This window comes from Aquarana catesbeiana, linkage group LG12, assembly GCF_042186555.1.
Source record: "Aquarana catesbeiana isolate 2022-GZ linkage group LG12, ASM4218655v1, whole genome shotgun sequence".
Classification (NCBI taxonomy): domain Eukaryota; kingdom Metazoa; phylum Chordata; class Amphibia; order Anura; family Ranidae; genus Aquarana; species Aquarana catesbeiana.
The window spans coordinates 165952499-166096677 of record NC_133335.1 but is presented as its reverse complement, the minus strand read 5'-3'; the positions used below and the strand labels follow the sequence as shown (position 1 = coordinate 166096677).

At 45.0% G+C, this 144179-nt stretch overlaps 1 protein-coding gene across 1 annotated transcript; it reads right to left on the bottom strand.

Annotated features, from left to right (window-relative positions):
* Positions 1-86887: 86887 nt before the first annotated feature.
* KCTD2 (potassium channel tetramerization domain containing 2) lies at positions 86888-137866 on the bottom strand. The gene is made up of 6 exons (XM_073606174.1): positions 137460-137866; positions 132221-132329; positions 121284-121375; positions 118630-118725; positions 96105-96230; positions 86888-87263 (listed from the first exon to the last, which is right to left on the bottom strand). Exons 1-6 carry the CDS (start codon positions 137724-137726, stop codon positions 87234-87236), a joined length of 720 nt encoding a protein of 239 aa, XP_073462275.1. The 5' UTR covers positions 137727-137866; the 3' UTR covers positions 86888-87233.
* Between the last annotated feature and the right edge of the window lie 6313 nt (positions 137867-144179).

Sequence of the window (144179 nt, the reverse complement as noted above, 5' to 3'; positions counted from 1 at the left end):
GACAAAATTAATACAAAAGCCAAAAAGGCAGCACACAAACCACATTGACACACACAGCAGGAATGAATTAGCAGGAACCTTCCTTTTCATCTAAACCATTACATAGCGATTGTAAGTCTAATGCCCCATACACATGATCGAACATTGATCGGACATTCTGACAACAAAATCCATGGATTTTTTCCGACGGGTGTTGGCTCAAACTTGTTTTGTCTACACACGGTCGCACAAAGTTGTCGGAATTTCCGATCGCCAAGAACGCAGTCACATACACCACGTACAACGAGACTATAAAAGGTCAGTTCAGAACCAAGCGCGGCACCCTTTGGGCTCCTTTTGCTAATCTCGTGTTAGTAAAAGTCTGGTGAGAGACGATTCGCACTTTTTTAGACTCGTGGTTTTCAGATCGTATTTCTGTTCAGTTTGTGCTTGTGGGTTTGTATCTGGTCTTCAGTGCGTGCAGCGAGTTACCCTTGACTCTGTCATTGTGTTCTTGTTCGTTCGTTACTGATTTTCAGGTCGCTCTTCACAGGCCTTGCTGTTCTTCAGTGTGTTCTGTTACTTCATTCTGAGCAGCCGACCGTTTTCTAGCCATGTTGCGTATACGTACTCCTCGTAGAGTTCGTGCTGTGCGGGGGCTTGGTGTTGGGGTCCTTACCTTACAAAATATTTTACAGCGCACACATACAAGAATGACATTTCCTGCAGGGCTAGTTAAAAACACCTGAACATATTCAAAAAATACGGGGGTTTGGTCACACTATATGGTCATATAGTGCTAAGCCCACTTACTGCGACAAAGTACCCCGAATTAGTGGGTCCTACACTAGTAATAGAATGGAAGATCCTTTGTCTCAACCATGGGAGCTGAACTCCTCTATGTGGGAGAACTGAAAGGGATACATCCTAAACACTGGTGGCCACTAAATAGGAGGTAATGAGGAGGGGGAGGGGTGCTCCAGCCCAAAAACCTGGTCAGGGCCTATTACAACATACAAGAACATATTTGGGGGGCACACCATACAATGCATTTAAATTCAAGATGGTGCTGCTATAAGACCTACAAACAGTACAAAATATTTTACAGCGCACACATACAAGAATGACATTTCCTGCAGGGCTAGTTAAAAACACCTGAACACCTGAACATATTCAAAAAATACGGGGGTTTGGTCACACTATATGGTCATATAGTGCTAAGCCCACTTACTGCGACAAAGTACCCCGAATTAGTGGGTCCTACACTAGTAATAGAATGGAAGATCCTTTGTCTCAACCATGGGGCTGAACTCCTCTATGTGGGAGAACTGAAAGGGATACATCCTAAACACTGGTGGCCACTAAATAGGAGGTAATGAGGAGGGGGAGGGGTGCTCCAGCCCAAAAACCTGGTCAGGGCCTATTACAACATACAAGAACATATTTGGGGGGCACACCATACAATGCATTTAAATTCAAGATGGTGCTGCTATAAGACCTACAAACAGTACAAAATATTTTACAGTGCACACATACAAGAATGACATTTCCTGCAGGGCTAGTTAAAAACACCTGAACATATTCAAAAAATACGGGGGTTTGGTCACACTATATGGTCATATAGTGCTAAGCCCACTTACTGCGACAAAGTTCCCCCGAATTAGTGGGGTCCTTACCTTGACACAAGCCCAGTCCATGAACAGGGTGGGGAGGAGTTCATGGACCAAGAATTGGTTGCTCCAACGTGACCAGTTCTGTCATATGCCTTTGCTCCGTGAGATCCGTGACAATAATCCTGATGATTTCAGGAACTTTCTCCGGATGACGGACCCCGTATTTCACCGTTTGTTGGCTTTGCTGACCCCTTATATCAGCAGGCAGGATACCTGCATGAGGCAAGCCATCACTCTGGAGCAGAGGCTAGTCGCCACCCTGCAGTACTTGGCGACGGGGAGAAGCCTGCAGGACCTCAAGTTCTCGACAGGCATCTCCCCCCAGGCTCTGGGGATCATTATCCCAGAGACCTGTTCTGCCATCATCCAGGTCCTGCAGAAGGAGTATATTAAGGTAAGATTTTTATCCTTTAACACCACATTTTATTGTATTTAATGTTTGCTAATGTATTGTATTTCTTTCCTCATTCCCTAATTACCATGATTGTAATATGCTGTGAATGTCCCCTTTGTCCTCATGCATGCTGGATTTTTATGTAATTATTTTGTCCTTCATACATATTTGCCTTCACTTACCTCCCCAGCATGCTCTCCTGGGCCTATATTCACCTTGTGTAGTCACTTAACAATGTATTTTGTCAGCTCCATAGTAGTGCTTTACCCTAAATACCCCCTAAAATGTTTAAAATTGTGATGTGTGCTTGAAATTCTGGCAGAGTGCCAGAGGCTTTTTTTTGGGTTCACAAAATCTTTTTAACCCTCCCTCCCCCAACTGCTAACTCAGCTGATACCAATCCTCTATCTGCTGACTTTGCCAAACCCATACACACAATACCTACCTCTTTTGTGGTTATATTTATGGATGAATTCCCCAAAGCATGTAGTGCAAGGATCTGCCTGAATACTTTCAAATGGTACTGTTTAAAGTTTTTGTATCCTATTATTATCTTGATAGGTAATAGCAGAATGCAAAAATGTTCTAAAATGTGTACAGTGTGTATTTATATTTCTTTGTATTATGACACTTCTTACCTGTCCAGTGGGCTGCCAATAGTGTAAAGTAAGGAGGGGCTGGTCAAAGTAATACACATTATTTAGGCATTCATCTCTCAATGAAGTGGAGAGGGTTACCTGTCCAAAACATCTCCCCCCCATAAAATTTTACAAATGGCCCATGAGAGGGGGGAGGAGGAATCTGATAGGTGGACCTTATACCTTTGTCTATAAATAGTCCCTAAAATAAATGTTATACTGATGTTGGCCAAGAATGTTTGTGTCTAATCTGCTTTCCATGTTTATGTGCAAGATGATTAATTTTTTATTCTTGTTTGACTCCACAGTTTCCTTCCAACCCAGAGGAATGGCAGACTGTGGCCTCCCACTTTGCCCAGCGGTGGGACTTTCCTAACTGCGGAGGGGCAATTGATGGGAAACACGTCCACATCATCCCACCACCCAACTCGGGGTCATACTATTACAACTATAAGGGGTTCAATAGTATTGTGATGTTGGCGGTGGTGTCGGTTACTTACGAGTTCCTGTATGTGGACGTGGGGAAGAATGGTCAGATGTCAGATGGTGGAGTCATCACCCAGACGGAGATCTACAGGCGTCTCCAGAATGGCAGCTTGGACTTGCCACCTCCATAAGACAATGCGGAAGGACTCCCATTCGTCTTCGTTGCGGATGAAGCGTTTGCGCTGGGGGACCATCTTATGCGGCCATTCCCTAGGAGGACCCTCACCCTGGACCAGAGAGTTTTTAATTACCGGCTGGCCAGAGCCAGAAGAGTGGTGGAGAACACGTTTGGAATAATGGCCAGCCGGATTCGCCTATTTCTTACACCCATACATATGGCAGAGTATAAACTCAATCATATCATCCTGGCTTGCTGTGTTCTCCACAGCTTTTTAAGGAGAAATTCTGTGAACTATGCTGGCTCAGTTGGGCCTGAATCCGTAATTCATGTAAATGAACCAACCCTGACGGCGCTTGAAGCTGGCCGTCCTGGCTTGCCCCCCCTGAGTGCCCACGAGGTCCGTCTAAGATACATGGAATACTTTGCGGGTAGGGGGGCCATCAATATGCCAGACAATGTCTGAGACATTTTTGAAATAAAAAACAAATTTTAACTACTAAAATATTTGCTGAAATTTACTGCTTGTCTTTCTTTTAGCTGACCCTGACATAAATTTGGGGAGTCCTGAAAATGGCGTGATTGTGTAACATTAGAAAGCACTGTTGGGTGTTATTTACTAAAGGCAAAGACACTTTGCACTACAAGTGCACTTGAGCCTGCACTGAAACTGCACTTGTAGTGCAAAGTGGATTTGCGCTTAGGAAATAACCCCCATTGTCACAGAAACCACCAATTTTACCACAAAAAAAGTTTTGGAGCATTGAAAGAAGAATCCACACATTCTTGATTATCAATCTTTTTAATACAAGCACAATCACATGTGCATTTATCAAAGGTTTTTAAAACAAACCAACATGTTTGTTGTATAACAATTTTTTGGGTCACATTAATAAAAGTAGAAATGTCCATTTAAGGTAAAACAGGCATGTTTAAAACCAACAAGAAATACACAAATCTGGAACTTACAAAGTTCAACTTTGTTAGAAATTGAAGGCATTATCAGACATGAGTATTTATAAACTGTGTTTGATAATGCGTTCAGATGGGGTGAAGTCACCTCTGGAAAAGCCAAATTGCCGAATGTCAACATGTGCTAGCTACCATCATGGGGGATCAACGGACGTGTTTTGTGGGTGCAACCCCTTCCTCTCAGCTACTTTATTATTGAGGAAGGGGTTGCACCCACAAAACGCCTACATTGATCTCCCACGATGACAGATAGCACATGTTGACACACTGTGTGCATCTTCAAAATTCGGCTTTTCGACAATATGTAAAAAAAGGTGCAACAAATTTTTGTGGAAAAAATGACAACTACATTAGGGATTTCGAAGGGTTTTAAACTCTCCCGAAAACATCAATGATGTTCTTCATTTCGTTTTTAACATCATTGATGTTTTTCTGGATGTTTTCCAAGTCCCTATTACACCCCATGATCTCCCCGATCAGGATCTGGGCACTTTCACTGGTGAAATGACCTTCATCCACAACATCACGATCACCTAAAAATATGTATAAAAAAACACACCATGTATTATAAATATGCCGGCATCCATCTCTTACCTGAGCCTGTGGTCGCAGACACTCACCTGTTGTGGTGACAATCTCCACCACGTCTCCCTCCTCCTCCTCTGCTTGGCTTTGGGGGATTTCCCCTTCTTCCTGAGGTGGGGGGTCTGTGGTCTCCTCGGATGAGTGGTGTCCTCCGAGTCTTTTCTCCCCTATGTAAAAAAAAAATAGGTATACTTAGCACACAGATATTTGATGGCAGAAATAGGAATATGAAACATTGCTTGGAAGTGGGGTACAATTGTCTGTTTTGGCAGAGTTGCAAGATGAAGAAATATTTTTTTCCTTTGTCAAGCTTGATTACTTACCTGTTTTGTACAAGCTTCACAGATGGAGACACCCCTATAGTATACACTGGAGCACCTGTGTGGGCCCCTAATAAAAAGGGTGTTCTTGTGTCCCACACTAGTGCTCCAGCGTCCAGATGTGTAAACAGCTGCTGAGTGTCCTCTCCTTACACAGAATCTAGTTTGCATTTCATTCTAGTTACCAACCCATCTAGACACCAAAATTATTTGGAGAAGTAGGCTAGCAAAAATGTATTCAAATGCATATGTCCAAAACATGGTGTTTTCTATGCCGAACGAACAATGTTTCATACGAACGAATAATGTGCCCATGAACATGAAAGTTGCCATTTTAAACTGTACAACAGTTAAGAAAAGCACATGGAGCAGCATGAACGTTAGAAAAATAAAGAATAGGAACACAGGACAACTACTTACTTTTTTGCAGCACTCTCCTGATCCTTCTATACTGCTCGTGCTCCCTTAATTTGAGGTCCGACCACCGCTTCCTGAGTTGATCTTTTGATCGGCGTACCTCAAAATTTCTGTGCAGACTCTTCAAAACTTTCGCCATTATCTTGGCCTTTCTGACATTGGGGTTGGGGTAAGGTCCATACTTCCCATCATAGTCGGTCCTCTTCAGGATGTCCACCATCTCCAACATCTCCCCAAAGGACATATTTGAGGCCTTAAATCGTCTCCTCCGGGATCAGGACGTTTCTGGCTCCGGGCTTTCCTCCTCCTCGTTGCTGTAATTAGCACGCACCTGCTCTGTCTCTGCCATGTGCTCTTTCCCACTGCTCCGAACGAGAAGGGGCGGGGAATAGACTAGAAAGAACATCAGGGGCGGGCAGAGTTTCACGCATGCGCATTGTATATAAAGCGTAACACGCATGTGTAGTACGTATGATCTGTGAGCGGAGGAAGGAGTGTCGGAGGCGCCGATCGTGAGAACGAAGGTAAGATTTAAACTTGAGCCTATACTGCTTCTAGATTGAGGCCTATATTGTGACAAGATTAGGAGAGTTTCGCCTGACATTAGGGTTTGTCTTGTGTTGTGTCTTGCAGATAAAATGGATGGCTTCAATGACCACAACTTCCTCCCCCTGTTCATAGACAAATACAGGGAGCTGCCCTGTCTGTGGCAGGTCAAACACCCCCAATACAATAATAAACAAAAGAGGCAGGCAGCGCTGGAGAAACTGCTGGAGTTGGTGAAGCCGGTGGTCCACACAGCAACAATCCCCTATTTAAAAGCCAAAATTGGTGGCCTGAGGAGTACTTATCTTAGGGAGCGCAAGAAGGTCACGGATTCCCAGAGATCCGGAGCTGCAGCAGATGACATTTATGTACCTAGGCTGTGGTACTATGAGAGACTTTGTTTTCTGCCAGACCAGACTGAAGTCAGGGAATCCCTCTCCACTCTTCCTTCCACCCTATCTTCCACCCCAGCTGAGGTTTCCGACGTCCAACCTGGGACTTCCAGCCAGGAAGAAGTGGAGGAGCCCAGCTTGAGCCAGGTATAGCATTCTTTTACAGATTTCTGGTCAATAAATAAATGATGTTTACTAGATTATTAGTAGTAGTTATTATTGATCACTAATTGCTGATTTAATAAAGTGTTTTACATATCAGTAGACAGTAGTGGGCACAAATAATTGGGACAAGAATGAAAAATGTTGGGCTCAGAATGATAGTCTGTTATATTTGTTTACATTCAATTTGTAACAGTCATGAGATGAAAATTGTGTGTGATTGATGAAGAAAAAACTAAAACTATGTCCCTTTTTCATACACAGGAAGACCTCAGCCAGGAGGAGGCTGTGGAATGTAGCACACAGGAGGAGGCTGTGGAATGTGGCAGCCAGGAGGAGGCGGGGTTAGTGGCAGCCAGGAGGAGGCGGGGCTAAGTGGCAGCCAGGAGAAGGCCGGGCCCAGTAGGAGCCTGACAGAATCGCAGGTCCCTCCCCTCCGCCTTCCAAACAAAAGACCCAGGAAGGGGAGTAACGTGGAGGATTCAGCACTCAGGCTGATTCAGGAGGCTTCTGTGTCCCTCAGAGCCTTCCCCACTCGCGAAGAGGCCTTTGCCTGCATGGCTGCCACAAAACTGAAGGACATGCAGGAGGGCCAACGCCTCATGTGTGAGGACATTCTTTATAAAACCTTAACTAAGGGGGTGAGGGGCGAAATCACACCCAATACCCACCTGTTTGAGTTGGACCATCCTCCTCCTCCTCCTGCCACAACTCTACCACCACAGACACAGCGTAGAAGGAAGACCAGAGAGTGATGACCTGGGTTCAGTCTGGTCTGACAAAAGATGCAGGCTCTTGTATGACCACAGCCTGGGGACATGTGTCATCTGCTGCTGTTCATGATTCTCTTGGACTTCTGGACCAGATTGAACTCCCTTATATATGGACTCCTCAGGCCACCAATTTTGCAGTAAAATAATTGATGTCTGCCCTGGGGACCAAAGGCTTTGCCAATCTCTGCTGTTTCTCCAGCGTTGCCTCCCTCTTTGTTTGGTTATGAGCCCCTAATAAAGGATTTTTGGTTTCAATTATACTCGCCTATGTGTGTTTTCCTTCAAAAAGGACAGTTTGTTTGTGAGGAGGCAGGTACATTTCTAAAATACAATGGGAAATTAACAAGAGACACCAACACCAAGCAACCCCCTTGAGATTAAATAATACAAAATATTCTGGAGTTTAAAAAAAAAAAAAAAAACAAGATCAGGCTTGAAAAAAATACTAACAAAAAAAAATGAAAATTTTTGAGTCAGATGTGACAAATCAAAATATATTGATGAAATCACGATAAATAATAAAGAAAGAAGTTTGTGAGAAGTCTGTGTGAATATGAGCAGCAAAACAACTTCATTCTTCTAGCATTATAAAGAAGAACAGAGTGCGCTGCATTAAACTATTTAAAACATTGCAGCATCACGAAAGTGCTATATCCATTCCGAACGCTAATTTTACCAGACTGAGCAGTTCCATCTCGGAATTTACTCTGAGCATGCGTGGCACCTTGTGCGTCAGAAATGTCCACACACGGTCGGAATTGACGCGATTGGATTTTGTTGTCGGAAAATTTTATAGCCTGCTCTCAAACTTTGTGTGTCGGAAAATCCGATGGAAAAAGTCAGATGGAGCCCACACACGATCGGAATTTCCGACAACAAGCTCTGATTGCACATTTTCCGTCGGAAAATCCGACCATGTGTACAGGGCAATACATGTGAGATTTAGAAGCAATCATCAAACCACAGAATTAGTGGGGTGTGAGTCGGGAATTATGCCAAAAAAAAATCCCACAAAATACATATCTATTTGTATTCAATATACACACTGAAAAGAAAGATTCAGGCCTGTTCTTAGGCCAAACACCTGCCACAAATGCAGGCCTTTAAATAACCTAGCTAGGATTGCTAGCACACCCACCTAGACCCACCCAGTAAAGGACACACCCACCAGTGTAATTGATTCTGTCTCTTCGTGTAGGCCTCAAGTGCTCACACCTGTTCATTAGGAATACACACTTTTTACAAATGAAAGCACGCATCAACATTGATATCTGTGCAGGGTAAACCTCAAAATAACAAATGTCCAAGGCTCTGGCCATGATCAGTGATCCCAAAAATCTCCAAATTAATCTTGTACATTGTTGGGCATGTGAAGGGTACAAAACAGGAAATTGACAACTTTGTGAAGGCTGCTTCACACAAATTGGTGACAAAGCGCAGTCCTCATTCATCATCAGCATACAACATTAAAATGTGTGTGCTGTCAGGTCACCTTGAGGCTAGGTGACAGATGCACACCGTTGGGATTAGGAGTGGACCTCAAAGTAGTGGTGGACCCTACGGCTGACTGCTGCGGATGGGAGTCAGGGTGGTAAGGAAGGCAGGGCTGCTGGAACACCAACACGGATCCCACCGGGGTTAGAGCATAAGATTCCCTAGGGCGTGGAGTCTAAGAGCCAGCAGGTGTTCACCAGAGCCTCTAGTGGTGAGGATGGACTGGGCTGCAACTGTCTCCAAGTTGCGACCCCCAGGGTCCCCCAGCTCACACCCACAGTAGGCAACAGGAGGATAGGAATAGTAAGGGAATAAGCCAAGGTCGGGGCCACAAGCAGACAAGCACAACAGAGTTCATGCCAAAGGTTCAGGGTCACAGGCAAACAGGAATAGTCGGGGACACGCCAAAGGTCAAGGTCACAAGCAGACAGGAATACTTGGGAACACGCCAAGGTCGGTAACAGAAACAAATGTAGAGCACACAGCAGGCAGGAAAAAGGAAGCCAAACACACAAAGGTTGATTAGCAGGGCTGGCCTGCAGTGCAGAGGTTAATATAGAGTTCTCTGATAGGAGCTGGGGTGGATCCATGCTAGAGGAGAGATTATAAAAGCAGTCAGGTGAGAGTCAGCTGGTCTCTAGAGATTAACACATGGAGACAGGTAAGCTGACAGACAAAACTCTATTGCATAACCATGACATGTGCAGGATCACACCAGACATATCTGGCCCAAAACACCACAATTCTAGATTTGGTGCAAACCTACTCTTGCTTGATTTATAATGTTATTTCTTGGGGTTCCATTATGTGAAACCCATCAAAAATGTAATCACTGGTGAAAAAGAAACTTTAACACCACAACAGAGCAAAAACATACAAACCTCTAGCCAGGTAGTGGGATTGGGATTTGAACCAAGAACCTTGGTGCTGTTAGCCACTGTGCTGCCACATGTATGTAGGCTGCATCTCCATGGTGTGAAACAGTCCTAAGTCCCAGGGGTTCAAGAAGTTAATCAATGCAGATGTACTGTAGAAGGCCAGAGAGCCATTGATCAACCTAACTCTGGCCATCTGTTTTGAAGGCTGGTTATGGCTGATTACTGTCAGCATGCTGAGAGACAAAACAGCTGTTATTTTGTGGATTTTGGCTTGGTAAGAGGCTGTAATTACTACTGGTGGGGAAATGTTAAGGCTAAATATAGTCCTTGCCCATGGAAAACATACAACACGATTTGCAATGGTGGTGGAACCCTCCTACACATAAATACTACATTTAAACATAATTTATATAAGGACCTCAGTCAGGAGCTATGTTTAACAACATAGGGAGAACAGACAACTTCTCTACATGAAGTGGCATGTTTGGGATTCAAACCAACAACCCCAGTGCTGCTAGGCAGAAGTGCTAACCCGTTAGCCACCATGCTGCCACATGTGGAACCCTCCTATACAGAAATACACATAAATACTGCATTTCTTTGGACATATAGGTGGTGGAATTACATTAGTCAGGAGTATTTCTTCTTGGTTTATTCTGTGATATTTAGTGGTTCTTGGTGTGTGAGTGTAGAATAGTGATGCTACTCTCTGAAAGTTGGGAATTATATTTTTATTCCTGATGTTGATACACATATCACATGGGGGGAAATTATGAACCTTTTGAAATACTAAACAACACACAAAATTGTGACTCATTTTAAATTTGTATCAGCAATGGTATTGTTTGTGGTTTGTAATGACACCCGTGTGAGTTTGGGTAATGATTTCTGTGAGATGGACAGCAACAAGTGAGAGAGGCAGAAAAAAATATATTTTACCAAAACATGAAAACATTACACATTCTAGCATTCTTAAAAACAAAATACACGAAGAAGAAGCAACATTGTTGCATGGACAATCTATTTGAGAGAATACAGTTCAACTCAGCATTAAAAGTATTTATTTGGGGAAGTTACAATTGTACCATTATAATCAAAGGCTGAAACTTGCATCTTGCTATATAGCGCAAATTTTCACTCTCATGCATTTTAGCCCAGCACTAATTTTGCTATTTACTATAGCGCCCTGTAAAAAAGGCATGGGAGGTAAAATGAGAGTCGTTTGCATGTCTGAGCATGCCCAGTTGTGCTGGCATATAGTTGTACAGAGACGGGGAATTTATCTCTTCTCTTCTTCTTTGGGTGGAATCTGTTGTCTGGGCTCTATAGTAAATTTGATTTTGGGAGTATTTTTTCCCCAGTGCTATAATGAATTCCATTTGGGCGCTAATTAGCATGATTTCGCTAATTTGTGCGTATTTTTTCGCCCATTCACATATTAGCACTATAGTAAATGACCCCCAATGTGTTATAATTGTTCCACACATTTTCTGGGCCTATGGCACCAGGATTTTAAGGGTGCAGGCTAACACAGAAAAATAAGCCATCCTCTTCCCTTGTATACCTGGGGTCATAAGTTCTTTCAGGACCTACTGATTACTACTGTTTGACTTATTGTGAAATTCCTTTGCATTGCATATCCTTTGTATACTTACTAAGACCGAAGTTTATTCCTGAAAAATATCTGCCTTAGCAATTCTTGTTCTTATCTGCCTTAAATAATTCTAAGTAAAATACTTGCTACAGTCTGGTGTCTGTGTACTTCTATTATCATTTTAAAACATGTCTGAACCCAGGGTGTCAGAGGTGTTGGGTGCTTGCAAGGTCAGGGAAACCTTTGGGGACAGCCATCTTCCAGTGGCCCTCATAGGAGTGGCACTACATATGAATGGTTATCATTGGAAAACATGGGGCACGACTTGTCATGCGACTTTGATGTCCAAAGTTGTATGATAAATTGCACAAGTGTGAATGGGGTGTTAATCCGTAGTTGAAGGAAGAAAAAAATGGTTAATGTATGGCCTGCCTTAGTTATTTGCAGAGACAGGGCTCAGGAAAGTCATACTTCGAGAGAGTGGAAAAACACCCTCTATACTGCAATTAGCTGAAGTAAAATTGTGTTGGTTTCAACTTTTGTGTCTTATTGAAGAGTTAAGCTGCCTGAAGATTATGCCAAGTCAAAAAAGTGACCATATTTTCTGGACAGACGGGGTCTAAGGATGCATAAAGTTGCACACTGCATAGCTAGAAAGATGATTTCACTATTTGGTGGTTCACACTTACATCTTCCTGCATTCCATGCCTGTTGATTGTATAAAAAAAGTCAGGGGTGTGATGATAATGATTCATTGTCCAATGAGCAGGCTGGAGGAGGAGAATCAACACTGGAAGCTGTAAAAGTGAAATAGTAAACAGGGGTGTTACTTGCCTGGCCATACAGTGTGGCAGAGGTGTTTGAATCACAAGAGCAGCTGAATATAAATCCAGATTCGTAGGCAGGTACATAATTTTAAGTATAAGTATTTCAAATGTGTAAATAGCTGTTTCCCTTTATGTTTAGCCTTAGTAATACCATGACAAAACATCTTTAACAGATTTAAAGTAATATAGATTCAAAACTGAATAAGGATTTACAAACAGATCTACTGAATGGCAAGTTCTTGATATCATATGAAGAACCAGATTAAAGTAATTGTCATAAATTTTGAGGAAGGAAACCTGTTCAGACCTAACCACAGTATATGACATATATATATATATATATATATATATATATATATATATATATATATATATATATATATATATACAGTGGGCAGTCCGGCAGTGGTTTTAATATATTTCACTAGTGATGAGCTGAACACCCCCGGTTCGGTTCGCACCAGAACCTGCGAACGGACTGAAATTTTGCATGAACGTTAAAACCCCATTTAAGTCTATGGGACTCGAACGTTCAAAATCAAAACTGCTAATTTTAAAGGCTAATTTGCATGGTATTGCCCTAAAAAGGGTTTGGGGACCCGGGTCCTGCCCCAGGGGACATGTATCAATGCAAAAAAAAGTTTTAAAAACGGCCGTTTTTTTCGGGAGCAGTGATTTTAATGACGCACCAGAACCTGCGAACGGACTGAAATTTTGCACGAACATTAAAACCCCATTTAAGTCTATGGGACTCGAACGTTCAAAATCAAAACTGCTAATTTTAAAGGCTAATTTGCATGGTATTGCCCTAAAAAGGGTTTGGGGACCCGGGTCCTGCCCCAGGGGACATGTATCAATACAAAAAAAAGTTTTAAAAACGGCCGTTTTTTTCGGGAGCAGTGATTTTAATGATGCTTAAAGTGAAATAAAAGTGAAATATTCCTTCAAATATTGTACCTGGGGGGTGTCTATAGTATGCCTGTAAAGTGGCGCGTGTTTCCCGTGCTTAGAACAGTTCCTACGCAAAATTACATTTTTAGGAATAAAAGTCATTTAAAACTGCTTACGGCTTTAATGTAATGTCGGGTCCCGGTAATATGGATGAAAATCAGTGAGACAAACGGCATGGGTACCCCCCCCCCCCAGTCCATTACCAGGCCCTTTGGGTCTTGTATGGATATTAAGGGGAACCCCGCACCCAAATTAAAAAAAGGAAAGGCATGGGGCCCCAGGCCCTCTGAACAGCAATATACAGGCCGTGCAAACAAGACAGGGACTGTAGGTTTGTTGTTAAGTAGAATCTGTTTATAATTTTGAGCTGGTACATTTTTTAACCACTTGCCGACCACCTAACGCAGATATACTGTGGCAGAATGGCACGGGCAGGCAAAATCACCTACCTGGTACGTGATTGCCTTCCCGCAGGCGGGGGGTCCGATCGGACCCCCCCCCCGGTGCCCGAGGCGGTCGGCTTTGGTCTGGCAGCGATCAGAGATGAGGGGGAATCCATCCATTCGTGGCCCCCCCCTCGTGATCGCTCCCAGCCAATGAGAATCGTCCCCTGCCTCTGTGTAGTACACAGAGGCAGAGGATGTGATGTCATCTCTCCTCGGCTTGGCAGTTTCCGTTTCGGCGCCGAGGAGAGAAGACATCTGAGTGAGTTGCACAACACAACACACACAGTAGAACATGCCAGGCATACTTTACACCCCCGATCCCCCCCGATCACCCTCCAATCACCCCTCCCCCCCCCTGTCACACTGACACCAAGCAGTTTTTTTTTTTTCTGATTACTGCATGGTGTCAGTTTGTGACAGTTAGTGTGTTAGGGCAGTTAGGGTTAGCCCCCTGTAGGTCTAGGGTACCCCCCTAACCCCCCCTAATAAAGTTTTAACCCCTTGATCACCCCCCGTCACCAGTGTCGCTAAGCGATCATTTTTCTGATCACTGTATTAGTGTCGCTGGTGACGCTAGTTAGGGAGGAAAATATTTAGGTTCGCCATCAGCGTTTTATAGCGTCAGGGACCCCCATATACTACCTAATAAATGTTTTAACCCCTTGATTGCCCCCTAGTTAACCCTTTCACCACTGATCACCGTATAACCGTTACGGGTGATGCTGGTTAGTTAGTTTATTTTTTATAGTGTCAGGGCACCCGCCGTTTATTACCGAATAAAGGTTTAGCCCCCTGATCGCCCAGCAGTGATATGCGTCGCCCCAGGCAGCGTCAGATTAGCGCCAGTACCGCTAACACCCACGCACGCAGCATACGCCTCTCATTGTGGTATATTATCTGAACGGATCAATATCTGATCCGATCAGATCTATACTAGCGTCCCCAGCAGTTTAGGGTTCCCAAAAACGCAGTGTTAGCAGGATCAGCCCAGATACCTGCTAGCACCTGCGTTTTGCCCCTCCGCCTGGCCCAGCCCACCCAAGTGCAGTATCGATCGATCACTGTCACTTACAAAACACTAAACGCATAACTGCAGCGTTCGCAGAGTCAGGCCTGATCCCTGCGATCACTAACAGTTTTTTTGGTAGCGTTTTGGTGAACTGGCAAGCACCAGCCCCAGGCAGCGTCAGGTTAGTGCCAGTACCGCTAACACCCACGCACGCACCGTACACCTCCCTTAGTGGTATAGTATCTGAACGGATCAATATCTGATCCGATCAGATCTATACTAGCGTCCCCAGCAGTTTAGGGTTCACAAAAACGCAGTGTTAGCGGGATCAGCCCAGATACCTGCTAGCACCTGCGTTTTGCCCCTCTGCCCGGCCCAGCCCAGCCCAGCCCACCCAAGTGCAGTATCGATCGATCACTGTCACTTACAAAACACTAAATGCATAACTGCAGCGTTCGCAGAGTCAGGCCTGATCCCTGCGATCGCTAACAGTTTTTTTGGTAGCATTTTGGTGAACTGGCAAGCACCAGCGGCCTAGTACACCCCGGTCAGAGTCAAACCAGCACTGCAGTAACACTTGGTGACGTGGCGAGTCCCATAAGTGCAGTTCAAACTGGTGAGGTGGCAAGCACAAGTAGTGTCCCGTTGCCACCAAAAAGACAAACACAGGCCCGTCGTGCCCATAATGCCCTTCCTGCTGCATTCGCCAATCCTAATTGGGAACCCACCGCTTCTGCAGCGCCCGTAATTGCCCCATTCACATCCCCAACCAAATGCAGTCGGCTGCATGAGAGGCATTTTTTTTTATGTCCTCCCGAGTACCCCCACCCAACGAACCCCCCCAAAAAAGATGTTGTGTCTGCAGCAAGCGCGGATATAGGCGTGACACCTGCTATTATTGTGCCTCCTGTCCTGACAATCCTGGTCTTTGCATTGGTGAATGTTTTGAACGCTACCATACACTACTTGAGTATTAGCATAGGGTACAGCATTGCACAGACTAGGCACACTTTCACAGGGTCTCCCAAGATGCCATCGCATTTTGAGAGACCCGAACCTGGAACCGGTTACAGTTATAAAAGTTACAGTTCCAAAAAAAAGTGAAAAAAAAATAGTTGTTTTATTTTTCTCTCTCTCTCTATTCCCTCTCTATTGTTCTGCTCTTTTTTACTGTATTCTATTCTGCAATGTTTTTTTGTTATTATGTTTTATCATGTTTGCTTTTCAGGTATGCAATTTTTTTATACTTTACCGTTTACTGTGCTTTATTGTTAACCATTTTTTTGTCTTCAGGTACGCCATTCACGACTTTGAGTGGTTATACCAGAATGATGCCTGCAGGTTTAGGTATCATCTTGGTATCATTCTTCTCAGCCAGCGGTCGGCTTTCATGTAATTAGCCTCTAGACTGCTTTTACAAGCAGTGGGAGGGAATGCCCCCCCACCGTCGTCCGTGTTTTTCTCTGGCTCTCCTGTCTCAACAGGGAACCTGAGAATGCAGCCGGTGATTCAGCCAGCTGACCATAGAGCTGATCAGAGACCAGAGTGGCTCCAAACATCTCTATGGCCTAAGAAACCAGAAGCTCTGAGCATTTTAATGACTTAGATTTCGCCGGATTTAAACAGCGCCATTGGGAAATTGGGGAAGCATTTTATCACACCGATCTTGGTGTGGTCAGATGCTTTGAGGGCAGAGGAAAAATCTAGGGTCTAATAGACCCCAATTGTTTCAAAAAAGAGTACCTGTCACTACCTATTGCTATCATAGGGGATATTTACATTCCCTGAGATAACAATAAAAATGATTTAAAAAAAAAAAAAATGAAAGGAACAGTTTAAAAATAAGATAAAAAAGAAAAAAAAAAAAAAAAGCGCCCCTGTCCCCCCTGCTCTCGCGCTAGGGCAAACGCAAGCGTCGGTCTGGCGTCAAATGTAAACAGCAATTGCACCATGCATGTGAGGTATCACCGCGAAGGTCAGATCGAGGGCAGTAATTTTAGCAGTAGACCTCCTCTGTAAATCTAAAGTGGTAACCTGTAAAGGCTTTTAAAGGCTTTTAAAAATGTATTCATTTTGTTGCCACTGCACGTTTGTGCGCAATTTTAAAGCATGTCATGTTTGGTATCCATGTACTTGGCCTAAGATCATCTTTTTTATTTCATCAAACATTTGGGCAATATAGTGTGTTTTAGTGCATTAAAATTTAAAAAAGTGTGTTTTTTCCCCAAAAAATGCGTTTGAAAAATCGCTGCGCAAATACTGTGTGAAAAAAAAAAATTAAACACCCACCATTTTAATCTGTAGGGCATTTGCTTTAAAAAAATATATAATGTTTGGGGGTTCAAAGTAATTTTCTTGCAAAAAAAAAATTATTTTTTCATGTAATCAAAAAGTGTCAGAAAGGGCTTTGTCTTCAAGTGGTTAGAAGAGTGGGTGATGTGTGACATAAGCTTCTAAATGTTGTGCATAAAATGCCAGGACAGTTCAAACCCCCCCCCCCCCAAATGACCCCATTTTGGAAAGTAGACACCCCAAGCTATTTGCTGAGAGGCATGTCGAGTGCATGGAATATTTTATATTGTGACACAAGTTGCGGGAAAGAGACAAATTTTTTTTTTTTTTTTTGCACAAAGTTGTCACTAAATGATATATTGCTCAAACATGCCATGGGAATATGTGAAATTACACCCCAAAATACATTCTGTTGCTTCTCATGACCCCATTTTGGAAAGCAGACCCCCCAAGCTATTTGCTGAGAGGTATACTGAGTATTTTGCAGACCTCACTTTTGTCACAAAGTTTTGAAAATTGAAAAAAGAAAAAAAACATTTTTTTCTTGTCTTTCTTCATTTTCAAAAACAAATGAGAGCTGCAAAATACTCACCATGCCTCTCAGCAAATAGCTTGGGGTGTCTACTTTCCAAAATGGGGTCATTTGGGGGGGGGGTTGTGCCACCTGGGCATTCCATGGCCTCTGAAACTGTGATAGGCAGTGAAGAGTGAAATCAAAAATTTACACCCTTAGAAATCCTGAATGCGGTGATTGGTTTTCGGGGCCCCGTACGCGGCTATGCTCCTAAAAAGTCCCACACATGTGGTATCCCCATACTCAGGAGAAGCAGCTAAATGTATTTTGGGGTGCAGTTCCACATATGCCCATGGCCTGTATGAGCAATATATCATTTAGTGACAACTTTGTGCAAAAAAAAAAAAAATTGTCACTTTCCCGCAACTTGTGTCAAAATATAAAATATTCCATGGACTCAACATGTCTCAAAGCAAATAGCTTGGGGTGTCTACTTTCAAAAATGGGGTCATTTGGGGGGGTTTTATGCCATCTGGGCATTTTATGGCCTTCAAAACTGTGATAGGTAGTGATGAGTAAATTCAAAAATTTACGCCCTTAGAAATCCTGAAGGCAGTGATTGGTTTTCGGGGGCCCCGTACGCGGCTAGGCTCCCAAAAAGTCCCACACATGTGGTATCCCCGTACTCAGGAGAAGCAGCTGAATATATTTTGGGGTGCAATTCCACATATGCCCATGGCCTGTGTGAGCAATATATCATTTAGTGACAACTTTTTGTGATTTTTTTTTTTTTGTCATTATTCAATCACTTGGGACAAAAAAAATGAATATTCAATGGGCTCAACATGCCTCTCAGCAATTTCCTTGGGGTGTCTACTTTCCAAAATGGGGTCATTTGTGGGGGTTTTGTACTGCCCTGCCATTTTAGCACCTCAAGAAATGACATAGACAGTCATAAATTAAAGGCTGTGTAAATTCAAGAAAATGTACCCTAGTTTGTAGGCGCTATAACTTTTGCGCAAACCAATAAATATACACTTATTGAAATTTTTTTACCAAAGACATGTGGCCGAATACATTTTGGCCTAAATGTATGACTAAAATTGAGTTTATTGGATTTTTTTAATAACAAAAAGTAGTAAATATCATTTTTTTTCAAAATTTTTGGTCTTTTTCCATGTATAGCGCAAAAAATAAAAACGGCAGAGGTGATCAAATACCATCAAAAGAAAGCTCTATTTGTGGGAAGAAAAGGACGCAAATTTCATTTGGGTACAGCATTGTATGACCGCGCAATTAGCAGTTAAAGCGACACAGTGCCAAATTGTAAAAAGTGCTCTGGTCAGGAAGGGGGTAAATCCTTCCGGGGCTGAAGTGGTTAAGTGTTTAGCTCCAGCCAAAAAATCTATTTTAAGCTTTTTGCAAAACATAGGGAAGGGTTATCACCTCTGTGACATTTGTTTTGCTGTCTGTGCTCCTCTTCAGAAGATTTCACCTCACTTTCTGTCCCAATGACAAATGTTTTTTGAAAATTTGGGTTTTTTAGTGAAACAAGGATTGGTGATAAAGCATCAGTGGAAAGGAGCAACGTTTTTCCCATATTAACTCTTACAGGAGAGAATTTCTCTTCCTAGGGGTAGATTTCATCTCACTTCCTGTTGTCTCCTTCCGTTTGCAAGTAGGAGTCGTTTGTAAGTTGGATGTTTGAAAGTAGGGGCCTGCCCTATATACTCTGCAGAAATTGGGGGAATTGTAGAGTTCGTGCTGTGCGGGGCTTGGTGTTGGGGTCCTGACCTTGACACAAGTCCAGTCCATGAACAGGGTGGGGAGGAGTTCATGGACCAAGAATTGGTTGCTTCAGCGTGACCAGTTCTCTCATATGCCTTTGCTCCGTGAGATCCGTGAGAATAATCCTGATGATTTCAGGAACTTTCTCAGGATGACGGACCCCGTATTTCACCGTTTGTTGGCTTCGCTGATCCCCTATATCAGCAGGCAGGATACCTGCATGAGGCAAGCCATCACTCCGGAGCAGAGGCTCGTCGCTACCCTGCGGTACTTGGCGACGGGGAGAAGTCTGCAGGACTTGAAGTTCTCAACAGGCATCTCCCCCCAGGCTCTGGGTATCATTATCCCAGAGACCTATTCTGCCATCATCCAGGTCCTGCAGAAGGAGTATATGAAGGTAAGATTTTTATCCTTTAATATCACATTTTATTGTATATAATGTTTGCTAATATATTGTATTTCTTTCCTCATTCCCTAATTACCATGATTGTAATATGCTGTGAATGTTCCCTTTGTCCTCATTCATGCTGGAATTTTATGTCATTTTTTTTTGTCCTTCATACATATTTGCCTTCACTTACCTCCCCAGCATGCTCTCCTGGCCCTATATTCACCTCATGTAGTCACTTAACAATGTATTTTATCAGCTCCATAGTAGTGCTTTACCCCAAACAACCCCTAAAATGTTTAGAAATGTGATTTGTGCTTTAAATTCAGGCAGAGTACCAGAGGCTTGTTTTTGTGGTGTCCCCAAATCATTTTTAGGTGAAGTTGAAAAAATCGCGCTTAGGTCAAATATATAGGCCAAGTATATACAGGTTGCTGCCTCCCTTAAACAAAGACACTCCCTAGGGATGTCCTGCAAAAATAAGAAATTTTAGGGGATAAATAGGGAAAAATGGCGCTACCCGAGAAACCTGTTTGGCTCAGCCTATACAGGGAACGTTGTATAAACGTAATTTTATATATGTCACAAGATTTCAAACCAATATGGGTGAAAGGATGCCGTAATTAAATGGAAAACAAAAAATGCTGCAGAATCACACTCAATTAGCTAAAATACATAAGTGAGGATCAGTATATAATCGCATATAGGGATAATCAGAAAAAAACTTTGTATGTGCTAAAATATCATATGCTCTTCATAGGACTGTGTAGTTTTACCCATCACAACTCACATTCAGCACTTAGTACAAAATAAAGGCATCTTGCTCGTAGCGACAAAAATGCATAATACATGCGCGGATACACTTGTATTAGTTCCTATGGAGAAAAAAGGATTCCGTATACAATATTGCAACAGTATCTCTATGTCTCAGTGCACGTATAGTTCATATGTTGTAGCGGTTGCACAAATATGTAATAGTCTCATGTATTTCATGCGGCAATCAGACTTGGTATTTTCCCCAAAGTGACTTGGTGTATACAGGGTAAGATGGTGACTTCTGTGATCCCCCTCAGATTGCTCACTCACCAGATGTCAAAACCCCTGCAGGGGTATCAGGCCTGTAGTGCTGCACGGAAGACTGCTACTGCTGCGATGCTTCAAATGGCTCCAATGATCATGTTGCAATTAGCCCTCGTATCAGGGAAAGAAAAAGGCTTCCATAGTGTAATATAGTCCCAAAAAGTATTTATTTAAAAAATAGTATAAAAGACAAAAAATAAACCATAAAAAAATATAAGAATAAAAATAAAAATAAAAAAGTTGCAAACATCCAACAGGTCCCGTTCGTTCACCCCCCCTTGGCCACTGGGGAGGGATATCACTCGAGTGTGGGTTTCGTTGGTGTTTGATAACTCAGTCACTATAACCAAAGCAAATACAAGTGGGGGAAGTAGCGATCAGCTGAGGATGTGATACCTTCCTCCCACTGTTCTGCCAGGAAGTGATGTGTAGGCACTGGTCCGTCGTGCGCGCTTCGTCCTCTGACGTCTTCAGCGGCTGCAATACACTTATGTATTTTAGCTAATTGAGTGTGATTCTGCAGCATTTTTTGTTTTCCATTTAATTACGGCATCCTTTCACCCATATTGGTTTGAAATCTTGTGACATATATAAAATTACGCTTATACAACGTTCCCTGTATAGGCTGAGCCAAACAGGTTTCTCGGGTAGCGCCATTTTTCCCTAGTTATCCCCTAAAATTTCCAAATAATTTTTAACCCTCCCTCACCCCAACTGCTAAGTCAGCTGATCCCAATTCTCTATCTATCCTCAATCATCTATCTGCTGACTTTGCCAAACCCATACACATTATACCCATCTCTTTTGTGGTCAGATTTATTGATGAATTCCCCAAAGCATGTAGTGCAAGGGCCTGCCGGTATACTTTCAAATGGTACTGTTTCAAGTTTTTGTATCCTATTATTATCTTGATAGGTAATAGCAGAATGTCCAAATGTGCTCAAATGTGTACAATGTGTATTTATATCTTTGTATTATGACACTTTTTACCTGTCCAGTGGGCTGCCAATAGTGTAACTAAGGAGGGGCTGTTCCAAGTAATACCCATTATTTAGGCATTCATCTCTCAATGAAGTGGAGAGGGTTACCTGTCCAAGATTCCCCCCCCCCCCATAATGTTAGAAATGGCCCATGGGGGGGGGATATGATAGGTGTACCTTATACTTTGGTGTTGTAAAATTCCCCTTAATAAATGTTATCTGGATGTTGGCCAAGAATGTTTGTGTCTAATCTGCTTTCCATGTTTATGTGCAAAAATACTAATTTTTTTTTGTTTTCCTCAACAGTTTCCTTCCACGCCACAGGAATGGCAGACTGTGGCCTCCCACTTTGCCCAGCGGTGGGATTTTCTTAACTGCGGAGGGGCAATTGATGGGAAACATGTCCACATCGTCCCACCACCCAACTCAGGGTCGTACTATTATAATTACAAGGGGTTCAATAGTATTGTGATGTTGGCGGTGGTGTCGGCTAATTACGAGTTCCTGTATGTGGACATGGGGAAGAATGGCCGGATGTCCGATGGTGGAGTCATCGCCCAGACGGAGTTTTACAGGCGTCTCCAGAATGGCAGCTTGGACTTGCCACCTCCAGAAGAGAATGTGGAAGGACTCCCATTCGTCTTCCTTGCGGATGAAGCATTTACGCTGGGGGACCATCTTATGCGGCCATTCCCGATGAGGACCCTCACCCCGGAACAGAGGGTTTTTAATTACCGGCTGGCCAGAGCCAGAAGAGTGGTGGAGAACACATTTGGAATCATGGCCAGCCGGTTCCGCCTATTTCTTACACCCATCCATATGGCGGAGTATAAACTGAATCATATAATCCTGGCGTGCTGTGTTCTACATAACTTTTTACGGCAACATTCGGCCAACTATGCTGGCTCAGTTGGGCCTGAGGCCGGAATTATAAATGAAACAACCCTGACGGCGCTTGAAAGTGGCCGTCCTGGCTTGCCCTCCCTGAGTGCCCGTGATGTCCGGTTAAGATACCTTGAGTTCTTTGCAGGTAGGGGGGCCATCAATATGCCAGACAATTTGTGAAACCTTGATCCAATAAAAAAAAAATTACGCAAATCTTTGGTGACATTTACTGCTTGTGTTTGTTTTAGCTGACCCTGACAGAAATGTGGTGAGTCCAGAAAATGGCGTGATTGTGTAACTTTATACAAAGCACTGTTGGGTGTTATTTACTAAAGGCAAAGACACTTTGCACTACAAGTGCACTTGAAACTGCACTTGTAGTGCAAAGAGGATTTGCCCTTAGGAAATAACCCCCATTGTCACAGAAAGCAGCAATTACATCACCACAAAAGTGTTGTAGCGTTGAGACAATAATCCACACATTCTTGATTAACAATCTTTTTAATACCTGCACAATCACATGTGCATTTAGAAAAGGTTTTTAAAACAAACCAACATGTTTGTTGTATAACAATTTTTGGGGTGGCATTATCAAAAATATAAATGTCCATTTAAGATAAAACAGGCATGTTTCAAACCAACAAGAAAGACACAAATCTTGAACTTACAAAGTTCACATTAGGTAGAACTTGAAGGCAATATCATACATGAGTATTTAGGAACTGTGTTTGATATTGCGTTCAGATGGGGTGAAGTCACCCCAGGAAAAGCCAAATTTGGAAGATGCACACCAATTTAAGAAGTTCAACATGTGCTAGCTGCCATCACGGGGGATCAAGGGACGTGTTTTGGGGGAGAAACACCTTCCTCTCAGCTACTTTATTATTGAGGAAGGGGTTGCACCCCCAAAACGCGTCCATTGATCTCCCGTGATGGCAGATAGCGCATGTTGACACACTGTATGCATCCTCCAAATTTGGCTTTTCTAAAAATCGCTAAAACATTTTGAACATTGTAGCACACAAAAAAACAGAGTGATTTGGAGGGGTTTTAAACTCTACCCAAAACATCAATGATGTTTTTATTTTTTTGAATAACATCATTGATGTTTTTCTTGAGGTTTTCCAATGCTAAATTACACCCCATGATCTCCCCGATCAGGATCTGTGCACTTTCTGATGTGAAAGGATCTGGATCCACAACATCACGATCACTTAAAAAGAGAGAAACCAAACAAAAACAGGTATTAAAAATATGCCGGCATCCATCTCTTACCTGAGCCTGTGGTCGCAGACACTCACCTGTTGTGGTGACTAGTTCCACCACGTCTTCTTCCTCCTCCTGCTCTTCTTGTGTTGGGGGTATTTCCCCTTCTTCCAGAGGTGGGGGGGCTCTGGTCTCCTCGGATGAGGGATGTCCTCCGAGTCTTTTATCCCCTATGTAAAACAAAAATGGTATACTTAGCACACAGATAGATGAAACATTGCTTGGAAGTGGGGTACAATTGTCTATTTTGGCAGAGTTCCAAGATGTAGAATTTTATTGTCCTTTGTCAAGCTGCAATACTTTACCTGTCTTGTACAAGCTTCACAGATGAAGACTCCCCTATAGTATACACAGGAGCACCTGTGTGGGCTCCCTAATAAAAATGATGTTCTTGTGTCCCACACTAGTTCTCCAGTGTCCAGATGTGAAAACAGCTGCTCAGTGTCCTCTCCTTACACAGAATCTAGTTTGCATTTCATTCTAGTTACAAACCCATCTACACAAGCAAATTAGTTTCATACAAGTAGTCCCTAAAAAATGTGGGCAAATGCATATGGCCAAAACAATGGTGTTTTATAGGCCGAAAGAAAAATGTTTGATACGAACGAATAATGTGCCCATGAACATGAAAGTTGCCATTTTAAAATGTACAACACTTTTAACAAAAGCACATGGAGCAGCACGAACATAATAAAGACAAAAAGAATAGGAACACAGCACAACTACTTACTTTTTTGCAGCACTCTCCGGATCTTTTTGTACTGCTCATGTTCTCGTAATTTGAGGTCCGACCACCGCTTCCTGAGCTGATCTTTCTATCGACGTACCCCGAAATTCCGGTGCAGACTCTTGACTACTTTCGCCATGATCTTGGCCTTTCTGACATTGGGGTTGGGGTAAGGTCCATACTTCCCATCATAGTCGGCCTTCTTCAGGATGTCAACCATCTCCAACATTTCCCCAAAGGACATATTTGATGCCTTAAATCATCTCCTTCTGGATCGGGACGTTTCCGGATCCGGGCTTTCCTCACCCTCCTCCTCGTTGCTATAATTAGCATGCACCTGCTGTGTCTCCGCCATGTGCTCTTCCCCCACTGCGGCGAACAAAAAGGGGCGGGGAATAGACTAGAAAGAACGTCAGGGGCGGGCGGAGTTACACGCATGCGCAGTGTGTATAAAGCGTAACACGCGTGCGTATCACGTACGATCTGTGAGCGGAGGAAGGAGCATCGGAGGCGCCGATCGTAATAACGAAGGTAAGAGACAAACTTGGGCCTATACTGCTTCTAGATTGAGGCCTATATTGTAACAAGATTAGGAGAGTTTTGCCTGACATTAGGATTTGTCTTGTGTTGTGTCTTGCAGTGCAAATGGATATCTTTAAAGATACCGACTTTATGGCAATCTTCATTGACATGTTCAGGGAGCTGTCTTGTCTGTGGGAGATAAACCACCCACATTATAAGAACCAAACAAAGAGGAAGGCAGCGCTGGATCAATTGCTGGAAATTGTGAAGCAGGTGATCCCCACAGCAGACATCACCTATTTGAAGATCCTAATTGGTGGCCTGAGGAGAACATATCTAAGGGAGCGCAAGAAAGCCCAGGATTCGCAGAGATCCGGAGCAGCAGATGACATTTATGTCCCCAGGATGTGGTACTATGACAGGCTGCATTTTCTGGCAGGTCAGATTGAACCCAGGTCATCACTCTCCAGTCTTCCTTCCACGCTTCCTTCCCCCCAGCTGAGGCTTCTGACTCGCAACCTGGGCCTTCCAGGCAGCAACATGTGGAGGAGCCCAGCTTGAGCCAGGTATAGCATTCCTCTAAATATTTCAGGTTGTCCAATCAATGATATTAACTAGATGTTAGTTTGGAGTACTAATTTACGATTGTGATTGATGATGCAAATATTAAACCATGTCCCTTTTTCATACACAGGGAAGTCTCAGCCAGGAGATGGCCGGGCCAAGCAGGCTGCCTGATATGCAGGTCCCTCCCCTACACCCGAAAAGAGAAAGTGGCAGGAAGAGGAGTACCCTGGAGGAGGCTGCCATAGGCCTCATTTGGAAGGCTACAGAGGCCCTGAGAGCCCCCCACACTGGGGAGGAGGACTTTGCTGGCATAATTGGCTGTAAAATGCAGCGGATGGAGGAGGGCCAACAACTCATGTGTGAGTCATTAATTTTGGAAGGGGTTGAGGGGCCAAATAACATCTGCTACCCACATTTGTGACCTCACACATGGTCCTCCTCCTCCTCCTCCTCCTCCAGGTCCTACTACTCCTCCTCCTCCAGGTCCTACTAGTCCTCCTCCTCCTCCAGGTCCTACTCTTCCTCCTGCCACATCTCCAACAGCAGAGCCACAGCCAGGAAGGAAGCGTGGAAGGAAGACCAGAAAGTGATGACCCTGGATCCAGTTTGGTCTGGCAAAAGATGCAGCCTCTTGTGGTACCACAGCCTGGGGACACAGATGTCATCTGCTGCTTTCCGGATCTCTGGGACTTCTGGACCAGACTGCACTCCCTTACATATGGACTCCTCAGGCCACCAATTTTGATGTTAAAGAATTGATGTCTGCCCTGGGGGTCCAAGGCTTCGCTAATTTCTGCTGTTTCTCCAGCGTTGCCTCCCTCTTTGTTTGGTTCTGAGCCCTTTTGGTTTCAATTATACTCTCCTATGTGTGTTTTCCTTCAAAAAGGACAGTTTGTTTGTGAGGATTCAGGTACATTTCTAAAGTACAATGTGAAATTAACAAGGGACACCAACACCAAACAATCTCCTTGAGATTAAATAATATAAGATATCAATGGTGTTGTGGTAACTTGACACACAAAACACACAAAAATATTCTGGAGTAAAACTGAAAATAAAATAAAACAAAACAAAGATCAGCCTTGGAAAAAATACAAAAATAAAAAAAAAAATAAAAAAATTCTGTCAGATGTGACAAATCAAAATATATTAAGGGAATCCCAATAAATAATAAAGAAAGAAGTTTGAGAGAAGTCTGTGTGAATATGAGCAGCAAAACTACTTCATTCTTCTCACATTATAAAGAAGAAGAGAGTGCGCTGTATTAACCACTTGTCGACCGCCTCACGCATATATACGTGAGCAGAATGGCACGGGCAGGCAAAATCACGTACCCATACGTGATTGCCTTCCCGCGGGCGGGGGGTCCAATCGGACCCCCCCCCCGGTGCCAGCGGCGGTCGGCATTTGGCTAGGAGCGATGAGAGACGAGGGGGAGACCATCCGATCGTGGCCCCCCCCTCGTGATCGCTCCCAGCCAATGAGGAATATCCCCTGCCTGTGTATAGTACACACAGGCAGAGGATGTGATGTCATCTCTCCTCGGCTCGGCAGTTTCCGTTCTAGCGCCGAGGAGAGAAGACATGTAAGTGCACCAACACACACACACACAGTAGAACATGCCAGGCACACAAAACACCCCCGATCGCCCCCCGATCCCCCCCCAATCACCCCTCCCCCCTCCCTGTAACACTGACACCAAGCAGTATTTTTTTTTTTTTCTGATTACTGCAGGGTGTCAGTTAGTGAAAGTTACTGTGGTAGGACAGTGAGTGTTACCCCCCTTTAGGTCTAGGGTACCCCCCTAACCCCCCCTAATAAAGTTTTAACCCCTTGATCACCCCCTGTCACCAGTGTCGCTAAGCGATCATTTTTCTGATCGCTGTATTAGTGTCACTGGTGACGCTAGTTAGGAACGTAAATATTTAGGTTCGCCGTCAGCATTTTATAGCAACAGGGACCCCCATATACTATCTAATAAATGTTTTAACCCCTTGATTGCCCCCTAGTTAACCCTTTCACCACTGATCACCGTATAACTGTTACAGGTGACGCTGGTTAGTTCGTTTATTTTCATAGTGTCAGGGCACCCGCCGTTTATTACCGAATAAAGGTTTAGCCCCCTGATCGCCCGGCGGTGATATGCGGCGCCCCAGGCAGCGTCAGATTAGCGCCAGTACCGCTAACACCCACGCACGCAGCATACGCCTCCCTTAGTGGTATACTATCTGAACTCATCAATATCTGATCCGATCAGATCTATACTGGCGTCCCCAGCAGTGTTAGTGGGATCAGCCCAGATACCCGCTAGCACCTGCGTTTTGCCCCTCCGCCCGGCCCAGCCCACCCAAGTGCAGTATCGATCGATCACTGTCACTTACAAAACGCTAAACGCATAACTGCAGCGTTCGCAGAGTCAGGCCTGATCCCTGCGATCGCTAACAGTTTTTTTGGTAGCGTTTTGGTGAACTGGCAAGCACCAGCCCCAGGCAGCGTCAGGTTAGCGCCAGTCGCGCTAACACCCACGCACGCACCGTACACCTCCCTTAGTGGTATAGTATCTGATCAGATCAATACCTGATCCGATCAGATCTATACTAGCGCCCCCAGCAGTTTAGGGTTCCCAAAAACGCAGTGTTAGTGGGATCAGCCCAGATACCTGCTAGCACCTGCGTTTTGCCCCTCCGCCCAGCCCAGCCCACCCAAGTGCAGTATCGATCGATCACTGTCACTTACAAAACACTAAACACATAACTGCAGCGTTCGCAGAGTCAGGCCTGATCCCTGCGATCGCTAACAGTTTTTTTGGTAGCGTTTTGGTGAACTGGCAAGCACCAGCCCCAGGCAGCGTCAGGTTAGCGCCAGTCGCGCTAACACCCACGCACGCACCGTACACCTCCCTTAGTGGTATAGTATCTGATCAGATCAATACCTGATCCGATCAGATCTATACTAGCATCCCCAGCAGTTTAGGGTTCACAAAAACGCAGTGTTAGTGGGATCAGCCCAGATACCTGCTAGCACCTGCGTTTTGCCCCTCCGCCCAGCCCGGCCCAGCCCACCCAAGTGCAGTATCGATCGATCACTGTCACTTACAAAACACTAAACGCATAACTGCAGCGTTCGCAGAGTCAGGCCTGATCCCTGCGATCGCTAACAGTTTTTTTGGTAGCATTTTGGTGAACTGGCAAGCACCAGCGGCCTAGTACACCCTGGTCATAGTCAAACCAGCACTGCAGTAACACTTGGTGACGTGGCGAGTCCCATAAGTGCAGTTCAAGCTGGTGAGGTGGCAAGCACAAGTAGTGTCCCGCTGCCACCAAAAAGACAAACACAGGCCGTCGTGCCCATAATGCCCTTCCTGCTGCATTCGCCAATCCTAATTGGGAACCCACCACTTCTGCAGCGCCCGTACTTCCCCCATTCACATCCCCAACCAAATGCAGTCGGCTGCATGAGAGGCATTTTCTTTATGTCCTCCCGAGTACCCCTACCCAACGAACCCCCCCAAAAAAGATGTTGTGTCTGCAGCAAGCGCGGATATAGGCGTGACACCCGCTATTATTGTCCCTCCTGTCCTGACAATCCTGGTCTTTGCATTGGTGAATGTTTTGAACGCTACCATTCACTAGCTGAGTATTAGCATAGGGTACAGCACTGCACAGACTAGACACACTTTCACAGGGTCTCCCAAGATGCCATCACATTTTGAGAGACCCGAACCTGGAACCGGTTACAGTTATAAAAGTTAGTTACAAAAAAAAGTGTAAAAAAAAAAAAAAAAACAAAAAAAAAAAACACATACAAAAATATAAAATAAAAAAAAATAGTTGTCGTTTTATTGTTCTCTCTCTCTCTATTCTCTCTCTATTGTTCTGCTCTTTTTTACTGTATTCTATTCTGCAATGTTTTATTGTTATTATGTTTTATCATGTTTGTTTTTCAGGTCTGCAATTTTTTATACTTTACCGTTTACTGTGCTTTATTGTTAACCATTTTTTTGTCTTCAGGTACGCCATTCACGACTTTGAGTGGTTATACCAGAATGATGCCTGCAGGTTTAGGTATCATCTTGGTATCATTCTTTTCAGCCAGCGGTCGGCTTTCATGTAAAAGCAATCCTAGCGGCTAATTAGCCTCTAGACTGCTTTTACAAGCAGTGGGAGGGAATGACCCCCCCCCCCCAACGTCTTCCGTGTTTTTCTCTGGCTCTCCTGTCTCAACAGGGAACCTGAGAATGCAGCCAGTGATTCAGCCAGCTGACCATAGAGCTGATCAGAGACCAGAGTGGCTCCAAACATCTCTATGGCCTAAGAAACCGGAAGCTACGAGCATTTTATGACTTAGATTTTGCCGGATGTAAACAGCGCCATTGGGAAATTGGGGAAGCATTTTATCACACCGATCTTGGTGTGGTCAGATGCTTTGAGGGCAGAGGAGAAATCTAGGGTCTAATAGACCCCAATTTTTTCAAAAAAGAGTACCTGTCGCCACCTATTGCTATGATAGGGGATATTTACATTCCCTGAGATAACAATGAAAATGATTTAAAAAAAAAAATGAAAGGAACAGTTTAAAAATAAGATAAAAAAGCAAAAAAATAATAAAAAAAAAAAAAAAAGCACCCCTGTCCCCCCTGCTCTCGCACTAAGGCGAACGCAAGTGTCGGTCTGGCGTCAAATGTAAACAGCAATTGCACCATGCATGTGAGGTATCACCGCGAAGGTCAAATCGAGGGCAGTAATTTTAGCAGTAGACCTCCTCTGTAAATCTAAAGTGGTAACCTGTAAAGGCTTTTAAAGGCTTTTAAAAATGTATTTAGTTTGTCGCCACTGCACGTTTGTGCGCAATTTTAAAGCATGTCATGTACTCGGCCTAAGATCATCTTTTTTATTTCATCAAACATTTGGGCAATATAGTGTGTTTTAGTGCATTAAAATTTAAAAAAGTGTGTTTTTTCCCCAAAAAATGCGTTTGAAAAATCGCTGCGCAAATACTGTGTGAAAAAAATAAATGAAACACCCACCATTTTAATCTGTAGGGCATTTGCTTTAAAAAAATATATAATGTGTGGGGGTTCAAAGTAATTTTCTTGCAAAAAAAAATAATTTTTTCATGTAATCAAAAAGTGTCAGAAAGGGCTTTGTATTCAAGTGGTTAGAAGAGTGGGTTATGTGTGACATAAGCTTCTAAATGTTGTGCATAAAATGCCAGGACAGTTCAAAACCCCCCCAAATGACCCCATTTTGGAAAGTAGACACCCCAAGCTATTTGCTGAGAGGCATGTCGAGTCCATGGAATATTTTATATTGTGACACAAGTTGCGGGAAAGAGACAATTTTTTTTTTTTTTTTTTGCGCAAAGTTGTCACTAAATGATATATTGCTCAAATATGCCATGGGAATATGTGAAATTACCCCCCATAATACATTCTGCTGCTTCTCCTGAGTACGGGGATACCACATGTGTGGGACTTTTTGGGAGCCTAGCCGCGCACGGGACCCCGAAAACCAAGCACCGCCTTCAGGCTTTCTAAGGGCGTAAATTTTTGATTTCACTCTTCACTGCCTATCACAGTTTCGGAGGCCATGGAATGCCCAGGTGGCAACCCCCCCCCCCCCCCCCAAATGACCCCATTTTGGAAAGTAGACATCCCAAGCTATTTGCTGAGAGGTATAGTGAGTATTTTGCAGACCTCACTTTTTGTCACAAAGTTTTGAAAATTGAAAAAAGAAAAAAAAAATTTTTTTTCTTGTCTTTCTTTATTTTCAAAAACAAATGAGAGCTGCAAAATACTCACCATGCCTCTCAGCAAATAGCTTGGGGTGTCTACTTTCCAAAATGGGGTCATTTGGGGGGGGTTGTGCCACCTGGGCATTCCATGGCCTCCGAAACTGTGATAGGCAGTGAAGAGTGAAACCAAAAATTCACGCCCTTAGAAATCCTGAAGGCGGTGATTGGTTTTCGGGGCCCCGCACGCGGCTAGGCTCCTAAAAAGTCCCACACATGTGGTATCCCCATACTCAGGAGAAGCAGCTAAATGTATTTTGGGGTGCAATTCCACATATGCCCATGGCCTGTGTGAGCAATATATCATTTAGTGACAACTTTGTGCAAAAAAAAAAAAAAAAATTTGTCACTTTCCCGCAACTTGTGTCAAAATATAAAACATTCCATGGACTCAACATGCCTCAAAGCAAATAGCTTGGGGTGTCTACTTTCCAAAATGGGGTCATTTGGGGGGGGGTTATGCCATCTGGGCATTTTATGGCATTCAAAACTGTGATAGGTAGTGAGGAGTAAAATCAAAAATGTACGCCCTTAGAAATCCTAAAGGCAGTGATTGGTTTTCGGGGCCCCGTACGCGGCTAGGCTCCCAAAAAGTCCCACACATGTGGTATCCCCATACTCAGGAGAAGCAGCTAAATGTATTTTGGGGTGCAATTCCACATATGCCCATGGCCTGTGTGAGCAATATATCATTTAGTGACAACTTTTTGTAATTTTTTTTTTTTTTTTTTTGTCATTATTCAATCACTTGGGACAAAAAAAATGAATATTCAATGGGCTCAACATGCCTCTCAGCAATTTCCTTGGGGTGTCTACTTTCCAAAATGGGGTCATTTGTGGGGGTTTTGTACTGCCCTGCCATTTTAGCACCTCAAGAAACGACATAGGCAGTCATAAATTAAAGGCTGTGTAAATTCCAGAAAATGTACCCTAGTTTGTAGGCGCTATAACTTTTGCGCAAACCAATAAATATACACTTATTGACATTTTTTTTACCAAAGACATGTGGCCGAATACATTTTGGCCTAAATGTATGACTAAAATTGAGTTTATTGGATTTTTTTTAGAACAAAAAGTAGAAAATATCAATTTTTTTCAAAATTTTCGGTCTTTTTCCGTGAATAGCGCAAAAAATAAAAATGGCAGAGGTGATCCAATACCATCAAAAGAAAGCTCTATTTGTGGGAAGAAAAGGACGCAAATTTTGTTTGGGTACAGCATTGCATGACCGCGCAATTAGCAGTTAAAGCGACGCAGTGCCAAATTGTAAAAAGTGCTCTGGTCAGGAAGGGGGTAAATCCTTCCGGGGCTGAAGTGGTTAAACCATTTTTAACATTGTACCGTGATGAAAGTGTTGTATCCATTGCGAACGCTAAGTTTACCAGACCCAGCTGTTCCGTCTCGGAATTTCTTCTGAGCATGCGTGGCACTTTGTGCGTCGGAACAGGCCACACATGGTCGGAATTGACACGATCGGATTTCGTTGTCGGAAAATTTTATAGCCTGCTCTCAAACTTTGTGTGTTGGAAAATCCGATGGAAAATGTCCGATGGAGCCCACACACGGTCGGAATTTCCGACAACACGCTCCGATCAGACATTTTCCATCGGAAAATCCTACCGTGTGTACGGGGCATAAGTCCTCACAGTTGCTCTTGGTGGGCACAGAAACGGGCCCTGCTGTGAAATATTAGATCAAGAATTGTAATTACATGCCCCTGTTAAACAGGGGCAGAAAAATTGGGCCTTAGCCACTGGTAGCGGCGCCCAGAACCAAAAATATTCTTACAAGCTATCAGCATGATCATTGAGGAGTGAGAAGATAGTCACTCAGCATAACAGGATAGTCACTCAGCATCAGCATCAGGGAGTCTTGAAGGAATCTGACATTTCAAAAAAAATTATTCGGTTACATCAGCATCAGGTGCTTGGTATCTGGTGGTGATCCAAGACTGATTCATTTTTATGAAGGTCAGTCAATCGACCGAGTCGGTGGACAGGCGCACCGTGTGAACGGTTACAAAGCCTCCGGCAGCACTGAATGTGCGTTCCGAAAGAACGCTGGATGCAGGACAGGCCTGTAGCTCAATTGCATACTGTGCAAGCTCTGGCCAGTGATCCATCCTCAAGACTCAGTAACCCAAAGGATTTTTGGTGGGAAAGGTGTCCAAGTCAGATCTTGCCCCTAGGTATTCCTGTACCATGTAAAACAGACGCTAGCGATGGTTGCTGGAACCGATCATACCTTGAGGCTGCGGACTAAAAAATTGTCTGAACCCACCGCTCCTTCTTTGACTGACCAAAGCCTCAGCAACACGTTGTCCAGGAACAGGAGTTTGTAACCTCCCAGTCTCTGGGAACGCGTTGCACAGACCTTTCTGCAAGGCCTCCCGAAGATGTTTCATCCTCTGCTCCCTCTGCGACGGCAAGATAAGGTCCGCAACCTTACCCTTGTAAAGTGGATCAAGGAGGGTTGCCAGCCAGTAAGGATCCCTCTCCTTGATGCCACGAATACGAGGATCCCTCCGCAGGCTTTGCAGGATCAGGGAGGCCATGCAGCTTAGGTTTGCTGAGGCATACGGTCCGGAGTCCTCTGGGTCACTAAGGACGACATGATCCGCAGCCACCTCCTCCCAGCCACGTACAAGTCCATGGGTTTCTTGGGATTGTAAATGATCCCTTAAAGACTGCTGCTGATGCTGAGTGCCAGGCTCCACCTCCATGCTGACACAATCCTCCTCCTCCTCCTCTTCCTGTGTGATTGGCAGGCACGCAGGAACACTGTCTGAATAAAGGGGGCCTTGAGAGCTAAGGAAGTCCTCCTCTTCCTGCCTCTGTTCTGCCTCAAGTGCCCTGTCCATTATTCCACGTAGCGTGTGCTCCAACAGGTGGACAAGGGGGACAGTGTCACTGATGCATGCACTGTCACCATCCTCGTGGCCTCCTCAAATGGTGACAGGACAGTGCATTCATCCCTGATCATGGCCCACTGGCATGGGGAAAAAAAACAAGCTCCCTGACCCTGTCCTGGTGCAATAGTCACACAGCTACTCATTGATGGCCCTCTGCTGCGTGTGCAGCTGCTGCAGCATGGCCAACGTTGAGTTCCACCTAGTGGGCATGTCACAGATTAGGCGGTTCTTGGGCAGGTTAAATTCCTTTTGGAGGTCAGCCAGCCGAGCACTGACATTACGACCGGCGGAAATGCACAGACTTTCCTGGCCTGCCTCAGGACATCCTGTAAGCCCGGGTACCTGCCCAAGAACCACTGCACCACCAAGTTAAGGACGTGAGCCAAACAGGGCACATGGGTCAGTTGTCCCTGTCAGAGGGTGGAGAGGACTTTGGTGACATTGTCGCAAACCACCATTCCTGGCTTAAGCTGGCGTGGCGTCAACCACCTCTGAACCTGCCCCTGCAGAGCTGACAGAATCTCTGCCCCAGTGTGGCTCCTGTCCCCAAGCACACCAGCTCAAGCACCACATGGCATCTTTTGGCCTGCGTACTTGCGTAGCCCCTTGAACGCCTACGGAGCACCACTGGTTCTGAGGAAAAAGCACAGGAAGAGGCCATGGGGGAAGAAGAAGAGGAGGGGGTGGAGGAGAGAGGTGTGTCAGAATCACCAGTAGTAGCATTTTGGAGGCGTGGTGGCGGAACAACCTCCAACACTACTGCACCTTGTCCTGCATTCTTTCCAGCTGCCAGCAGAGTCACCCAATGCGCCGTGAAACTTAGGTAATGTCCCTGTCCATGCCTGCTGGACCATGAGTCAGTGGTAATATGCACCTTACCGCTGACCGCCCTGTCCAGCGAGGCCAAGACATTGCCTTCCACATGTTGGTAGAGAGCCGGAATCGCCTCCAGTGAGAAAAAGTGGCGTTTGGGAACCTGCCACTGAGGAACTGCACATTCCACAAACTCACAGAAGGGAGCAACTGAAAAGGTAGCAGTTGAAGTGCTAGCAATTTTGCCAAGCTAGCATTCAACCGCTGGGCATGTGGATGGCTGGGAGCAAACTTCTTTCTGCGGTGCAGCAGCTGGGGCAGGGAAATTTGCCTGGTACAATCTGACGTCGGTGTACCGATAGCAGATTGCCCGCAAGTACTTGGCTGTGACACACCTAATTCTACACCTTCATTCCTCCAGTGCAGGTCTCAGAGAGGACTGAAGGTATAGTGGGGTTGGATATCCCAGCTGATGAGGAGCAAGGAGAGGTCCTCTTTGTTCTTTGGTGTGGGTCTTTTAGGTACGCTTGCCAATGAACTGCATGGCAGGTCAACATATGTCTGTTCAAGCATGTGGTGCCCAAGCGGGAGATGTTTTGGCCACGCGAGATATGCTTGAGACATATGTTGCAAATAGCAGCGGTGCGATCTGATGCACTCGACTCAAAAAAGGCTGACACCAAAGATCTTTTGGAATAACGCGCAGAGACAGCAGCGCCCTGCACATGCGGAGCTCTGCGGTGTGATGCAGTCAGTGTGCTGCCCTTAAGCTGGCCCTTGGAGGGCATCCTGCCTCGTTGGTGATGTGACTCCTCCTCCTCTCTCCTATCAGGCACCCACGTGGAGTCAGTGACCTCATCATCCCTTCCCTCCTCATCACTGGAGCAAACCTGGCAGTATGCTACAGCAGGGGGAACATGACTGCCAGATTTCTGTCCTTCTTGGGCACCCCCTCTGTCTGGGCTCACGTTACTGCCTTCCTCTAGCACCAGTATCATCATCAAGGCCTTCAAAACGCTGGGCATCCTCCTGGAGCATGTACCCAACACTGTGGTCAAACAGTTCGGGGGATTCCTCAGGAGGACATGGTGGGGCTAGGGAAGGAGTGACTGATGCCATTGAGCCGAGGGAAGAGGCCGCGTTGGCAGCTGCTTTGCTAGACAAAGTACCCTGAGCCTGGGTGAGAGAGGATGAGGAGGATGAGGACGGCTTGGTCATCCACTCGACCAAGTCTTCCGCATGTTGCGGCTCAACACGGCCAGCTGCCAAAAAAAAGGCCAAGCGTGTCCCACGGCCACATGCTGATGAGGATGCACCATGTCCACGACCAGCACTGTTGCCTCTAGACACAGAGCCTGCTTGCCCTCTTTTATTGGCTTGTGACTGTCTGCCACTCCTCGATGACCTTCCAGACATACTAATGGCCTGCAGTGAGATGTAGCTGCACAAAACTGGGATGTATATATATACCGATTATACTGCAGCTAGCAGAATCAACTGCCTGCCTGTAGTATTAGTATTAGAACACCTGCACTTGTCTTCAGGTAGCTATACTGTAGGTGCAACTGTGCAGGGTACACAGTACACTAACTGGAAATACTTCAAGAGCCTGCCTGTGCTATTAATAGGATCAGAAGAAGCACACAAGCACCTGGCTTCAGGTAGCTATACTGTAGGTACAACTGTGCAGGGTACACAGTACACTAACTGTAAATACTTCAAGAGCCTGCCTGTGCTATTAATAGGATCAGAAGAAGCACACAAGCACTTGGCTTCAGGTAGCTATACTGTAGGTGCAACTGTGCAGGGTTACACAGTACACTAACTGTAAATACTTCAAGAGCCTGCCTGTGCTATTAATAGGATCAGAAGAAGCACACAAGCACCTGGCTTCTGGTAGCTATACTGTAGGTGCAACTGTGCAGGGTACACAGTACACTAACTGTAAATACTTCAAGAGCCTGCCTGTGCTATTAATAGGATCAGAAGAAGCACACAAGCACCTGGCTTCAGGTAGCTATACTGTAGCTGCAACTGTGCAGGGTACACAGTACACTAACTGGAAATACTGTAAAAACACCTGCCTGCCTGTCAGTATATTAGGAAGAGAAAACAGGAACGGATCTAGCTAAACTGAATACAGTGTATATATATATATATATATATATATATATATATATATATATATATATATATATATACAACACCTGGGATGTATATATGTATACACAATACACTGTAAGTGCAGCTAACTGACTCGACCTGCCTATTCTATCTAACTTAAATCAAATGACACTGTCTCTCTGTCTATCTCTCTCCGCCGCAACACACTACACAAGGCCGCCATGCAGGCGGCCTTATATAGTGTGGGGTGTGTACTAAACCCCCTGAGCCATAATTGGCCAAAGCCTCCCTGGCACTGTGATTGGCCAAGCATGCGGGTCATAGTGCATGATTGGCCAATCATCAGCCAGCAATGCACTGCAATGCTGTAGTGAATTATGGGCCGTGACGCGCCACTCGAATTTGGCGCGAACGGCCCATAACGTTCGTAATTCGGTGAACGACCGAACACACGATGGTCGAGTCGAACATGCGTTCAACTCGAACACGAAGCTCATCCCTATATATCACCTTTCTCTGTGCTATCTTTGTTGAGACACAGGAGGCATAGTCGGGTTGTATTGTACCCAGGTTATTGTTAATGTCTTCTTGTGTAACAATTGGAAAATTTTCAATAAGCATAAGCATTAAAAAAAAAAGAAAAAAAAAGGACAGCTATAGGTATGCAAAGAAGCAAGATATCAGCTGGTGAGAGCACAATAATTTGGGAAACAGGAAGCTCTAAGACATGACTTAAGTCAAGAAACTAAATGTCTTGCAGGACAATGGATCAGATGGTAGACGCACCAACTAGAAATAAAGCGTTACTGGATCTACTAATTACCAACAATACAATACTAATTTCTTCATAAATATGTATTAATTAACCCTGCAATCCTTTCTTCCAGAGAATGTATAATTTTTAAAGAAAAAAATACTGTTCAGTCAACAATGGACCATAGGGTGAGCTGTTGATTATGTAATAATTCTGTAATCAGGTAATAGATCTATAATTATTTTCAGAGCACATTGTTTCTTTATTACAATTGGTGTGTCTTTTAATAGCCATGCCATAAAGTCAACCGATGATAACAAAAACAAAACATTTTGAAGGTGCCTGCGTCACTAAGTTAATAATTAACCTTATGGCTAGGTTGATTTGTTGCTCGAAGGTGTTAAGCAGTTTGTAATGGCTACTTAATAAAATAACAGGAAGTAAAAAAAAAAACATTGAAATCCATGCGTCCGGTGCCCTGCATGTAGATTAGGGGCCGGACACATGGATTAGGGGGGCGACACCCCTGCGTCCCTAATGGAGCAGCTTCCACTGATTCTTATCTACCTTACAAATTCAAAAGGGTTTTATTTCAGACAACATTAGAATCAGTTGGATGAGAAATAGAAATTATTATGCCCCTGTGACTACCTATAGTTACACAGCTGATGGGTTATGTAATGTCACATAGTCTAATATACAGTAAGTATTATGTGCACTCTACTTTCTGAGGCACCTAGGAATACAAGGGCCCTAGAGACAGTGGACTACACTCACAGAAAATAACAGTCAAATTGATCCATTTAAAGGGATAGGAACCAATTATCTGTGCCAGAATTGGCATATGCACATAGGTTGAGTCAGAACACAATGCTAAACTTGTACAGTATGTGCTCTGCCTCAGGTTCTTGCATGCACATATTCCTCACTAAGTGTAAGTGACATGTTGATATTTGACCATGAACAACTATAGATAACAGCTGCTGGAATCTAGAATTACCTACATTAATGTACATATTTAAGTGTGGTGTGATCTTCTAATGAGTCAATTATAGATCAATGCCATTTGTCTTAACTAATAACACACAACCAGTTGTACCCTTCCATGTGTGTAAAACACAACTTTTATTACTTTGAATGAACTTCCATGTGCATGCACGCAGGCATGTACTGGCCATTGGGACTACAGGGAGTTTCCCGGTGGGCCGATGGCTCAGTGGGCCGATTTCAGTGACAGTGGACCGCTGCCTCCCTCCGGTCCTCTGTCCCCCCCCCCCCCCCGCAGTGCTCACCTCCTCTCCCTGGCTAGTTATGCAGCGCGCCTGAATACAGACATGATGCTCAGGAGTCAACACTGAGAAGCTCATCATACGATCTGGAAGGAGGGCGGCCTCACTTTCCTGCCTAATCTTGTCCCATTGGGGGGGGGGGGGGGGGCGCCAAACTGATTCTTTGCCCCAGGTGAAATAATGTCTAGCTTCCCCACTGGTACTGCCTATAAGAGAAATAATGTAGAACGGCTAATGGCTAGTGGGGGGGGGGGGGGGGCTTGGGTGGCAAGCCGGCATGGGAGAGACCTGTCAAAGTGGGCCAGTCTGGATGAAGTCCAGGGCCAAATTTTTGTCCCAGTCCAGCCCTGCATGCACGGGAGTTATGTTCCATTCAGGCCAATCAAGATGGCAGAAGATTTGAAAGACGCTGGCAACACTGGTTAGGGAGCTCGTGGATATTCATTGTTGGAGGAGAGGTGAGTATAGTTCCACTTTAACAGTACCTTTTAGACCCCTTTCACACTGAAGATGCTTTGCGGGTGTTTTAGCGCTAAAAATAGCGCCTCTCAGTGCTTTCACACGGGGCGATGCGCTTGCAGGATCGCAAAAAAAGTCCTGCAGGCAGCGTCTTTGGGGCGGCGGGGGATCAGTGTATACACCACTCCTAAACTGCCCTTGCCATTGAAATCAATAGGCAGCGCTTCAGCAGTGGCGCTTTGCAGGTAGTTTTAACCCTTTCCTCGGCCGCTAGCGGGGTTAAAAGCGCACCGCTATACAGCGGTAAAGCGCCGCTAGCTAATGCGGCCTGTGCCCCAGTGTGTAAGGGGTCTGACTGACAACACCTGACTTCAATGATTTGGATGGTTGTCCACATATTTATAGCCATACAGGTAGGTGTGATGGTTAGGTGGCCCCAAACGTTTGGTCATATGGTGTATATATAAGCTGTTTATGGATGCTATTGGAACATACTGTATACATTTGTTCAACTGTTGGGCCCCATTCACACCTGAGCATTTTGCAGCTTGAAGCCTGAAGCTGCAAAATGCTGGAGGGGAAAAAATCAATTATTCTCTATGGAGATGGTTCACATCTCCATTCCAAAACGTCTGAAGCTCAAACAGGTTCTGGAACTTTTTTTTAGGCAGATTACAGGCGTTTTTTTGCTTTTTACATTGGTGACCTTTTGACCTGTACAAAATCACGACTAAAAAACGCGGCCAAAATCGCGTAAAAATCGCCTTAGGTATTCCCCTTAGAAGTGGTAGCATATTCATCTTTAATGATCATTATGACTCTCAAGCAGTGCATAACATTGTTAAATCCCGTGCCTAAAATATGTGAAAAATCCAAAATAATATAAAAATATAAGGAAAAAAATTGTAAATAGCAGCTAAACCCAAACTGAGTGATGAATCACTAGTGCATATGTGAAAAAAAGGAATTGGTGGGGAGCGCTAAAGTGACGTAGTATTCCTAAAAAATGAAATACAATATATTTGGAATTAAATAGTAATTGGATAAAGTGAAAAACCACTGCACACCAGCCTACCTAAATAGAACCAAAGCATCAAAACTGTGTGATAAATATTGTGCCTATAATGATAACCAGTGTTTGCACAGACAAAGTGCTACAATTCCCAAATAGCAATGACATAATGGTCATATATATCCCATAATGTATCATAAAACATAACATATGAATCACACATAAAACATATAGCCATAAAAGTCCATATGTGAAATTGATCTTAAGTCTGAATCTTGAAATCAAACAGACAGTGGAACCCCTTCACCGCCTAGGGATATCACCCAAAAGTGCTCATGAAATGGGTGTCATCTTACCAGATGTAGTTGACCTGATTAATGAAAAAAAAGTCAAATAGGCTTTAACAAGATTATGCTTGCTGCAATGGAGAAATCTGTAGACCGGACACCTGCCCTCACTCCAAAAGATCTCACGGGTGGGATATGAAACAAATGTAGAAGGAACCAAAATAGTGTAATCCTGTTTATTTTATAAAAAGTTAAAAACAAACATAGCCAAGTGGCTGCTTACATGGATGGTGCCATCACCCGGCACTGAGGCTGGAAAGCGTAGCGTGTCAATGGATGTCCCACGTTGGATACTGACAACATCAGCGTGCATTCCACCTACAACAGATGAACAACCACGGGGACCGAATGTGATGTAATTGCGTGACCAAGTACCGCCCCAGCGTACATTTCGTTAAACACGTATTCAGGAAGCGTACTTGGTCTATGGAGATGGTTTTTAAATACTGCTGGTCAATTAACATACGGGGAGGAGTTTTGAGTATTTGATGCTTAACAGCCTCAGCGCCGCTCACAGGCACACTTACAACTGTCCCGTAAAAAAATACAGATATTAAAAATAAGGTCACAATTACAATGAAGCATTGATAACCTAATTATGTGGTAAATCCTATGCTATTAAGACGCGTCTTCCTATGCATAACAGTGCTAGAAGTAAAAAGGGTATTAAAATAAAATAAAAGGTATAAGCCCATACTGTTCATGATAGCTTAGAAGAGCAGTATCAAAACCAAAATGATTCATTTGTATACAAAAATAAATTATGAAAAAAATGAAAAATTATAAAAATAAAAATGAAAATGAAAAAATAAATAAAAACATAAAAAAAAATATATAAAAATAAATAAATACAAAATTGAGATAATTACAGATAAATATGTAAAATCATAGAAGAATCAAAAAGGATATGGATGGATGATGGTAAATAAGAAAATTTATTAAATTAAATTCTGTAAACCAATTACTAAAATTTGTGCAAATATTGAGTGAAAACCCCAATAGTGGTTTACCAAAGAAAAAATGGAAGTAGACTAATCATTGGTTAAAAAACAATTGAGATCCAACTCAATATTTAAGCCCTGAGGTTGCATTGTATGTAAACGGTACAACCACTGGGTTTCATTCTAAGAAATCGCCTTCTTGAGGTCAGTACCCCTCCAGTGCTGGGTGATTCTGTCTATCCTACAAAAAGTTACAAGATGAGGGTTCCTATCATGAACCATGCGAAAATGACGTGATACGCTATGGTTCAAAAAACCTTTAGAAATGTTAGCCACATGTTCATTAATACAGACCCTTAATTTCCATGTAGTACGTCCAACGTATTGCAGGGAGCATGGACACTCCAATACATATGTGACATGACTGGAGTTGCATGTTATAAGAGGTTTGATGGAAAATTCCTGTTGAGTAACTTTGGATTGGAATTTGGTAATCTTCTTTCCTACTCATTTGGTAGTACGACAAGCTTTACACCTAGTGCAATAATGAAACCCTGAACCATCAAGAAAGGTGGAGGGTTTTTTTGGGGGGTCTGTAACATTAGGAGCTATCATGTTCCTTAATCCTGAGGCTCTTCTGTAAATAATGTTGGGTCTCGAAGGGAGAGTATTCTGTAAATCTTTGTCCTTTAGGAGTATAGGCCAATATTTTCTAAATACCTTTTCTACACTCCTATATTGTCGGTGGAACCCTGATACAAAGGCGAGATCCCCTGGAGATTACGTTTTTTCCTTAGGGATTAAAACTGATTCCCTATCCATAGCTGAAACTTGATTTTTTATTTTAATAAGGTCTTTAAGGGAGTAGCCCTTCTCACAAAATCTCTGGGTGAGTACCTCAGATTGTATGTGGAAATCGGTTAAAATGTCACAATTTCTCCTGATACGCATGTACTGACCTTTGGAAACTGCTCCTAGCCATTTTGGGTGGTGACAACTGGTGGTTGGCACAAACCCATTTCTGTCTGTCGCCTTGAAAAATGTCTTTGTGCCTATCTTATTCCCATTTTTAACCAAAGTGAGATCCAAATAATTGATTGTCTCCCAGCTCCATTCAGCAGTAAATTTAAGCCCATAATTATTGTTATTCAGGCCTGAGAGAAAAGTTTGGAATTCAATCAGAGGGCCCTCCCACAAAAGGATGACATCATCGATGTACCTTTTGTAATATTTAAGTGCCTTAACAGGTTGATGGTAAATGGTTTCCCGTTCCCATTTATTAAGCACTATATTAGCTACGCTGGGGGCATATCGTGCCCCCATCGCAACCCCTTTAATTTGGTTGTAAAATTGAGTTTGTGCCCAAAAGTAATTATTCCTGTCAGGAAAGAAGCAAGTACCAGTCTCGCCAATATTGCTGCCTTCCTTCGCACATGCGCGGTAGAGCGGCACTCCAGCGCATCCCTGGGCACAATACAGCGAAACAGCTAATGCGCATGCACAATTCAGCCAAACGGCTAATGTGTGTGTGCAATTCAGTGAAACGGCTAATGTGCGTGCGCGATTCAGCTGAACGCGCGTACGCAATAGCGCGCACACAACATGAGCCTCCCACTGGCCTATAAAGCCACTCTGTGCCATGGCCAGATTGCTGGTTTGTCTTTCACCTCCCCGTGTGTTTCCTGCTTGTATCCTGATTCTTGATTACCTGTTGTGACCCGGATTTACCTTGACCTGCTCTGATCTCTTCCTGCATCTGACCCTCGGCTTGCCTCTCGGACTTCTCCACCTGCTTCCTGTGTTTGACCCTCGGTCTGTCTACAGATATTGCTTCCTGTCTCCAGTGATTGACCCTCAGCCTGCTCCTGGACTTTGCTATTGTCTTCAATGTTCGACCCCTGGCTTGCTCACACACTTTGCCTCCAGCTACCTGTGTTTGACCCTCGGCCTGCTTACGGACTTTGCTATCAATCTTCAATACTAAGTCATCAGCCTGCTGACAGGCCTGCTAACAGTCCTTTGCACTGGACTGTTTTTGCCTATCTAAGAGACTCTTACCAGTCATCAGTGTTTGACCCCCGGCCTGTTGTTGGATTAGCTGTTCATCTTCCTTCTTGAGCTTTAGCATCTTCCAGTCCTGCACAGCTGTCTCCCTGCCGGTGACCTTCATGCAAGACCTGCCCAGCCTGCTAATGACTCGTGCCTCTTAGTGCCCTTCACCCCCTGTACCAACTCCAGGAGTGGAGTGCGCTTAGTCGCAAGAGATTACCGCTCTCAGCATCTCGGCCTTGGTGAGTACCCTTATCTGACAATTCCCCATAGCTAATTGTAGTCCTTCGACCAAAAAATTAATTTGTTTTTTTTTTAGCTTAGATTCTTCTATAAGAGCCAATCTAACTGCCACAATAGCGTCATGTTGCTTGATATTGGTATAAAGTAACTCTATGTCAATCGTCACCAGAAGAGTATTTGATGATACTACAATAGTTTGCAGTGATTGAATTAGGGCCCGACTGTCTTTCAAATATGATTGACCCTGGGCGACCAATGGCTGTAGATAGATATCAAGATATTCCCCCACCCGGGAGTAAAGGGACCCAATCCCACTTACTATAGGTCGGCCTGGATCAGTATCAGGAGAAGTTGTGACAATTTAACCGATTTCCATATACAATCTGAGGTACTCACCCAGAGATTTTGTGAGAAGGGCTACTCCCTTAAAGACCTTATTAAAATCAAAAATCAAGTTTCAGCTATGGATAGGGAATCAATTCTAATCCCTAAGTAAAAAACTTCATCTCCAGGGGATCTTGCCTTTGTATCAGGGTTCCACCGACACAGTGGCGGAATTACCAGGGTCGCACCAGTCGCATTTGCGACTGGGCCCTCGGGTTCCGCCACTGTAGGGGGGCCCGCTGCTGCCTGGGAGATAGTACAGTAGTATACACTCACGGTGTACACTACAGTCATTCACGGGAGTCCGCTCCGCCCATCCTCTCCGGCCGCTCCGCCCATCCTCTCCGGCCGCTCCGCCCATCCTCCCCGAGCGCACTCACGGGCACACTGCACAGGCTCCGCCCATCCTCTTCACCCATCCTCTCATCCTGCACTCAGGGGCACAGTCCCTGCCCACTTCGCCCATCCTCTCCGTCCATACTCTCTGCCTGCACTCACGGGCACAGTCCCTGCCCGCTCCGCCCATCTTCTCCAGCTCCGCCTGCACTCACAGGCCCTGCCCATCCTCTCTGCTTGCCCAAGCAAGACCCAGCAAGGAGGGGGAACCAAGTGATCTGCAAGTAAGTGGCACCCATCCCTCTATATCAACACCGCCACTGATCCCCACACCACCACTACTGCACTGATTCCCCACCACACCACTGATGCCACTGATACCCCCACACCACCACCACCACTACTGCCACTGATACCCCCCACTCCACCACCACCACTACTGCCACTGATACCCCCCACACCACCACCACCACTACTGCCACTGATACCCCCCCCACACCACCACCACCACTACTGCCACTGATACCCCCAACACCAACACTACTGTCACTGATCCCCACACCACCACTACTGCCACTGATACCCCCCACACCACCACCACCACTACTGCCACTGATACCCCCCACACCACCATTACTGCCACTGATACCCCCCCACACCACCACTACCACCACTGATATCCCCCACACCACCACTACTGCCACTGATCCTCACACCACCACTACTGCCACTGATCCCCACACCACCACCACTACTGCCACTGATCCCCACACCACCACTACTACCACTGATACCCCCCCCACCACAACCACCACTACTGCCACTGTTACCCTGATACCACCACCACCACTACTGCCACTGATCCCCCACACCACCACCTATACTGCCACTGATACCCTTGAACCCCCCCACACCACCACAACCACTACTGCCACTGATCCACCCCACTATGACCACTACTGCCACTGATCCCATCCTTGCCACTGATACCATTCCTCTCCCCACCACTCATTCCATTCCACCCCCCAACCACCACCCTCCCCACGGATCCCATCCTCCCACCACCGCTGCCACTAATTTCATCCAATGTCCACCACCACTGCCACTTATCCCATCCAATCCCCCCTTCCACTACCACTCATCCCATCCCACCCTCCTCCAACCAGCACCCTTGCCACTGATCCCATTCCCCCACCACCTCTGCCACTCGTCCCATTCAATCCCCCCTACCACTGATCCCACCCCCCAACCACAACCCTTGCCACTGATCCCATCCTCCTCACCACTGCCACTCATCCCATCCCCCTACCACCACCGCTGCCACTGATCCCATCCCCACCCAACCACCACTGCTGTCACTGATCCCATCCCCCTACTGCTGCCACTCATCCCATCTCTCACTCACCGCTGCCACTCATCCCATCCCCCACCACCGATGCCACTGATCCTATCCCTCCCCAACCACCACTGATCCCATCCCCCACCAACACCGCTGCCACTCATCCCAGGGGCGTAACTACAGGGGTCACAATTGCAATAGCACATATGTTGCCCCATAACACCTGGATGGGGGGGCATCAGTGGTAAGGGCCCTGGCCGGAGGTCAGGGGGGCCCTCCACAGTTTCTTGCATCGGGGCCCTGAAGGTTCTAGTTACGCCACTGCACCGACAATATAGGAGTGTAGAAAAGGTATTTAGAAAATATTGGCCTATACTCCTAAAGGACAAAGATTTACAGAATACTCTCCCTTCGAGACCCAAATTTATTTACAGAAGAGCCCCAGGATTAAGGAACATGATAGCTCCTAATGTTCCAGACCCCCCCCAAAAAACCCTCCACCTTTCTTCATGGCTCAGGGTTTCAATATTGCACTAGGTGTAAAGCTTGCCATACTACCAAATGAGTAGGAAAGAAGATTTCCAAATTCCAATCCAGTTACACAACAGGAATTTTCCATCAAACCTCTAATAACATGCAACTCCAGTCATGTCACATATGTATTGGAGTGTCCATGCTCCCTCCAATATGTTGGACATACTACACGGAAATTAAGGGTCCGTGTTAATGAACATGTGGCTAACATTTCTAAAGTTTTTTTGAACCATAGCGTATCACGTCATTTTCGCATGGTTCATGATAGGAACCCTTATCTTTTAACTTTTTATGGGATAGACAGAATCACCCAGCACTGGAGGGGTACTGACCTCAAGAAGGCGATTTCTCAGAATGAAACCCAGTGGTTGTACCGTTTACATACGATGCAACCTCAGGGCTTAAATATTGAGTTGGATCTCAATTGTTTTTTAACCAATGATTAGTCTACTTCCATTTTTTCTTTGGTAAACCACTACTGGGGTTTTCACTCTGCACAAATTTTAGTAATTGGTTTACAGAATTTAATTTAATGAATTTTCTTATTTAACATCATCCATCCATATCCTTTTTGATTCTTCTATGATTTTACATATTTATCTGTAATTATCTCAATTTTTTATTTATTTATTTTTCTATATTTTTTTAATGTTTTTATTTATTTTTTCATTTTCATTTTTATTTTTATAATTTTTCATTTTTTTCATAATTTATTTTTGTATACAAATGAATCATTTTGGTTTTGATACTGCTCTTCTAAGCTATCATGAACGGTATGGGTTTATACCTTTTATTTTATTTTAATACCCTTTTTACTTCTAGCACTGTTATGCATGGGAAGACGCATCTTAATAGCATAGGATTTACCACTTAATTAGGTTATCAATGCTTCATTGATAAAGACGTGTTTAACGAAACGTACGTCAAGTCGGTACTTGGTCATGCGATTACATCACATCTGGTCCCCGTGGTTGTTCATCTGTTGTAGGTGGAACGCACGCTGATGTTGTCAGTATCCAACGTGGGACATCCATTGACACGCTACACTTTCCAGCCTCAGTGCCGGGTGATGGCACCATCCATGTAAGCAGCCACTTGGCTGTTTGTTTTTAACTTTTTATAAAATAAACGGGATTACACTATTTTGGTTCCTTCTACATTTGTTTCCTATCCCACCCGTGAGATCTTTTGGTGTGAGGGCAGGTGTCCGGTCTACAGATTTCTCCATTGCAGCAAGCATAATCTTGCTAAAGCCTATTTGACCTTTTTTTCATTAATCAGGGCAACTACATCTGGTAAGATGACACCCATTTCATGAGCACTTTTGGGTGATATCCCTAGGCGGTGAAGGGGTTCCACTGTCCGTTTGATTTCAAGATTCAGACTTAAGATCAATTTCACATATGGACTTTTATGGCTATATGTTTTATGTGTGATTCACATGTTATGTTTTATGATACATTATGGGATATATATGACCATTATGTCATTGCCATTTGGGAATTGTAGCACTTTGTCTGTGCAAACACTGGTTATCATTATAGGCACAATATTAATCACACAGTTTTGATGCTTTGGTTCTATTTAGGTAGGCTGGTGTGCAGTGGTTTTTCACTTTATCCAATTACTATTTAATTCCAAATATATTGTATTTCATTTTTTAGGAATACTACGTCACTTTAGCGCTCCCACCAATTCCTTTTTTTCACATGAATTTCCTTAAGGCTTTATTCACACCTGAGTGTTTTCAGCTCAAAAAGAGCTTGTAAAATGCCCAAAAAAAGCCTGAAAAATGCCCAACAAGCAAAATCCAATTAATTTCAATAGCACCTGTTCACATCTGAGCGTTTTGTCACCTGAAGCAAAATGCCTGAAAAAGGCCCATAGCTCAAAAAAGAACATGAGCTTCTTTGGGGTAGAATACAGGCGTTTTTCTGCCTTTTACATTGGTGACCCAAACAAAATTGCGGCAAAAGCGCAGTAAAAACACGTGACTTTGAAACGCTCAGGTGTGAATGCAGCCTAAAGTGTTACTAAACCCAGGACCCTGCATTCACTCTATCTGGTCTCCCACAGTACACAGAACATGGAAATGCATTTCTTTTAGTAAATATAAATAACTAAATACCTTTTCTCATCAGCAGTTAGAGCAGTCTTGTGACTTCTATCTGTTCCTTATGAAGCTTGTAGAGAGAGTTTTCATACTGCACTGAGCTGTCTTATGAGGCTGCAGGGCTCTAGACCCTCTGTTTGGACAGTGCTAATTGGCCCTGTGCTGATCACATGCACTTTCCCAAGAAAAAAAAAAAAACCTCTCTAGTAATACACACCAAACTGAGCACGTGCAGCCTGACTCCAAAGACTCTGTCTTATCCGGACATGTTTTGGAGTATGTGGAAGATGGGGAGGATCTGTGCATACAGGATCAAGCAGTCTTTGTACACAATGCAAAGGATAACCCCTTAGGCTCCACAGTGAATATAACAAGCATGCTTTACTGCATATACAGACTGATTTTACTGTTGTGGGTTGAGTAACACTTTAAGTTCGGTACTTTACTCTCTGTATGATATTTATAGAGATGTGGTTAAGATGATTTTAAAACACCATGTGAATTATATGTATTAAATAAATATAGTGGGTTATTTACTAAAGGAAAATCCACTGTGCACTTCCAAGTGCTCTTGGAAGTGCACTTGGAAGTGCAGTTGCTGTAGATCTGAGGGGGACATGCAAGTAAAATAAAGAACAGCATTTGGATGATAAAATCAGCAGAGCTTCCCCTCCTTTCAGATCGTCCTCTCAGATCTACAGCGACTGCACTTCCAAGTGCACTTGCAGTGCACCTGTAGTGCACTTGTAGGGCAGAGTGGATTTGCCTTTAGTAAATCAACCTCATAGTCTTTAATAAAGCACATTTACATGTAAAATGCATATATATTTGCTTATAAACTAATACAAAGTTTTGTCAGTTTTAGTTCATATGATAGGATTATTTCAACTTCCAAAAGGTACTTTTTACTAGAGATGAGATATTGGGGGTTATTTACTAAAGAAAAAGCCACTTTGCACTGAAAGTGCACTTGGAAGTACAGTCGATGTAGATACAAGGGTGACGTGCAAGGAAAATAAAAAACAGCATTTTAGCTTGCACATGATTGGATGATAAAATCAGCAGAGCTTCCACTCATTTCACATCTTCCCCTTAGATTGAGAGCGACTGCACTTTCAAGTGCACTTGGAGTGCAAAGTGGATTTGCCTTTCGTAAATAACCCCCATTGATTCAGTCCAAACTTTGCTTGTTCGGGCATAAGTGTTGACAACCCCCTGAAGTGCAATTTACTGGCAGGACGCCAAAATTTACAAGTGGGACCAATTTTTTACTGACAAAAATCATGAAATTTACTGACAGAGCCACATTTCAATGGTCAGGGGCGGTGGAGGAGTGGTGTATACATCGCTCCTCCACTGCTCCAAAGATGCTGCTTGCAGGACTTTTTTTCCTGTCATGCAAGCACAATGCCCCAGTGTGAAAGCACACAATGGGGTGGCTTGAGAGGCGCTTTACAGGCGCTATTTTTAGCGCTAAAATGCCTGAAAAGTGCCCCAGTGTGAAAGGGGTCTAAGTTAAACAAAAGTCAAAAACCATATTTCTCCAGTATAACCCAACCCAGCCTACACAGAGTTCCCCCATATATCAGAGTGTGCAGGATTCCCTAGGCCCCTTTGACACTGCCGCCACTTGGAAGTTGCGCGATTTGACAGCGATTTCAGGGAATTCCTGTTTAAACTTGAGGTCTATGGTCCTCAACTCACATCAAAGACGGACCAAAGTAGTACAGGGACTACTTTGAAGTCAGTGCGACTTGAAATCTCACAGGTATGAATGGTACTCATTGGAAATCATTGGGTACGACTTGTCATGCGACTTTGCAGTCCCGGTCGGTTTCCGCTAGTGCGACTTGTCATGCGATTTGGGAATGCAAAGTCACATGACAAGTTGTACCCCATGCTTTCCAATGAGTACTGTTCATATCTGTGCGACTTCAAGTCGCTGAGACTTCAAATTAGTCTCTGGACTACTTTGGTCCCACTTTGATGCGACTTGAGGTCCATAGACCTCAAGAATACACAGGGATTGCTTCAAGTAGCGGTAAAAAGGGAACTCTGACATAAAGGGAAATGCTACAGATCATGATTTAAGGGGGAACTCGGATGTAAGGGTGACCAGAGACCACCTTATATCAGAGTCCACTGTGTTCCCCTTTACATCAGAGTTCCCACTTACATCAGGGTCTGCAGCATTGCCCTTTAGAGTTCCCTTTTACATCAGGGTCCGCAGAGTTCCCCATTGCACTGTAAGGGGGGAATCCTGCAGACTCTAATGTAGAGGGGAGTGCCAAGAACTGTGATTTGGGGGGGGCTCTGGTGACCAGAGACCACCTTCCGCAGAGTGAATACACTAAGGTAAAGGGGGGGGTTCCCTGCTATAAGGGGGAACCATTATATCAGTGCCCCCTTACATTATTGTATTCACTCCCCCCTTACATTAGTGACCCCCCCCTCAGACTGGCCTGTCGGCGCTGTCGCTGACCTCCTCTCAGGTGCACCATGCAGGACTCAGTCAGACATCTCCAGTTTGGCGGCACTGGTTTTATCCTATAGTCTCCTCTCCACAGTCCAGACATGTCTGACTCCTCCAATGACCCCCATCCCAGCAGCACTCCCACTCTTGACTCTCCCTCAGAGACTGCAGACATGTAAAAGACAAGAGATGGTCAGAGATTACAGACATGATACAAGAGATAATTAGAGGCTGTGGGCATGATATGGGAGGTGGTTAGGGGTTGCGGACATGATACAGGAGGTGGTTAGAGGCTGTGGACATGATACGGAAAGGGGTTAGAGGCTGCGGACATGATACAGGTGGTCAGAGGCTGCGGACATGTTACATGAGGTGGTCAGAGGCTGTGGACATGTTACAGGAGGTGGTCAGAGGCTGTGGAGATGTTACAGGAGGTGGTCAGAGGCTGTGGACATGGTACAGGAGGTGGTCAGAGGCTGTGGAGATGGTACAGGAGGTGGTCAGAGGCTGTGGACATGGTACAGGAGGTGGTCAGAGGCTGCAGACATGGTACAAGAGATTGTTTGAGGCTGCGGACATGGCACAGGAGGTGGTCAGAGGCTTAGGACATGGTACAGGAGGTGGTCAGAGGCTGCGGACATGGTTCAAGAGATGGTTAGAGGCTGTCGACAGCCATGTTTTTTATGGGCCGTTGGCAACACTGCCCCACCTCTGCCTCCTACCTTTACCCTCCCCCCACAGTAGTGTCCTCCTCTGCCCCCCTTGGGACCCACAAGTAGTGTCCTTCTCTGCCCCTCTTCATATCATGACCCCCCCACTGCAGAGTCCTCCTCTGCCCATCTTCATATACCCCCCACAGCACTGTCCTTCTCCACCCCCTTTAGCCCCCACAGCAGTGTTCTCCTCTGCCCCTTCACCTCCCAGCAGCACTGTCCTCTGCCCCTTCATCAGCCACCACAGCACTGTCCTCCTCTGCCCTCGGCCTTCACCCTACACAGTAATGTCCTCTTTTGCCCCCTTCTCACATGAGTGTCCTCCTGTGGCCACGGCACCACCGAGACCGTGCGTCAATCAAAAATGGCACCAAGCTGGTACATCACTGCACATGCGCCCGCCCGGCCAAAAACGGGTGAGCGTGTACAAGCCTTTTCCGAGCCTGGCAGGCTTTGGAATGGGGCATGCGCAGTTGCACGTCAGCTCGCAGCCATATTTTTTACGGGCGCTGCTTCCCGTAACAGGCATTTACGGGCAGCCGGAAATGGGATAAAATTTATGGGCTGCCCGTATATTAACTGGCGGTTGGCAACACTGTTGGGCATTTATCTTAACACAGGACTCTTAGCTATTGTAGTGGTTTTCTACTGCTACTATAAATGACAGCTTGCTTCCTTTGCTGTCAGTGGTTATTAACCACCTCACTTACACCCCTTTCCTGCCCAGACCAATTTTCAGCTTTCAGCGCTCTCACACTTTGAATGACAATTACTCAGTCATGCAACACTGTACCCATATGAAACTTGTGTCCTTTTTTTCACACAAATAGAGCTTTCTTTTGGTGGTATTTAATCACTAGTTTTTATTTTTTGTGCTATAAATAAAAAAAGACCGTAAATTTTGTGAAAAAAATGCCTTTTTCTTTGTTTCTGTCATAAAATTTAGCAAATTAGTAATTTTTCTTAATAATTTTGGCCAAAATTTATACTGCTACATAGCTTTGGTAAAAATAACCCAAATTAGTGTATATTAGTTGGTTTTTGTGAAAGTTATAGAGTCTACAAACTATGGTGCCAATCACTGAAAATTGATCACATCTGATCAGGCCTTCAGTACATCAGGTGTATCTAATTTCTTGAGACACTAACAAGTCAGGAAAGTACAAATACCCCCCAAATGACCCCTTTTTAGAAAGTAGACATTCCAAGATATTAAGTAAGTAGCATGGTGAGTTTTTTTACATTGTAATTTTTTCCCACAATTCTTTGCAAAATGAAGATTTTTTTTTTGTACAAAATTGTCATACTATCAGGTTATTTCTCGCACACAGCATGTGCATACAACAAATTACACCCCAAAATACATTCTGCTACTCTTCCCGAGTATGGTGATACCACATGTGTGAGACTTTTACACAGCCTGGCCACATACAAAGGCCCAACATTGAAGTAGCACCTTCAGGCGTTCTACCAGCATAAATTACACATCTCATTTCTCAACCACCTATTACACTTTTGAAGGCCCTGGAACACCAGGACAATGGAATTGCTCACAAAATGACCCCATTTTGGAAAGCAAACACCCCAACGTATAATCTATGAGGCATAGTGAGTCTTTTGAATGGTTCATTTTTTTCCAGAATTTTTTGGAAAATGTGTAAAAAAAATGAAAATGCATTTTTTTTACACAAAGTTGTCAATTTATAAGATATTTCTAACACATAGCATGTATATAGCAAAAATTACACCCCAAAATACATTCTGCTACTCTTCCTGAGTATGGCGATACCACATGTGTGAGACTTTTACACAGCCTAGCCACATACAGAGGCCCAACATTGAAGTAGTACCTTCAGGCGTTCTAGGAGCATAAATTACACGTCTCATTTCATTCCTACCTATCACACTTTTGAAGGCCCTGGAGCACCAAGACAGTGGAATTACCCACAAAATGACCCCATTTTGGAAAGCAAACACCCCAACCTATATTCTATGAGGCATGGGCTGCAGATAGGTACTCGGGTACTCTGATGGGCTGCAGATAGGTACTCGGGTACTCTGATGGGCTGCAGACAGGTACTTGGGTAACTTGATGAGCTGCAGACAGGTACTCTGGTACTTTGATGGGCTGGTGACAGGTACTCGGGTACTCTGATGGGCTGGTGACAGGTACTCGGTTATTCTGATGGGCTGCAGATAGGTACTCGGGTACTCTGATGGGCTGGAGACAGGTACTCAGGTAACTTGATGAGCTGCAGACAGGTACTCTGGTACTCTGATGGGCTGGTGACAGGTACTCAGGTACTCTGATGGGCTGGTGACAGGTACTCGGGTACTCTGATGGGCTGGTGAGAGGTACTTGGGTACTCTGATGGGCTGGTGACAGGTACTTGGGTACTCTGATGGGCTGGTGACAGTTACTTGGGTATTCTGATGGACTACAGATAGGTACTCGGGTACTCTGATGGGCTGATGAATGGTATTCGGGTACTCTGAAGGGCGGTGACAGGTACTCAGGTACTCGGTACTCATATGGACTGTGACAGGTACTCAGGTACTCAGATGAACCGTGACAGGTACTCAGATGGACTGTGACAAGTACTCAGGTATTCTGGTACTCATATGGACTGTGACAGGTACTCGGGTACTCAGATGAACTGTGACAGGTACTCAGATGGACTGTGACAGGTACTCAGGTACTCTTATGGACTGTGACAGGTACTCAGGTACTCGGGTACTCATATGGACTATGACAGGTACTCATATGGACTGTGACAGGTGCTTTGATGGGTGATCACAGGTCCTCTTTATTAGGGGGGGGCAATCAGTGTGGTTGGTGTACACTGTAAGCTGTAACAAGATGTTACCGCAACCTCCTTCTCTCAGACGATCGGTGTGGGAGGAGGGGAACCCGGTAACATCTCGTTACCGCTCTATGTTTACATTTACTGATCAGCTGTGAAAGGATCACGGCCGATCATGTGGTAAACAGCCAATGGCTGTTCACCCCCCTCGGTGGCAAGCGGTGTCTCTGTGAAGGTACAGGGCTGCGTGCACACGATCACGCGCAGGCCCTGTTTAAATGGACGGACATCATGTGACGCCCGCCCAGAGCAAGAGCCGCGCCGCCTGGCCGTCATATGGCGGCCGGCAAGCGGTTAAAGTGGTTGTAAACCCTGTTACACCACTTTTACCTACAGTTAAGCCTATAATAAGGCTTACCCGTAGGCAGTGGCGGCTGGTGCTCAAAATTTCTTGGGGTACACAAACAAACTGAAAAATTCTGGAAAAAAAAACATCAATTGTAGCCTCACTGTGCCCATCAAATGCAGCCACTGTGACATCAAATGCAGCCACTGTGCCCCATTTAAATGCAGCACTGTGCCCATCATATGCAGCCACTGTACCCATCATATGCAGCCACTGTGCCCATCATATACAGCCACTGTGCCCATCAAATGCAGCCACCGTTGCCCATCAAATGCAGTCACTGTGCCCATCAAATGCAGCCACTGTGCCCCATCAATTGCAGCCACTGTGCCCCATCAAATGCAGCCACTGTGCCCCATCAAATGCAGCGACTGTGCCCATCATATGCAGCCACTGTGCCCCGTCAAATGCAGCCACCGTGCCCATCAATTGCAGCCAACGTGCCCCATTTAAATGCAGCACTGTGCCCATCATATGCAGCCACTGTACCCATCAAATGCAGCCACTGTGCCGATCATATGCAGCCACTGTGCTCATCAAATGCAGCCACTGTGCCCCATCATATGCAGCCACTGTGCCCCATCAAATGCAGCCACTGTGCCCCTAAAATGCAGCCACTGTGCCCCATCATATGCAGCCACTGTGCCCCATCAAATGCAGCCACCATGCCCCATTATATGCAGCCACTCTGCCCCATCAAATGCAGCCACTGTGACCCTCAAATGCAGCCACTGTGCCCCATCATATGCAACCACTGTGCCCCATCATATGCAGCCACTGTGCCCCATCAAATGCAGCCACGGTGCCCCATGAAATGCAGCCACTGTGCCCCATCAAATGCAGCCATCATGCCCCATCAAATGCAGCCACCGTGCCCCATCAAATGCAGTCACTGTGCCCCATCAAATGCAGCCATTGTGCCCATCATATGCAGCCACTGTGCCCATTATATGCAGCCAATGTGCCCCATCAAATTCGGCCACTGTGCCTATCATATGCAGCCACCTTGCCCATCAAATGCAGCCACTGTGCCCATCAAATACAGCCTCACTGTGACCCCCGCCCGCTCACTGTCTGACCGACACTTACCCTACCTTGGTGGCGGGTCAGGCTTCTGGTGATGGCGGTGAGCAGTGGGACAGGCAGCGGGTTAGGCGACAGCTCCTGTGTCCTCCATGCTTTCCGTGCGTCTCTTCTTCCCTTCTGCTAGGCATCCAATAAGATCGCCTGTGCCTTCAGCCAATCAGATGACGATTATTAGACCCATGCTATTCATTTGCTTTTCTAACACACCTGGGTGGGCTCCAAGCGCAATGCTCTATGCTCCAAGGCCACCTTTTTTGAAGCCTATTAGAGCCTATGGCTCTAATCAGGTGCTTCAAAAAAACACCCCCGCCGCTGTAATTCAGGCGAACAGTGTCCAGTGTAATTCAGGCGAACAGGGGCCGGAGGCAGCCATGGATAGATTCATGCGATGCATGAATCTATCCATTCTACATATAGGGGGCGGCGTGATAGAGGGAGCGGCGCCCATGCGCCCTTAATGGACGGGCCGCCACTACCTGTAGGTACTGTGAATATCTCCTAAACTTGCACAGTTTTGGAGATATTCACTGTATCCGCATGTGCTGAGGTCATCGGCACATGCGCACTGAAGAAACAGCCCGCTCAAGCCGTTTCTTCAGGAGCCGTGACCGGCGACTCCCATGCGCATGCACGGGAGTGACTTCATCGCGGCTCCGGCCAATCACAGTGCCAGAGCCCGCGAACCCAGAAATAACCCCAGAGACATGTCGGCGGTAAAAGCGGTGTGCGGGGACCGCGGCAACAGCTTCAACCACCGTGCCCATCAAATGCAGCCACCGTGCCCATCAATTGCAGCCACTGTGCCCCATCAAATGCAGCCACTGTGCCCTCAAATGCAGCCACTGTGCCCCCTCAAATGCAGCCACTGTGCCCCATCAATTGCAGCCACTGTGCCCCATCAAATGCAGACACTGGGCCCCATGAAATGCAGCCACTGTGCCCATCATATGCAGCCACTGTGCCCATGAAATGCAGCCATTGTGCCCCGTCAAATGCAGCCACTGTGCCATCAAATGCAGCCAACGTGCCCCATTTTTAATGCAGCCACTGTGCCCATCACATGCAGCCACTGTACTCATCATATGCAGCCACTGTACCCATCTAATGCAGCCACTGTGCTCATCAAATGTAGCCACTGTGCCCCATCATATGCAGCCACTGTGCCCCTCAAATGCAGCCACTGTGCCCCATCATATGCAGCCACCGTGCCCCATCAAATGCAGCCACTGTGCCCCATCAAATGCAGCCACTGTGCCCCATCAAATGAAGCCACCGTGCCCCATCATATGCAGCCACCGGGCCCATCAAATGCAGCCACCGTGCCCATCAATTGCAGCCACTGTGCCCCATCATATGCAGCCACTGTGCCCCATCAAATGCAGCCACTGTGCCCCATCATATGCAGCCACTGTGCCCCATCATATACAGCCACTGTGCCCCATCAAATGCAGCCACTGTGCCCCATCAAATGCAGCCACTGTGCCACATCAAATGCAGCCACCGTGCACCATCAAATGCAGCCACCGTGCCCTATCATATGCAGCCACCGCACCGTATCATATGCAGCCACCGTGCCCATCAAATGCAGCCATCGTGCCCATCAAATGCAGCCACCGTGTCCCATCAAATGCAGCCACCATGCCCCATCAAATGCAGCCACTGTGCCCATCATATTCAGCCACTGTGCCCATCATATGCAGCCACTGTGCCCCATCAAATTCATCCACTGTGCCTATCATATGCAGCCACCTTGCCCATCAAATGCAGCCACTGTTGCCCCTCAAATGCAGCCACTGTGCCCATCATATGCAGCCACTGTGCCCCATCAAATGCAGCCACTGTGCCCATCAAATGCAGCCTCACTGTGACCCCTGCCCGCTCACTGTCTGACCGGCACTTACCCTACCTTGGTGGCGGGTCCGGCTTCAGGTGACGGTGGTAAACTGTGGGATAGGCAGCGTGTCAGGCGACAGCTCCTTGTCCTCCATGCTTCCCGTGCGTCTCTTCTTCCCTTCTGCTAGGCATCCAATAAGATCGCCTATGCCTTCAGCCAATCAGATGACGGGTATTAGACCCACACTATTCATTTGCTTTTCTTACACACCTGGGTGGGCTCCAAGCACAATGCTTCATTGCCGCTCTGGCCAATCACAGTGCCAGAGCCCGCGAACCCAGAAATAACCCCACAGACATGTCGGCGGTCACAGCAGTGTGAGGGGACCGCGGCAACAGCTTCAACCACCGTGCCCATCAAATGCAGCCACCGTGCCCATCAAATGCAGCCACTGTGCCCCATCATATGCAGCCACTGTGCCCCATCAAATGCAGCCAATGTGCCCCTCAAATGCAGCCACTGTGCCCCATCAATTGCAGCCACTGTGCCTCATCAATTGCAGCCACTGTGCCCCATCAAATGCAGCCACTGGGCCCCATCAAATGCAGCCACTGTGCCCATCATATGCAACCACTGTGCCCATCAAATGCAGCCATTGTGCCCCGTCAAATGCAGCCACTGTGCCATAAAATGCAGCCAACGTGCCCCATTTTTAATGCAGCACTGTGTCCATCATATGCAGCCACTGTACTCACCATATGCAGCCACTGTACCCATCTAATGCAGCCACCGTGCTCTTCAAATGTAGCCACTGTGCCCCATCATATGCAGCCACTGTGCCCCATCATATGCAGCCACTGTGCCCCTCAAATGCAGCCACTGTGCCTCATCATATGCAGCCACTGTGCCCCATCAAATGCAGCCACCATGCCCCATCATATGCAGCCACCGTGCCCCATCATATGCAGCCACCATGCCCATCAAATGCAGCCACCGTGCCCTATCATGTGCAGTGACCCATCGTTCCCATCAAATGCAGCCACTGTGCCCCATCATATGCAGCCACTGTGCCCCATCAAATGCAGCCACTGTGCCCCATCATATGCAGCCACTGTGCTCCATCATATGCAGCCACTGTACCCCATCATATGCAGCCACTGTGCCCCATCATATGCAGCCGCTGTGCCCCATCAAATGCAGCCACTGTGCCCCATCAAATGCAGCCACCATTCACCATAAAATGCAGCCATCGTGCCCATCATATGCAGCCACCTGTTTCCCATCAAATGCAGCCACCGTGCCCCATCAAATGCAGCCACTGTGCCCCATCAAATGCAGCCACTGTGCCCATCATATTCAGCCACTGTGCCCATCATATGCAGCCACTGTGCCCCATCAAATTCAGCCACTGTGCCTATCATATGCAGCCACCTTGCCCATCAAATGCAGCCACCTTGCCCATCAAATGCAGCCACTGTTGCCCATAAAATGCAGCCACTGTGCCCCATCAAATGCAGCCACTATGCCCATCATATGCAGCCTCACTGTGACCCCCGCCCGCTCACTGTCTGGTGAGCTATGTGACAGGCAGCGGGTCAGGCGACAGCTCCTGTGTCCTCCATGCTTCCCGTGCGTCTCTTCTTTTCTTCTGCTAGGCATCCAATAAGATCGCCTATGCCTTCAGCCAATCAGGTGATGGGTATTAGACCCACACTATTTATTTGCTTTTTTTATTACACACCTGGGTGGGCTCCAAGCGCAATGCTCTACGCTCTAAGCCCACCTTTTTTGAAGCCTATTAGAGCCTATGGCTCTAATCAGGTGCTTCAAAAAAACACCCCCGCCTGTGTAATTCAGGTAAACAGTGTCCAGTGTAATTCAGGCGAACAGGGACCGGAGGAAGCCATGGATAGATTCAAGTTATGCATGAATCTATCCATTTTACATAGGGGGCAGCATGATAGAGGGAGCGGCGCCCGTGCGCCCTTAATGGACAGGCCGCCACTGCCTGTAGGTACTGTGAATATCTCCTAAACTTGCACAGTTTTGGAGATATTCACTGTATCCGCATGTGCTGAGGTCATCGGCACATGCGCACTGAAGAAACAGCCTGCTCGAACCGTTTATTCAGGAGCCATGCCGTGACCGGCGGCTCCCGTGCGCATGCACGGGAGTGACTTCATCACGGCTCCAGCCAATCACAGTGCCAGAGCCCGCAAACTCAGAAATAACCCCAGAGACATGTCGGCGGTCACAGCGGTGTGCGGGGACCGTGGCAACAGCTTCAACCACCGTGCCCATCAAATGCAGCCACCGTGTCCATCAAATGCAGCCACCGTGCCCTTTAAATGCAGCCACTGTGCACCATCAAATGCAGCCACTGTGCCCATCATATACAGCCACTGTGCCCATCAAATGCAGCCATTGTGCCCCATCAAATGCGGCCACTGTGCCATCAAATGCAGCCAACGTGCCCCATTTTTAATGCAGCACTGTGCCCATCATATGCAGCCACTATATTCATCATATGCAGACCACTGTGCCCCATCAAATGCAGCCACTGTGCCTCTCAAATGCATACACTGTGCCCCATCATATGCAGCCACTATGCCCCATCAAATGCAGCCACTGTGCCCCATCAAATGCAGCCACTGTGCCCCATCATATGCAGCCACTGTGTCCCATCAAATGCAGCCACTGTGCCCCTCAAATGCAGCCACTGTGCCCTATCATATGCAGCCACTGTGCCCCATCATATGCAGCCACTGTGCCCCATCAAATGCAGCCACTGTGCCCCATCAAATGCAGCCACTGTGCCCATCATATGCAACCACTGTGCCCAATCAAATGCGGCCACTGTGCCATCAAATGCAGCCAACGTGCCCCATTTTTAATGCAGCACTGTGCCCATCATATGCAGCCACTGTACTCATCATATGCAGCCACTGTACCCATCAAATACAGCCACTGTGCCGATCATATGCAGCCACTGTGATCATCAAATGTAGCCACTGTGCCCCATCATATGCAGCCACTGTGCCCCATCAAATGCAGCCACTGTGCCCCTCAAATGCATACACTGTGCCCCATCATATGCAGCCACTATGCCCAATCAAATGCAGCCACTGTGCCCCATCAAATGCAGCCACTGTGCCCCATCATATGCAGCCACCATGCCCATCAAATGCAGCCACTCTGCCCCATCATAAGCAGCCACTGTGCCCCATCAAATGCAGCCACTGTGCCCCATCAAATGCAGCCACTGTGCCCCTCAAATGCAGCCACTTGCCCCATCATATGCAGCCACTGTGCCTCATCATATGCAGCTACCGTGCCCCATCATATGCAGCCACCTTGCCCATCAAATGCAGCCACTGTGCCCATCATATGCAGCCACTGTGCCCCATGAAATGCAGCCACTGTGCCCATCAAATGCAGCCTCACTGTGACCCCCGCCCGCTCACTGTCTGACCGACACTTACCCTACCTTGGTGGCAGGTCAGGCTTCGGGTGACGGCGGTGAGCTGTGGGACAGGCGACAGCTCCTGTGTCCTCCATGCTTCCCGTGCATCTCTTCTTCTCTTCTGCTAGGCATCCAATAAGATCGCCTATGCCTTCAGCCAATCAGGTGACAGGTATTAGACCCACGCTATTCATTTGCTTTTTTAACACACCTGGGTGGGCTCCAAGCACAATGCTCTACACTCCAAGCCCACCTTTTATGAAGCCTATTAGAGCCTATGGCTCTAATCAGGTGCTTCAAAAAAAACACCCCCGCCGCTGTAAGTCAGGCGAACAGTGTCCAGTGTAATTCAGGGGCCGGAGGCAGCCATAGATAGATTCGTGCTATGCATGAATCTATCCATTCTACATATAGGGGGCGGTGTGATAGAGAGAGCGGCGCCCGTGCGCCCTTAATGGACGGGCCGCCACTGCCTGTAGGTACTGTGAATATCTCCTAAACTTGCACAGTTTGGGAGATATTCTCTGTATTCGCATGTGCTGAGGTCCTTGGCACATGCGCACTGAAGAAACAGCCTGCTCGAGCCATTTCTTCAGGAGCCATGCCGTGACCGGCGGCTCCCGTGCGCATGCACGGCAGTGACTTCATCACGGCTCCAGCCAATCACAGTGCCAGAGCCCGCAAACTCAGAAATAACCCCAGAGACATGTCGGTGGTCACAGCGGTGTGCGGGGACCGCGGCAACAGCTTCAACCTAAAATTTTTTTCATAATGGGTTAGTATGCGCTTATGATGGGCTAGTATGCGATTATGACAATAACATTGACCAAATATGCTCATGGCTATATTTAGTCAATGACATCACTGGGTATACCCCTCCCCTTTGTTTACAGTTAGCCATGGGAACTAGAGCTTTTATTTAGTGGCGAGTGAGTGAATTTATCGAATGAAATATGGCAGGTGGTACAATTTTTGCTGTGGCCAAGGCATGTGTAGAAATTCATCTGGTATTTGCATTATTTCAAGTTGGGCAGTCAAGGGTGGTGAAATCCTCAAGGACTGGTAAGCTGCAATATGTAACGTTTTTGTTTTTATTTTCACTTTAATGCCCCTTTCATACTGACGGACCAATCGGGTCTGCCTGTGAGTTTTTAAGGTGGACCCGATCGGACCATCCATAGCTCTCTACGGAGCGGTGAATGTCAGCAGACATCCGATCCGGTCTGCTAAAAACAGACGGATGATGTTCCCCATCCATCTGGCAAAACTGATGACAGTCGGATGGAAACAGACAGGTAGTTTCCATCCAACCATCCCATAGAGAAGAGAGGGCTGTGTCTGTGTCCGCTCTGCATAGCGCAGCGGACATGGACCTGTCATCTGCTTGCTCAGTGGGGATCAGCAAACAGACCCCACGCAGAGCAGGCAGTCCGCCCTGTCTGCAGGGGACCTTGGACTTTCTGGCGTCCTTTCTACTTGATATTCCTGTAGTAAACTGAATAATATTCTCATTCCTGGAAAGCTTTTGCTTAAACTGCAAAGTGCTGCATATGTTGTATGGGGCAAATGAATACCATCTTGTCGTATTTTTCTGTTTAATAGAAGGATGTACCCTACACAAAGTAACTATATTTTCAACATAGATATAAATACTGTATATATCTATCTACTGTGTGTATATAATATATGTGTATGTAATATATATATACACACAAACAGACATACTAAACTATATATTTACATTTTGGCCTCATTCAGACGGGCATTGGCTGTGTTTGTTTTAGCATCTGCATCTGCTCTGAACTGTGTGCAGGCAGCCTATAGAGGTGGATGCAAATGCAGTGGCTGCATGTCAAAATTTGACAGCCATGCAAGTCAGTGTTGCCAACCCCCTGAAGTGAAGTTTACTGGCAGGACACCAACATTTACAAAAGGCACCAATTTTTAACTGGCAAAAATCATGACATTTACTGACGGAGCCACTTTTTCTACTGACACTGCAAAAAAGTACCTACAATTACAGTTTTCAGTGCTAAACCGTGCAAATATCAATATTTTAACTATAAACACATAGCTAGTGCTATTAGCAATGCGTTTAAGTTAAACAAAAGCCAAAAACCATATTTCTCCATTGACATGAAGGTCAGGTCCCTATAACCCAGCCAGCACAGAGTTCCCCTTACATCAGAGTCTGCAGGATCCCCCCTTACAGTGAAAGGGAACTCTTAAGTAAAGGAAAACACTGCAGATCATGATCTAAGGGGAACTACCTTCCGCAGAGTAAATACACTAAGGTAAGGGGGGTTAGTAATATAGGGGGGGACCTTTATATCAGTGCTCCCTTACATTATTGTATTCTCTCCCCCTTACATCAGGAACCCCCCCACACCTCAGACTGGCCTGGCGGCGCTATCACTGACCTCCTCTCTGGTTCACCGTGCAGGGCTCAGTCAGACGGGTCCAGCTTGGCAGCTCTGGTTTTATCCTATAGTGTCCTCTCCACAGTCCACACATGTCTGACTCCTCCTATGACCCCCATCCCAGTGGTGCTCTCCTCTCCCCGACTCCCCCTCAGAGACTGCAGACATGATAAAAGACAAGAGATAGTCAGAGGCTGCGGACATGATAAAAGACAAGAGATAGTCAGAGGCTGCGGACATGATACAGGAAGTGAACAGAGGCTGCCGACATGATACAGGAGGTGGACAAAGGCTGCGGATGTGATATAGGAGGTGAACAGAGGCTGCGGAACAATGATACAAGAGGTGAACAGAGGCTGCGGACATGATACATGAGGTGGACAGAGGCTGCGGACATGACACAGGAGGTGGACAGAGGCTGCGGACTTTGATACAGGAGGTGGACAGAGGCTGCAGACATGATACAGAAGATGGACAGAAGCTGCGGACATGATACAGAAGATGGACAGAGGCTGCAGACATGATACAGGAGGTGGACAGAGGCTGCGGACATGATACAGGAAGTGAACAGAGGCTGCCGACATGATACAGGAGGTGGACAAAGGCTGCGGATGTGATACAGGAGGTGAACAGAGGCTGCGGACATGATACAAGAGGTGGACAGAGGCTGCGGACATGACACAGGAGGTGGACAGAGGCTGTGGACGTGATACAGGAGGTGGGCAGAGGCTGTAGACATGATACAGAAGATGGACAGAGGCTGCGGACATGATACAGAAGATGGACAGAGGCTGCAGACATGATACAGGAGGTGGACAGAGGCTGCGGACATGATACAGGAGGTGGACAGAGGCTGCAGACGTGATTCGAGAATAACAGAATGCAGCTGGAATGAGGCCTTAGAATAATGATGCATTCAATATATGAAAGATTGCTGCCACAACAAATTTGTTAAAGGTTGATGTACAGTGACACCTGCTGGTCACCAGAATTGGTTTACCATTGAGACCAATTACCAAGTGTAATTCAGTAATCTTCATCACCAAAAACAGATCTTCTTGAGTTAAAAAAAAAGAAAGCACCTTGTCTTTCTGGAATATGTTTTATTTATTATAAAAATAATTGTAAAAAAAGTTACAAGAGTTAAGCAATCAATTGCTTGTAAAATCCACAGTCAGGCTAGAACAAGGCATGGTCAGGCCAGAATCATAATAAAAAATTATGATTCTCTCCTGATTGTTTCTGTTTTAGTCTGACTGTGGATCTTACAAGCAATTGATCCCTTTAACTTTTTACAAGCATTTTTAATAAATATTGTATAAGGACACTGCTTTTTTAAACGGTGGTTAAAGTGTATGTAAACACCGATTCATGAAATTTGAGCTGGGCACATACAGTATCTCACAAAAGTGAGTACACCTCTCACATTTTTGTAAATATTTTATTATATCTTTTCATGTGACAACACTGAAAAAATGACACTTTGCTGCAATATAAAGCAGTGAGTGTACAGCTTGCATAACAGTGTAAATTTGCTGTCCCCTCAAAATAACCCAACACACAGCCATTAGTGTCTCAAACCGCTGGCAACAAAAGTGAGTGCACTCCTAAGTAAAAATGTCCAAATTGGGCCCAAAATGTCAATATTTTGTGTGGCCACCATTATCTTTCAGCACTGCCTTAACCCTCTTGGGCATGAAATTCAATAAAGCTTCACAGGGTTGCCACTGAGTCCTCTTCCACTCCTCCATGATGACATCACAGAGCTGGTGGATGTTAGAGACCTTGCGCTCCTCCACCTTCCGTTTGAGGATGCCCCACAGATGCTCAATAGGGTTTAGGTTTGGAGACATGCTTGGCCAGTCCACCACCTTTACCCTCAGCTTCTTTAGCAAGGCAGTGGTCATCTTGGAGGTGTGTTTGGGGTCGTTATGTTGGAATACTACCCTGTGGCCCAGTCTCCGAAGGGAGGGGATCATGCTCTGCTTCAGTATGTCACTGTACTGTTGGCATTCATTGTTCCCTCAATGATCTGTGGCTCCCCAGTGTCGGCAGCACTCATGCAGCCCCATACCATGACACTCCCACCACAATGCTCGACTGTAGGCAAGACACACTTGTCTTTGTACTCCTCACCTGGCTGCCACCAAACATGATTGACACCATCTGAACCAAATACGTTTATCTCGGTCCCATCAGACCACAGGACATGGTTCCAGCAATCCATGTCCTTAGTCTACTTGTCTTCAGTAAACTGTTGGCGGGCTTTCTTCTGCATCATCTTTAGAAGAGGCTTCCTTCTGGGATGACAGCCATGCAGACCAATTTGATGCAGTGTGCGGCATATGGTCTGAGCACTGACAGGCTGTTAAAATACCATTATTTCTGTATTAATATCGATATTCTGTAAATTATATTGATGAGGAAAGTTCCAAGAAAATCCATTCAGTTCTCATGTAAAAACTCAAAAATTGATTTAATAATAAAATAGCAAAATATTACAAGATATCAAAATGTAAAAATAACATCAATAATGTAATTATATTCTTAAGATGAAAATGGAATCAGATGTGTGTCTTTGTGTGTCTGGTGAAGTTTTCTCTTGATTGTTGACTTTGACACATACACCTACCTCCTGGAGAGTGTTCTTGATCTGGCCAACTGTTGTGAAGGGTGTTTTCTTCACCAGGGAAAGAATTCTTCGGTCATCCACCACAGTTGTTTTCCGTGGTCTTCCGGGTCTTTTGGTGTTGCTGAGCTCACCGGTGCGTTCTTTCTTTTTAAGGATGTTCCAAACAGTTGATTTGGCCACACCTAATGTTTTTGCTATCTCTCTGATGGGTTTGGGTTTGTTTTGTTTTTTCAGCCTAATGATGGCTTGCTTCACTGATAATGACAGCTCTTTGGATCTCATATTGAGAGTTGACAGCAACAGATTCCAAATGCAAATAGCACACTTAAAATGAACTCTGGACCTTTTATCTGCTCCTTGTAAATGGGATAATGAGGGAATAACACACACCTGGCCATAGAACAGCCGAACAGCCAATTGTCCCATTACTTTTGGTCCCTTAAAATGTGGGAGGCACATATACAAACTGTTATAATTCCTACACCGTTCACCTGATTTGGATGTAAATATTAAAGCTGAAAGTCTGCAGCTAAAGCACATCTTGTTAATTTCATTTGAAATCCATTGTGGTGGTGTATAGAGCCGATGTCCCAATATTTATGGACCTGACTGTATATAGATATATATATATATATATATATATATATATATATATATATATATATGTGTGTGTATATATATATATATATATATATATATATATATATATATATAGTCTCATACTGTTGTAGACTTGCTTTCCTGGGTCGTTTAGGGTGTGACTGTCTTCCATTGTTCTATTGTGTCAGTCTGCCTTGGGAGAAAAGTATTATAGGATGTGTAAGTGTATTTGCTGTGAGGAGGGAGGGGGGGATTCCTCCAACAGCTCTCCCTGCTGATTGGACAGTCTACCCCACCCTGAATGCAAAGGGAGGTGGGATTGTCCCAAGTGTTACCTCTGTGTACCTGTGTTTCAATAAACAGTTCATGTTCAGCAGCCAAAACGAGTACTGTCTTGTTCTTGGTTGTCAGCGGTTAGAATATCTAATTTCTATATTCAGACTGGAGGAAGCGGTATATGACGAAAGCACTCAAGTGGAGTGTGGGACATTTGCGTTGCATTGGTGGCAGCAGTGGGAAGCTTCCTGCAGTCTGGAACATCTACACCTCCACCTAGATCCAAGATCGGGATAGCAGACTTCGGTCACCCCAGGGGAGACATGGATGTGGCATCAGAGCTCCTGCGGATCGTCCTTTCAGCATACTCCAGGACTGTGTCTGTGGATGAATACCTGGATCTCGGGCAGTAGATTCGGGTAGGACTCTGGATTGGTGCCCTCCTGGTCGCTGGTATGCAACAGGGCAAGTGCTTTCCAACCCCAGAGCAATGGGCCAGTGACCAGCAGGCATTGCGGATGGCATTTCTGGGAGAGTGGCCCCAGGAGCAATGAGTGTCTGAGTTGGACAGGCTGGTCCAGCAGGAGATAGAGCTGGACAATCGTTATCAGTCTCTGCAATGGCATGCAGAGCAGGAATATTTAGGGTAGACAACAGAATGCTCTCCGGGGGATATGACTCTCTGGATTGCTGAAGGAGAGCCTTACAGATCATTTTGTGTTTAGCAATGAAGGGGAACCTACCCTTGAGGACCTGCAAGAATACAGAGAGGCTGTGCTCGGTCTTTCAGGGGTCTCAGAGCTTAAACTGGACCTGGAATATTTGCTAAGGAAGGGACAGCATCTGGAAAGGGCATACAGGAAACTGCTACAACATGTTTAGCAGCCTGCCAAAGAATCAGCAGTGAAACCTCCAGAGATTGCCGTCTCCAAATCCAAAAACATATTCTGGGTTCCACAGGCCCCCCCCCCCCGTCCAAAATGACTCCCGTCACACTAACCAGGAAGAGAAAATCTCCTAACACAATCTGAATTTTCTAAAGAATATATAAAGCTGAAGACAGTAGATATACAAGTAAAACTTATGTAGGGAGATTTGTTTAATCTCTGTGTATCATCTGAGGCTGTTCACTTCAGTGGGTATATGTGAGGGTTTACAGCCACTTTAAGCTCTTCCAGGTTATTAATATTTAAAGGAAACCTTTGTCTGGCTGTCATGCTGATCTTCCTGCTTCCTGTTTTTTGAGTTCCTGACCTGGAGTCAGCAGATCAGAAGTTCTGACTTTTGTTATGAGTTTGTTTTGGATCACGGTCTCAGGGAATGTTGAAGTCAAAAGATCAGTCTGATGGAAAGGAGTCTTACATTTTTCTAAAGGAGATTAGATGGCAGCCTTAATGTTCTTCTTCAGTGCAAATTTCCTTTAGTATAAGAATATTGTTTAGCCCAGAATTACCACTAAGATCCCCCATTGACAGCTCAAAGGTACAGATAAAGGGACCTAACAATAAAATAAGATACCCTGATGACTCCATTTAAAGACAAACAGATGGCATAAAATATTTATGGGATCAATTTATTAAACATTTGCTTTGCAAATGTCTCAGCATGTATGCAAAAGTCACAAATACCCGTATGTTTGTAAGCCTTGGTTCACATCTATATGTGTCTGGAACATATGCTAAATCGCACACACTCCTGACATGCACGGAAATGTGCCACTCTTTATCAGCTGTGTGCGGGGGTACCAGTGGTGTATTTAGGTTTTGTGCTGCCCTAGGCCTGACTAAACTTGTGCACCCCCTAATTTAGATATGACCCACCCCTTCCTGTCGAGGCCACACCCATTCCTTTTTAAGACCTGTCCTGTCATCTTCATGGGAGAAAGACAGAGGGAAGCCGTGGGAAAAGGATGCTGCAGGAGGACAGAGAGGGACGTTGTGGCGGTCAATAAACCTAGAGGATAGCAGGTTAGACACTTCCTAATTGCTCAGTCCCTAGGATAAGTAATGGATAATGGCCAACAGGCCCTCTTACCAGATCCAGCGAAACCTCAACAGTGATCCCTCTGGCTGGATGTCCGCTCACTCTGGGTTGCCCAGGCCGACTCTAGTCAGTAGTGTAGCATGTCTGTACCCTGGCAATGGCTCAGTCTTTGTACCCCTTTGGTGGTGCGGGTACAGCATGGCTCTCTCTGGTTATCGGGTACAGTGTAGTTCCCTCTCTAGTGGTGCGGGTACAGCGCGGCTCTCTCTGGGGGTGCGGGTACAGCGTGGCTCCTTCTCTGGTGGTGCAGGTACAGTGTGGCTCCTTCTCTGGTGGTGCGGGTACAGCGTGGCTCCCTCTATGGTGGTGCAGGTACAGCGTAGCTCCTTCTCTGGTGATGCGGGTACAGCGTCGCTCCCTCTCTGGGGGTTCGGGTACAGCGTGGCTCCCTCTCTGGTGGTGTGGGTACAGCGTAGCTACCTCTCTGGTGGTGCGGGTACAGCGTGGCTCTCTCTCTGGTGGTGCGGGTACAGCGTGGCTCTCTCTCTGGTGGTGTGGGTACAGCGTGGCTCTCTCTCTGGTGGTGCGGGTACAGCGTGGCTTGTTCTCTGGTGGTACCAGTACAGCAAGGCTTGCTCACTGGTGGTGCCGGTACAGCGTGGCCCGCTCTCTGGTGGTGCCGGTACAGCGTGTCTCTCTCTCTCTCTCTGGCTTTCCCCTACACAGTGCTCGCTTTTTCTCTTCTCCTGTAGCTCTCTGCTTTTCGTCGGGTTCCAGGTTCTCTCTCTCCCCCCTCCAGAGTGCATGTATGCTGGGGGACTGTAGCCTGCTGTCTGTAGATACACTGGGAGGCCAATCTTCTGGGACTACATTTCCCATGATGCCCACCCCTCCAGTGTCTTCTGATTGGCCCTCTGCTGTGGCCAATGGGGAGGGAATCAGAGTGGGCAGAAAGCCGGGCAGCATCGCAGGGATCATGCTTGGAGCCACTCTCTCTATTCTCCTGTTCAGCTGACAGGAGAAAGGGGAGGGGGGCGAGCGGGGGAGATACACAGATATTGTGCAGCTCTCCTCTCCCTGTCACAGCGCCACTGGCAAACAGAGCAGGGAAAGACACCGCTTTGCCAGGGAAGGGGGGGGGTGATAGCACCCACTACTACTGCTTCCTGGTGTCACCAGGGTGCAGTCCGCCCCCACAACCACAGCAATGCCAGTGCCACTGGATTCAGATGTACTCCCCTGATGGTGACCCAGTCTGCGGGGAGCCGGGAGGAGGGTGCAGGGGATTTTTTTCATGGGGGGGGCGGCTCTTTTGCCCCCCCCCCCCGCAAAGTGCCGCCCTAGGCCTGGGCCTTGTCGGCCTAGGCCAAAACACAGCACTGGGGGGTACCATTATTTCTAATGGTAATGGTACCCCCACACATTACCAATCACACACAGCACCATGTGGTTCTGTGTGGCAAGATTTTGCAAAAGGGTCAGGAACTTCTTTGCCTGTGTTTCTCACAGGTAAAGCAGCCCACTGAAATGAATTGGCTGCCCTACCCCCTCACCTATAGATTTGAACCAAGGCTAATATGTATAAAATGTTAGTTTCCATTTGTTGCTTTTCTTTTTTTGTAACATCCCCTGACATTCAAACCTAAATCTTAATTAGAACTATAGACATGTGCTGCACACCAATAGTTTTGAAGTCATCAACTGTTGAAGCTTTTTTTCTTTTCTCCTTTTTGAATAGAATAAGAGAGGAACATAACCCCTGTCTGTGTTTTGTTTTGCCATCTGTATTCCATTGGGGAGATTTAAAGTGAGCAGGAATCACTTGGGGCTCCTAAGGTCACCGAAACTAGTGTCCCCATTGGAAGATTTCCCTTCTATTACATTTCTGGGGACAACCCAAAATTTGTGATTTTCTTTTACTTTCAATGATAATGGTAAACAGGGCAAATGAATCTCCCTAACGTGGGCACAGACAGCAGTAAAAGCCTCCTCCTTGATTAAACCAAAAAACAATAGTAGTTATCAGTTCATAAATAAAGTTCATAGATAAAGTTCATGCAGTCTTCACAGTGCAAAATCGAATTGTCTAAAGTGCAATCCACATAACGTGCAGCAGGGCTTTTTTTCTCACAGAATAGGTGCAGGAACTCCCCCCGTCTGAGTCACCCCTTGTCTCTGCCCCTCTCCACCTCCGACCACCGCCCCTTGATTGGACACCCTACCCACCTACCAGTACTGCCCCTTTTAGAGAATACAGAACCAAGTATCATTTTGTGGTGCTAAATCATTTGTATGGAACATGTTCATGATAAAAAGAAAAGCAGTAATATAGATCCCCTACAGCCAGGAATAGAATCCCAGCAATAGATCCCCACACAACAATAGACTCCCCCAGCGACAATGGATTCCACCCCAACAACAATAGATTCCCTGCAGCAACAGTGAACCACCCACAACAAAATATCACACCCAGTAACAAAATATCCACCCAAGCAACATTAGACCCCCCAGCAGCAACAACAGATCTCCCAGCAGCCAGCATCAATAGATCCTCCAGCAGCCAGTAACAATAGACCTCTCCCTCAACAGTAGATCCCTTCCTGCAACAATAGATTCCCTATCAGCAACAATAGACCCTCACACAAAATCAGATCCCCACCAGTGACAATAGATACCCCAGCAGTCAACATCAATAGACCCTCCAGAACACCCCATGCTATTACATACATTCAGTGCTGGAGGTGCCGGAACTGTGTTCCCCCCGTGTTCCCGCTGAAAAAAAGCCCTGACGTGCAGATAAGGGTAATCAGGTTTTGTGCTCCCCTCCTCATGTGCCCTCACTCACCAACTCTCAATATGTATTGCGCCTGTCAGTAGAAGGCAATCCTTGGAATCCTCAGAATCCTGTGTTGTATCCCCAGCAGTTTTCCGTGCGTCCCGCAGAGACAATCTCTGTGTTGGCATGTAGGAAGAATAATTGGGAGATAACTATAGCATAATCCCGTTTATTTAAATAAAAATGTAAAATACAAATTGGACACTACGGGTGAGCCGAACACCCCCTGGTTCAGTTCGCAGCAGAACATGTGAACATGCAAAAAGTTTGTTTGAACACACGAACACCGTTAAGAAAGAAAGCTCTATTTGTGGGGAAAAAAAGACGGCAATTTTGTTTAGGAGCCACATCGTACGACCGCGCAATTGTCAGTTAAAGCGACACAGTGCCGAATCGCAAAAAGTGCTCTGGTCTTTGGCCAGCAAAATGGTCCGGGGCTTAAGTGGTTAAAGGCTTATATGCAAGTTATTGCCATTAAAAGTGTTTGGGGACCCGGGTCCTGCCCCAGGGGACATGTATCAAAAGTTTTAAAAACGGACATTTTTTCGGGAGCAGTGATTTTAAGAATGCTTAAAGCGAAGTAATAAAAGTGAAATATTCCTTTAAATATCGTGCCTGGGGGTGTCCATAGTATGCCTGTAAAGTGGAGCAATTTTCCCATGTTTAGAACAATACCACAGCAAAATGACATTTCTAAAGGAAAAAAAGTCATTTAAAACTGCTTGTGACTGTAATGTATTGTCGGTCCCAGCAATATAGATGAAAATCATTGAGAAAAATGGCATGGCCCCCCCCCCCCCCCCGTCCATTACCAGGCTTTTTGGGTTTGGTATGGATATTAAGGGGAACCCCGCACCCAAATTAAAAAAAAAAATGGTGTGGGGGCACCTAGGCACTATATGCTCTGAACACAAGTATATATACTATACGTCCTGCCCATATATACTCTGCAGAAAATTGGGCCTTAGGTGTTGGTGGTACCAGAACACTGTAAGCCCTCACAGTTACTCTTGGTGAGCACAGGAACAGGCCCTGCTGTAAAATACTATATCAAAAATTGTAATTACATGCCACTGTTAAACAGGGGCAGAAAAATTGGGCCTTTGGTGGTGGTGGTGGTGTTGCCACAACACTGTAAGCCCTTACAGTTACTCTTGGTGGGCGCAGGAACAGCCCTGCTGTGAAATATCATATCAAAAACTTTAATTACATGCCCCCGTTAAACAGGGGCAGAAAAATTGGGCCTTGGGTGGTGGTGCCACAACACTGTAACCCCTCACGGTTACTCTTGGTGGGTGCAAGAACGGGCCCTGCTGTTAAATATCATATCAAAAATTGTAATTACACGCCCCTGTTAAACTAGGGGCAGAAAAATTGGGCCTTGGGTGATGGTGGTGCCACAACACAGTAACCCCAGCCATGCACAACTCCTTGAGTTTCTGGGGACTGAAAACCATGCCTTGAAGACTGCTGCTGAGTGTTATCCTCCACGTCCATGCTGACACAATCCTCCTCCTCCTCTTCCTGTGTGTTTGGTGGGCCCGCAGGAATACTATCTGGCTAAAGGGGGCCTTGAGAGGTAAGGAAGTCCTCCTCTTCCTCCCGCTGTTCTGCCTTAAGTGCCCTCTCCATTATTCCATGAAGCGTGTGCTCCAATAGGAAGACAAGAGGGACAGTATCACTGATGCATGCATTGTCGCTTCTCACCATCCTCGTGGCCTCCTCAAATGGTGACAGGACAGTGCATGCATCCTTGATCAGTAGCCACTGGCATGGAGAAAAGAAGCCAAGCTCCCCTCACCCTGTCCTGGTGCCATACTCACACAGGTACTCATTGATGGCCCTCTACTGCGTGTGCAGCTGCTGCAGCATTGACAAAGTTGAATTCCACCTGGTGGGCATGTCACGAATGAGGCGGTTGGTGGGCACTGGCATTGTATAAGCTGCAGAAGTGACCACAGACTTTTCTGGCCTGCTTCAGGAGATCCTGTAAGCCTGGGAACCTAAAAACTGGATCCACCCTTCAATGGTATAGGCGGATAGTGGCACTAACCTTAATAATGGTAAGACAGGGTCGGATCTCACCGTTCTTGTCACTAAAGAGTGAATTGGAAGTGTGCTGACTCTCCAAAATAATAAAAGATGCAAAAAATTCACTCTTAAAAAACGTAGACAGAAAATGTGACACTCTAGTGTGAACTGATAGTATCCCTTAATAGCTGGTGAGTTTGAACTTCAGAAGGGAGTGGAATCACGGCACTGAGGTGTGGTGACGGTTGAAAGACTTTGAGGACACCTGCACCTTTTTTTGGATTTTTTTGCATCTTATCACTTATTCATTATCACAATTCTAGTGGACTGCTTTATATATTCTTTGTATCTTTATTATTTTTGATCTGTTTCATTTTTGATGTTTGGATTTCACTGTTGCTAAGGAATATATATTGTAGTTATTATTTATTTTGTACTGTCACATGGTGAATTTTAGCATATGGTCATCACATTATAGCCTTTTATGGGGGATACTATCAGTTCACACTAGAGTGTCACATTTTCTGTCTACGTTTTTTAAGAGTGAATTTTTTGCATCTTTTATTATTTTGGAGAGTCAGCACACTTCCAATTCACTCTTTAGTGACAAGAACGGTGAGATCCGACCCTGTCTTACCATTATTAAGGTTAGCGCCACTATCCGCCTATACCATTGAAGGGTGGATCCAGTTTTATATATCTTGATCATTTAAGTGGCAGCTCTGTTTGGGTTTTCCATCAGCGCGGAGGGGGTAATACATGTTTGGGTGGGTATAATCTCCTGGTTACCTTTCAGTTTACAAAGCCTGGGTACATGCTCAAGAACCGCTGCACCACCAAATTCAGGACGTGTGCCAAACTTGGGACATGGGTCAAGTGTCCCTGTTGGAGGGTAAACAGAAGGTTGGTGCCATTGTCGCATACAAACATTCCTGGCTGAAGCTGGCGTGGCGTCAACCACCTCTGAGCCTGCCCCTGCAGACCTGACAGAATCTCTGCCCCAGTGTGGCTCCTGTCTCCTAAGCAGACCAACTCAAGCACCGCATGGCATCTTTTTGCCTGAGTGCTTGCGTAGGCCCTTGAACGCTTACAGAGCACTGCTGGTTCAGAAGACAAATCTGCAGAAGAAGCCATAGAGGAAGAGGAGGGGGTGGAGAATCACTACTAGCATTTTGGAGGCGTGGTGGCGGAACAAGCTCCAACAATACTGAACCCTGTCTTGCATCCTTCCCAGCTGCCAGCAGAGTTAACCAGTGCGTCGTGAAGGAAAGGTAATGTTCCTGCCCATGCCTGCTACACCATGAGTCAGCAGTAATATGCACCTTACTGCTGACTGCCCTGTCCAACGAGGCCAAAACATTGCCTTCCACATGCCGGTAGAGACCGGAATGGCCTTCTGTGAAAAGAAATGGCATTTTGGAACCTGCCACTGAGGTACAGCACATTCCACAAATTCACAAAAGGGGGCTGAGTCTACCAGCTGAAAAGGCAACAGTTGCAGTGCTAGCAATTTGGCCAAGCTAGCATTCAGACGCTGAGCATGTGGATGGCTGGGACCAAATTTCTTTTTACGGTTTAGCAACTGGGGTAGGGAAATTTGCCTGCTAAAATCAGATGGAGGTGTACTGATAGCAGATTGGCTGCAAGTACTTGGGACACCTATTGCTATACCTTCATTCCTCTCAGTGCAGGTTTTTGAGAGGACTGGAGGTATAGTGGGGTTGGAGATCCAAGATGAGGAGCAAGGAGAAGTCCGCCTTTTACTTTGATGTGGGTCTTTCAAGTGCTGTTGCCAACGGACTGCATGGGAGGTCATCATATGTCTGGTCAAGCATGTGGTTCTGGCCACGCTTGATCCGCTTCAGACATAGGTTGCAAAGAGCAACGGTGCGATCTGCTGCACACGTGTCAAAAAAGGCCCACACCAAGGAACTTTTCAAAATCAGCGGGGAGTCAGCAGAGCCCTGCACCTGCAGAGCTCTGCGGTGTGATGTAGTAGGGTGGCTGCCCTTAAACTGCCCCCTTGAGGACATCCTGCCTCATTGGAGTTGTGCCGTCTCCTCCTCTCTTCTATCAGGCACCCAAGTAGAGTCAGTGACCTCATCATCCCCTCCATCCTCGTCACTGGACCAAACTTGGCAGTATGCTGCAGCTGGGGGAACATGACTGCCAGTTTCTTGTCCTTCTTGGGCACCCCCTCTCTCTAGGCTCAAGTTACTCCCTTCCTCAACCTGGGAACCAACATCGGAGCCTTCCAATCGCTGCGCATCCCCCAGCAGCATGTACCCGACACTGTGGTTGAATCATTCAGGAGACTCCTCCCTGCATGATGGTGGGGCTACAGAAGGAGTGACTGTGGACAAGGAGCCGGTGGAAAAGGCCGCTTTGGCAGCTGCATTGGAAGGCAATCTACTCTGAGCCTGGGTGACAGAGGAGAAGGAGAATGAGGACAGCTTTGTTATCCACTCCACCAACTCTTCTGCATGTTCTGGCTCAATAATACGGCCAGCAGCAGAAAAAAAGGACAAGCGTGCCCCATGGCCACCTGCAGAGGATGCACCATGGCCACGACCAGCACTGTAGACACAGAAGCTGCTTGCCCACTTTTAGTGGCCTGTGAGCGTCTGCCTGTCCTTGGTGGCCTTCCGGACATGATGTATATTTTGTTTTGCAACACCACACTACACTGTATTGTGTACTGCACCAGAAAAGTAGCAACTGCACTACGGCTGCACTGTATTGTGTACTGTGTACACCACCAGAACAGTAGTAGAACTGTACTACGGCTGCACTGTATTGTGTACACCACCAGAAAAGTAGTAGCAACTGTACTACGGCTGCACTGTATTGTGTACACCACCAGTCAAGTAGTAGCAACTGTACTACGGCTGCACTGTATTGTGTACACCACCAGAAGTGTAGTAGAAACAGGACTCCACGGAATGCACTGTAGATATAGGCTACACTGGATGCAGAGTATATATATATATATATATATATATATATATATATATATATATATATATATATAATATACACTAGACTATATATATGTATTAATACACCACCTGAAGTATATTAGAAATAGTACACAACGGAATGGACTGTAGCTATAGGCTACACTGGATGCAGAGTATGTATGTATATATATATATATATATATATATATATATATATACAGGATCTCACAAAAGTGAGTACACCCCTCACATTTTTGTGAATATTTTATTCTATCTTTTCATGTGACAACACTGAAGAAATGACACTTTGCTACAATGTAAAGTAGTGAGTGTACAGCTTGTATAACAGTGTAAATTTGCTGTCCCCTCAAACTAACTCAACACACAGCCATTAATGTCTAAACCGCTGGCAACAAAAGTCAGTACACCCCTAAGTGAAAATGTCCAAATTGGGCCCAAAGTGTCAAAATTTTGTGTCCCCCATTATTTTCCAGCACTGCCTTAACCTTTTTGGGCATGGAGTTCACCAGAGCTTCACAGGTTGCCACTGGGGTCCTCTTCCACTCCTCCATGACAACATCACAGAGCTGGTGGATGTTAGAGACCTTGTGCTCTTCCACCTTCCGTTTGAGGATGCCCCACAGATGCTCAATAGGGTTTAGGTCTGGAGACATGCTTGGCCAGTCCATCACCTTTACCCTCAGCTTTTTTAGCAAGGCAGTGGTCATCTTGGAGGTGTGTTTGGGGTCGTTATATTGGAATACTGCCCTGCGGCCCAGTCTCCGAAGGGAGGGGATCATGCTCCGCTTCAGTATGTCACAGTACATGTTGGTATTCATGGTTCCCTCAATGAACTGTAGCTCCCCAGTGCCGGCAGCACGCATGCAACCCCAGACCATGACACTCCCACCACTATGCTTGACTGAAGGCAAGACACACTTGTCTTTGTACTCCTCACCTGGTTGCCACCACACATGCTTGACACCATCTGAACCAAATAAGTTTATCTTTGTCTCATCAGAGCACAGGACATGGTTCCAGTAATCCATGCCCTTAGTCTGCTTGTCTTCAGCAATCTGCAGGCTTTCTTGTGCCTCATCTTTAGAAGAGGCTTCCTTCTGGGACGACAGCGATGGAGACCAATTTGATGTGGTGTGCGGCGTATGGTCCGAGAAGTGACAGGCTGACCCCTCACCCCTTCAACCACTGAAGCAATGCTGGCAGCGCTCATACGTCTATTTCCCAAAGACAACCTCTGGATATGACGCTGAGCACGTGCACTCAACTTCTTTGGTCGACCATGGTGAGGCCTGTTCTGAGTGGAATCTGTCCTGTTAAACCGCTGTATGGTCTTGGCCACCGTGCTGCAGCTCAGTTTCAGGGTCTTGGCAATCTTCTTATAGTCTAGGCCATCTTTATGTAGAGCAACAATTCTTTTTTTCAGATCCTCAGAGAGTTCTTTGCCATGAGGTGCCATGTTTAACTTCCAGTGACCAGTATGAGAGAGTGATAACACCAAATTTAACACACCTGCTCCCCATTCACACCTGAGCCTTGTACACTAATGAGTCACATAACACCAGGGGAGGGAAAATGGCAAATTGGGCCCAATTTGGACATTTTCACTTAGGTGTGTTCTGACTTTTGTTGCCAGCGGTTTAGACATTAATGGCTGTGTGTTGAGTTATTTTGAGGGGACAGCAAATTTACACTGTTATACAAGCTGTACACTTACTACTTTACATTGTAGCAAAGTGTCTTTTTTTCAGTGTTGTCACATGAAATGATAGAATATAATATTTACAAAAATGTGAGTAGTGTACTCACTTTTGTGAGATACTGTATATATATATATATATATATATATATATATAAAAAAAACACCGCCTGAAGAATATTAGAAATAGTACACCACTGATTGCATAGTAGATATAGGTTACACTGGATGCAGAGAGTGTGTGTGTAATATATATATATATATCAAATACACTGCCACTAACTGAATAACCTGTCTGCTTAATCTAAATCATGCTATCTCTCCGTCCACGCCAACAACACTACACAGGGCACATTTTTTGTCACTGATTGGTGGCACTTGTGGGCACTGACTGCTGGCACAGTTGACACTATATTGTAATCAGGGCACTGATGATCAAATGTGTGTGATTTTATGTTAGCATTACATTGTATATCCCTGTATGTTGTGGTCGTTCAGGTGCTCATCTAATAGTTTCTTGAAAAATAACGATGCTCCCCGCTGAAACCACCGGCTGTCGAAGGGAATTCCACATCCTAGCCAGTCTTACAGTAAAGAACCCTCTAAATAGCTTAATACAAAGTTTAGTGAGTGGCCACGTGTCTTATTAAACTCCCTTCCGCTGAAAAGTTTCATCCCTATTGTGGAGTAACCAGTACGGTATTTGTAAATTGAAATCATATCCCTTCTCAAGAGTCTCTTCTACAGAGAGAATAAGTTCAGTGCTCATAACCTTTCCTCATAACTAATATCCTCCAGTCCCTTTATTAGTTTTGTTGCCCTTCTCTGGACTCGCTCCAGTTCCAGTACATCCTTCCTGAGGACTGATGCCCAGAACTGGACAGCATACGCCAGGTGAGGCCGGACCAGAGTCTTGTAGAATGGGAGAATTACCACTTTACCTTTTGAGTTAATCCCCTTTTAAATGCATGCCGATATTTTGTTTGCTTTGTTAGCAGCAGCTTGGCATTGCATGCCATTACTGAGCCTATCATCTACTAGGACCCCCAGATCCTTTTCCATCCTTGATTCCCGCAGTGGTTCTCCCCCTAGTGAGTAGAATGCATGCATATTTTTGCCACCCAAATGCATTATTTTACAATTTTTCCACATTAAACCACATTTGCTATGTAGTTGCCTACCTCATTAATTTGTTCATATCTAGTAAGGATTCCACAACCTGCGGAGAAGTTATTGCCCTGCTTAGCTTAGTTTTGTCCACAAATACAGAGATTGAGCTGTTCACCCCATCTTCCAGGTCGTTTATGAATAAATTAAATAGGATTGGTCCCAGGACAGAATCCCAGGGGACCCCACTTTTCCACCCCTGACCATACCGAGTACTCCCCATTTATCACTCCCCTCTGAACTCGCCCTTGTAGCAAGTTTTCAATCCATGTACTCTCCCTATGGTCCATGCCAACGGACCTTACTTTGTACAGTAAACGTTTATGGTCAACTGTGTCAAATGCTTTTGCAAAATCCAGATATACTACGTCTACGGGACTTCCTTTATCTAGATGGCAGCTCACTTCCTCTTAGAAGGTCAATAGAATGGTTTGGCAAGAACGAATCTTCATGAATCCTTGCTGATTACTGCTAATGATACCGTTTTCATTACTAAAATCTTGTATATAGTCCCTTATCATACCCTCCAAGAGCTTGCATACTATTGATGTTAGGCTAACTAGTCTGTAATTCCCAGGGATGTATTTTGGCCCAAGCTTTGTCCCTAACATGTGAAGCTGCTGGACGTGCTGTATAAACTGTATGTACCTGAGGCTACATACAGCATATACCACTGTGTTCCGGGTTCAAGCCGAGACTTCCAGTCTCATACCTGGAACACAATAGAGTCTATCTGATCAGCACTCAGCCAGAGAAGGCGATGTATTCTAGCAATGAATAAACAGCTTCCTAATTGGCTGAGTCAGAGAGTCGGGCTGATGATGTCACAACCTCTGACTAAGCCATTCAGAGGAAGCTTTGTATTCATTGCTAGAATATATCGCATTCTCTAAATGGCTGAGCACCGATCAGATCAGACTATATTGTGTTCCAGGTATGAGACAGGAAGTCTTGTCTCGAACCCGGAACAAAGTGCGGTATGCTGTACATAGCCTTTATGTATATACAGCACGTCCAGCAGCCTCACGTTTGTGAGGAACATATTTTCTTTGGGCCAGCTTGTAAAGTGTATCAAAAGCTGGAGTTAAGCTTTAAGAACAAAACATTTAATATACCGTATGTTACCAATCCTTACATTTGGTGGCTGCGTAAGTTTCCTTTTCAGGCTAAGACCATTTTCAGAAGGCAAAGAAAATACTAGTAAAAACAATGCTATCTTTCTTGTCTAAATTACTAATCCCATCAACTACCAAGTAATTGCAGCACTATATCTCTTATTTCAAATCCTCGCCACAACACTACCTGCATGGAGTTTTCATGTTCTCTCTTTGCTTGTGTGATTCTCCTCTTTGTCCTCTGCTTTCCACCCCCACTCCAAAGAGATGCTGGTAGGTTAACAGACTTAAAGTGGTTGTAAGCGTTCAATATTTTTTTTTTTTTTAAATAACAAACATGCCTATACTTACCTGCTCTGTGCAATTGTTTTGCACAGAGTAGCCCCGATCCTCTTCTTCTGGGGGTAACCCACCGGTGCTCCAGGCTCCTCCTCTTCATCGGGTGCCGTCTTGGAACACCACTTTCCATGGGGATACCCTGCGTCCATTGACAGACAGCAGGACTCGGCCCTTACCCCCACATCACAGCCTTTGATTGACAACAGAAGGATCCAATGGCTCCTGCTGCTATCAATCTGTCCAATGAGGAGAGCAACATCGGCTGGATCGAATCGGATCGGGCTCAGGTAAGAAAAAAGGGGGGGGGGGTCTGAAGCACAGAAGGTTTTTCACCTTAATGCATAAGTGGGGAAAAACATTAAGGCTTTACAACCACTTTAATTGAGCACACAAGATGGCTGCCTCACCTCTTAACTATTTTAACCCCCCCCTGGGGGGAAAAGCACTATAGAAATACTAATTAAAAGTAAATAAAAAATAATAATAAGAGAGAATAAAGGTAGACATATTTGTAGTTCAGCCTAAGGACAGCCATGGCTGCCTTTATAGATACAATAAAGAGGTGTGTGTAACCATAAAGGGACAGGTAACACTGTACACCCCAACCCCTCAGTCCTAGCTGTATTAACCTCTGGCGATGCTAAGCTGCCAGTGTCGCAGTAGTTGCTCTAGCAGGCCGGGGGTTTGAATTGTCCACTCTTCTCTGTGCAACATTTCAAGGTCAGGTCCCCGAATTTTTTCAGTTTGTGGGCTTTAACCATCAACAAATACAAGGCACCTCGATGTGTGCTCCCTGGGCGCCAGCCTATACATGCCTCTACTTGGGATGGTGGCAGGAAGAGGTGGTATAGGCCTCATCGATGTACCTTGGCCATGCTTACACCTGGCTAAGGTACATCAACAATGTACTTATAATCTGGGAGGGATCTAGGACAGAATTGACTTAATTCTTGGATAAACTTAACCACAACACACGTACTATACATCTGACCTACACAGTGGATCCCCATGAGATCTAATTTCTTGACCTCTCCATTAGATTAGAGATTGGCAAATTGATAAGCAAAACCTATGGAAAGGTAACAGTGGCTAATACCCTCTTCTCCACGGACAGCCACCATCCGATATCACTGATTCGGGGGATCCCAGTGGGACAGTTCCTCAGGATTCGGAGGAACTGTTCCACTGAGGATGATTACAGACGTGAGGCTGACCAACTCTACAGACGCTTCAGGGAAAGAGGCTACTCTCACCGCGCCCACAGAAGGGCTAAACGAATTGCTGGGCAGAAAACCAGTGTAGATCTCCTAAGTACCCAAGGAAAAAAGACTGATACACCAGAGGGCCCAGTGAGACTGATTACACAGTATGGTGTAAAGTAGAACCAGATCAGTAGGCTTTTACAGAACCACTGGCACATACTAGCATGTTCAAAGGGTATGGAGGCCAATGTTGCCTTTAGATCCCACATGGTGGCAAATTGTGCTAGGAATCTTGATGACACGCTTGTGCAATCAGAGTACATTCATCCACTCAATAGAAGTTGGCTCACGGACCTCCCTAGGTTGACTGGAATGTACCCCTGTGAGCACTGTGGGATGTGTAACTACATTGAATGCTTGAAGGTCTTCACCGACTCGGACAGATGTCGTGAATATGAGATCAAACAGTCTATTAACTGTGCTACAATGTGGGTCCTCTATATTTTAGAGTGCCCGTGCGAAAAACTTTATGTAGGGAAAACCAAACGTCAGCTTTGTGTCAGATTCGGTGAACACCTAAAAAGCATTAAGCAAAAAGAAGAACCCCCCCCCCCCCCGTAGCACAAAATTTCTTAGAATGTCATGGTGGGCAATCTACCGGTCTGAAAGTTAAGGGCTTCCTTGCCTTAAGCTTAACAGACCGTAGAAGAGACTATGACACAGTGTTACTTAGGAAAGAAAAATCTTGGATATTTAGGTTAGACAGTTTGCAGCCAAAAGGACTTAATGAGCTAAGCCTTAAAATTTTTTTTGAGCCCTAAAATGTCTTTCAAACTTGGTGTACTAAGTCCAAGTAATAGTAAAATCACTTTCTGGGAAGGATTTAATATGTTCTCCTTGGGGTGTCAAATTCACGACCTTTTCCTGTGCATATACGTGACATATTGATTTATATATAAAAAGACTGAGTCTATTGAATACACGTAATCTCTCCTCATTCCTCCTGTATTTTTTGCATTCCAATATGACTTGTCACCACAAGATGGCCCTTTAATGAAGTTCTGACGTAACTGAAGATAATTGGGCAATTGCCCTTTAAAAAGATGTGGTTACGAACGTCATACGTCCTGACGAAGCGCAGGGTCACGTGTGTGAAATGTGTTGACGAAGGGCAGAGCCATCTCTACCCTGCGCTCCACCATGCATTCCAACAGGTGCGCGCAACTTTGAGCTGCCCCTACCGCATGGATCCACTGGGTGAACTTACGGCACACTAACCCACGGATTTCCAGACCTGACGTACCTACGTCTGACCGGATACCTAGCCTCTAGCTGTTACCGGACATCGAGACGACGCAACACCACGAGTATATCTCAAGGACTCACCAAAAAACGCTGACTGCAGCATCCATGAAGGAAGACGGATTATATACCATCTTCATTCCAGCCATTGAGTGGTGAGAGCCTTTGGGCAAAAATCTAATTATTTTGTCCTTGACATACTCTTCAACTGAGCTCTGATATGTTATACCATCTATTTGCTGAACTGTGAAGATTAAGGCATTTACAGTATTTCTATACCAATAGCCACCTTCACCCAGGATTGGTTTAAACTATCCTCTGCAAATAGAGACATTCTCTCCTTTTATTACATGGACATTGGCAAATTCATATCACAGTCTATATGGTACACGCTGATATATCAAACCAGCATAACCGGTCCAGGATTCCCTATTTCTGTGCCATACCATCAGGAGTGACTTATATACCGGTCTAACCAAATCTATTTATTTTATCATTGCACAAGCCCTAAACATGGACATGCTAGGTATAGACGGTTAAGTATTTTTAAGTCACCCAAGTAGTCCCAGTCTTTCCATGCTGATCAGGCATGTGCCTGCGTGCGTGTATGTGTAGGGGGTTATTTTGGCACCATATTGTGACAACGCTGTCAATTTTTGTATGTGTTTTTAAATTGATGCACTGGGGGCTGTTTTTCACCAGCAAGGTGTAAACCTCAACCCTAGTGGTTCAACCCCCTTTTTGCCGATTTATGAAAAAAGGTTTTTAATTTTTTGATACACTGGGGTTGATCCTTATATCTGCTATCCTTTTGGAGACATCTCTTTGTCTCATCATTGTTGCTTCTACATTGATCCCCCATAGCTCTGGTGGTATCCTGTCCACTGGACAAATCGGTGTTAACCAACACATATTGCAATTCCAATATCTGGAAAGTGGGTCCCATGCTCGATCTTATTTGTATACAGGTCCCGGAATTGCTGCACAAAGAAGAGGGAGAAGAGCAGCAATTTCTAATCTTGGACCACTGGAGTGGCTACAGGGTCACTCACAGCTCAGCTGGAGCAATGGGGGTTAGTACACCTCTACATTTTTTCTGTAAAAGGTGAACACTTGGTAGTAGAGGAAAGACAAGAGCCACGCCAATAATAGTCCTGTAGACTTTATACTGTCATAAAATGTCATTGTAAAAAGCCAACACATTTCTGGGGCTATAAACACACCTCCTTTATCAGGGCTTAGAGAAGAGAAAGGACTCAAGGAAGCTGAAGTAATCGTTTATTGCGCTGCAAACAGGCTTTAGCAGCTAACTTCAAAACTAGTGGTGTGTCACACTTGTCTTTCCTAAACAACCTGGGTTCCAGCCAAAGCAACATTTAGAGCCCTCTTTGTGGTTCAGGACTGCCATTGTGCTCTTCAGCACAGTCCCTACTCCACTTTGTGAAACTGAACTAACTTTGGATCCAGTGTCTCTCATCCATACCTTCTGAATTATTTTAATGGTAAGTCCACCTTAAAGTATGCAAGAAGTAACAGATGTGAGTGAAAGTCAGTGCAGTGGCATAGTATTATCACAGCTAGATACCTCAATACAAATAGTTTTTATCTCTCTCATCTCCTGAAGCTTAAAGAACAAACTGATTTTATCATTCAGTAATTACAGTGTGCTGACCTCTTCCCTTTTCAATATCATAACAAAGATATGCTTTTTAGATACAAAGAATGTATTGTACTATGTACAGGCATACTGCAAACAGATTAACTTGGCAGCCACAGTTAAAGGTAGGAGAGGAGTGTAGGAGAGAGAGGACACATTAATAATTACACACTAGCTTTGGCAATGAAACAGTTCTTGCAAGACAAATTTTTACATCCACATCAACAACATAAATTACTTGGCTCCACATCTTTTTCTGTACGGAAGGAATGTTAAGAAAGTTTGTGCTTTGCTCAATGAAAAAGCAGCCCGAGTCTGAGGCTGGCAATCCAAACTGAGACAATATCCACAACCCTGCTTGCAAACTGGACACAATACCATGCTACGTACTGAAAGTATATGCATGCACTGTAGATACCTTATATATGCTCCCTTAATAAGAATTGCTGATTAGTAACCTTGGTGGTATAAACAAACAGCATTCTGTGCTGTAACAATGATCATTTCAGTAAAAGTCCACAATTGTCTTAATTTTGTTTCTTGAGATCCAGCGGTATGTAGAACTGCATGTATCAGACATGAGGCTCTAGGAGATGGTTCCTCTTTAATAGCACAGCTGAGGACAAGACTACCCTGTAAGCAGCCCTAGAGACAGGAAACAGAGAAAGACTTTTGGCAACTGTCAGAAAGGAAGATATTTCAATTGGAAGGCCAGAGAATCCACTATGAAGCAGAAAGGCAGTGAACATGCCAGGTTCCGGCAAGTCCTTGGAGCACAGCAGAAAACGATGACAGGCCACAAAAAAAGGACACGCACACACAAAAAAAAATACACATGTAGCCGCAAACAAGCAGATTTTAACCTCCCAACACTTGCACCCCACAATAACTGACATCATTCCTACATAACCTGAAAATACAAAGCACAGGCCCACAAGAGGAGACACTGTCTGTGTTACTATGTTCACAAGGTTCCCCTCTTTAATTTGGGGGTGTTAAGGCCTGCTGAGGACAAGGGGATCACTGAGGAATACAGCGCATGAGCTCGGCAGGCAGTGAGGGCTTTGGTTACAGTCTGGACATAGCTCAAAATTAGATTCCAGTCCATGTTCTTCCTTACATCCGAGATCCTCGTTCCTGAAGAATCTGGAAAGACAGAAACAATGAAAATTTAAAACAGCTATGGGGCAATGTCATACAGTGTAATGCATAGACATAAAGCAGTGCTCATCATCCCTGTGAACGGATTACCTCAAAAATAGTGTCTTTTAAAAATACACATTTGAAACAATGCCACTTTATATTCACATGATGTTACCAGGTATAGGAAATATATATACAGTACATGTTGTGTATGATCATTACATTATCTTAAAGCCCAAAAATCTATTTACCAGCAGTTATTAAAATAAAAAAGCACCTCTCTCTGCAATATTCACCATCCACAGACTCACTTCTCCAAGTGATTATATCCAACCCTATCCAACCCACTTACTGAAAGTGCAATGTGTCAAATACGCCCCCTGAGCGTACATTGAATCACCTGGAGGTCACAAAATGTTATGTGTTCTTTGAAGGGAGGAGCGCTATTTAAGCAGTCACAGAGTCGAAAAAAAAATATACAGTGGGGACGGAAAGTATTCAGATCACCTTACATTTTTCACTCTTTGTTATATTGCAGCCATTTGTTAAAATCATTTAAGTTCATTTTTTTCCCTCATTAATGTACACACAGCACCCCATATTGACAGAAAAACACAGAATTGTTGACATTTTTGCAGATTTATTAAAAAAGAAAAACTGAAATATCACATGGTCCTAAGTATTCAGACCCTTTGCTGTGACACTCATATATTTAAATTGGGTGCTGTCCATTTCTTCTGATCATCCTTGAAGATGGTTCTACACCTTCATTTGAGTCCAGCTGTGTTTGATTATACTGATTGGACTTGATTAGGAAAGCCACACACCTGTCTATATAAGACCTTACAGCTCACAGTGCATCTCAGAGCAAATGAGAATCATAAGGTCAAAGGAACTGCCTGAAGATCTCAGTGACAGAATTGTGGCAAGGCACAGATCTGGCCAAGGTTACAAAAAAATTCTGCTGCACTTAAGGTTCCTAAGAGCACAATGGCCTCCATAATCCTTAAATGGAAGACGTTCGGGACGACCAGAACCCTTCCTAGAGCTGGCCGTCCGGCCAAACTGAGCTATCGGGGGAGAAGAGCCTTGGTGAGAGAGGTAAAGAAGAACCCAAAGATCACTGTGGCTGAGCTCCAGAGATGCAGTCGGGAGATGGGAGAAAGTTGTAGAAAGTCAACCATCACTGCAGCCCTCCAACAGTCTGGGCTTTATGGCAGAGTGGCCCAACAGAAGCCTATCCTCAGTGCAAGACACATGAAAGCCCGCATGGAGTTTGCTAAAAAAACACCTGAAGGACTTCAAGATGGTGAGAAATAAGATTCTTTGGGCTGATGAGACCAAGAAAGAACTTTTTGGCCCTAATTCTAAGCGGTATGTGTGGAGAAAACCAGGCACTGCTCATCACCTGTCCAATACAGTCCCAACAGTGAAGCATGGTGATGGCAGCGTCAGCTGCAGGGACAGGACGACTGGTTGCAATCAAGGGAAAGATGAATGCGGCCAAGTACAGGGATATCCTGGACGAAAACCTTCTCCAGAGTGCTCAGGACATCAGACTGGGCCGAAGGTTTACCTTCCAACAAGACAATGTGTCAGAGAGCTCACCTTGCTGGTCATGGGATTGGCCACCAGAGGGAGTGCCTGTGAGCAAGCCAGCCTATTTAAGTTTGTCAGGCACTCTGTTCAGTGCTGCCTGATCATCAGCTTCCTGTGCCGTAGTTCCTGTTTCCTGTCTTGTCTTCCTGTTTACCTGATCTCCTGACGACCCGGATTGCTCTTGGATTCCCCTGTTTGCTGCCTGTACCTGACCTTGGCCTGTTTGACTCCGCTTCTGCCTGCTCCTATTGTACCTTGCTGCTAGTCTGTTGCCGAACCCAGCCTGTCTCCTGACCATCCTGCTCAGTCTCATCGCCTGTGTTCCAGCCTGCACCTGCTGTTCATAGACTGCTATTCCACCAGCATCTGGACTCTAGTTCACAGGCTCTCATACCACTCCGCACTCCTGTGCTTCCTGTTACCTTACCAGGGGCCGCGAGTCGGACGCGTAAGGGAGCCTACTCTCTGCCCAAGTGGACTCACCGGTCTGGTAAGTAGGAGTCTGATAGTATCAGGCAGCCATGACCGAGTCCGGGCAGGGGGCTTCCCCTATGGACGAACTTTGCAGACACTTGGCAGGATTAACCCAAGCAGTCAAAAGTTTACAGGATGGCTATACCCGACTAGAGGAACGTGTTCAGGCCCTGTCTGCACCTACCAATCCTCAGGGGACTTCGTCTGCAACCGGGGCACCCTCCGTAGTCATGCTCCCTCCAGAGCCCAAAGTACCTATACCGGAGAGATTTTTTGGAGACCGTAGTAAATACCGTGCATTCCGGAATGCATGTAGTCTCTATTTTGCTCTACAGCCTCGGACCTTCTCCCTAGAAGCCACCAAGGTGGGCTTTGTTATTTCCCTGTTGTCCGGTGAGCCTCAAACCTGGGCCCATCACCTTCTGGAACAAAAGTCAGATGCCCTGGAAAGTCTGGACGCCTTCTTCTTGGCGATGTCTCAACTTTATGAGGATCCTCAACTAACCGCTTCTGCTGAAGCTTCCCTGCACTCCCTTCGGCAAGGCCGCAGGGCAGCGGAGGACTATGCTGTTGAATTTAGGCGCTGGAGTTCCGATACGGCATGGAATGACGCGGCTCTGCGTCATCAGTTTAGAATGGGTTTGTCCGATCCACTCAAGGACGAGTTAGCACGGGTTGGGATACCTCAGACCCTGGAAGAATTAATTAACCTCTCAATCCAAATTGACCGTCGTCTGAGAGAACGACGCACCGAAAGATCTACCAGTGCCTATCGACCCACTTGGATGCTTCCACAGGTTCCCAGTCCTCCTAGTAGGCCTTTGGCTCCTCCACCCTCTCCAGTTTTCGACACGTCAGAGCCTATGCAGCTTGGTCTGCTCCGTCCTTCCTTGACTCCTGAAGAGAAGTTACGAAGACGTAACCTTAACCTATGCCTCTACTGTGGGGAACCTGGGCACTACGCCAGCGTCTGCCCCAACAAGACGCGTAAGTGTCGTTCTTATGCTCGTATATGTGCTACTATCATGCCAAAACCTAGTACTCACCTTACCATCTCTGTCACTCTGCAGCTTCCCGGAAAGGCTATTCAAGTTCCAGTCATCGTTGATTCCGGAGCATGCAGCTGCTTCATGGACCAGGCCTTTGCAGCTCAGCATGATATCCCACTCCGACTCAAGACCCAGAGCCTGGCTGTCCACCTTGCAGACGGTTCCGCCCTCCGTTCCGGTCCTGTCATTCAAGAGACTATCCCTATAATAGCTACTATAAACTCTCAACACCAGGAATTCCTCCGTCTAGATGTCATTTCCTCTCCCCTGTTCCCTGTCATCCTGGGCATGCCGTGGTTGCTGGGCCATAACCCCCATATCAACTGGGTTTCTGGGAAAGTGGAGTTTCTCTCTGATTATTGCCAACAACATTGCCTGCCAAGAATGGCCCATGAGATACCTCAACTCCTCGGCCTACACCCTGAAACCAACTCACACCAAGCCATCCCAGAACCCTACCGAGATTTCTCTGATGTATTCAGCAAGAAAGGTGCTGAGACTCTACCGCCACACAGGCCCTATGATTGCCCTATAGAGCTGCTACCTGGAACCGAAGTACCCTTCGGTAGGATTTTTCCATTGACTGAGCAGGAATTAGGTACACTCAAACAATACCTTGATGAGAATTTAAAGAAAAAGTTCATCCACCCGTCCACATCTCCGGCCGGCGCAGGCATATTCTTTGTGGAAAAAAAAGATCATTCCCTTCGGCCATGTATCGACTACCGGGAATTAAATCGGATAACGATCAAGAATCGCTACCCCTTACCCCTGGTGCCTGAATTATTCCAGAGGCTAGGAACGGCAACTGTCTTCACAAAACTGGATCTTCGCGGAGCCTATAATTTAATCCGTATCCGGGAGGGGGGCGAGTGGAAAACCGCTTTTCGCACTCGTTTTGGGCATTTCGAGTATTGCGTTATGCCCTTCGGTCTATGCAATGCCCCAGCCACATTCCAACATTTTGTGAACGACATCTTCCGGGAATTTTTGGATCTCTACATCATCGTCTACCTCGATGACATTCTCATTTTCTCATCATCACTGACTGATCATCGCAGGCACGTCCGGAATGTCCTCGCCCGGCTCAGGCAACACAGGCTGTATGCTAAACTCGATAAATGTGAATTTGAACTCCAATGCATCCAATTCCTGGGGCTCATCATTTCAGTGGAAGGTATTAAAATGGACCCTCAAAAGGTGTCCGCCATCCTGGACTGGCCCGCACCTACGGACAAGAAGGGGGTCCAACGCTTTGTTGGATTTTCCAATTTCTATAGGAAATTCATCAGAGACTTTTCCAAGATCATCGCCCCCATTACTGAATTAACAAGACAGGGAACCCGATTTTGCTGGACCCCCAGGGCTCAACTGGCCTTTGAAAAATTAAAAGGATTATTCACGTCGGCCTCCATCCTCAAACACCCTAACTCTGCCTTGCCATTCGTGTTGGAGGTTGACGCCTCAGAGGTCGCAGTAGGAGCTGTACTCTCCCAACGTCAGGGCCCCAAGGCCCTTCTGTTTCCAATAGCTTTTTTTTCTCGCAAATTATCGGTGTCTGAAAGAAACTATGATGTAGGAGACCGGGAGCTTCTGGCCATCAAGACGGCTCTGGAGGAGTGGCGCTATCTTTTGGAGGGTGCTGTACATCCTATTCTAATCTACACGGACCACAAGAACTTGGAGTACTTGAGATCTGCCAAGAGACTAAAACCGCGACAAGCCAGATGGGCGCTCTTCTTCTCTCGCTTTCAATTTCATATAACCTACAGACCCGGCTCCAAAAACATCAAACCAGACGCTCTCTCACGAATGTTCCATGACTCCAAAGAAGCCGTCCCTCCGGACACTATCCTGCCTGCAGGAAATTTTTTATTACTTCAGGGGGATTTAATCTCCAGAATAAGGCAAGCTTCCACAACTATACCCCAACCCACTGAGACCAGCCTAAGAGATGGTTTACTCTGGCATAAGGAGAAGATCATGGTTCCTGAGAGCCTTAGGGTGCCAGTATTAGAGCTTTGCCATGACCACAAGTTGGCTGGGCACTTTGGGGCTCAGAAGACAACCGAACTGGTGCAGCGCACCTTTTGGTGGCCACAGTTGGCCGAGGACTGTAGGAATTACGTCAGTTCCTGCCACACATGTGCCCGAAGCAAGAATATTCGGACGAAGGCCTGGGGCTTACTGAAACCCTTGCCCATCCCTGACAGACCTTGGAAAATGATCGCGATGGATTTCATTGTGGAACTGCCCCCATCCGAAGGCTTCTCCACCATCTTTGTCATAATTGATAGATTGTCAAAAATGGCTCACTTCTTGCCTATGAAAGGCACACCCTCAGCCGTGGAAACGGCGAAGATCTTCATTAAAGAAATTGTGAGATTACATGGGGTTCCCTCTAATATCGTCTCGGACCGGGGTGTCCAATTCACCTCCAGGTTCTGGAAGGCATTGTGTGGTTCCCTCGAAATTGAGTTAGCGTTCTCTTCAGCCTATCACCCTCAGACAAACGGCCAGACGGAGAGAACCAACCAAACCTTGGAGCAGTACCTCCGTTGTTTCTCTGCCTTTTCCCAGGATGACTGGGTTTCTCTGCTACCAGTTGCGGAGTTTTCATACAATAACTCCCTGCACTCAGCCATCAACCAGACGCCATTTTTTGCCAATTATGGATTTCATCCCTCCTTTCTACCCAGCTCAATACCTGAATGCTCCCTCCCGGCAGTGACCGAGACATTGGAATTCTTCTCTACCAACAACAAACTTCTGCAGGAAACAATGGCCCAATCCCAGGCTTCTTATAAAAAAACGTTCGACAAGAAGAGGCGCGGGGAGCTTATCCTGGAACCTGGCAATCAAGTATGGCTGTCCACAACTAACTTAAAAATGGCTTGCCCTTCTAGGAAACTAGGGCCTAAATTCATGGGACCCTTCTCGGTGAGAAGAAAAATAAACAACGTAGCGTACGAGCTCAGTCTGCCGGACTCCTTCAAAATACACCCGGTTTTCCATGTCTCCTTACTGAAACCGGTCGCTCCTGATCCTTTTCCCAACCGTAGTACCAGTCCTCCTGAGCCGGTTATGATCAATAACGAGGAGGAGTTTGAAATCGAGGCTATCCTGGACTGTAGGAAAAGGCGCAATCAAATACAGTATCTTATTAAATGGAAGGGGTATGGTCCGGAGGACAATTCCTGGGAACCAGAAAACAATTTACATGCCCCGGAACTTTTACAGACTTTCAGAAATGTTCATGCCTCCAAGTTGGCCCGGCTGGGCATCCGGAGGCTGCCCTTAGGGAGGGGGCACTGTCAGAGAGCTCACCTTGCTGGTCATGGGATTGGCCACCAGAGGGAGTGCCTGTGAGCAAGCCAGCCTATTTAAGTTTGTCAGGCACTCTGTTCAGTGCTGCCTGATCATCAGCTTCCTGTGCCGTAGTTCCTGTTTCCTGTCTTGTCTTCCTGTTTACCTGATCTCCTGACGACCCGGATTGCTCTTGGATTCCCCTGTTTGCTGCCTGTACCTGACCTTGGCCTGTTTGACTCCGCTTCTGCCTGCTCCTATTGTACCTTGCTGCTAGTCTGTTGCCGAACCCAGCCTGTCTCCTGACCATCCTGCTCAGTCTCATCGCCTGTGTTCCAGCCTGCACCTGCTGTTCATAGACTGCTATTCCACCAGCATCTGGACTCTAGTTCACAGGCTCTCATACCACTCCGCACTCCTGTGCTTCCTGTTACCTTACCAGGGGCCGCGAGTCGGACGCGTAAGGGAGCCTACTCTCTGCCCAAGCGGACTCACCGGTCTGGTAAGTAGGAGTCTGATACAATGACCCTAAGCACACAGCTAAAATAACGAAGGAGTGGCTTCACAACAACTATGTGACTGTTCTTGAATGGCCCAGCCAGAGCCCTGACTTAAACCCAATTGAGCATCTCTGGAGAGACCTAAAATTGGCTGTCCACCAACGTCTACCATCCAACCTGACAGAACTGGAGAGGATCTGCAAGGAGGAATGACAGAGGATCCCCAAATCCAGGTGTGAAAAACTTGTTGCATCTTTCCCAAAAAGATGGCTGTATTAGATCATGGCTGTATTAAATCAAAAGGGTGGTTCTACTAAATACTAAGCAAAGGGTCTGAATACTTAGGACCATGTGATATTTCAGTTTTTCTTTTTTAATAAATCTGCAAAAATGTCAACAATTCTGTGTTTTTCTGTCAATATGGGGTGCTGGGTGTATGTAATTAATGAGGAAAAAATAAACTTAAATGATTTTAGCAAATGTCTGCAATATAACAAAGAGTGAAAATTTTAAGGGGGTCTGTATATGCAGTAAAGCATGCTTGTTATACTCACTGTGGAACCTAAGGGGTTAAGCCTCTGCATTGTGTAAAAAGGCTGCTTTATCTTGTATGCACAGATCCTCCTCTTCTTCCACTGACTCTAGAACAGGTCCAGGATAAGACATAGTTACTGGAGTCAGGCTGCACATGCTCAGTTTGGTGTGTATTGCTAGAGAAGTTTTTTTCTTTTCTTGGGAGAGTACATGTGATCAGCACAGGGCCAATCAGCACTGTTCAGATAGAGGATCGGGGGTCCTGGATCCTGAGAGGGCGATATTGATGCCTAAATATTTTTCTACCTTAAAATGATTTTTAAGATTGTAATTAAAAACAAAACAAACATGTTATACTTACTTGCTTTGTGCAATGGTTTTGCACAGAGCAGCCCTGATCGTCTCCTTTTGGGTTCCCCCACCAACGGTCCTGGCCCCCCCCCGATGACTGCACCAATAGCAAGCCTCTTGGTATGGGGGCACTCGAGCAGGCTCACTCTCGAGCCACGCTCTGTGTGAATGGACATTGTCCATTCACACAGAGCACAGTTCGGCCCTGCCTCCACTCTTTCCTCATTGGCTCGCTGGCTGTGATGGATAGCAGCAGGAGCCAATGGCTCCCACTGCTGTGCAACCAATAAGGAAAGAAAGGAGAGAAAGACCCATTAGAGCCGCTGCTCTCATGCACATTGCTGGATCGAGATGGGGCTCCAGTATAGGTGGGGGGGAGCTGCATCCAGAAGGTGCTTTACCCTAATGCATAGAGGTAAAAAAAACCTTCTGCCTTTAGAACCATTTTAATGCAAGGAATTCATTAAGTTAAAAAATGATTAGTCTTTATGACCACTGTAATACTCAGAGCAAGCACCAAGGAAGCATAAGGTCATTAAAAGGATAAGTTGACTTTTTTTTTTTTTTTTGAAAAAGCAAAAACGTACATTTTGCAGGTAAAAAAGTGCATTTATTATTTTTTTTCATTGGATACTGTAAAGCATTGCACCCACGATCAGCAAATTGCAGGTAAAATGCCTGGATACTGCAAGCTATGGCGGGTAGAAAGGAACATGTTACCCCCTAAATTAGTGTGTAGCTTGCCCCTAAAGGTAAGCGTAGCTTTTAATACTCAGAGGAAGCAATTGGAACAGGACAGAGTCACTGGTGCTCAAAGGAAGCAGTTGAGGTTTTAGGAGTTCAGATCTATTTTAAAAGTAAAATCTACAAAATACTTAGAGCAAAATGTAGTATATAGTGATCTGCATGTCCTGATAAACTGCTTGAGAAAAAGGTTTTCCTATAAACGGTTTTTCCTTTTTGTAACTTTAAGACAAGTTTACATACATAGTGTATACTGCACACACACACAGTTCACCAGATGCACTCACTTTAGCTTTCTCACTGGGTTCAATGACCAATCCATTAGTAGAGTTGTTCAGCTCTCTGGAAACAACACAAAGAAACTCAGCCTGGTCTTCATTCCCATAGTTGTACGAAGAACCAATATTGATAAGCTAAAAAAAAAAAAAAAAATAATAATACAGTTACATTATTACTCTAGGCAGAGAAGAATATTCAAGTTTATGATAGTTGTAACATGATTCAAATATGCTAAAAATGAACTCAACTCAATCTCAAGGTCATTAATTGTGGCGTAAAATTATGTTCTAAAATGTTATACAGGTAGTAAGTACCCTTTTAGGATACCTTTAATCACTTCAATACAGGGCATTTATACATCCTTCCTGCCCAGACCAATTTTCAGCTTTCATCTCTCTTACACTTTGAATGACAATTACCCAGTAATGTACACTGTACCCAAACAACATTTTTATCATTTTCTTCTCACAAATAGAGCTTTCTTTTGGTGGTATTTAATCACTGTTGGGTTTTTTATTCTTTGCAATGTAGACGAAAATAGAGAAAATTTTGAAAAAAAAAAAAAAAAAACTAATTTTTTTTAGTTTCTATTGTAAAATTTTGGAAAGAAGTCATTTTTCTTCATAAATTTGAGCCAACATTTATACTGCTACATATCCTTAGTAAAAATAACCCAAATTAGTGTATATCATTTAGTCTCTGTAAAAGTGAGAGAGTCTACAAGCTATGGTGCAAATCATTGAAAATTGATCACACCTGATGTACTGAAGGCCTATCTCATTTCTTGAGACCCTAGCAAGCCAGAAAAGTACAAATAACCCCCAAATGACCCCTTTTTGGAAATTAGACATTAGAAGGTATTTAATAAGAGGCATGGTGAGTTTTTTGACGTTGTTATTTTTTCCCTCAATTCTTGGAAAAATGAAGAAATTATTTATTTTTTACACAAAATTGTCATAAGTTATTTCTCTCACACGGCACATGCATACTTGCAATGACACCCCAAAATACATTCTACCGGGGGCGTGTCCGGATGTAGCAAGGAGCAAGACATGATCCAGAGGAGCTCCGCTGGTCCTGATTCTATCCGTAGCCATCCTGCCTTAAACCTGCATGGTTTGAATCTACACTGCTCCCTAAGTGCTGCCGGGTATCATCTACAGCAGGGACGGAGGTTATTGTGGAGGACGGCCGCTCGACGGAACTGTAGTAGGCCCTCAGCCGGCTCCACTTCCAGGAGGCACTCCGCCATCTTGAGGCCTACGGAGGCCTCGCGATCCCCGTCCTCGAGTACCGCAGTCGGCGGAAGGGGGGCCCCAGTGCTCCGCGCATAAGACCCATCCAGCTGTGGGAGGAGAGACCCGGAGACAAGCGGGATCGGCGATCGCACCACAGCGGCCTCCAGTCGGCTCCATAACCCGGACGGCATCCGCCATCTTGCGGCCAGCGGAGCCTTCGCGATCCCCGGCCTCGAGTACCGCAATCGGCGGGAGGGAGGCCTAGTGCTCTGCGCATCGGACCCATCCAGCTGTGGGAGGAGGCGAGACCCGAAGGGGACAGGCGGGGTCGGCGATCGCGCCGCAGCAGCCTCCAGTCGGCTCCATAATCAGGCCGGGACCCGCCATCTTGCGGCCTGCGGAGCCTCCGCAATCCCCGGCCTCGGGTGCCGCAATCGGCGGGAGGAGGGCCACCGCAGGCAATACATCGGTGCCATCCAGCTGGAAACAGCAGCGGGACCCGGAGGAAACGAGGGGGGACGCCGAAAACACCTTAAAGACCCTCGGTAGGCTTCATACACCAGCTGCCATCTTGTGGTTATCAATAGGACTATACCAACACTGTCCTGGGGTGCTGTGGTCTGCGGGAGAGGAGCTGCCACCCGGCCTGCGACCTATATAAGAGGGGGCAAACATCTAAAGGCCATCGGAGAAATCGCAGAGACAACCCCCCCTTTCTCCCAACCTGTGGCCTAAAGGGCAGTCTACAGCATTTAACACAAGGTACTGTTATTGGAGGATGTCGTATAACCGCAGTTTTCAGAGCCCGAGCCCTTGCTGTATCCTGTTCAATACTATAGATTATCCCATCCAGCAGTGGAGGGCATCTGGGCATGAGAAGAGGCAGATCTAGTTCCGCAAAGACAGGTGGGCATACCACTAAAGCTTCCTCACAGCGGAGGTCACAGGCCCCAGTGGGCCCGACCAACTACACACACACATGGCATCTCAGACCATCCCCACAGATCCGGCCTCGGAGGAGGATCGTTTCCAAGCTCTAATGCTGGCTATTTCTGGATGCCAGAACACCTTGACAGCCAAAATTGATACCCTGCAAATGGAATTCGGACTTATGCGCAGGGATATGGACAAGATGCCGGATCGCATGAATGAAGCGGAGCGGCGAATCGGTGATTCGGAAGATACTGTTCGTGACAATCGGGCCTATATCCATACCCTACAAGCCAAGGTAAGGATCCTCGAATCGCGGGCTGAAGACAGTGAGAACCGTAGTCGCAGGAACAACCTGCGGCTGGTGGGCCTCCCGGAGGGCTCTGAAGGTCGGGATCCTACGGCCTTCACGGAAACCTTGCTCCGCACCTTACTTCCACAGGCCCCATTCTCCCCGCACTTTGTGGTGGAACGAGCGCACAGGATGCCTCCGGTGCGGGGCCCACCTGGGGCTCCACCGCGTACCTTCATCTTCCGGTTGTTGAATTTCCGGGACAGAGACTTGGCCCTAAGGGAGGCCCGGAAGGTCCCGGAGCTTTGCCTCGAAAACACCAAAATCATGATGTTTCCGGACTACTCTGTCGACACCTAGCGACCTCCGCAGAACCTTCGACCACGTCAAGGCACAGCTCCACCTGAAAGGGCTAAAATATAACATGTTGTTCCCGGCTCGCCTTAGAGTGATTGATGGAGAGTCCTCTCGATACTGCACTTCGCCGGAGGAGGCTTCCCGCTGGTTGGATACCCTACCCCAAGATCGAAGGGGACAGGAGTAGTACATACAGAAATGCTGGTATAAGTGCCCAAAGATGTTACCTAGTGCCTAAGAAGTAAATTTCTCAGATGCGAATGACTGTCACTTTTAACACTTACCAAGAAGATCATCTCTGTCCATGTGGTTCCCCATACAGCCTTACTGCCACCCCCCTGCCCCCCCCCCTAAAATGCGCCTGTTGGGGATGGAAGGGTTGGGGTGGCGGATGGTTCCCCTGCTGGTTTTCCCCTCTCCTCTTACCATTGAACTCTACATGGCGGATTTATCCCTTACCCTTTTCAAGTATGTAGACGCTATAACAGATCAGACACACTATGTTTTTTTGTCTGAAGGAACTGGGGACCGATGGAGGAGAGCAGCATTCCCCGGGACCTCCTTAAAAGGTCTATGGGGGATTATAGGTCACAATTAGGACCAAAGTATGTGCCCCTAGCTCCGGCTAGGTGTTTTTTTTATTTTCAATTTTTTCTTATTATGTTTGCATGGATCTCTAGTATGGTGCTTTTATCCTCAGGATACGGACGGATGCCTCTGGACTGCACCGAACTCTGACCGCCCCTGTGTTGTTTGGTGCCGTTCTGGGAGTTGTCTCGCTGCCTTATAGGAGACTTTCCTAGAAATTAATGGGTTCTGTTTGGGGTTCAGGCACACCGAGTTCTACAGCGGTTGTGCGGGGTGGGCGGGGCTTGGGTTTTTGTTCTTTTTGGTTTTTAAGAGTTACTTTTTACTACATAAGACAGATGAGTGACAATGTATGTTTTACAAGGGTGCTGTGGATTTGGGCCCTGCCACCGCTCTGCCTAGATCCATGGCGGACCCATATGCACAGTAAATTGATGGTGGCGTCGGCCTCTCAGGGTCCAGCTGACTGCAATCTGATCCTTGCATATTTCTATTCTCCCTTGCTATGGCCCCCTTGAAAATTCTTTCCTGGAATGTCCGGGGCCTTGGCGATAAAATAAAGCGCTCCCTAGTTTTCGAATACATTAAGAAATATAACGCCCACATCTGCATATTGCAAGAAACGCACCTAGTGGGGAGTAAGATAATGAGCCTCAAACGGCCCTGGGTTGGGAGACATTTTCATGCCACTCACTCTGGATACTCCCGGGGAGTTAGTATCTTGATTCATAAGTCCCTCCAATTCGAGTTGTTGGATGTTAAGCTGGACCCTGGGGGTAGATACGTACTACTTCATGCACTTATTGACACAATTGAGATGGTGGTTGTGGGCATCTATTTATCACCCCCGGCTGACATTTCCCTTCTACATAATCTTATCCCTCTCCTAGCCCAATACCCCACAGATAATGTCCTTCTGGCAGGGGACTTCAATATAGCACCAGATCCGTCCCGGGACAGACTCACACCTGACCCGGCTACGGACTCTTCCTTATCCAGATGGGCTGGTATCTTTGGTTTTGTGGATGTGTGGAGATGGAAGTACCCTCATGAACGGTCATACACGTGCTGTTCCCTTTCACACAATACGCTATCCCGCATTGATCTCATCTATGCCAGTGGCAGCCTTCTGCCCGGGCTTAGAGAGATCAAGATTCTCCCCAGAGGAATATCGGACCATTCGCCGATGTTCTGTGTTATGCAGGCGGTGACATCCCCTGCTGACAGAATCTGGCGTCTGTCTAGATATTGGATAAATCACTCGACTATAGAGTTTGAGATGGCCACCTTGATTAGACAATACTGGTTGATAAATGCTGACTCTACTACACCGGGTAATGACTGGGATGCATTCAAGGCCTATATTAGGGGCTGTTACATGTCTTCCATAGCTACGGAACGTAAAAATAATCAGATTGCACTGGAAGAGGCGGAGGCCAGGGCTCAGACTCTTGAGTCTGACTTTGCCCTTACGGCTAACCCCATTACAGGACAGGATATGAGGGCAGCTTATAGGGAGGTTCTGCTTCTTAGGGTGGCCAAGGTCAATAAAAGACAGTTGGTTCAATCACAAAAAATTTTTGAACAAGGGGAGAAGACGGGGAGACTGTTAGCCTGGCTAGCTAAAGAACAATCCATGACCCCCACTATAGCGAGAGTCAAGGCGTCAGACGGTACGGTAAAGACAGACCCATTAGACATAAACGCATGCTTTATGGAATTCTACTCCAATCTGTACTCATCGAGAGCAGGATACTCTGAAGAAGAGCTTTCTCGGTTCTTAGATGAAGTGGAATTCCCTACCCTTACCCCGGAGGCAAGGCAGTCCCTCGATAGCCCGATCACAATAGAAGAGGTCCAAATAGCCCTGGGTTTTCTACAATCAGGTAAGACTCCTGGAGCGGATGGATTCCCTCCGGAGTTTTATCAGCAATATACTGAGGAAATGGTCCCAAGAATACACAACATGTTGGTTAAGACGCTAAAGGAAGGAGTCCTCCCCCCTTCCATGGCACAAGCAATCATAGTCGTGGTGCCCAAACCAGGGAAAGATCCCCAGTTATGCTCGTCCTATAGACCCATCTCCCTATTGAATTCTGATGCAAAAGTGTTGACCAAAATCCTTGCTAGACGTCTCAATGAGGTAATACTATCATTAGTGCATGAGGATCAATCGGGGTTCATGCCGGGCAAGGGCACAGACATAAACCTGCGGAGACTGTATGCGGTCTTGACCTCGGGGGTTGGAGACGTTGACCAAGCGGTAGTGGCCTCCCTGGATGCGGAAAAAGCTTTCGATTCCGTGGAATGGAACTATCTATGGGAGGTCCTCCGCAGATTTGGATTTGGTCCCGTCTTCATCTCCTGGGTTGAGGCGGTGTACAGATCTTCGACGGCCGTGGTGCGCACTGGAACGGTCCTCTCTCAATCCTTTCCCCTCCGTAGGGGAACGAGAGAGGGCTGCCCATTGTCCCCAGGGCTCTTTGCGCTTGCGATAGAGCCCATGGCTATCCTTATAAGGTCCAACTCACAAATACAGGGTATTACTATAGGCCCACTACAAGAAAAGGTGTCATTATATGCGGATGACACCCTTTTATACCTTAAGGATGATGGACAATCATTGACACAAGCACTTCAGGTAATAGATAGATACGGGCGATATTCCGGAATATGTATTAACTGGGGAAAGTCGGTGCTGTTCCCACTGCACTCTGGGGTTGCTCCTTTGCACTTGGACGCACAGCTTCGCCGGCTATCACAGTTCAGATACCTTGGCGTAGAGATACATAGAGACCTTCGTCAATTCATCGGCCTGAATTTGGCCCCGGTGATGTCTCGGGTGACCCACCAATTTTCCTCATGGAAGTCTCTTCCCCTTAGTCCAGTGGGACGCTTAAATTTAATTAAGATGTCTATCCTGCCCAAATTCACCTACTTATTTAGGCAAACTCCTGTCCCCATACCTTTTTCCTTTTTTAATAAATTAGACCGTTTAGTCATATCCTTTGTATGGAATGGAAAGGCCCCTAGAATCGCAAAAACAACCTTACAACTACCGGTTACATTGGGAGGCCTGGCACTCCCAAGTTTCCTAAAATATTACTGGGTGGCGGTCCTGGTGACGTTAAAGTGGTGGTTGGCGGAGGAGCCCTCTAACCCGGCATCCGCTGTGGAGGCCACGTTGCTTGGTTCCTATTCGGAGCTAAGAAATCTCATACATAGGGGACCCCTCTCCAATCCCAAAATGTCTGTGCCCATGAAAACGACCATCAAGGTATGGGATACGGTGAACACGAAGCTAGGGAAGCAAAATACCTGGTCCCCTGTGACACCACTTTGGGGTAATCCACGACTGAGTCATTTTCAATCGATACCAGATCCCGTCATATGGGCTAGATACGGAATAGTTGCCCTGAGTGATATTGTATCACAGGGACAACTGATAACATTTGATGATCTAAAGAGTAGAAAAGGCCTTCCAAACCAGATGTTTTTTAGATTCCTTCAGATAAGACATGCTTTTCGCTCCCAGTTTCCTGGTCCGGTGATCTTGCAGATGTCAGATTTGGAAACTGAACTCCGCGCACCTGAAGGAACCAGACTGCTGTCGACTATTTATAATAAACTTGCATGCCTGGACACGTCTAGAGTCTCACAATTAATGTCTACCTGGCAGCGTGACATTCCTGACCTGACTGATGAGGACTGGGAAGAGGGGGTGCAGCAATACCTAACTCTGACCATCTCCTCCAGGGATAGGTTTACCCAATTAAAATTTCTACATCGGGCTTATTACTCCCCATCGCGCCTTGCTAAAATTTACACAAATAGAACAGCCACCTGTCCTAGGTGTAGTGCGGATGATGCTGATTTCTTCCATACGGTGTAGACATGTCCAGGGTTAGTGGGTTTTTGGAAGACAGTTCTGGATGATATTAACTCGGTGGGCAAAATCAGGGTCCCCTACAGTCCTATCCCCCTCTTTTTGGGCATATGTGACTCTCTTGAGGCCCCCAAAAGGAAAAAAATATTCGTTTTTTACACAGCAATGTATGCCAGAAAGGCGATTCTCCTTAACTGGAATCGGCCTCAACCACCCACTAAACAACTATGGCTCTCTCTCATCAATGCAGCCCTGCCCCTATATAAGCTAACATATATGGGGAGAAATTAGGGCTGCAACTAACGATTATTTTCATAATCGATTAGTTGGCCGATTATTGTTTCGATTAATCGATTATTCGGTTAATAACCTTAAAAAAAACTGTGGTGTATAATTTAGTTTAATATGTAAAGTTAAAAAAAAAAAAGGAAATGTATTCCTAAATATCTCAATGCAGTGGTAAATATAAATTACCAACTTCATGGTTAGGGAGCAAAAGCTCTAATCCACTCTGAGAATAAGACAGAGGAGATATACTGTATATACAATTAGAAGAGATATACTGTATATACTATTAGAGGAGATATACTATTAAAGGGTGAATCTGGTAAATATCATCAGACTCAAGAGATCGATTTTTTTCATTCTTTCATTCAGCGAATGTACAAAGATTTTTCGTCTGAATATTCTCGTCTGAAAATTGATCGGTGTGGCCAGCATAAGGCTCGGTACACACCTATGCAGTTTGGTTTTGATCCGTTTCTGCAGTGCTTTTTGCTGTGCGTTTTGATTTTTGCACACATGATTTTGCTGCGATTTGCGTTTTTGCATTTTTTTTGGACAATTTGTTGTTGGGCAAATTTAAAAACACAAATTGCTGCAAAAACGCATTACGTGCTTTTTAGCAGCTTCTCCATTTAAGTATATTGAACCAAAAAAGCACTGGTTTGCGTTAAGAAAAAAAAAAAAAGTCCCTGACCCTTTCCAAATACGCAGCGGCTGAAAAAAGCATAGATGTGAACGTGTCCCATAGGAAGCCATGTAAATGAACTGTAGTGCGTTTCTGCAAAAAGCACCAAAAAACACATAGGTGTGAAGCAGGTCTAAGACGTTTAGTAATATAATGGGGTTAAAAAAAAAACTAAAATTAGCCCTTTAGATAATCACTACTGTAAGGGGTTCATTTTTTTACTGTAGAACTGTGAAAGTAATAATTTTACAGCAACAATTATTTGCTCTTTTTGTGCTATAAAGGGCTCATTTTAGTTTTTTTTTTTAACCCCATTATGTTACTGTCCGATTAATCGATTATGAAAATAGTAATCGATTAATTTCATAATCGATTAGTTGTCGATTAATCGATTAGTTGTTTCAGCCCTAGGAGAAATTGTCCGAAGAAATTCGATAGGATCTGGGCGGGTTGGGTGGAGGCCAAACACCTGACCATTCCATAGACAAATTAAATACCTTATTCTATTGTCTACCCATTCATCCCTACTCTCTGTAATTTTGCTCCGGACATGACCTGCCTGGTATACAGCTAGTATATAACTAGGGTAGGGGGACCCCTGTCGGGCCTCCCCCTCGGGCCTCCTCGCCCCCCCCCCCCTCAAGGGTCTTATAAGGTGATTATGATCTGGAGATTTAATAGTCTACTTTCGCCACTAAGTGTCAGATTGAATTGTATTATTTTCACTGTACTTATTGACTTGAAACGGTATAGATGATTATTGTACACTATCTGTCTTGAGCTAATGTAACTTGTTTTTTTATTTTTGTTTGTTTAGAACAAATAAACTTTATGTTAAAAAAAAAAAAAATACATTCTACCACTCCTCCTGAGTATGGCGATACCAAGTGTGAGACTTTTACACAGCCTGGCCACATACAGAGGCCCAACATTGAAGTAGCACCTTCAGGCGTTCTACAAGCATAAATTACTAAATTACACATCTCATTTCTCAACTACCTATTACACTTTTGAAGACCCTGGAGCACCAGGACAATGGAAACGCCCACAAAATGACCCCATTTTGGAAAGCTAACACCCCAACGTATAATCTATGAGGCATAATGAGTCTTCTGAATGGTTATTTTTTTCCAGAGGTTTTTGGAAAATTAAAAAAAAAAAAAAATACAAAAAGCATTTTCTTTTTTTTTCACAAAGTTGTCCATTTAAAAATATATTTCCAACACATAGCATGTACATAGCAAAAATGACACCCCAAAATACATTCTGCTTCTCCTCCTGAGTATGGCGATACCACATGTGTGAGACTTTTATACAGCCTGGCCACATACAGAGGCCCAACATCCAAGTAGCACCTCTAGGCGTTCTAGGAGCATAAATTACACACATAAATTCCTGCCAACCAATCACATTGTTGAAAGCCCATTATATTTCTAACACATAGCATGCACTGTACATACCAATTACAAACCAAAACACATTCTGCTGAGCAAAGGGTAAAGAAAAGATTACCTGCGGTTTTGGTAGTGCAGTGGTCCACAGAGGAGAGCATCGATCCAGGCAGCAGGCAGGAACGTGGACAGCGACAGCAAAACAAGCAGCAGGCAGGAATACTGTCCATAGTCAGTACAGGTAGAGATGTCAGCACAGCCAAAGCATTGGTCCAGGTAGCAGGCAGGGATGTGGTCAGCAGCAGCAAAAGGATCGTCCATGCAGCAGGCAGGAATATTGTCCATAGTTAGTACAGGCAGCAGGCAGAGATATGGTCAGTACAGCCAAAGTATTGGTCCAGGCAACAGGCACATGGTCCATTATGTCCTTGGTCAGTGCAGGCAGAGATATTGTCAGTGCAGCCAAAGTATTTATCCAGGCAGCAGGCAGGACCATCAAGCTTAGGGCCTCGGTCAGGAAAGAATGGGGACAGGTGTAGAGGCTTCTCCAACCCAAATCTCTTTGAAACCTATGGACAACCAGAGCCTGTTCTGGGAACATAGAAAACCAAAAACTGGGTTTTCTCAACTCAGAACACTCTTCTGGAGCCCCTCACATATGTGAGATCCCTGTGTAGCAGGGTGAAAGATCAGTCCAAGTGGCAGGCAAAAACATGGTCAACAGGACGAGGTCAGTGCAGGTAAAAGGCAGAAATAGACGGTAGGCATAGTCGATAGTCCAGGGTCAGTTTACGTGAAAGGCAGAAACATGGCGGATAAACAATGCAGACAGCAGGCAGAGGCATAGTCGATAAAGAGGCCAGAGTCAGTTCACATGGGAGACAATGAATTGGTTGGTTGAGGCACCAGGGAAATATTCAGGACAGAAATTGAAAACGGGGAAATGACAGTCTATTCAAAATATGGGCTAATAGTTTAGGAGAGTGTGATAGCGTTTGAAGCATTCTCCGATGCAAAGGCCAGGTTGGGAGGGGCACTGGGGACAATGGAAACTGGTGTCTTTCCTAACTCTTCTTTTGGTGCACACCCAACATTTTTTTTGGCGTCTTCTTCCAGATGCTGATGGCGGAGTATTGTTAGGAAAATGGCGCTCATGTAGTCTGCTGACACAATCTGAGCGAATGCTTTCTGGGGGGGATCCTTGTTGATAAATCAGGCGATGAAAGCGTTGTAAATGGCCAAATGAAAAAAGTAAATTGCGACTTTTTTTATACCAGAAGAGGGATTTTCGTGTTGATAGAATGGGCTGAAACATTTGATCATTTAAATCCACCCCCCCCCCATGAATAAATTGTACTCGTGGATACAGGAGGGTTTTTAAATGGGACTGCATCTTCTGCAAAGTTCCACCGAGGTGTCATGGTGGACATGATGTATACGTCTTTCCTATCCCTCCACTTCACAGCCGACACTTCCTCATTCCTCAAGTTTGTCGATTCCCCCCTTTGTAGCTTTGTGGTGACTAAACGCTGTGGGAAGCCCTTTCTGTTTTTTCTTGCTGTACCACAGGCCAAAGTATTCTTCAGGTATAGGTGGAGGAAAAGGGGCAAACTAGTATAATAATTGTCTATATAAACGTGATACCACTTTTGAGTGGGAATGCCAATTCCCAGGCAATTTTCCCGCTTATTCCCATGTACGGTGGATACTCAGGGGGCTGGAGCTGGGAGCATTCGTACACGTGAAAGGCATGAACATATTTGTTGGAGCTTTCACAGAGCTTGTTGAGCTTCAATCTGTACCTTGCCCTCTTACTGGGGATATATTGTTTGATACCCAGTCGGCCTGTGAAATGGACCAGGGATTCGTCCACAGAGAAGTTCTGGTCAGGGATATAAAGTTTGGCAAACCTCTAGGAGAAAAGAATCATAGGGGGCGAATTTCATATAGCTTATCAAAGTTGGGATGATATGGGGGGGGGAGGGCACTGTGAGTTATCATTGAAATGCAGGAAGCGCATTTTAATTTCATATTGGAAGCTGGACATGACAGATGAAAAATTGGCATGTGGTGGATAGGGTTGGTAGACCAATGCATGCACTTCAATTTCTTTGTAAGCCCCATGTTGAGCATTAGGCCTAAAAACAATTTAAGCTCCTCCACTGTTAGGGGTCTCCAATCAAAAGGGCGAGCATAGCTTGAGCTGGGGTTGTTTTCAATGAACTGTTGGGCAAAAAGTTTGGTTTGGTCCACGATGCCTTGAACTAATTCATCAGGGAAAAATAAATAAATTTCAGAAAAACCTTCAGTGTTGACCTGCACACCTGGCTGTGTTGTGAAAGGGGGGATTGTGGCTGACCCTGTGCTAGAAGGCAGCCACAATGAATTTGCCAAGGCATCCAGAAGCTGGGTTTGGGCCCTAATTCCTTGGCGTGAAATTCCCGCACCTTTCCTCCTGGGGTCTAGCAGCGCTTGTAATGTACCTCTCCTCCTGGGGTCTAGTGCCGTTGGCGTTTTCCGATTGGCCATTGGGGTGTCTGGCACTGCTGGTAGCTGTCTGGTCTTCAGACAGTCTTCTTTTTGGACAGACTACTTCCTCCTCCAATTCAGGTCCTGATGTACTGCATTCAACGGGCTCAGATTCCAAACCAGAATCGGAATCAGAACTGTAACTGGGCAGTGAGGATGGGAGATCCCATCTGCGGACATCATATGAGTATGGCTGGGTAATGAAGTGGTTAATAAAGAGAAGAAGTATATACCTCGATCAGCCACCTATGCTTTGACTTGACAAAGCATAGATGCCACTATACAGTACTGTGCAAATTAGTTGTAACAAACAGGTTATTACAATGAGCCAATTTCAAGTTTACAAAGTATTTTTTTACTATCAGTCAGTAGTTGATTGCTATGACCTCCCTTAGCTTTAAATTACGCCCTTACCCTCTTAGGCATTAATGCCACTCATTTTTCACACAAATCCTTTACTTTAGGGTCCCTAAACCACACTTGGGAAAACACTTTCCATCATTTTAATGGTTGTTGTATTAACCATCTTTCTTTCACAATGGCCCACAAGTTTTCTATTGTGTTTCATTTTTGTTGGTAGATATGTCCTTAGTTAACTTGGAATTGTGGCAGGGAGCTAGGTGTTGCTGGTCTTCATCATGAAACCCCCATCTTTAGTATCTGCGCATGTGCGAGCCGCGCTGTGAATGGCCGGGCAATCTTCTGGGGCCTGTGACATGTCCCAGAAGATTGCAATGATCTTCCTTCCGGCTCCGCGGCGCCAGGGGAGGAAGTGGGAGCTGGGTGCCTGTAAAAACAGGGTACCCGTCACCAACACTTAAAGAGGAAGTTCCATTCTTGGGTGGAACTCCGCTTTAAACTTTGCATAGCAAAGTCTTCAAAACAGTGTTTCCATGCTTGTCCCAACTAATTTGCACAGTACTATACCTTTGAATATATGCTGTCATATCTGGCACCATTCCGTCAATAGTAGATCCTTCAGGTCCTGTAAGTTGTGAGGGCGGGCCTCCATGGATTGGACTTTTTTATTTTTTTTTTTATTTGAGCTCACGCCACAGATGCTCTACTGAATTGAGATTTGGAGGTGAAGTCAACCTCATGAACTCGTTGTGTACCTCAAACCATTCTTGAACCATTTTTGCAGTGTGCATTATCCTGCTGAAAGAGGACACCGCCATCAGGGAATACCGTTTACATAAAGGGGTGTGCTTGGTCAGCAACAATATTTAGGTGGGTGGTAAGCGTCAAAGTAACATCCGCATGAATGCTAAGACCCAAGGTTTCCCAGCAGTACATTGCCCAAAACATTACACTCTCTCTGCAGGCTTGCCTTCTTCCCAAAGTGCATCCTAGTATCATCTCTTCCCCAGGTAAGTAATGCACATGCACCTGGCCAGCCACATTATGTAAAAGAAAAAAAGTGACTCATCAAATATGGCCACCTTCTTCCATTGCTTAATGGTCCAGTTCTGATGCTCACATGTCCATTGTAGGCACTTTTGGCTGTGGACACGGGTCAGCACGGGCACACTGACCAATCTAGGCTACACAGCCCTATACATAAAGTATTATGCCCATTATTTGTGCTTTCAACACATCGCCTTTAGGGACATCATGTTTACTTGCTACCCAATAAATCCCACAGACTTTCAGATGCCATTGTAACAAAATAATCAAGGTTATTCACTTAATCTGTCAGTGGTCACAAAGATGGGAGTGATCGGTGTATATACAACAACTAAGCTAGTGGGACACTGATGTACTTTCTGTATTTGCTTTTTAAACAGTTTTCTAGATATGTTCTAGAGGATAGCCATATCCCACATACAGTTATGTGAAAAAAGAGTGCATCCTCTGTACATTGTTGACATTTACATATCTGAACAGGCTACAATTAGATCTTCATTCAAACAAAATGTAAAATAATGCATTTGGGTGGCAAAAATATGAATGCACCAGGGGAGAACCTCTGGGGAAATCTAAGATGGAAAAGGACCTGAGAGTCCTAGTACATGATAGGCTCAGCAATGGCATGCAATGCCAAGCTGCTGCTAACAAAGCAAACAGAATATTGGCATGCATTAAAAAAGGGATTAACTCCAGAGATAAAACGATAATTCTCCCACTCTACAAGACTCTGGTCCGGCCGCACCTAGAGTATGCTGTCCAGTTCTGGGCACCAGTCCTCAGGAAGGATGTACTGGAAATGGAGCGAGTACAAAGAAGGCAACAAAGCTAATAAAGGGTCTGGAGGATATCAGTTATGAGGAAAGGTTGCGAGCACTGAACTTATTCTCTCTGGAAAAGAGACGCTTGAAAGGGGATATGATTTAAATTCACAAATACTGTACTGGTGACCCCACGATAGGGATAAAACATTTTCGCGGAATGGAGTTTAACAAGACACTTGGCAACTCATTAAAATGAGAAGAAAAGAGGTTTAACCTTAAACTACATAGAGGGTTCTTTACTGTAAGAGCGGCAAGGATGTGGAATTCCCTTCCACAGGCGGTGGTCTCAGCGGGGAGCATCGATAGTTTCAAAAAACTATTAGATAAGCACCCGAACGACCACAACATACAGGTATATACAATGTAATACTGACATATAATCACACACATAGGTTGGACTTGATGGACTTGTGTCTTTTTTCAACCTCACCTATGTAACTATGTAAAAACAGTGTATTCAGACAAAGGTAATCTATTTGAACAAATGACACTGAACATTGCAAAAGCACTTAAGGACCAGGCTTTTGTCTGACACTCTTTATTTACAAGTAAAAATCAGTATCTTTTGCTAGAAAACTACTTAAAACCTCCAAACATACACACACATATATACACATAATATATTGTATATACTCGAGTATATGCAAAGTTTTTCAGCACATTTTTTAGGCTGAACCCCCCCCCCCCCCCTCGGCTTATACTTGAATGAGGGTCCCAATTAAGAAAAAAATGTCCCGAAAATGGAGCCGAAAAAGGGGCGGGGCTGTCCCACTGGGTGCCGCATATGTATCCGCCCGGCGCCCCTGTCAGTTTCTCCTCCTTCCTGCTCTTCTCACAAGTGTCATGAGATGCAGCCTCCCCAGTGCCTGGTAGCGTGATCTCATGCTGTGTATCAGAGATCTGAATCGCCGTGCAGCCGCTATAACAATGTCCCGCCTCCTAGACCACCTCTGGTGATAGACGGCACACTGATCCAATGCTAGGAATTGTTACAGCAGCTGCACAGCGATTCAGATCCAGCTCTGACACACAGCGTGACATTGTGACATCGCATTACCAGGCACTGGTAGGCTGTACATGATGGGCACTGGCAGGCTGTACATCAAGGGCACTGGCAGGCTGTATGTCATAGGTACTGATAGGCTGTACATGATGGGCACTGGCAGGCTGCATTTCATGGGCACTGATAGGCTGTACATGATGGGCACTGGCAGGATGCATGTCATGGACACTGATAGGTTGTACATGATGGGCACTGGCAGGCTGCATTTCATAGGCACTGATAGGCAGTACATGATGGGCACTGGCAGGCTGCATTTCATAGGCACTGATAGGCAGTACATGATGGGCACTGGCAGGCTGCATGTCATGGGCACTGATAGGGTGTACATGATGGGCACTGGCAGGCTGCATTTCATAGGCACTGATAGGCAGTACATGATGGGCACTGGCAGGCTGCATGTCATGGGCACTGATAGGCTGTACATGATGGGCACTGGCAGGCTGCATTTCATGGGCACTGATAGGCTGTACATGATGGGCACTGGCAGGCTGCATTTCATGGGCACAGATAGGCTAATACCCGAGTCAATACATTTTCCAAGTTTTTTGTGGTAAAATTAGGTGCCTCGGCTTATATTTGGGTCGGCCTACACTCAAGTATATATTATATAAAATGGTGGTCATTACAATTGATGTCACATGTTTTTTCGTGTAGCAGTTTTTCAAACATTTTTTGGGGGAAAAATACACTTTAATGGATTTAAAGAAAAAAACAAACAAAAAAAAAAAAAACAGTGGTGATTAAAGAACACCGAAAGAAAGCGTTATTTGTGTGAAAAAAAAATGGATATAAATTTCATTTGGGTAAAGTGTTGCATGACTGAGCCAGGTAAAGTAGCACTGTGCTGAACAGTAAAAAAATGCCCTGGTCATGAAAGAGGTAAAACCTTCCTGAGTCAAGTGGGTAAACCTCAAATATCTAGAGTCTGGTGTTCTGTTATTGATGTGTGGTGCCATCATGCCTAAATCAATATGCCTCTCTCGAAGGTCCTCATAAAGAAAGTTGTGGATGCCTATAGATTTATCAAGGGATTTAAAAAGATCACAAAATTGTATGAAATTAATCATTCCTCTGCGAGGAAACAATAAATTAAAAAACCTACAAATGGCAAAGATTTCAAATTACTTCTAAAATGCCCAGGACTGGCTGGACTTAAAAATTCAGCACAAGAGCTGACCATTTGATGCCAAGTGTTTCCAATTGTCTCCAAAAACCCCAAAATGTAATTGTTGGGATCTGCAGGTAACTCTTGTTACAGTTGATGTCATCTATATTTAGAAAGAGATTGCACCAATTTAACCTGCATGGGAGGTGTGCCAGAACCAAGCTATCCAAAAAGAACATTAGCTGTAGACATCTGCATCAAATATACAGTTGTCTGGTCACAGTAATTGTAAACATGTTTTGCACAAATGGAAGGGGCCTGGGAAGCTTACAGTCATTGAGTTAACTCTGAATTCTGCAATATATCAAGTGTGCTTGATGAGAATGTGAGGCTGCCTGAAAGATCAATCTGAAATGTGTCCTTCAACACAATACTGATCCAAAGCACACAAGCAAATTCACCAAGGAATGGCTCAAAAAATTATTTGAGGGTTATAGAATGGCCTTTTCAAATCCCTGAACCGAATCACACTGAAAGATGGGGTGATTTGAAACTGGCGGCTCATGAAAGGAAACACGCAAACATTCTGCAATTGAAGAAATTTTGCACTAACCACTTGACCTCCGGAAGGTTTTACCTCCTTCATGTCCAGAGCATTTTTTGCTATTCTGCACTGTACTACTTTAAGTGGCAATTGCATGGTCATGTAACACTGTACCCAAATTAAATTTATATTAGTTTTTTCCCCCACACACAAATAGAGCTTTATTTTGGTGGTATTTGTTCACCACTGGGTTTTTTATTTTTTGCACTATAAAATAAAAAAGACCGACAATTTATTTCGGTTATAAAACGAACCCAATAAAAAATGTAAGAAAAATAAAAAATAAATCAAATTTCCTCATAAATTTAGGCCAAAATGTATTTGCTACAGGTTTTTGGTAAAATAAAATCCCAATAAGTGTATATTAATTGGTTTGTGTGAATATTATCCCTTTCATGACTAAGCCTATTTCTGACATTCGGTGTTTACAAGTTAAAATCTGTATTTTTTTCTAGAAAATTACTTAGAACCCCCAAACATTATGTATATTTTTAGCAGAGAATCTAGAGAATAAAATGGTGATTGTTGCAATATTTTATGTCACACAATATTTGTGCAGAGGTCTTTTAAACGCAACTTTTTGGGGAAAGACACTTTCATGAATTTAAAAAAAACGAAATAGTAAAGTTAGCCCAATTTTTTGCTACAATGTGAAAGATGATGTTAGGCTGAGTAAATAGATACCAAACATGTCATGCTTTAAAATTGCACACACTCGTGGAATGGCGTCAAATTACGGTACCTAAAAATCTCCATAGGCGACATTTAAAAAACAATAACGGTTACCAGGTTATAGTTACAGAGAAGGACTAGTGCTAGAATTATTGCTATCACTCTGACAATTGTGGCAATACCTCACATGTGTGATTTGAACACCGTTTACATATGCGGGCGCGACTTCCGTATGCGTTTTCTTTGCTGCGCGAGCTCGCGGGGACGGGGGTGCTTTAAAATTTTTTATTTTATTTTTTTAATTTCATTTATTTTTTTTACATTGTTTTTTTTTTACATTTTTGATCACTTTTATTGCTGTCACAAGGAATGTAAACATCCCTTGTGACAGTAATAGGTGGTGACAGGTACTCTTTATGGAGGGATCGGGGGTCTAAAAGACCTCCAATCCCTCCTTTGCACTTCAGTGTATTTAGATCGCCATTTTCAGCGATTCTGAATACTGTATATTTTTTAAAAAACTGCGCCATTGGCAGCCAAGTGTAAAGGGAGGGACGTTGTGACGTCACTTCCATGTTTACAGAGAGAAGACTGGAACGAAGCCCTTTCCGGTTTCTGCCAGTCTCTCTCTAGCCGCCGGGAGAGGCGGATCAATGATTGGGACTCCCGGTGGGTCGGGAAGCCCGGTAAGAGCGGCGGAAGGTGGCCGCATCGGTTGTTATCCCTGGATAGCCGATCACCGGCTCTAAAAAAATGGTACCCGGATGATGCCTGCAGCTGCGGGCATCATCCCGGTATAACCCCCGAAAGTAGAGGCTGCGCATCTGCGTACACTCAGCAGCAAGGGGTTAAAGTGTCTACAAATCATGATAGAGATTATATATTTGAAAATTGATCAGTTCTGATTTACTGACTGTTTCATTTACTAAGGTCCTAAAATGCCAGGACAGTACATATAACCCCCAAATGACCCCTTTTTGGAAAGTAGACAGTCTGAGGTATTTATTAAGAAGCATGGTGAGGTTATTTTATTTAAGTTGTAATTTTTTGTCAGAATTTTTTGAAAAATGAATAAATTAAAGCAGAACTTCACTCAAAAGGGGAAGTTCTGCCATTTCTCCTCCTCCAGCCACCCACCCGTCATATTTGGCACCTAATTTTTTGAAGGGGGAGCAGGTACCTGGTTTTGATAGGTATCCGTCCCCCACCTCCACTCCGATCAACTAGGCGATCTAAGCAGAAGTTTTGCTTACATAGTAATTATGTGATCACTAATGTTATCCGTTACATCTGGTGTACAAAGCGGTCACAGGAGTGGCGCACAACATGCCCACGTACAGCCGCCAAACATGTGCGTGACTGTGCCTGTACCTGCCACTCACTCACAGTATAATTACTGTGAGTGGTCAGAAGGTGGTTAAAGAGTGGTCAAAAATGTCACTGAGTCCATGTAACAGATATACTTTTTCCCACAGTATACCATTACATCTAATTGATATTTTTGTCATATAAATGACTGAAAATGCAAATTTCCTTTCCTTTTTATTATCATATACCTTTATCTATAGGAACTGTTTGAATAAAGATCTAATGTTTGATTGTTCAATTACGTCAACAATTTCAGTGGGGTGTACTTAAAATTTTCGCATGACTATCTGCAGGATTTAGGGATGTGGTGAATGGTTAGTTAGTCCTTCGAACACGAATATGAGTCCACAGAGAAAAGTAAAACCATTAATTCTGTGTAAACATTTACTCTGCTAGTACAACATGCAAAAGCGGTAAAAGGAGAAGTTCGCCTTTAATAACATGTTACAGGTTACACCCATATTCAGCGTGTAACATGCAACATGTTATAAAAGAACCATTGCCCGCTCCCTCGTTGTGACAGCTACCGGGGGATCTTCTCCCCCAGGTAGATGTCAAAATTTTAATGGTCACGTCACACATTTCAGTGTTCTGTGAATGCAGAACTACTGACAGCCTCAGCAGTTGTTGGCTTGTAATTTTTAAAGGATTATCGCGGCGCTGTGGTAGTTCATTGATTCTTCCTGTCAGAATGTATCAGGTGCCTGTATCAGGTATGACCAAGCAGATACACTGAAAGGTCTGTAGGAGTCCTGCATGGCATCAGCAAAATGCTGATCGCTAGTGCAATGCTTTACAGGCTCCTACAACAAAAAATAATAAATGCACATTTTTTTACCTGCAAAAAAATGTGCGTTTATTATTTTTGTAAAAAAAACTTATCGTTTAAGTAGAAAAACTGTAAGAAAGTAAATGCAATTGGCTACAACAACCAGTGTACAGTGTTATACAGAGTACAACTCTATAATCCAAGGCCATTCATTCTAAATCAAATATCTGCATAGGTGAGACTATCTTAAAGTGGTTGTAAATCCAGTGAAATAACTGGCCTCAGGTGATACACAGAGATGAAATGATGAATCCTCCTAAATAAATTGTACCTGTTTATCTGCAGTCATCACCAAAGTCCAGAATTTATAAAGCTTGTCTGAGATTCCAGAAAACAAGGGCGGACATTTGAAATTACACACTACAGAGCTCAGTGAGGAGAGCTCTGAGAGCAGATTGGAAGGAAGGGACACACCTCCCTAAATGTCAGAATGTCACCTGCACATAAGTGTGATAGCCTGGTACAGGTATAAAAAAATGACAACATCGCTGGGGAATGCTTCAAGTCTTGCTGCCCTCTAGGACTGGGGATGTCCTGAAGCCACCATGAAAAAACAAGAGGGCACACCAGTGCACCAGATAATGCACACTAGTGCATTATCCCACAGCATTTATTTAAAATCAACAAGAATAAAACTCACAAACATGTGAATTAACCCTTTCATGACTAAGCCTATTTTTGAAATTTGGTGTTTACAAGTTAAAATCCATATTTTTTGCTAGAAAATTACTTAGAGTTCCCAAACATTATATATATTTTTTTAGCAGAGAATCTAGAGAATAAAATGGCGATTGTTGCAATATTTTTTATCACACGGTATTTGTGCAGCGGTGTTTTAAACGCAAATTTTTGGAAAAGGGACACTTTCATGAATTTTAAAAAATCCAAACAGTAAAGTTACCCCAATTTTTTTGTATAATGTGAAAGATGATGTTACGCCGAGTAAATAGATACCAAACATGTCACCCTTTATAATTGCACGCACTTGTGGAATGGCGACAAACTACGGTACCTATGAATTTCCATAGGCGACGCTTTAAATTTTTTTTACGGTTACCAGGTTTGAGCTACAGAGGAGGTCTAGGGCTAGAATTATTGTTCTCGCTCTGACGATCGCGGCGATACCTCACATGTGTGGTTTGAACACCGTTTACATATGCGGGCGCGACTTCCGTATACGTTTTCTTCGCTGCGCGAGCTTGCGGGGACAGGGGCACGTTAAAAAAATTTTTTTATTAATTTATTTATTATTTTTTTTTTTTACTTTTATTGCTGTCACAAGGAATGTAAACATCCCTTGTGACAGTAATAGGTGGTGACAGGTACTCTTTATGGAGGGATGGGGGGTCTAAAAGACCCCCCATCCCTCCTTTACACTTCAAAGTATTCAGATCGCCGAAAACGGCGATTCTGAATACTGCGTACTTTTTTAAATTCGGCGCCATTGGCAGCCGAGTAAACGGGAAGTGGCGTCATGACGTCGCTTCCGCGTTTACAACAAGAAGGCTGGACCGAAGCCGCTCACAGCTTCGTTCCAGCCCGCCCCCAGCCGCCGAAGGTACCCGATTGGACACCGGGCCTCCCGATCGCACGGGAGGCCCGGTAACAGCGGCGGGAGGGGGGGATGTCCCCTCCCGCTCCTCCGGTATAACAACCGAGCGGCTTTTAGCCGCATCGGTTGTTATACTCGGGTAGCCGATCGCCCGCTGTAAACAACGGTACCGGGATGATGCCTGCAGCTGCGGGCATCATCCCGGTATAACCCCGGAAAACCGAGTACGCATATCTGCGTACGGTCGGCGGGAAGGGGTTAAAATTGCTCATCGATCCTTAATGGCTAACGTGTTTCGAAGGAAATCCTCTAATGAAGGTGCTTCAAAATGCATTAGCCATTAAGGAGCCCGGTGAGGTCCCCATGCACTCCAGAGTGTGCCAAGTTTAGGACTACTGGGCTATAGATGAGTAGCTTGATGAGCAATTTTAATTCATATTTGTGGGTATTATTTTTGCTGATCTTAAATAAATGCTGTGGGAGAATGCACTAGGCTGGCAAGCCCTCATTTGCTTGTTTTTTGTAGTACACGCCCCCATAACAAAGCACACAGGAATAGAGTTGAGGCTGTCAATCGCAGACTATGTGCTGGAGCTCTGCCCCATCACCTCCTTTCTTTTGGTGTCAGGAAAACTTGTCTGGAGCGACTCATGCAGATAGAGGAACAGGGGAGCAGACAGAAATGACACTTAGTGCTCTGGATTGAGACAAGTACACACTATAGGGGGATATTCATATTCCAAGTCATAGGTTTACCACCTCTTTATTGGTATAACATTCTCACTCACATAGTGGAATACGGATTTGTATGTATAGAAATAGTAAATTCTTAAGTACAGAGGCCTTTCACATAAGACCTCAAAACAAAATATAATAAAGCTTTTATTGTATACCAATATGACAATCTTTATTTCATGCAGTCACTCACCTGTTCAAACTTCCACCCATCAGACATGGTGGACACCATCTGTGTAAGCTCCTCCTCCTGGCACTGTAACACTCTGTATACATGTTTCACAGGACCCTGGTAAAAAGGTGTTAAAGCTATTAGCACTGTTATTTTGAATATACCCACGTGTACAACCTAACAAATACAAGGGTAGTTAAAAAAAAAAAGTACTAAGCCAAACAAATGTACGCAGTGAACTATGTACTTTTGCATGTTGTAAAAGTTATTCCTAAAGTGACCATGACAGTCACCTAGAATTGATGCTGAACTCCAGCCTTACCTGCAGTCTTGCAGCGTCATACAGTCTCCTGTCTTGTAGTAAAACTGCATATTCTAATTTCAATGCACACTGCAGTCTTCTTACATTGTGCATTAGAAGCTGCAGCAAGTCAGATAGTGCCTGCCTCATTTCTAGGCTGAAATCCATAATCATCCAGCCCTTTCTCCCCAGCCAGACTGTCCTTTGCCTACCCTTGATTCACTGAATTTAAAGGCAGAGTTCACCTTTGGAATATGTTACATCTAAATTTAGTGAACATGTAACATGTTCCAGCTCGTGCCCTGCTCAGCCACTCCCCCCCCCCCCCATTCCACTGTGACAGTGGTCAGGGGGTTCCTCTTCCAACACCCCCTGTCACATATTAAAAACGACGCAGCTGTGCAGGGCTCCGCCCACAGAGCCACTTCGTCCATTCACAGGAATGTGAATGGAGAAACTACAAGTTCTGTCTGTTACTGCGGCACCATTTACTCTTCCTTCAGCTTTGTAATTGAAAACCGGTAGGTACGGGCACAAAGCTGAAGAAAGGGTGTACAGGTACCAGATACTGCACCTGCGATCCACTGATCACGGGTGCAGCAATGCTTTTCAGGCTTCTGTTAGAAAAAATATTAAATGCACTTTTTTTTTGCAAAATTTTGTACATTTATTATTCCTAAAAGGTGAATGAATGATTGACTTGTATAGTGCTACCTATGCGTATTGAATCGCCTCAGGGCACTTTTTGCCGCCAGTGTCCATCTACGGTATAGCGCGGTCCTTTAGCCCATGGGGTCGCGACGCGCTTGCAAACATATACACATATTTGGCCAATTTTTTTCGACATGATCTAATTAACCTACCAGCATGTCTTTGGAGCGTGGGAGGAAACCCGCACAGAGGCACAGGGAGAACATGCAAACTCAAGGGAGATGGTGTTGTGGTCGGGATTTGAACCAGTGACCCTATTGCTTCTAGGTGAAAGTGCTAACCACTACACCACTGTGCTAAGGTGAACTTATCCTTTAATTTCTTTTAACCATAGACCAAACTATCTGCATTCAAATGTACTCTGCCCAAGAATGCCTACTCCTTTAGACTGACATCCACTGATCAAAGTGTTTCAATATTTGCATAATTCCACCCAACAGCCAGCCCACTGCTTGCATCAGGGATGAGGACTCTTGAAAGAGAAGTATTCAAGCAGGGTGCAGTGATATTTTAAGGTAGACAAATACAGCAACCTGCAGGCTTCTCACAGCAGCCTTGATCTGAATGCATTGCATTGAGAAGCAAAAAGACTCAGTGACGACTTCAGCTCCTCTAAAATAAGGTAAAGTGTTTATAAAGGAGAGATTAAAAAAAAAAAAAAAAAATGCCACACACAATAAACTCACCTGCTCGGTGCAATGGTTTTGCACACAGCAGCAACAATCCTCTTTTTTTGGGTCCCCCAACAGTGGTTCTGGCTCCTGTCCCCTGCCCCCAATAACAGGCTTCTTGCTATGGGGGCACTTGAGCAGGCTCACTCCAGAGCCACGCTCTATGAGTCCATTCACATAAGGAGCGTGGCTCTGCCCCGATTTCTCCTCATTGGCTGTGTATGCCAATGAAGACAGAGACACTCAAGAGAGTTGTTGCTCTCATGCATATCGCTGGATCCAGATGGGGCTCAGGTAAGTATAAGGGGGGGCTTCACCCAGAAAGTTTTTTTATCTTCATGCATACGCATTAAGGTAAAAAACCTTCAGCCTTTAGAACCACTTTAATGAAAACAAAAAGGTTTTATTTAAAGGTATTAAAGGTTCCATCTTCCCATCCCCACATCAGTGCTGCATTGTAGCGTGGTGCACAGTGAGGGACACAGGAATCTGACACTCCCTAAATTGTCAAATACTGAAGACTTAGCCAGAGGCTGCACCAATGGAACAGGCAGGAGGACTTTGTTGAGTGACTCACATGGTTTCTTCAACTCATGACTGTTTCTAGTCAATATGCCAGAAGTGAACAAATTAATGTTTAATTCAAAAGCCAGCAAATCTAGAAGGCAGTTTTCAGGAGCCAGTACATGAAAAGGACATGGAGGCTGTTTTTAGGTGCATTAGCTAACCAGCAAATGTTAAATGTAGAAACCAAAAAACTGCAACCTTAATACAATTTGCAATGTTTTTTTCTAACAAAAATTGACACATTTTTTGCCAGCTTATTGGGATTTATCAATCCCTGGCACACCCAGCACACTAACATTGGTCGTTCAAAAACATCATGTCAGAATCATTTTGTATTTCATGCCATGGAATAAAAGAAGTCTTCAGGTTTAAAGGTGATGAGTATAAAACACCAAGGAAATAAGACGTCAAGTGGTAAGATTTACCTGTGAAGTTCGATTCTCATTGTCTCGAATACGCTCTTTTACTAGCCGGACCAATGAAGCAATGTTGTAAAACTCTGCTTCTTCTAACACACCTGCAGAGGAAGGATAAACACTGTTTCAGCATGGAATGGGTATCAATAATTTGAATTTAGGTTTTTAAATGTTTCCCTGTATTATTATAAAAGCACACAACATATACATACACACATATATATATATATATATATATACAGTATATCTCAATATATCATAGTAAAACAATGAAAGCAAGCATGTCAAACAGAGTGCTAAGTCTTCAAGGGGACTGTATGATGTCTACTGTGGGCACCAGCTATTATTAGCATATGTCAAGGAGAAAAGAAAAAAAAACATATGCAGTACATCTCTGCAAAACATGCTAATTTCCCTGCGTTTTATCTCTTACACCCTCATGCTGCATACACACAATCGGACTTTCCGACGGGAAATATTCAATGTGAGCTTGTTGTCGGGAAGTCCGACCATGTGTATGCTCCATCGAACATTTGCTGTCGGAATTTCCGCACACAAATGTTTGAGAGCAGGTTCTCAAATTTTCCAACAACAATACTTGTTGTTGGAAAGTCCGATCGTGTGTACACAAGTCCGTCGCACAAAAGTTCACACATGCTCTGAATCAAGCAGAAGGAGCCGCACTGGCTATTGAACATCCTTTTTCTCGTCTCGTTGTACGTGTTATACGTCACCGCGTTCTCACATTCGGAATTTTTGGCCAACATTTATGTGACTGTGTGTATGCAAGATAAGTTTGAGCCAACATCCTTCGGAAAAAAATCCACGGTTTTGTTGTTGGAAAATCTGATCGTGTGTACGGGGCATTAGAGGGTATCCTTTATAGACCCTGGGAGAACAAAAAAAAAGACCCGTTGATCTGGCAGAAATACACTTGGTTCCTTAGTGCTGCTGTGGGCTGACCACACACAGCTTTATTATGAAAAGAAAACATAACCTCTCTGCACTCAGAAATGATTTCTTATAGAGAATAACAATGATGAGAATAATAGTGGTATGTGTGCAAAATGATATCTGAAAAAGTACTTGGTAATGGTAGGGGAAGAGACTCCAGGACTGATGCAGCTGAAGAGTCAGGTGCAGCTGAAAGTTCAGAGATCCAGGTAGATGGAACAAGCTTTGCTGAAATAGCCAGCAGCCTTATTAACCAGGAGGGAAGGAGAGTAGGATATCCCTCAGGGAGGGATGGGTGGAAATGTGATTCAGAGCTTGTATTACAGCACAGCAGTGTTCATCAGATTTGGGAAGACCCTTGTAGGTATGCAGAAAACATGAATTTGGCCACAGTGCACGTTAATAAAAGCATGTAACCATTTATTGCACAACGTAAGTAAACACTTACATTCAAGTAAACGCAGGTCTGCTTGAGCTTGGAACAGTGTACTTGATAAATGAGGCCGGGCCTCTGAAACGCGTTGCACACTTTACTTGCCCATGCCTGCTGCCCTGGTCCTAGAAGCCCTTAGATGTCGCTGTCTTCACATCCCTTTACTATGTCCGGAATCTTGTGCATGACAGACACTTGCCAGTTCACTGGCTGTGCTGCACTCAGCTCTCTGTTTCATGCTCAAGCAGACCTTTGTCTACTTGAATGCAAGTCTTTACTTATGCTGTGCAATAAATGGATACATGCTTTTATTAACATGTGTGCTGTGGCCACTTTCACATTTTCCACAGCTTTACTATGAACTGAGTGTTATCATCCCTCTCAGTGTATTTTGCTAAACTAATCACCCACTCCTGCTCTCAGATCTCTACAACATAGGCTAATTTTTCTGCAGTCATAAGATAAGAACTGGGGGGGGTTAGAAAAAATAAACTCCCATGAATTGACGTGAGATTTGCCACTATCCCCAGACAGTACAAAAAGAACCTCAGAAAATGGGATTTTAAGGGCAATAGTATAATTGATTAAAGAAAATTATATAAAAAATATTAAATGTTATTGATACAAAAAAGTTTAAAAACCAATCTTCTAGAAAGACAAACATAAGAATAATACAAATGCAATAAATTACAGTGATGGCAAAAAAATCCCACTACACTCCTTATCCATGAGTGAGAATCTGACGCGTTTCGAAATAATTAAATATATAATCTTCCTCAGGGACAATTTTGCTATTTCTGAAAAGTATAAGATACAATATAAGTAAGTAAAACACAGAGAATATCTTATAACATACATTTGAAACGATATATGAAACCATGCAAAAGAACCCCCGGATGTAATAATCCAAAAGAGGCACCAAATTAGTGAGGCGGAATATTGCCTTAAAAATGACGGATGAGAGCAGGGGGACCTATGAGAAAAACATATAGCATGTGGTGAGGCTCATATCTAAATCCACATATATATAGTGTTGTCATTGGGCAAATAAGCCTATAATCCAAATTTGGGTGGGATATGAGGTAGAAAACCCCTCCCATGAGTCCCTCAAAGCTGAAGGGTCAGAGAGGTTAAATATCCCCCAATACAAAAAAAAAAAAGAATTAAATAATCATACTTACAAAAAGTGACATCCGAATCAGAATCTCCAGAAGCTGAAAATAGAGATTCCCAACCCAAAGGCGTAGTAGGGAAAAAGGATGTAAGGACCATCTAAAAGATGAAACACAGGATAGCCATCAAAAAAGGGGGGTTCCCAAACCATGACTGACATAAACAAGGAAATAAACTCCACAAGGTTAAAAACATATAGTGGGCATATTATCACTCCCCAAGAGGAACCCAAAGAGCTCCCCTCCATAAATGAAGCCCAGAGCCTTGAACCTCAGAAGTGAAGTGGATTAAATATATCCAAAGTAGCTAGACTCGCCAACATTTCTAAAAGTCCCTCTCATCGGTCAAACCAAAGCTGCCCAAAGTACGCAATGACATCTGAATAAAGGAGAGGTTGATCCTCTCCTATCCAGGACAAAAATATTCAACCTCCAAGCAAGATGTCCGGAGGTAAGGATGGTGGCTCTGGGGTTCCCGGCGTCCTCCTTATATGGGCCGTGCTTTCAACTGCCGAAGCCTCGTAGGGCGTCAGGGACGACGCCACACCACGTGACAGTGATGACATCATTCCCCGAGCGCCGCACGTACGAAAGACCCATCGGCAGAACAAACAGTGTCTAAGACACAATACGAGGGCAGCATGGCTAGCAACACGCAGCGCGGCCCCCCTGCAAACCAAAACGTGAAAGCAGAGGCTGACAGTAAATGTCGCTGCAAATCACGTGCTGCATACTGGGGATATCTGAAAAATAATAAAAGGGCAAATCAAAGACAACTCCATAATAGTCAGGCTGGATGGAAAAAATGGAAAAACCAGCCCAGCCCGAAGCAAGGGCATGAGGAAAAAAGGACCCTGAAGGGGAATCTTTCCATGAAGGAGGAACTAATAGCCCCCGACACACGAATTACCCACCCAAAACTGTTGGGACGGTGCAGAGAGCATCCAGAACCACAGCATGGGGGGGGGGGAAAAGCTCCCAACATTGTGGGGGCCTACGTGTGCCGGATGCATGATGATGGCCACAAGTAAAGGTGGAGAGTGCTGGATGGGATATAAATACATAATCTCATCACATGTATGTACAAAAATAAAATTAAAACATAGCATAAATAATATTACATAATCAGACCAGGATAAAGGTGGCTCACCAACAACAAAAAATAGATATCATTAACTAATACATTTCCAAGAGAGTAATAATAGTACCCCAATAGGTAGTATTATTCTAGCAGATCTACTGACAGGAAAAACAGAATAAGAAGGACATGAAAGGGAGAAAGAGGGAGTGGGACAATTGATTTTAGTCTGTTTTTCCTGAACTAAAGCCTTCTAAAAAAGGCCTAAAACTTTCAGCCTCATTGAGGCCCGGTGGGGTAGTAGCATCTAAATATCTAATCCAGCGCATTTCACGCTGTAATAGAATTTTGTTCCAATCCCCACCTCTAATAGGGATATGGATACAATCCAAGACTGTAAAGTTTACAGATGGCATCCTATATCCATGTCCCCATGCCACATGTCTTCCAAGAGGAAGGTACAAGTTGCCAATTCGCATACTTTGTAGATGTTTACTGACACGCTGTCCAAATTCTTGTCGGGTTTTCCCGACATAAAAAGCCCCACATTGGCATTGTACCAGATATACTACTCCCCGAGTCTTGCAGTTGGCAAAGTTCTTCATATGGAAACGTTCGCCATTAGGTAGTCGAAAAGAGGTTCTCTTTCTGATAAGCCCACAAAAGGAACAGGAACCACAGGGGAAGGTCTCCCAGGTTTTACAAGGGTCCTGTCTTAAAATTCCCTTTGTATTCACTCTGAGTCAGCATCTCCGCCAGAGAGCCTGCCTTCCTGAAAGTGATCTGGGGTTTGGGAGTAAGAATACCCCCCAAAATGGGGTCTTCGGTAAGTATCGACCAATGTTTTGTAAGGATCTTCCTCACAGTATTATGTTCATTGGAGTAGCGTAGGATGATTCTTGTTGTATCATCCTGTTTTTGGGTTTTGGTCTTAAAGATTAAAGCGTGTCTATCCTGGTCCTTAACCCGATTAAAGGCTTTTTTTCAGAGTGGATTTTGTGTATCCCCTTGCAAGTAGTCTCTCACTTAGTTTATCAGCCTCACACTGAAAGGCTTCCTTTGTGGTACAGTTCCGCTTCAGGTGTAAGAATTAGCTGAAAGGTATAGATTTTTTAAGGGGTTCAGGGTGGAAACTGTTGGCATGCAAAAAAGTACTACCAGCAGTTTCCTTCCTGTAAAGTCTGCTGGCAAGTTTCTCATCCTTATCTTTGTAAATGCTGATGTCCAAGAAGTTGATTATATGGCAATCATAGGACATTGTAAAAAATAAATTCAAAGCATTGTGGTTCATGGCTTTTAGGCAACTCTTAAGGGTGTCTTCCGGGCCATTCCATATCAAAAAGACATCATCTATGTGTGCCAAAGAATATGTTCGGTGTATGGAATTAACTGGTCATCGGATAAAAAAGCTTTTTCCAACTCCCCCAGGTACAGGTTTGCATAGGAGCACCCTGTACCTAGAGGTAGTGGGAACCCTTAAACAGAAAGACATTATGTCTGAGGATAAAATCCAACATCTCGAGTATGAATCTGTTGAATTTCCACTCTGTAGTTGCCTTTTGTTGTAAAACACGACCAACAGCAGCTACCCTTAGATCATGCGGTATGCTGTTATATAGTGATTTGACGTCTATAGAGACCAAAATGGCCAAATCAGGAATCACCAAGTCCTCCAAAATTTGCAATAGATGGATAGTATCCTTGGTATAAGATGCCAACTCTGCTATGAATCCCTTCAGTTTGGTTTATTATCTACTGACGTTTGATGTATATTGGCTTTATTGCTGGTCTGTTGAAGTCTGTACGATACAATGTCAGTGTTCTGTTTATTCACCTGCATATATGTTCAATAATAAAAAAAAAATGTTAATTGAAAAAAAAAAAAAAAAAAGATGCCAACTCTAGGACATGAGGTCTCAGATGTTGGTCAATAACTTGACTGATACCTTCGGATATAGTGCAGTTTCCTGAAATACTGGAACGGCCTGGGGGATTATAAAGATCTTTGTGTACTTTTGGAAGTGCATACATAGTGGGAGTACGGGGATGTCTAGTGCGTATAAACGCCAACAGTTCGCCAGTTATGGCCCCTATCATAAAAGCTTCATCAACCAGGCGATAAAATTCCTGGTTGAACTTATCAACTAGTGAGGCTGAAATTTTCCGGTAGCATTTTCGATTGTTGAGGATTTTGAAGCACATATCTTCGTATTTGGAATTATCCATTAGTACGATATTGCCACCTTTATCGAACCCCTTGTTATGTCAAGGTTATTTTTTAATGATTTTAGAGCATTCTGTTGTTCAGGATTAAGATTTTTGACTGATTTGTCTTTGTTTAAAGATTCAATTTCTCTGGTGGTTTGTTTGACGAATAGATCCAGGGCTGGATTTATACTTAGTGAGGGAAATCTATGTGATTTCCTTTTAAATTGCCTTTTCTGTTGTACATCACATGATTGTTCATCTTCGCTGTCCTTACTTTCTCAGGCATCCAACCAACCAGATTCCACTCCATCACTTTCACTTCACTTTCCTGTAACAGCAGATTCAGGTCCCGAAGGGCCTTGAAATCTGCTGCTTTGAGGTTGGGAGCAACTGTCTCTTCTCGTTTAGTTGCTTTCTTATACATGCTTTTCAGGAGAAATTTTCTAGCAAATAAGAAAATATCCTTCACCGTTTCAAAATTATTGAGGCTCCTATTGGGGCAGAAGGATAGTCCCAAGGAAAGTCAATAAGGGTTCCTGTTCTTTCCGTACTGTTGGTGCCTGTGTCAGGGTCATCTTGTCTAAAAAATCATCAAGTTGGGTTTGATTTTTTGGAATAGCTCCCAACTCTTTGCTGGTTTTAGTTGTTTTACCTTTGCCTATATTTGACCCTTTGATACCTTCAGTATTAGCTTGAGAGTGTCTGGGGGAACTATCCACTTTTCCTCCACGTGATGTATGTGGTGCATCTGCAGTTCGTTTCTTGTTGATCTGTTGGCATTCACCCTCCATTTCCTGTAATCTGGCAAAAGGACCCTTTCTCTTCCTGCATCCGGCACACGTAGGCCCCCACAATGTTGGGGGCTTTCCCCCCCCCCCCATGCTGTGGTTCTGGATGCTCTCTGCACCGTCCCAACAGTTTTGGGTGGGTAATTCGTGTGTCGGGGGCTATTAGTTCCTCCTTCATGGAAAGATTCCCCTTCAGGGTCCTTTTTTCCTCATGCTCTTGCTTCGGGCTGGGCTGGTTTTTCCATTTTTTTCCATCCAGCCCGACTATTACGGAGTTGTCTTTGATTGGCTCTTTTATTATTTTTCAGATATCCCCAGTATGCAGCACGAGATTTGCAGCGACGTTTACTGTCAGCAGTGGCAGCCTCTGCTTTCACGTTTTGGTTTGCAGGGGGGCGGGACTACGTGTTGGTAGCCGTGCTGCCCTCGTATTGTGTCTTAGACACTGTTTGTTCTGCCGATGGGTCTTTCGTACGAGCGGCGCTTGGGGAATGAAGTCATCACTGTCACGTGGTGTGGCGTCGTCCCCGACACCCTACGAGGCTCCGGCAGTTGAAAGCACGGGTCATATAAGGAGGACGCCGGGAACCTCAGAGCTGCCATCCTTACCTCCGGACATCTTGCTTGGAGGTTGAATATTTTTGTCCTGGATAGGAGAGGGTCAACCTCTCCTTTATTCAGATGTCATTGCGGACTTTGGGCAGCTTTGGTTTGACCGATGAGAGGGACTTTTCGAAATGTTGACAAGTCTAGCTACTTTGGATATATTTAATCCACTTCACTCCTGAGGTTCAAGGCTCTGGGCTTCACTTATGGAGGGGGGCTCTTTGGGTTCCTCTTGGGGAGTGATAATATGCCCACTATATGCTTTTAACCTTGTGGAGTTTATTTCCTTGTTTACGTCAGTCATGGTTTGGGAACCCCCCTTTTTTGATGGCTATCCTGTTTCATCTTTTAGATGGTCCTTACATCCTTTTTCCCCACTACCCCTTTGGGTTGGGAATTTCTATTTCCAGCTTCTGGAGATTCTGATTCGGATGTCACTTTTTGTAAGTATGATTATTTAATTCTTTTTTTTTTTGTATTGGGGGATATTTAACCTCTCTGACACTTCAGCTTTGAAGGACTCATGGGAGGGTTTTTTTTTACCTCATATCCCGCCCAAATTTGGATTATAGGCTTATTTGCCCAATGACAACACTAATATAAATATATAAATATATATATATATATATATATATATATATATATATATATGGATTTAGATATGAGCCTCACCACATGCTATATGTTTTTCTCATAGGTCCCCCTGCTCTCAGCCGTCATTTTTAAGGCGATATTCCGCCTCACTAATTTGGTGCCTCTTTTGGATTATTACATCCGGGGGTTCTTTTGCATGTTTAAAAGGCCAATACAAGCTCTGTGGATGTCTGATGGGGTATGGGAATCACTGCTTTTTGATATGTTTTTCTGTACAATTTGTTATAGGTTTCATATATCGTTTCAAATGTTATAAGATATATCTCTGTATTTTACATACTTATATTGTATCTTTCAGATATGGCAAAATTGTCCCTGAGGAAGATTATATATTTATTTCGAAACGCGTCGGACTCTCACTCATGGATAAGGAGCATCTATGTAGCGGGATTTTTTGCCATCACTGTAATTTATTACATTTGTGTTATTCTTATGTTTGTCTTCTAGAAGATTGGTTTTTAAACTTTTTTGTATCAATAAAATTAATATTTTTTATATAATTTTCTTTAATCAATTCTACTATTGCCCTTAAAACCCCATTTTCTGAGGTTCTTTTAGAACTGGGGGGATTAAGCTAGGTACAAACGATTTCTTTTTTTTGTTCAACCCAGGAAGCTGAACGAAAAAAAACTGACAGCTCAGGAGGAGCCGCTGTACTAACTATGGATGTTAGTACAGCAATCTCCCCTGCTGTGCTATTGTGTTCTGACGGGGGGTGGCCCCCGTTTCGTCAGATTAGGCGACCTGGCAGAATGTGTAACAGAAGTGACGTTCCGTCGCCGCCATCTTGCTACACCCCGCACTCCTCCATAGTAAGGATACACTGAGAAGGGGGAAAGCAGACATCTTGTTACACCCACCGGAGTTTTGCATTTTACACTTATTTTTAACAGTAAAATTAGTTTATATAGTGAAATACAGTACTTAGAATTCTGTCTGACTGTTTTGACGTTGAATTTTAAAAGCAGTGGCAAGCCTGCTCATCTCATAGGTTTGCTAATCTGACAGAAGTTCGCTGCTTTTAAAATTCAACATCTAACCAGTCAGACGGAGTTCTAAGTACTGTATTTCACTATATAACCTCACTTTACTGTTAAAAATAAGTGTAAAATGCAAAACTCCAGTGGGTGCAACAAGATGTCCGCTTTCCCCTTTCTCACTGTATCCTTCCTATGAAGGAGTGTGGGGCGTTGCAAGATGGACGTCACTTCTGTTACACATTCTGACGGGTCGCCAAACATGATGAAACACCCCCCTGCCAAAACACTCTGGTCAGTGCTCTTAGCCATTGCCTGAGAGCGCTGATCGGGAGCCAATCAGCAGACTTTTTTCGGTCATGCCCCCTGTCGTACACACAGGCCAAATGTTAGCCGGTTTCTATTGAACTGGCCGATGCTGCCCGAAATTCAACCTCTGTGTACTAGGCTTTAAACAGACTCAAATTCTGACAAGACTATACTTGCACTTATCAAACAGATATAACAAAGTTCTTCCAGTGGTATTTTTAACAGACCAAAAGGAAACAAGAGGAGCTCATTATTAGGGTTTACCTACATTTTATTTCCAGAAAAAGAGTTTGGCACTTCAGAATGTATTATAGAAAAACTTGTAACTTTCAATATTTATTGACAAAGAATGGGGTCATTAAACATCTTCTTACAGTATGTATTTATAAGGAAGTGGATAGAAGGAGCAAGAAGGTCCGACACAATGGAGCTGATAACGGATAGCTGATTTTCTTAGGTTGAATAAATTGAAGAATTAGTGTTGTTGTGAACTCATATTTTACTGATTGGATACATATCGCTACGAGAGCTTGCCTAATGTGGTAAAAGGGTCTTTTTAACAAAAAATAAGTCAGATTATTTTTATTCTATTCTAGAACATTAAACGATATCTGGGAAGTTTAATAAAATCTTGACAGTTTTCTATAGGGCGTTTTCTTAAGAACTACCTGCACCTAATTCAAACAAGCAGTTGTGCCAGGGTCGGTACCATTACCAGCGCATGCACCAAATTCAGGTTGTTCTTACTACTGCTGCTTTCAAAATCTGTCCCTATGGTAGCAATATTCTTAAAAGATAAGTTCACCTTTAGTAACATGTTACACCCATATTTGGGGTGTAACATGTTACTGAGCAGCCCTCCAAGTCGCTATTGTGACAGGGGGCCGGAGGTCTATTCCCCACTGTCACAATTTAAAAAAAAAAACACCATCATGCAGGGCTCTGCCCACCCAGCTGTGTCATTCATTCACAGAGTTCTATGAATGGGAGAACCACCACCGTCAGCCATTGCGGCTGACGGCTTGTAATTCTCAATGAACTACCAGGGTGCTGATAAGTGCTCTTGGCAGTTTATGGAGTCTTCCTGTCATTCAGTAACTGCCTGCCCATACGAGGTACCGGCAGACAGATACAATGACAGTCTGCAGAACCCGGAGATTGCACCCATGATCTGCTGATCACGGGTGCAATGCTTTACAGGCTCCTAATAAAAAGGTTTGAAAAGGGTGAACTTATCTTTTAAAGAATTATCACCAGTTTGCAGATTAGGAAACTGGTGGTAATTAGGACCACCTCTGATCTGGTATACAGAGGTACTATACATCAGTGCCCAAAGTGGGGCATGTCTGTACATACAGTTGGGCATACACTGTCTTGTATTCAACAGCTTCCTGCACAGTATTGCATCCCCGGCCCCATTCAGCTGTCACCCTGAGGTCAGGGACACTGGTGATGTCATGGTAATGTTCATATTTGGGAAATGGCTTGTCCCTTTTGGGTGAAGCTGAATGCAGCTTGATGGGGAATGGGGAGATTAGTTCCTATCAGGTCCGCTTGACTTCCGATTGGCTGTACACAGCAGTGGGTGAATTCAAAAGCCGCTATTGGACTGAATAGCAGCTATTTGCCCGCTGCCACGTGCTGTCAATCAAAAGTAAAGCGGATCCAATGGAGAACTAGTCTCTACCAACCCCTAGCATAAAACTCCTTGGTCATGTGCCTGTTAGTGTGACATAATTTGTGAACTCCTGTGTCTTTATTCCTTACCTTCCTCTGCTAACTCTTTGCCGAGTATTAGCTTTCCATGTCGTAGATAATTCAGGATTGGCCCAAAGTAGGTAGGGTCCCGATCAATCAGATAGGCTCCAGTTTCATCCTAGGAAACAACCAGCAAAGCACTGCTTTTAGCAGGGTTTTAAAATACACAGACCAAATTATTTTCCGACATCATACCAATACATAAGCTGCCATTACCACCTCTATCTATTACTTCACATTTATAAAGGAACACTGAAGAATGCATGTAAATATAATGGTTTACTTACTGAAGGCAAATAGGCTGTTCACTTTGGAAGGGAATTTTCCCCTGAACTTATAGAATGTGGTGAAATTTCACCATTTGCAAAGAATACCCAATCATGTGCAAGGAAAATAAAAAGTACAAAATGTTTGATATCTTTGCTTGCACATGATTCAATGATGGAAGTCAGCAGAGCTTCATCTCATTCACTAAGCTTTGGGGAAAATTCCCTTGGAAAGTGAAAAATCTGTTTGCCTCCTCGCTGAGCTATTGTGTTTCTCACAGAGGGACTGCCCAGCCCCTCAGCCATCTAAGACTCCCCCTCCTGATTGGCTGAGACACAGCAGTGGCGCTATTGGCTCCCGCTGCTGTCAAAGTCAGTTAGCCAATCAGGAGAAAAGGGGGCAGGGCCGGGCCACGGCTCAGTGTCTGAATGGACACATGGAGCTGTGACTCAGCTCGGGAGCCAACATAGTAAGCTGCTTGCTGTGGGGGCACTCGACAGGAGGGTGAGGCCAGAAGCACAGAAGAGGGACCCAAGAAGAGGAGGATCCGGGCTGCTCTGTGCAAATCCACTGCACAGAGGAGGTGAGTAGAACATAAATGTTATTTTTATAGAAAAAAAAAAAAACAAGACTTTGCAATCACTTTAATACACACATAGTGGCTGGGCAGTAAATTATGCACATCAGCTAGAGGGCTCCTTCTTTAACTTATTTGCAGGTTACATTGAATCCCTACATTTTAACAATTCACTGCATTTATCTTTAAAACAAAAAAAAAAACTATAATGTTTTTGAGTAAATGTATCTCAATATACTATATCAGACTTACATAGCGTAAATTATGTAAATATTTACTTACTGTTTGCACTAATCTACAGTCTATTTGAAGTATGTTTACTTTACATGGGAGATAGCAGAATATATATTGGTAGGAATCTTATAGTGTCTAAGAATGTTTTTATGAATTAATATATTCATAATTTTTTTCATTATTACATTGACATTTTTATTATTACAGTGACCAGAGCAATACAGTGTTACCATAGTAACACTACTACTCCATGGAGGTGATCAGGATTTTTTTTTTTTACATACATACTATACAGTTGCATTTTACAGTTAGAAGCCACCATTTTTTCAATAGCTCACTGTACTAATCTGAAAACTACTCAGTATTTACTATTGTGATTAGTTGTGATTGGCCTTGTCTGTACCATGTGATCACTGTGACCAAAAAGCTCATCACAATAGTACACAATTAAAGGCATGCAACAAAGCCTTTCATTGTGTACATCAGTGGTTCTCAACCTCAGTCCTCAATTATCCCCAACAGGCCATGTTTTGGGAATTTCTCTGAAAAGAGAAGTATGGGGTTTTTTTTTTGTTTTTTTTTATTAAAGATTCATACTTACCTATGTGGATGGAGCATCAGACCGATGCTGCAGCTGTCCCCCCTCGTCTCTGCACTGAGAACAGAGCCACTGAACATTGCCGATGGCTCATTCCTCACAGATCCCCAAGAGGAAAGCTGCTGACTGTCAGTCAGCGTCTCTCCTCTCTGCTTCTTGGAGCGCTGAGCTGTGGAGTGGCGGGGAGCGCCCGTTTCAGCGGCTTGCTGAAACTGCCATAAATCAAGGCAGCTGGCGGATCCAGACTTGGGAAGTCGGGATGACGCGATGTCGCGACTGATTCCAGTGACGTCAGTGGGGAGCGGACTTCAGACCGCTCTCTGCTGAAAACGGGTCACAGGAGTGCAAAAACTAATTGCACACCTGTGACGCTTAACCGCTTGTCGACCAGCCGCCGTCATAATACTGCGGCAGGTCGGCACGACGTATAGCTACGACAGTTCGCAGGATCGTGCCGACCTGCCGCAGTATAATCAGATCGGGATAGCAGGCACATGTGCTGCACAGCGGGGGTGCCGATGCTCGTGGCTGATGGTAGCGGTGACCATCAGCCACGAGGGACACAACACGGAAGTGTGTGTGTAAACACACAAATCTGTGTTCTGTTCTGAGAGCAGTGACAGATCGTGTGTTCCTATTAGCTAGGAACCACGATCCGTCACTTCCTCTAGTCAGTCCCCTCCCCCATCAGTTAGAATCACCGCCCAGGGAACACAGTTAACACCTTGATCGCTCCCTAGTGTTAACCCCTTCACTGCCAGTGACATTTTTACAGTAATCAATGCATTTTTATAGCACCGATCACTGTATAAATGCCAATGGTCCCAAAAATGTGTCAGAATTGTTCAATGTGTGCGCCATAATGTCACAGTCATGATAAAAATCACAGATTGCCACCATTACTAGTAAAAAAAAAATAATAAAAATGCTATAAATCTATCTACTATTTTGTAGACGCTATAACTTTTGTGCAAACCAATCAATATACGCTTACTGCAATTTTTTTTACCAAAAATATGTAGAAGAATACATAATCGGACTAAACTAAGAAAAAATTTGGGTTTTTTTTGTTTTTTTTTAAATGGGGATATTTATTATAGCAAAAAGTACGAAATATTGTGTTTTTTTCAAAATTGTCGCTCTTTTTTTTGTTTATAGCGCAAAAAATATAAACCGCAGAGGCGATCAAATACCACAGAAGAAAGCTCTATTTGTGGGAAAAAAATGACGTCAATTTTGTTTGGGTACAGCAATACATGACCGCGCAACTGTCAGTTAAAGCGACTAAGTGCCAAATCTAAAAAAATGGCCTGGTCATTCAGCAGCCAAATCTTCCGGGGCTGAAGTGGTTAAAAGAAGCCCAGGCTAAAAATCTCAGGCTGGACTTCTCCTTTAAATATAAATAATAATAATAAGATAAAATAGCCGTCCAAAATACCAAGCCATTGACTCTGACTTAAAGGGGTTGTAAAGGTTCGTGTTTTTTTTTTTTTACCTTAATGCATCCTATGCATTAAGGTGAAAAAACACCTGTCAGTGACTGGCCCCCAGGCCCCTCCGTTTTACTTACCTGAACCCACGAACTTGTCCCACGGGGACGCACTGTCTCTCTGCTAGGGGGTTCTCGGCTGTTGATTGGATAGATTGATAGCAGTGCAGCCATTGGCTCTCGCTGCTGTCAATCAAATCCAATAACGCAGCTGTATGGGGGCGGGGCCGAATGCTGGACTCGGGAGCATGCCCGCAAGGTAACCCCCCCCCCAGAGTGCGCTTCTCCCTGGGGGGTCTCCCAGGCCAAAAGAGGAGGTTTGGGGCAAAACGAGCTGCGAGGAGGTAAGTATGATATGTTTATTTAAGAAAAAAAAAAGAACCTTTAGTGTCACTTTAACCACTTTCCCACTGGGCACTTAAACCCCCTTCCTAACCAGACCAATTTTCAGCTATCGGTGCTCTCGCATTTTGAACGGCAATTACTCAGTCATGCAACACTGTACCCATATGAAATGTTTGTCCTTTGTTTTACACAAATAGAGCTTTCTTTTGGTGGTATTTAATCACCGCTGGGTTTTTTTATTTGTTGCGTTATAAATCAAAAAAAGACTAAAAAGTTGGTAAAAAAAAAAAAAATTCTTTGTTTCAAATTTATTGCAGAATATTATTGGCGAGTATTGGCAGAGTATTGCATAGTATGGCAGTACTGGCATATGGGCACTGAGCAGCGCCTGTGGGCTGGATCTGTAGTGCCCACAGCGCTGCAAACGATCTCTCCCTCTCTCCTCTCACACTGTATCGATCGGTACAGAGAGGGGAGGGAGGAACCGGCGTCTTGACGCCGGATTGTTTACAAATGATGCTCTGTCATTTGACGGAGTGATCATGTGGTAAATGGCCACTATCAGCGGCTGTTTACCGTGCCCAGTGATGCGCCGGGTCCCCTGGTCCATGGATGCTCACCCAGAATAAGCCGACCGCGCTGTAGCCATCTTTCGGCTATGGCCCGGTCGGCATGTGGTTAAAGCACAGGTGCAAGATAAAGGAAAACCTGAAAACATGGCCTCTTGGCCATGTTGAGGACTGAGGTTGAGAACCACTTGTGTACAACTATCATGTGATCTGCTGTGACTGGCCACAGCAATCACATGGTACTGGAAGCCAGCCGGTACAGCGATCTGTCGTCCGCCGTGTCCGGTGAAGTGCGATCCTGGGAGGACGTCATATGGCATGCTCCCAGAACACTGCTTCTGCACAGCCGTCATTTTACAATAGGCTGGGTGAAAAGAGGTAAATAGGCTCTTCGCACATTAATGCACTACAACAGACCGCTTGTCCTAAACTCAGCTGGTTCAGCAGAGACCAGCTGAATTTGGATCATGTATGGGTAGAGTGGTTGTACAGAAGTCAAATCAATTGTCTTCTGTGCAACCGCCCTATTGGAAAATTTCCAGTTGATCAGTGCCGCAAGTTATAGTCAGTATATATTGTGATGGCGGGGAAGTCTCCCAGCCGTCAGAATAGCTTAGTGGGGAAGGATGGACTCAGGCGTGTTCACAACCCCACATGCCTGAACCCACCAGGAAGCTGACACTGCACAGAATAATCACAGGCAGTGAGACATTTCCCGATCTGTGCAGTCGCGGACAGGGAAATAAATGTCTGTGATTAGCACTGCACAGTGTCAGCTTCCTGGCGGGCCGGGCATTTGGGGTTGTGAACACGCCGCAGCTCATCCTTAGTGGGGGGGATTCCCTCATCCACCTGGAATGTGTGGAACAGAGTTTTTTTTTTTTGTGCAACCAGCTAGTTGAAGGCAAAAAAGAAACACTGAATGGGCCACACATATGGGGTAGTCCCTTTTTTGTGCTTCATGTGGTGGTTTTTTTCTCAGATTTGGGGTGCCATGAACAATTAACCCACTGCAAGCAACGCACACGGTTTGTAAAAGTGAATGTGCTCAGGAAACGCTCTACATCTAAATGCATACACTATATGTGTGTATAGGAGTGTACTGGGGGGACCATGGCCGCTCCTCTCAGCACACATCTCCATGACGACCAGCGGCTCCGGGTCAGCACCTTGTCGGAGTCCAGATCCGGGTCTTCTTGGCACAGGCGGTACAGGAAGGATTTGGGCTCCCGGCACAAGGTCTGTTTGGTGGTCTGGAAGTACGTGCCGCCCACGTTCAGACGGACCCATTTCCCGGCCGTTTTACCGGTCGTTTCTTGATGGCCGGGACTGCGGGGACTTCGGGGTCCGGAGCAGGAGAGGCCCGGGCTGGGGGGTCCGCTCCGCGCAACCGGTATGGTCAGACTACACGGGGATTCCCGCGGTGGTTCCGCCATGGTTAGTTAAACCAGACAGAACCGGGATAGCGGCGGTGCCATAATACCGATAACAGCAACAAGTAAGGCTTCCGGGGCATGGAACTGTCACTTCCGAGGCCACCATAAATCCCGCTCCATATTGCTACACCCGGAACATCAGTCCAAAAGAGCGAGCTGGGAGGGGGGGGCGGGACAAAGCTGTGACGTCTGTGGTAACTAAGAATGCGGCGTCTATAGCAACCATTCACAGTTCGCTGCTCATTCACAGATCTGACACCGCTGTTCCGTCAGATTAGGCGACCTGTCAGAATGTCTAACGGAAGTGAGGTTCCGTCGCCGCCATCTTGCTACACCCCGCACTCCTCCATAGTAAGGCTACGAGAAGGGGAAAGCTCACATCTTGTTACACCCACTGGAGTTTTGTATTTTACACTTATTTTTCACAGTAAACTGAGGTTATATAGTGACATACAGAACTTAGAACTCCGTATGAAGGTTTAGATGTTGAATTTTAAAAGCAGCAAACTTCTGTCAGATTAGCAACCCTTTGAGATCAGCAGACTTGCCGCTGCTTTGAAAATTCAACATCTAACCGGTTACACTGAGTTCTAAGTGCTCTATTTCACTATATAACCTCAGTTTACAGTTAAAGATAAGTGTGAAATGCAAAACTCCAGTGGGTGTAACAAGATTTATGCTTGCCTCCTTCTCAGTGTATTCTTACTATGGAGGAGTGCAGGGTGTAGCAAGATGGCGCTGACGGAACATCACTTCTGTTACACATTCGGACGGGTCATATAATCTAACGAAACACCCCCCGGTGTTCTGTCAACACTGCCAATTCATCGAGCTCTCCAATTACATCACTTCCGGTTTCTGTAAAGCCATACCTCCCACGTGAGGGACACATACTAGCAAACATATGTAGTCATAGGACACGCCTCCTGCCACACCCCCTTAAAGGAGAATTAACCCAAAAAAAGGTTCATTAAATCCACAAGGACTTTTTTTTACCGCTACTATTCCTTTATATTGGCTTTTAAAATTTACAAATGCTGCAAATTTAGAATTTGGATGAAAGGTTTAGCACTGGGAAACACTTTTTCTGGTACAATCTTTTTATTGGAATTTTTGAGAAATGAGAACAACTGTAATAATCCCACGCAGGGGATGTAAACAATAAGCATGACATGGCACAGCTTAATAGTGCGCATTAGAAGCATATTTGATAGTGAGAATTGTCAAGCATCAACGGCTCTCCAGCTGAAGCCAGGGGTCAATATAGGGTAACTGAGCTTAATTGCTCAGAGGTTAAGACGTGGAGTAGTCCACCAAAATTTGGAAAACAAAACTAAAATCGGGGTCATACAAACAAAGAACAGAAATGAGAAAACACAAAAAAAGACAGCAAACACTTTTTGAAAGATAAAAACAGTTGGGAGCTATGGTAAAGCATCAGTAATTGGAGATTTAGATGAGTTGCTGTTTTGGCACAACACCAGAAGGCGTCTACACTCCGGTGCACGGTATTATGAGCGGACATAGACCGCTCCAATGCTAACCAACTAAATGGCCGCCTCCATGGCGGTGACAACTTTTTTACTCCCTATCCGCTGTTCTATCAAAACAGCAAACTCTTTGTTCTGTCAAATTAGCCAACTCGTCAAAAACTCCAGCCACCTCACTTCCGGTTTCTTTAAACCATCAGTAATTGGAGATTTTAGATGAATTATTGTTTGGACACAACACCTGCAACCGAATACCGTCCGGTACAGGAAGATTTTGCGGTTTTGACACCACGGAGGCGGCCATTTTGTTGGTTAGTATCGGCGCAAGTAACAATCTCCGCTCATAATATCATGCAGCGGACTGTAAATGGTTGCCGGTGTTGTGCCAAAACAGTGTGGCACCCTCTACCAGACGGTAGGTGCTAGAATAGGATTTTTCTGGGTCTAGGATATCAGTGTAGGCAAATTTAGACAGGCCTGTGCTTTAGGTTTGGCCTGTTTGTTTTAATTTGAGATTGGGAGTGTTTAGTGTAATGGTGGGTGTGACCACCTGTGCTCTGACTCAGAGGCGCCTCCCCTGCTTTCAGGAACATTGTTCTGGAACAGAAGTTGGACCTGAGGTTTGAGTGGCAGGCAACTTATGTGAGGAGCTCTGACCAATTACCACTCGGTATTGGCAGGGGGCAGGCCTCCTATATAAGATGGGGTCACATGCTGCTAGGGAGTTTGGACGGTGCAGGAGAAAAGGAAAATGGAGTTTTAGGTAGCTGCTGCCCACGTGGGGGGCGCGCCGAGCGTGGAGGAGGGATGGAGGAGGGATGGAGGAGCTGCTAGGATGTATTCCTGGATAAAGATCTTCATCATGGAGTTGGTGTCAAGCTGCTGTGACCGGGGAACACAGGACTTGCACACAGGAGAGAATCGGTGAAGGAGAAGCAACAGTAGGACTGAGGAGAGTAGAACAAAGTTCTATGACCGGGGAACACAGAGCTTGGAGAAGGTCAGTGTGAAAGAAGCAAAAGGAGAATTGTTGAGAGTAGTGCAGAATGCTGTGGCCGGGGAACGCAACGTTTGCAGTTATGGACTGGCTGGGAACAGTAGTCTGCTTATTACCGTGTGCTAGGCTGTCGGGGAGAGGTACCAAGTTACTCTGGCCTGGTAAAGCACTCTGGTTATACCTTCCAAGAGACTGTGTAGCTACCAAATTCACTAAGCCACCAGGGAGAGGTATTGCATGCCTCTGGCTTATTGATTTGCTAAAGCAACACCATTCAAGTGACTTTATTACAGTAACAAAGTACAGCCTGCAAACTGGGGTTATTCAGAGTGATCCCTTTTTGTCTTACTGGAAGTGATGATACAGGAGTCTAACAGTTTTGCAGTAGAGGATTTGTACAAGAAGAGAGGAATCTAGAGGAGTTATAATCTGCAGGAGTGAGTGCTGAAGAAGAGGAGCAATAGTCTGCAGTGGAGATAAGCAGAGGAAATAGATTTTGAATGTTAGAAGTGCATCATTTTCAGGGCTAAAGCTGTTAATCAATGTTCTACAAATGTGATGACAATTCAATAAGTGCTATGGGCATCCCATATCTTCCTTTACCCCAACCAAGTTGTATCCCGCAGTAAACACAACAAAACTAAACAAATGACTGCTCATTGTCTCAGAGGTGATAGATGGGGGTCTGGCAGCAGGGCGGTTTGGTGGATGTTAGTAACTAGAGGTAACCAACCGCTACAACAGCAATTCATCAAAATCTCCAATTACTGATGGTTTAAAGGAACCGGAAGTGAGGTGGTTGGAGTTTCTGACGAGTTGGCTAATTTGACAGAACATCGGTGTTGAGTCACAACAGCAACTCATCAAAATCTCCGATTCCTGATGTTTTACAGAAACTGGAAGTGATGTAATTGGAGATCTTGTTAAATTGGCTAGAAGCAATTCTCCATAGCTCCTGACAGACCAGAGAGCATGTGCGGGTGTCGGGGCCAGGGATGTGGGAGAGAACTTGTCTAGTCTCCGGGTGTGTGAGAGAGGAGTGATATGTGGGAGGAGAAAGGCTCGAGGCGGGGCAGGACAAGGCGTGTATACTATAATCAATCTGTAGTGATCAGTGGTCATGTGATCTAATTAACACTCTCATCAAAACCCTCTCATCCAAACCTCGTCAACTCTTTTCTACCCTTAATTTCTTACTTCACCCCCCACTGCCCCCACCAACTTGCTTACCGCTCAACAGATTGCCAACCATTTCAAAAGCAAAATCGATACAATTCGCAAGGAGATATCCAGCATTCAACTTCCTCCCCTACCCAACACATCAGGTCCAACACCACACTCAATACTCTCCTCCTTCTGCCCAGTTACCACCAATGAAGAAAAAACTAAGAGAATAAAGTTCTCTTAAGAGGGCCAAAACAGAACACTGATATAAATACAAACTGGCTTTATTAGTACAAAAAGATTCCACAGCAAATTAAACAAAAAAGAGGGCAAGGATAAACGGCAGACACAGACCAATTTAAAACAAAGACAATGTTGTCAAATGGTTAAAAACATAGGGAGCCGCGGCTACACATCCCACACACGCACCAGATATTCACCACTTACATACACTATAGATGGAATAAGTTGGCTATTTGTGAATTAGGAATGGATGTGAAAAGTTTTTTGTTAACAAAGTATTCCTGTAAATAAGCTCCCAATAGTAAAGTTCATCAAACACAAACCAAATACGTGGTATGCTGGTTTAGCGGGTAGATGATCTGAATATACTGATCTTGTAAAAAATAAAAATACAGCGGAGTCATTCCGTTGTAGAAGCACAGACCCTCAGCATAGGTTAGTGATCAGGTAATGCAGCAGATGAAGCAAGCAGCATGGCTAAAAAGTTCATAATCATCAGATAAGAAAAGCAGATGCAGAGACAGCAGATGAATATTCATGCAGATATCAGCAGGGGGAGTGCTATAATCAGTTGGGACGCATCTATACAGGTACTGAGTGGGGTATGAATACTCTCACCAACTGTAAGGAGTCCGTCATCCACCAATAGCATTACTCTACCCCTGGAAGACTGTGGCCAAGAGCGCCGCTCCGCATTGGCCAATGGATGTATTCGACCGGGGAGAAAGATCCCTCGCTGTGTGGTCGCTGCCTCCGTATAATTCCACGTGTATCCGGGAAAGGAAACAGCCGTCAGCTGTTTGTTCCGTGTTGACAATCAGATCAAATCAAAGAGTGCGCGGTTTCCAGTGATGTGCTGACGTCACGCTGCTGACACATTTCACCAGCCAATGGACGGTGGGTTCTTCAGAGCAGGGAGGAGTTGGGAAAATAGGTTTAAATAGGCGATGGAAGGTGCAATTACTGTTAATAACCACTAGATGTGATCCAAAACAACTCTCAGTGCAAAACATTCAGCAAAAAAGTACTTTTTTGGTTGATCCAGGCAAACCCTTTTTAATTTTTTTACCACCAATGAAGTTGATAAACTCCTCTCCATGGCCCACCTCACAACCTGGACCCTGTCCCCTCACAATTACTGCGACCACCTTCCCACTCTATCCTAAACTCCCTAACCCACACCTTTGCTTCCCCACCCAAACGTGCACTGGTTACCCCCATACTTAAAAAACCCTCACTAGACCCCACCTGTTTGAATAACTTAAGACCCATCTCCCTGCTCCCATTTGCCTCCAAGCTCATCGAATGCCTTGTCCATGACAGAATGAGTCGCTACCTCACGGACAACAACCTTCTCGACTCTCTACAGTTCGGCATCCGTCCACAACATTCCACTGAAACTGCCCTACTAAAACTCACCAATGACCTACTAACTGCTAAAACCAATGGCCATTACTCCATACTCCTACTTTTAGACCTCTCTGCTGCCTTCGACACAGCTGACCACCTGCTCCTCCTCAGCAAACTACACTCCCTTGGCCTCTGTGATTCTGCTTTATCCTGGTTCTCCTTCTACCTATCTCAGCGCACTTTCAGTGTCACTTCCAACTCCATCTCCTCCGCTCCTCTTCCACTCTCTGTTGGGTTCCCCCAAGGCTTAGTCCTTGGGCCCCTCCTATTCTCGCTCTATACCTCTTCCCTGGGCCAGTTGATAACCTCCCATGGCTTCCAATACCACCTCTACGCTGATGACACCCAGATCTATCTCTCCACTCCTCAACTCACCCCCTCGATCTCCTCACGGATCCAAAACTTACTGAATGACATATCGGTATGGATGTCACATCACTGTCTCAAACTCAACCTTTCTAAAACTGAGCTTGTTATATATCCTCCTTCCCGGTACCCCCACCCCCCCATGACTTTACCATTAAGATCAACAGCACAACCATTGGTACCTCCACACATGCCAGGGTGCTGGGTGTAATCCTTGACTCTGACCTCTCCTTCAGCCCCCACATCCAATCACTGGCTAAATCCTGCCGCCTTAAAGCAGAGTTCCACACAAAAATGAACTTCCGCTTTTCAGAATCCCCCCGCCTCCGGTGTCACATTTGGCACCTTTCAGAATTCAACCCTTCCTGACTAATGACACCACAAAGCAACTTATTCACTCCTTGATTATTTCCTGCCTTGACTACTGCAACTCTCTCCTTAATGGCCTACCCTTACGTAGGCTATCCCCCCTTCAGTCTATTAATGAATGCTGTTGCTAGACTAATACACCTCACGAATTGATCCGTGACTGCTGCCACTCTCTGCCAATCCCTTCACTGGCTTCCCCTAACCCACCGTATAAAATTCAAAATGCTAACCACAACATACAAGGCCATCTACAACATCGCCCCCAGCTACATCACCAACCTCATCTGCAGATATCGTCCAAATCATCCCCTCTGCTCCTCTCAGGACCTCCTGCTCTCTAGCTCCCTTGTTACCTCCTCTCATGCTCACCTTCAGAACTTCTCCAGAGCCTCTTCCATCCTCTGGAACTCCCTG

Excerpts from the sequence above, each read along its gene's own strand:
- KCTD2 (XM_073606174.1), bottom strand. The coding sequence starts at position 137,726 with ATGGCGGAACCACCGCGGGAATCCCCGTGTAGTCTGACCATACCGGTT. Across the intron at positions 132,330-137,459 it reads CGGATCTGGACTCCGACAAG|GATGAAACTGGAGCCTATCT; the intron begins GTGCTGACCCGG and ends GTTGTTTCCTAG. Across the intron at positions 87,264-96,104 it reads AACCCAGTGAGAAAGCTAAA|ATTCTTCAGGAACGAGGATC; the intron begins GTGAGTGCATCT and ends CTGTCTTTCCAG.